Genomic DNA, 144,179 nt, shown 5'->3' with positions numbered 1-144,179 from the left:
AAAGACAGCACTAACAACCCCTACCCCTCCCTGCCTTTATGACATTCACAGGGAGGTTATTAAAATTGTTTACTTGGCTGGTCTCTGGAGCAGTCACGAAATCCAAATTCCTTAAGGGAGTCCTCAAAGTTGTCACAGGACTGAAGATAAGATAGGCTACAGCTTGAGCAGACAGTTCTGCAAATTCGATAGTGTTACTTTCAGGCTCCCGTCTACCCAGGAATGCCCTAGACTGCTGGGTGATGAAATGTTCCATACAAACAAATATTTATGGGCAATTCAATGCAGGTTGGTGGGCAAGAACAAAGTAGAACAGATTATCATCAGAATCTTTACAGTCTGGTAATGTGAAGGTGGGAAGGTGGCCATCTCTTTATTCTCTCTCATTGATGGGCTTTAATCTCACTCAATAAACCTGCACTATTGCCTGATTATACCAGACAATGTGCTAGGGGCTAGGGGTAGGGAGGACCCTGAGGGAAGCAAGATAATCTCTCTGCCCACAGTGGGCTCACAGCACTGTTTCTCATTCTTTTCTAAAGGAGGTGGAATGGCAATAAGACTTCTGAATTAGCAGAGTCACAAGATCAGAGTTCGAGATTTGGTTTCACCACTTGCTAGCTATTGACCTTGGGCAGGTCACTGACCTTTTCCTGCCTCAGGTTCTTTCTCTGTAAATTAAAGGTAATGATACTCTGGCAACCTACCTCAGAATTCTTGTGAAGAGCAAATGAAATTAAATATGAAAAATCTTTGCAAAGCATTATACAAACGTCAGCATTATTATAATCACGGGTCACAGTGAAAGAGCTATTAGATTCCTAAAAACAATGCCACCTTCTACACGGACAGTAACCCCCCAGCAGCTCCTATTTTGTAAATCCCCTAAAGTCAACACATGGGAAAAGTAAGTCTGCTTTCCTTCAAAGGCAAGGGTGTATCGTAAGTATCTGTATTTATGTTTGTGTTTCAAAACCTAGTGTCAAGAGTAAAGTAGGTGCTCAGAAAATATTGAAAAAACAAAAGTGCTGTGTGGCTCCATAGTTAGATTAGACAAAAGGAACTAAAGAGGCCACTCTGGCCGCTACTGGTAGGAGAACAGGGCCCAGAGCCATACATCTTAATGGTCATAATTGGTCAACTTGTCTTCTTATATAATCATGTAAATATGTCAGTAGTAATAGTAAATTTGAAATTGTTTACTGTAGACCAACCCATAAGGTAAGGGGTTCTTCCCCTCCTCTCTCACCATAACAAGACTCCTTGCTAGGAGCTTTGGTTGCTGCTTACCTTTCACCTAGATTGTAAAATCATAGTCTGTAGCCTATAGAAAGGGTTTGAGAAAAGTACAGAACCATGAATTCTTAGATAATTGGAAGCCAATTTCATAGGTATAAAGTTTAAGTAGGAAACGGATTCAGTGTCAGAGTCTAGCTGGCCTAGAATAAAATTCCCTGCATGTAACTGTGAAACATATACCTCTAGTTGGGGGATTGAGCTCAATAGACCAAGTGCTCCTTATAATAAGTCTGTCCACCCTTCTACGGCCAACAGCCCAGTTACATGTGTGAGAGGATCAAGCATGCCCTGCCATTTTAGCACTAAAATTTATGACAGCATCTGAGCAGAACTCCCAAAGTGCAGAAACCCAGAGCATGGCTGCGGGTCAGACAAAACATGTGGCCCACACAGGCCCCTCACTCCCCTTGCTCAAACCCGGCTTACTTTTCCCCTCCGCCACTCTCCACAGGACAGGTTTAAAAAGGAAAACTTGTCTTGAAATCAAAGATACTCATTTAGACTTCAACAAAAGTAGCTGTTTTTGAGGCAACACAGAAAAAGAAACAGCTTAGGACAAGGGAAAGAAAGCATATAAACAGAACTTAGACCCCAAATAGTTTCAATTAAAAGGATTTTCAGGGCTTCCCTGGTGGCGCAGTGGTTGAGAGCCTGCCTGCTGATGCAGGGGACACGGGTTCGTGCCCCGGTCTGGGAAGATCCCACATGCCGCGGAGCGGCTGAGCTTGCGCGTCCGGAGCCTGTGCTCCGCAACAGTGAGAGGCCCGCGTACCGCAAAAAAAAAAAAAAAAAAAACAAAAAAAAAAAAAGGATTTTCAGAAAGGCTCTTACCTTCTCTTCTCTGTAGAGGCCAAAGCAACCAAATGTGCTGAATCAAAGCTCTGCCCTAAAGAATATATTCACATAGGCAGGTCCTTCTGGCCAGCCCTGAATACAGCCTCTCCAGACCCAATCATCTCATCTGGGATCACAGAATCCCAGGAGCTATTCAGGATGGCTTGTCACCTCCCTGGTTTTATAGGTGAGGAAAGAGGCATATGCTGAAGACTTGCCCAAGGTCCCAGAAATGGTGAGTTAGAACTGAGATCTTCCAATACAGTCCACCTACTTCTGCAGGCAAAAAAATCAGTGAAAAATGTTTTGTTTTATTTTTGCCTTAGGAGGGAACTGGCCTCCAAAGAAACCACCTCACCAATTACCAAACTGTCAAACCCAGAGGAGGGATTTGCCATTATTTTTCAATCTGTGTACCAAAAGTGCACCTAATAGAATACCTTAGAATTGATTCCAGGAATAGATCTCGTAACCAAATAAAGCACATTCATAAAGGGACACATAACAGATCCCTTCCATTCTGCCTGTTGGCCTTCTCCCTTCTCTTTATCACAGGTCTCTGGCTTTGGGAGAGTGCCACGCCCAGTCACAAGACTAAGGATGTGCTAAGACTTTGTGTTGACAGATATTTAGAAGAACACTAGTTTCACAGTTTTGCCCTGTGTTTCAGTTGAGACAAGTAACACATACACACTTTTACTAAGAAATGAATATAAAGCAGCTAAAACCAGACAAGTTCTAGATCACTGGGGCTTGAGACCCAAGCTTAAGACGGTGTTCCTAATTGGCATGGAGTCCCAGATCCTCTCCTACCCTTTGACCCCCCTCTCTTGCATTCTGCCCAGATATGGACCAAGTGCCCCCACCGATCCAGGCTTTAAATTCTCCTGTGCCAGGTGATAAATGCCTCTCCCTCACCCCTCTCCTGAAGATTTCTGTGGCTGTGAGTTTGGAAGCCCTTTCTTCCACTATATCACGTTCCTCTTCTGGTCATTTGGTCTGAAACAGAGCCTTGTTCTAGTCCTCAGTGAGTTCCTTCTCCCACTGGTCTAAGCTTGAATTTCTACTTCTCTACTCTGAGCCTCTCTATAAGGCGTCAACTCCATTTCTTGTCCAGAAGTAGAATTTCACTCTCCCGTTGTTCAAAAGCTCCACAGAGCTTCAGACTCATCCACAGAATCCTGTTTTATGTACCTCTCCAGCTCATTCATTTGAAGAGCAAAGGCAACAGGTTCTGTTTATTGATCCTTGTTCTCACTGATGGCCTAGTCATCATCTCTAATGCTTTTTAATTTTTAATAGGCTCTGTTTGGTTTCCCCTGTAGCACTTCACTATAGCAAGGATTTGGGTGAAGTCGTTTATTTGGCTGTTGATCCCAGTAAAGCATAGTGAGGGAATGTGAAACACGGAAGGGAAGAAAGTTAATAGAGTGTGTTAAGAAGCTGTAGTTACTCCAAATAGCCAAAGCAATCTTGAGAAAAAAGAACAAAGCCAGAGGCATCATGCTCCTTGATTTCAAACCATATTACAAAGCTATAGTAATCAAAACAGTATGGAAGGAACACTTCCGAATTCATTCTTTGAGGCCACCATCATTCTGATACCAAAACCAGATAAAGATATCACACAAAAAAAGAAAAATACAGGCCAATAGCACTGATGAATATAGATGCAAAAATCCTGAACAAAATACTAGCAGGGGCTTCCCTGGTGGCACAGTGGTTGAAAGTCTGACTGCTAATGCAGGGGACACAGGTTCGAGCCCTGATCTGGGAGGATCTCACAATGCTGCAGAGCAACTAGGCCCATGAGCCACAACTACTGGGCCTGCGCATCTGGAGCCTGTGCTCCGCAACAAGAGAGGCCGCAATAGTGAGAGGCCCGCGCACCGTGATGAAGAGTGGCCCCTGCTTGCCACAACCTGAGAAAGCCCTTGCACAGAAATGAAGACCCAACACAGCAAAAATAAATAAATTAATTAATAAACCCCTACCCCCAACATCTTCTTTAAAAAAAAAAAATACTAGCAAACTGAATCCAACAATGTATTTAAAGGATCATACACCATGATCAAGTGGGATTTACCCCAGAGATGCAAGGATTTTTCAATATCTGCAAATCAATCGATGTGATACACCACATTAACAAATTGAAGAATAAAAACCATATGATCATCTCAATAGATACAGGAAAAGCTTTTGGTAAAATTCAACATCAATTTATGATAAAAAAAAAAACTCTCCAGAAAATGGGCAAAGAGGGAACATACCTCAACATAATAAAGGCCATGTGTGACAAACCCACAGCTAACATCTTACTCTACAGTGAAAAGCTGAAAGCATTTCCTCTAAGAAAAGGGACAAGACAAGGATTTCCACTCTCACCTCTTTTATTCAACATAGTTTTGGAAGTCCTAGCCACAGGAATAAGAGAAGAAAAAGAAATAAAAGGAATCCAAATTGGAAAAGAAGAAGTAAAACTGTCACTGTTTGCAGATGACATGATGCTATACACAAAAATCCTAAAGACACCTACCAGAAAACTACTAGAGCTCATCAATGAATTCAGGAAAGTTTCAGGATACAAAGTTAATATACAGAAATCTGTTGTATTTCTATACACTAACAATGAAATATCATAAAGAATAATTAAGAAAACAATTCCATTTACCATTGTACCAAAAAAAAAAATAAAATACCTAGGAATAAACCTACCTACAGAGGCAAAAGACCTGAAATCTGAAAACTATAGTAGGCTGATGAACGAAATTGAAGACCACACAAATAGATGAAAATATATACCACGTTCTCGGACTGGAAGAATCAATATTGTTAAAATGACCATAGTACCCAAGGCAAACTACAGATTCAATGCAATCCCTACCAAATTACCAATGGCATTTTTCACAGAACTGGAAGAAAAATTTTTTTAATTTGTATCGAAATACAAAAGACCCTGTATAGCCAAAACAATCTTGAGGAAGAACGGAGCTGGAGGAATCAGGGGCCCTGACTTCAGACTATACTACAAAGCTACAGTAATCAAAACAGTATGGTACTGGCACAACAACAGATGCACAGATCAATGGAACAGGATAGAAAGCCCAGAAATAAACCCATGCACTAATCTATAACAAAAGAGGCAAGAATATACAATGGAGAAAAGATAGCCTCTTCAATAATTTGTGCTGGGAAAACTGTAGAGCTACATGCAAAAGAATGAAATTAGAACATTCACTAACACCATACACAAAAATAAACTCAAAATGGATTAAAGACCTAAATGTAAGACCAGTTACTATAAAACTCCTGGAGGAAAACACAGGCAGAACACTCTTTGACATAAACTGCTGCAATATTTTTTTTTGGATCTGTCTCCTAGATTAATGGAAACAAAAGCAAAAATAAACAAATGGGACCTGATTAAACTTAAAAGTTTTTGCAGAGCAAAGGAAACCACCAACAAAATGAAAAGACAACCTACAGAATGGGAGAAAATATTTGCAAACAATGTGACTGACAAGGGATTAATCTCCAAAATATACAAACAGTTCATGGAGCTCAATATCCAATAAACAAACAACCCAATCAAAAAATGGGTAGAAGAGCTAAACAGACATTTCTCCAAAGGAGACATACAGATGGCCAACAGGCATATGAAAAGATGCTCAACATCGCTAATTACTAGAGAAATACAAATCAAAACTGCAATGAGGTACCACTTCACACCAGTCAGAATGGCCATTATCAAAAAGTTTACAAATAATAAATGCTGGAGAGGGTGTGGAGAAAAGGGAGCCCTCCCACACTGTTGGTGTGAATGTAAATTGGTGCAGCCACTATGGAGAACAGTATGGAGGTTCCTTTAAAAACTAAAAATAGAGTTATCATATAATCCTGCAATCCCACTTCTGGGCATATATCCAGAGAAAACCACAATTTGAAAAGATATTTACATGCACCTCAACGTTCATTGCAGCGCTATTTACAATAGCCAAGACATGGAAACAACCTAAACGTCCATCACAGATGAATAAAGAAGACATGATATATATATATTATATATATGTATATATATTATATATACATATATATACACACATCTACATTCACATATACACAATGGAATATTAGCCATAAAAAAGAGTGAAATAATTCCATTTGCAGAAACATGGATGGATCTAGAGATTATCATTAAGTGATGTAAATCAGAGAGAGACAAATATATGATGTCACTTATATCTGGACTCTAAAAAAATGATACAAATGAACTTATTTACAAAACAGAAGCAGACTCACAGGCCTAGAAAACAAACTTATGGTTACCAAAGGGGGAAGGGGAAGGGAGGGATAGATTAGGAGTTTGGCATTGACATATACACACTACTATATATAAAACAGATAAATAACAAGGACCTACTGTGTAGCATAGGGAACTATATTCAGTACCTTGTAATAACTTACAGTGGAAAAGAATCTGAAAAAGAATATACATTTTATATATATATATGTATTACTGAATCACTTTGCCGAAGCACTGTAAATCAACTACGCTTCAGTTAAAAAAATACATAAGGGAATTCCCTGGCGGTCCAGTGGTTAGGACTCTGTGCTTTCACTGCCGAAAGAGCAGGTTCAATCCCTGGTTGGGGAACTAAGATCCTGCAAGCCGTGCGGTGTGGCCCAAAAAAAAAAAAAAAAAATTTTAAACATGAAAAAAAAACAGTATGGTACTAGCATTAAAGCAAATAAATAGATCAATGGAACAGAATAGGAAGCCCAGAAATAAACTCATGCATGTATGGTCAACTTATTTATGACAAGGGAGCCAAAAATATACAATGGGGAGAGGACAGTCTCTTCAAAAAATGGTGTTGGGACAACTGGACAACAAAAGAATGAAACTGGACCACTATCTTACACCATACACAAAAGTTAACTCCAAATGAATTAAAGATTTGAATGTAAGACCCAAAACCATAGAACTCTAGAAGTAAACATAGGTGGTAAGCTCCTTAACATTGGTCTAGGCAATGATTTTTTTGGATTTGACATGGAAAACAAAGGCAACAAAAGCAAAAATAAACAAGTGAGACTATATCAAACTAAAAAGCTTCTGCACAGGAAAGGAAACCATCAACAAAATGAAAAGGAGAAAATATTTGCAAATCACATATTTGATAAGCGGTTAATATCCAAAATATCTAAAGAACTTATGCAACTGAACAGCAAAAGATCTGAACAGACATTTTTCCAAAGACATTCAGATGGCCAACAGGTACATGAAAAAATGCTCAGCATCGCTAATCGTCAGGGAAATACAAATCAAAATCATGAGACATTACCTCACACTTATTAGAATATGGCTATTATCAAAAAGACGCAATAACAAGTATTGGCCAGGATATAGAGAAAAGAGAATCCTTGTGTGCTGTTAGTGAGAATCTAAATTGGTGCACCCACTATGGAAAACAGTATATTTTTCAAAAAAAAATTAAAAATAGAGCTACAATATGATCCAGCAATTCCATTCTGGGTATTTATCTAAAGAAAATAAAAACACTAACTCGAAAAGATATATATATATACCCCCATGTTCATTGCAGCATCATCTACAATAGCCAAGGTATGGAAGCAACCTATGTGTCCATCAACAAATGAATGGATAAAGAAAATGTAGTGTGTGCGTGTGTGTGTGTGTGTATGTGTGTAAGAGCTGTTGAACTCGTGCCATTTGCAAATTCATGGATGGAATTCAAGGGCATCATGCTAAGTGAAATCAGTCAGACAGAGCAAGACAAATACTGTATGATATCACTTACATGTGGAATCTAAAAACAAACGAAGCTCATAGATATAAAGAACAGATTGGTGGTTGTCAGAGGAGAAAGATGGGGTGTGGGTGAAATGGGTAAAGAGAGGCAAAAGGTACAGACTTCTAGTTATAAAATAAGCAAGTCATGGGGATATAATGTACAGCATTGCAACTCTAGTTAATGACACTGTAGTGCATATTTGAAAGTTGCTAAGAGAGTAGATCTTAAAAGTTCTCACAAGAAAAATTCTGTAGCTATGTGTGGTAACGGATGTTATCTAGACTTACTGTGGTGATCATTTTACAATATATACAAGTATCAAATCATTATGTTGTATACCTGAAACTAATACAAAGTTGTATGTCCATTATACTCAATTAAAAAAAAAAAGCAGCAGCAGCAGCTGTTGGGTAACCAGGACTTCCTGATGTAGTAACCATCTAGGAAACTGTGTAGAACATTCCTCAGAATGAGGGTAGAGAAGCAAACTTATTTAACCACCCAGGCCTGTCCCTCCTCGGCTGAGGGTTGCTCCTCAGGCAATACTCGTGGCACTTGCAGCCTAACCTGTCTGCTTCCAAGCTCACATTTGTGGCCAGAGAATATCCTCAGGCAGAGAGAAGCAAGACTTGTCTATGTGTACAGGCTGTCCACAGTTGAACCCTGGGGCATCTGCTACAAAGATGATTGTTACAGTCACTTGGAGCCCCCCTTCTCTGGGTGATCTTTCAGAATTCAATTTAATTTAACACATATTGAATGCCTATGCTATATAATGTGCTAGACTAGGCTCAGGTGTATGTGTATGTGTGTGTGTGTGTGTGTGTGTGTGTGTGTGTGTGTGTGTGTGTGTGTGTATACCTGAGTATATATAATGTACTAGACTAGACTCAGGTAAATACAAAGGTGTGTAATACATGGTTCTTCCCCATGTAGAACTGCAGATCTGATGTAGGAGAGAAACAGAAATATAAGTCACCATAGAATAAAGTAGAATATGAGAAGTGCTAATATTGGAGCCACAAGCTATGAGAGCTGTAGGAAGATAAGACTAAATTTGACTAGAGGAGGCTTCCCTGGTGGCGCAGTGGTTGAGAGTCCGCCTGCCGATGCAGGGGACACAGGTTCGTACCCCTGTCTGGGAAGATCCCACATTGCCGCGGAGTGGCTGGGCCCGTGAGCCATGGCCGCTGAGCCTGCACGTCCGGAGCCTGTGCTCCGTAGCGGGACAGGCCACAACAGTGAGAGGCCTGCGTACCGCAAAAAAAAAAAAAAAAAAAAAAAAAAAAAAAAAAAATTGACTAGAGGGAAATGGCTATCAGTGCAGCTTCCCAAAGCCAAAATATTTTAAACATATGCTAAATCGACAAACATCCAATTCCCACCAAAAGCCAAAGAAGAAACATTCTTTCACAGGGCCCTAAAGCCAGAAAACAGCAAGAAAATTAGAACCATTTTATCTCAACTCATAGAAGGAAATAAGTCACATATTTCAATATCACCCAGTCTTCTAGATACATTTAAAATGAAATCACAAGAGTAAGATATTCCTTCTGCTTCATATTCAATTGTGCATTTTTAATCTGTTCTCATTAGTAGGAACAAGGTATTATCAGTCTTTGTGAGACTCCCAAACTCAAGGAATGTGCCCTTAACCTGTTTTCCCTGCGACAGGCAGTTACCTTCTGCTATTGATGGACAACTTTGGAATGAAGCTGAACCAGACCTCAGCAGTTTTCCAAATCCAGGTGAAGAAAGTGGATGACTTCAGCATGAAAGGGCTTTGGAGAAGATGAATGGATGAGTCAGCCCCCATTTGTGGAAAGCGGAGGTTTTGTTAGGAAAATCTCAAGCTTTCATTCTGTGGTGTTTGGGAGCTTAATTCCTTGCTTCTAATTAAATGTATACACTGTAATCACAAAGGTATTTCACAATTAGTTTCTTAGATCTGGAAGAGGCTCTATGAACAACTTAAGTCAGCGGAAGAAGGGGAGTGGTGTGGGGAACGAGCAGAAGGGCTGAACATCTTGGTTTCAGGAAGCTGCCTGCTGACTAGATGTTGGGGATTCCATACTCCAGTTCCAATACTGGAAAACTGTGGATAGAGAAGAGTGGGAATGAAGGCATGACTCTTCTGGCTTCCCCACTCCAAACCAGACTTTAGTTGTGCAGCTGGAAGTCTGGGGACAGAGCTAGAAGCATCAATTGCACTGTCACAACTCAAGTTCTATGTGGCCAAGCCCCTGCCACCATCTCAGAAGGAGATGCCAGTGGGCAACAATAGGGAAGACAAGGTTGTGTGGGTCTGTGGGAAAATGGCAGAATGAAACTGCCCTCTCTGGCTGTTACCCCTTCAGCTGTCAGCTGAGAACACTGGGGGATATTTCTCGCACTTCTCTCCTTTGATCCCCTGCAGAGAGACTCAGCATTATTATGTCCAAACCAGCCAAAATCCAACCACTCTACAGCCAAAAGGAGATTTTGCCTAATACCACCATGTACTAACCAGGGGTGCTGAGGATTGTATGTTTTCTGGAGTGGAGAAGAATGCCATATTCAGAAGTTCAAGTCCAAAAGAAATTGGGGTCCTGAGCATTTCCCCAGGGTTGCTTAAGAACCACAAGAGAATAATTCCCTAGCAGAGACAAGTTCTAAATCATTGGAGCTTGAGCCCCAAAACAGAAAAGTTCTAGATTACTGGAGCTTGAGGTCCAACTGGCCTTACTCCTTTTCTTTGCTCTCAAAATATTTTCAGGTGAAGAGTAGGAATGGAAATGATAATATGTATGATTTTTAGGGCCTCCATTGTGCCGGCTGCTTCAAAGTCATTACCTCATATCACAACAACCCTGAAAGGTAAATATTATTAACTTCTACCTTATAAGCGGGTTCAGGAGGTTAAGATTAAGGAACTTGGCCCAAATCACACAGCTAATGAATGGGAGAAGCCAGCTCTGACTGACTGCAAAGCTCTTTCTACTCCAACTTGCCATCTCTTCCCGCTTAGAGCACACCTTATTAAATATTTGGACATTTATGTCTGGGAAGCGGGAGTGAGTTGGTTGTCCAGCAGACCTGAATCTGGTCCCACAGTCTGCCATGGGAATTTGGGCAAGCATTTAGCTACTCTGGGATTCAGTTTCCTCATTTGTAAAATGGGAAAGAGAATATTAGTACTTAGACCTCATCAGGTTGTTAAGAGGACTAAATGAGATATTGTTTGTAAGCCACTTAGCATAGCGCCAGGCACATGGTCATACTTGATAAATCTTGATTACTGTATTTAGTGTCTGGATTCAGAGCTCCCCAAAGGACTTTAACTTTTTTAACTTGGATGCACAGAACTGGATTAGCTATAATCTTTGGTTTATGATACATTCTCATCATTAATCCATGAGTGGTCCTCTTTATTAATGTATTTATTTAATACTAAATACCCACAAAACTACCACTTAACATAAGAACTATACAATTGATGTAACTTACACCTTTTATGCATACAAGGGACTTCATAGTTATACAATATGTATACTGACATATAGCCATATTCTAAATGTATCAGCATGATGAAAGTACTCAGTGTTCATTGAATAAATGATGGAATCAATAAATGTAACGTTTCTTCATTGATCTCTGGTACAATCTGATGGGAGTGTTAAGACAGAAGTCTTTTAGTCTCATTGGACTGAGGAACCAGATCATAGATACCACACTCCGAAAGAGATGTGACACTCAAAATAGAGTTTGCAAAGACAGTATCTACAAACCAGTTTTTAAAAATTATTAGCCCCTTCTCACATTAAGACCACACCCCACTAAATTAAAAGGTGAATGGGCATTTAAGAGAGGAGGATTTGGGGAGAGAACTATGGGTGTGCGCTGGGTCTCAGGTCCATCTCACGTGGGAGGGGTTGGAGGTGATTTCCCTTCACCTGAAGTCAAAGAGAGCCATAACTGGTCCACTCTAAGAGACTGATCCATGTGCCCTGAATATGGCTGTCACAGGGGACAGGTGTCTGTCTCAGGGCTGAGACATGTAGAGGGCGAGTAGTAAGGGCTGGCAGGCCGCTGTCACAAGGAATAAAAGAGGATGGCTGCATCATGATGGAACAGTGCTCCCAGACACTCAGAGTAGAAGTGACATGAGTGTTTCTCATGGATCAGATATCAGCCGCACAGAAGAAAGAGCTGGCCTGAGATCATCTTAGATCCTAAACAAGAGGACTGTCTGTAGGGGCAAAGTAATGCCATTGGAAGGTATGCCATCAGAGTCCCAAGGTGAAAAACTGTAAGCCACCAGCAAGAGAACTGCATACACTGTCCCCAGAATGCATAGACCGTAACTGCAGGACTCACAAAGTTCCCCCCAGAAGACTGGCTACAACCACCTGCAGGCTCTGATGCACCTCCCGGTGTTAGTTAAGTAAGACCTTTCCTGCTTCCTTCCCTCTTCTCCTTTCCCTGTCTCCAACTCAGGAAGACCAGAGGCAGCCTAGAGAGTAGATGAGAAGGGGTGAGAAACTCAAGGAGCACAATGGAGAAGCAACAGTCCTCCTCTTCCACTGCAGGTCTGAGTTTGGGGTGGGGTGACAGTGGTAGGGAGAAGCTTTAACTTTGAAGGAAGTGTACATTTTTCCTTATTACATTGGACTGGACATAATAATTACTAAACTGAGACTGTTTATCTGACTAGGAACGACCAGAGTACTTGTCTGAGAGGGTGTAGCCTTCAGGATGGGCCTGAAGGGACACTGGGAAGAAATGAAATTAGCTATGTTCTGCATAAACTCTGTAAGTCCCACTTGCTGAAAGTAATGGTTGTAGGGGCTCAACTGAGATTCTCTAGGAATCAATGTACAGTGCTACAGACATACGCTGGGCTCATCAAAAATTCTCAGACACAAAATGGGATCAGGATCCCTATTTTGGATCTCTCCCTCTCCATCCAGGGCAATCAGGAGCTTGATTTATGCCCAGAAAATGTTGGAAGAGCCTCCAGATATTCTCCATTGTGGTCAGCTCTGAGATGCTAATTAACCATCGAAAACAAGTGGCTGTCCTGCTTCTGTGTCAAGGCTGGAGCCTTAATGAAAACTGGCAGCCTTTCCCTTAGTGGTCCTACCACCTCTCTGACCTTCCAGGAATGAGCAAAGCACTGGTCCTCCTACTTTGGAGATGTACTCCAAACCCTGTTGCCTTCATGATGTGAGGCGCTCTCCACCATTTTTCATGCTTCCAAGCACATTTATCTATTCCTCCCCTTCCAGAACTCCCCTGGTATATCCCCCCTCCATGAACCTTTAGGAATACACCTGCCATCTTCCTCCCAGGTCCATGCTTGAAGGAATAAGGTCTATAGCAAATTCTGCTGTGCTCCACTTGGGACTATGTGCTGGTCACCAAGCTCTGCATGCTTCACTGCTACTGCTGTCACCAGAGGCCTTCCTTGAGCTGTCAGTATCACTTGGCCTGGAAACACCCAGAGCCGGAAGTGCCTGGGAGTCTACATTTCTGCCACCCAGGGCTCATTGGCTGCCTGATGCAGGAAAGTGAAAGCCCAGCTTTCTTGCCAGGAGCTAGGACAAACTCTGAAGTATAGTTTAGACTTCAGCACTCCTCCTGGGACCAGGCTAAGGATGGGTCCTCACCTGAAGTCACACACTTGCTTAGCTTTTCTGCCTTACCTGTCCTGCTCCCCGCCCCCCTCTTTCCCCACCCCCCTTCCTGGTTTCTCCTTAGAGCACTTTATTACTAAACCATTTACACGGGAATCCTCTTCTCAGGGTCTGTTTCCCAAACTCACCTAAGACAAGGGGGTAGACCCACTCAGTTTTCTCAAACCTGCTAACTTTATGCTGCAAAAAGAACTGATCTCTAAGCAGGACAAGAATGCAGGTCCCAGGCGAGAGCAGCCTGGTGACCCAGAGCACAATCTCACCCTAAACCTCCCCCCTACCCCCATCTCAAACAGAAAATCTCTTAAGAAGTCAGAGTGACTTCTTAAGCACTCTTTGAGTGCCTAAACTCAAAGACATTAGTCACAAACATTTATTCAAATTTGTTTTGACTCTCCCTCTTTGTTTTTAAATCTATTTGGACTGCCAGATCTTTCCTTTAGTACCTGAGGAGACTGAATAAACATTCCACTTAAAAGCATGCATTTTAAATGCTGAATACCTATTGAAAGTTAAGAGACCATAGGATAAGGGTCAAGATAAGCCTAAAATGGAAGTCTGAGTGAAATTCAATACCTGTTTCTTTATATGGAATGGTGCAAAGCTAAGCTGACTGAACTAGATGAAAGAGCAACAGTCAACAGAAAAATCAATAAAGGTACACCGTGCACCTATTTAAAGGACATTAGCCCATTAAAAAGACCTATGCAGCAGCACTCATAGTCCTAAAACAGATGGGGAAAGGCAGCTCCTTAGAAATCTGGAAGTGGAGGCCTCTGACTCCTGGGTGGGCCTCGCCAATGCGGATATACCTGTTATTTGCTGATTCCCCACTTAGAGAACACTGATGAGTCACAAAGAACTTAACAGGCCCCTCCCTGACCACCTGGGACAAGTCAGCCATAATTGTCTTCAGACTGTGCATAAGGGCAGTGTGAGCCCCACCACTCCAAGCAACTTTATAGGGAGAAGAGAGTCAATGAGAAAAATGATGACCGCATCTCACAGTTCCCCATTTAGTCCTGGCCTCCTTCTCCCAAGACTGCAATCAGAATCCACATCAGTAAGTACCCAAATGTGCTTTGTTTCACCCCTTCCCTGCACCATCTGGGTTAGAATTAATGGTGGGGTAAGTGTTGATGGAGAATTTGGTTCTAAGAGATTAGTGCTGGAGCCAGACAGCCAGTTCAAATCCAACAGCAAAGCATATCAGCTGGGCATCCTTGACCGAAGTTCTTTGACTCTACGTGCTTGTTTCCTCAATTATCAAATTAGAATGATAATATGAGTCCCTACCTCATAACAATAGTAAGCATTAAGTGAGTTCATACTTGAAAAGTAACTAACACATAGTGAACACTCACTAAATAGAACCTGTGACTGTTGTTACAAGTGCTATTATTTATTTCATCATCATCATCACTGTCATCAGCCAAACCTTCCTTAAGAAAATTCACAAACTTGAAGCAATTTCTATTGTCTATTAGGAAAAGAAGATAAAGAAATCTTTGCCCTACCACTTAAGTCCCCAGTATCTGAATAAGTCTCTCAGATTTTCTCTGTATGTATCTTGATCTAAAAGACTATTCTGTAGACCTCTTAAGCCAAATATCTTTTGCATTCCATTCTGTGCGACTCCTCTGATACTGCGGAAATTCAAGGGATTCAGGATAAGAAGTCTCTATTTACAATGGATCTTGAACACACCATAAGAAAAGCATAGGTCAAATAAATCAATGCAGTGCTTTTCTCTTGTCCCTATACAGAGACTTACTGCTACACCCTGTTAAGTTTAAACAAAACCAGTAATTGAGTACTTTTAGTATTTCCCCTCCTTTTATTCCACCAAGCTAAGGTTATTTTGTGTCAGCTGAGTATAAGAAAAATGTGTCCCTCTTCTCTCTTTCATCCTTGCCTTCTCCAGTTGATCCAACATATGGCCTCAAGGGTTTCAGTGGTCTAGCTCTCGCTAATTTTCAATCCTGGTCTAATACTCAAACTGGCTTAATACTCAATAATACTAATACTGGTCTAATACTCAAACACTGAAGCAGCATAAACAATGAAGTAGAACACTTGGTCAGGACAGGCTACATAATTTGCAGGGCTCAGTACAAAATGAAAATGTTGGGCCCCTTATTCAAAAAGTATTAAGAATTTCAAGATGGTGACAGCAGAGCATCAAACCTAAGTGCTATCTGCACAAGTCATATGCCCATGAAGCCAGCCCTGATCCTGGTCACAGAGCTGTCAACACCAGCACTACCACTCTGGCCCAATACTCCTACAACTGCACCCATCTCTTGCTTCAATCCAGCTCTCTGCCGAAGACAAGAAAATCACTTGCCATTGTCCTCCTGTGAGACTTTAGGTCTCACATGCCATTCACTTCCTCTGCAGTATCCTGCTCGCCCAGACTGCTGTCTCTTCGAAGCTCTGCTCAATGCAGTGCGGATGGAGCATGGCAAGGGCAAAAGGGGACACTCTCCCTGCCGATGTCAGGATACTGGAGGTATGAGGGGAAATAAGGAGGTAGCAGAGGCATGGAATATGCTCTGGGGTGAAGCCTTCAAGGACTCCCATCACCCCAGTGTTCTCCCTGTTTATTTGCACTTCTCACTGCCCAGAAGATCAGCTCTGGTGTGTGTAGCTCTGAACAGGCTGGTGGCGCGCAGCTGTGGTTGCTTTGTTTTCACAAGCCTATTTGCATTTTCTCCATTTCCTTACCACTGAGACCTCAATATGCAAGGAAGAAAAACTAGGCTTTGAGTCAGAGCTTTGACTCCTCACCTTGGCTCTCACTAGCTATGTGACCCCAAGCAAGTCAATTAACCTCTCCAAGCTTCATTCTTCACCTGTAAAATGGGATAATGAACACCAGCCCTGCGTACCTCACTGGATTACAGTAATTCTCAAAGAAGATATGATATGTGAGTGACCCCTTCAAGCAGGATCTTTGCCCCACTTACTCTTCTTTACTCTTTCATCTTTCTAAACATAGCACAGTGTATTCAACAAATGTTGGATGAATGAATAAAAACCCCAAACCACTATAACATAAACAAATCAATTTTGTGAGGGCAAAAAACCATTGATTCCATTTTTAATTCCCGTATCAAAAGGTTACCTAGTACCTTCCAAAGAGTATTCCATCATTAACACAAATAACGGTTCCTCTTTTCTTCCCTTGGTTTCAGAACTGTAATGTGAGTACAATCACTTTAAAATTCTTTCCTGTTTTCCACTCTAATTACACGGTATCAGGAGCCAAAAGATAGACCATGAGATCCTGATGTTGCTACAACTTGCAAGTGATGCAAATTATCATTAGCAAATTGCATCTGAAACTGCATCTGACACTTCACCCAAAATGATCCCAGGAGAAACAGCTCACTCTAATGACAGTAAAGGCTGAATTCACAGTTTAAGGAAAACATCGTGACCAACCTGCAGCTGTTACAAAAGCGCTCATTGCTACAGCAGGTTGTAGGGAGACTAAACCAACTACCGTTATCTGTAATGATTTTAAAAACAGAAAAAACTGCTACCAACACATTTCGCACATGCTGAAAACTCCAAGCTAAACTGCTTGCAACTCCAAGCTAAACTGGTGCATTCAAAGAAATAGTCTCTGCAATTATCACTAATTAACCAGCCCTAACAGCTGGGAGCCAGTTGGAGAGGTTTACCCTTGAATGTAAATGAGGGAGGAGGGACCTGGGTAACGACATGGGGAACATATTTGTTTTGTTTTGACTTCTTCCCAGACATATTTCAGTTTACATAAATATTTGAAGGTTAGATCAGGCAGGATTCACAGCACAATGGTATTAGGAATGTCTTTATAAAAACTTGGATATTGTCTAAATTAGGTTTCAAGAAGGAGGGGTAGGGGTGAGAGCAGGAGTCTTTTTCAATATTTAACTTAATGCCCTGACCAGAACGTCATACCACTTAATAAATCCCACTTAATAAATAGCTCTGACTTAGAATGAGTGAGCAGTGTTTCCATGGCTTTGACTTTAGCTATAGATTTCAGAAGGAACAGACACTGCCTGGAGAGCCTGCCAACCTTCTGGCTTAAGCACTGCATGTGTGACCTTTGGTTGACCTTGGGTTCTGGGATTTGAGGGTTAAAGTAGTCTTTTGGCATTTGAGCCTGATTTTTTTTTTTTTTTTCTCCAAAAGTGTTTAGAGAAATAAGAGAGGGCTCCACCCTATGCAACAGGGCAAGCTGTTTCCTGTAGGAGCAAGGGTTAGTGGCTAGCTCAGCGCCTTGTGGAAAACACTTCTTCACAAGAGAAGCTCTTTCTCAAAGAATCTGTTCCTGTTCTATTTCTCTTTCAGCATCTAATTTTGCAAAGAGCTCTTTTAGGAGTAGCACATTCTTCTGCCTAAAAGCAGATAAAGCGAAGGCAATGCATGAAATACCAAGTCTATGTGTTCTCAAGGCGAGAGTTGGACCAAAACAGGAATCTGACAGGTTGAACCAAACAAAAAGTCCTCACCTGGGTTTTCTTAGTTCATAGTTTCCTCCTGAAGGTGGATGGTTCAGGGGCAGGTGGCCTATGGGAACTTAAACTACATAATCATCTCTTTAATAAACACACATTTTTATTGAGCCTGATGTGTCTGATTACAGGTACACATGAAGCATATTAGCCAATTTCTGGGTGAAGCAGGAAAGCCTTCATAAAGAGGTTTTATTGTTTACATTCAATGAAAGGAAAGGTCTGACTCGAAGTACTCAGATTTAATCTCTCTCTGAATTAAAACAGTTCTATTATACTCTAACTGCTGGTGCTGTTAGGAGAGGTGAATCCAGGATTTTTGCCCAGCCATGGAATCTCTTTATACAAGGGAGCTAGATACGTGGCCACAAACAGACAAGCATGCCTGGTTTACTGGCAGCTGTCCTCAGTGCAAGAAGAGGAAGAGTTTATTTTCCTTTAGGAACCCACAGTTGAATAGTGTTCTGGTGCCCTGTTTCATAACTCTCCGTGTAATGAAGCAGCTGGCATGACCTTCTAAGGCAAGATAATAACAGGAGTTAAGCAAAGGCAGGGCTTGTACACAAGGACACTCTGGACCGCTCAACCTCACAAATAAAAGCTTTCATATACATACAAAACTGTCAAATGCAAAGTGTTTTCCCAGTGTAGTGAAGTGACAGACCTTCAACCACCCACTCACACCTTGCATGTGAACATGGTGAAATCTTCTGTAATTCAAGAACAGCAAGGTACAATGCAAAAGGGCGTTGGGGGCTGGGGGTGGGAACAGGCGCTGGTACCACTTCTCCAATGCCACCTTCCCTGTCCAGATGAGTTTAAGGATGAATATCAAAGCCAGTCATTTGCAAAAGGTAATCACTACAGATTGCCAGAAGTAAGCTGGTTTTGAAAAAGAAGTTATGATTAAAAAAGAAAAAGGTCAGAAGCACAAATTACATGACCACTGAACACCAAGTGGGTTAAGGTCAAGATCCAATAGAACAGATTTGCACCCTTCCTGGGGACAGGAAATCTGAGCCCTGCTGTCCCGAGTGGCTCAATAAGCAGGCAACGGGTAGGTAGGAGTGGCAAATGCTCTCCAAAGATGGAAGGTGGCTGCCACCAACGCCTTCCCTTCCTACACACACTTGCTGCTTCTCCCATCAAGCTGTGTATGCCAGTTCTCTCTCTGAATCTGAGCTGGCTTTAGTGACTGGCTATACAATAAATATGGCAGAAATGAAGCTGTATGACTTTTGAGGCTAGTCCATTCGAGCCTGGCAGTATCCCGAGTTTTATGGAACACTCATTGGTGGAATGCTTCTTCTCAAAACCAGCCTCCACGCTAAGAGAAGCCCAGACCTCACGAGAAGTCACATGTCGGCACCCTGGTAGACAGCCCCAGCTAGACTCACAAACAATAGTCAGTAGCAGCTGCTGACCACACAGGACAGCCACCTTGAATGCACAGCTGCAGCCAACATCTACCTGCAACTACATGAAAGACCCCAAGCAAGAACTGCCTAGCTGAGCCCGCTTAGCCCACAGATGTAGATAGATAGATGATAGATAGATAGAAAGAAATGTAGATATACACATATAAGTATATATACATATATACATATTTATATATGTGAAGAATAATAAAATGACAACTATGCCCCCTCCACTACACTCTGACCTTTGATGACCCTGTGTCCCCTTCCTGGTCTGTCCTCCTCAGTGCCGAGGTAATCCTATACTGAATATGCATTAAATATTCCTTTGCTTTTCTTTATAGTTTTACCACATGTGTATTTTCCTAAACAATATGTAAATATATAATATGTATTTAAGATAATGATGTTAAATTATATACAAGTTATAATAATTATATACATTAATCTTTTCCTTTATTGTTAGTTTCTTCTTGTCTTGTATGTGAAACCCTTCCCTATTCTGAAATCACAGAGATAGTCTCTGTTTTTACTGATAGTCTCTGTTTTTACTGAAAGCTTTAAAATTTTGCCTTTCAATTTCTAAGTCATGAATCTATCTGGAATTGATTTTCATGTAAGACAAGAAGAAGAAAGCATTTTCTATTTTCTATCCTTCATCAGGACACCCAATTTCCCCCCGAATTTTAATTTGATAGTCTTTCCTTGCCTCATTGATCTTATACCTAATGAAGGTGACATCTTTTAGGAGTCCCAAATTTAGGCAGAACTCTTCAATTTACCCTCACCTTGATTAAGCTCCAGTTTTTGCTCCTATCCCTTGAGAATGTCTGATCCATTAACATCCAGGCACAATCCACTAGGGATCAGCACGAGGAGATGTTGCATCAGGCAGACGCCACTCCAAGGCCACATCCTCCTGTGGAATCATTCTTCTGTTTCTGGCCTCTAATTGTTCTTCGAACCTTACCACCAGCTCAATCATACTTTATAAATATTTATTTCAGGTGTCAGCATAAGAGATTTTCTATACTTTCAATTTAAAATATTGCCCTTACTTTTTTTTTTTTTTTTTTTTTTTGCGGTACGCGGGCCTCTCACTGCTGTGGCCTCTCCCGTTGCGGAGCACAGGCTCTGGACGCGCAGGCTCAGCGGCCATGGCTCACGGGCACAGCCGCTCCGCGGCACGTGGGATCCTCCCGGACCGGGGCATGACCCCGTGTCCCCTGCATCAGCAGGCGGACTCAACCACTGCGCCACCAGGGAAGCCCCTGCCCTTACTTTTAAAGCTAAATCAGTTCTATGCTTTTTCTCCAGTTCTTTTGATTTCTTTTATAAATTTGGTTTTTTTCTTTCTACACTACTGTTATTAGTTTTATCCTGATTGGGTGAGTTTATGTTTTCAAGAAATTTTCCAGGAAGAGTTTGTGAATAATTCCATTCCTGAGAATATTTTAGTATTGGCCTCACATGAGAATGACACCTTGGCTGGGTGACACTCTTTCCTCCTTAACATTCTACAGATGTTATTCCATTGTCTTCCATCAGAAAATGCTCCTGAAGAGTCAGAGATCAGTCTGAACTGCTTGGTGCTTTTGTTTTTGTGGTTAGAAGTTTATGGAGGTGGGGAGAGAATAGGAGAAACAGTGACCTGTTCTGTTTGTGGACATGGTAGAATGTTTTTTTCCTTTACTTAACTTCACCAGAATGTATCTTGAAATGTAAGCTGTTATTTATTAAATTTTCCTGGGCCACCATAAATCCTTTTAATCTAAAGATTCAGCTCTTCTTTAATTTTAGGAACGTTTTCCTCTACTGTTTCTTTGAATCTTTTAATTTTTTTTCTCTTTTCTTGTCCATGAATAGCTCTCTTCTGTGTCTTGGATCTCCATTGGCTATTCTTCATATCTATAATTTCATTTCTAATCTATTGCAACTCAGGCCTTTTCCTTAGCCACTTTTGTGATTTTTCTCAATCCTATCCTTAGCTCACTAATTTTGGTGCTTCACAGTATCAATATTTATTGTTCTTTCACTGCCTCTAACGTAATTTAAATTTCTGTAACAAAACAGCAGTGCTACTCAGGCTGCAGTCATGAATGCTCTATAGTATATCAGATTTAAGATGGCCTTAATCTCACAGTTTTTGAAAACTTCTATCAGGAGTGAAAAGAAAAAACATACTTGACTTTACTATGAAGTGGGGAAAAGTGTAAATACAAAGGAATAAATTGGCATTTGTAATGTCTCTTTTCCTCAAATGTACATTCCATTTTGAGAAATAATTTAGGAAAATAGCCAAATATGAGTAAGTCTGGCCACACCCAGAGTGAGACGACTAATTCCCTTCATATTCTAAAATTCTATAACATAAACTGTTCAGATTGTTTCAAAAGTCCCATCAACTCCTCTGACATATTGAGGATGTATTTGTACATCTTTTTTTTTTCTTTTTTAATGAAAGAAACACTGTTCGCTATCAAAGTCAAGAGCCCTCACATAGAATCCTGCACAAAGAATCAAAAGAAAGATAAGGCAATCATAGTACTTTCCATCCTTAGGGTCTAAATGAAACACAAAGAAACCCCAGAAAATAAGAACTGTCTGCATATGCTAAAAGACCCAGACCAGATCACTTCTAAGTTCCCTCTGGAATATAACAGTACTTACTGTGGATATGAAATAATTTCACAGATTCTAATTTCAGTCATTATGGCCCTCTTATGACTGGGGAAGCTAAGGTGTAGTGGAAGGAGCTCTCTAAAAATAGCTCGTGAACTGAGAGTTGAATAAAGATCAAACCCCTTATTTATCTTACTTGTATTTTTCAAAGTGCATATGAGAATGTCTATTCAAGAAACTCTTGCCTCTTAAGAGTAGGCGGAACTACTACTGCAAAGTTGTCATTTTCAAGGGAAAATTGTGTGGGTAGCTTCCTCTATGTCTGAACAAATTAGAGCTGTACAGGAATTTTCTAATCGGTATGTGGTGATGGCTCCATTCAGTAGCCCTGGTGCAGGACTCCAACAGGGATAACGTAAGAAATTTTTAAAGTCACTTCTCCAAGTATAAGAAAAGAGGAACAGAATTAGAATTATTTAACTTAATAAGAAGGAATTATTTAACTTAAGAAGAGAATGCCAAGGGCTAAACTTGCTATTTTCTAATATCTCAGAAGAACAACTCTCTGTGGCCCAGAAAGAGGAAAATTAGATAACTATGGGAGAAAGAGTGGGATTACATCAAAAAATGAACTTCCCAATTATAAAGACTGCATGGGGGGGTAAGGAAATCACCAAAGAAATTACAGAATATAATTACAACAACAATAGTAGTTATCACTTATTGAGTGTATTATATATCACTTTTCTATTTTAAGCACTTTATAGACATTATCTTATTTAATCCTCATAATGGTGTTCTATGACCTTATTGTTACCTCCACTGAACATTATTTAACATTTTTAGAGGGCCTTCTATGTGCCAGGCGCTGTACTAGGCAGTAGGATTAGAGATTCATAAGACTAGACAAAGTCCCTATAACCATGAAGCTTTTATTCTGGGGGTGGGGGGAGACTGATAATAAATAAATAAGCAAGAAAAGTAAATTAGAGTGGAAAGTATTATGCAGAGAATTAAAAAGAGGGATAAGATGGTTACCAGGTAAACTAGGCAATAAGAGGAGGTACCTCTGAGGAGGTAAAATCTGATTGAAAGGAGGAGCCAGCTAGGAAAAGGGAAGCAGCAAAAACACAGCTGACAGAAAGCAGGTAGAGACAAGGACCGAAGGCAGGAACAAGTTTAATCACTCTGGAAGCCAAAGGAAGGCCACTGAGACTACAGCAGAGCGGATAAAAGGAAACAGCATAAGAAGATGACCGAGTGGAGGACAAAGAATGGGTCATGGGGTTTTCTGAGGGTTAGGGTAAAGACTCTGGATTTTAATCTAAGTATTGTGGGAAGCCCTGGGAGAGTTTTAGACAGGGGAGTGAAATAATCGGATTTATCTTTCTTAAACCTCACTCTGCCTTCTGTGTAGAGAATGGACTATAGGAAGGCAAGAATGGAAGCAGGGAGATTTCTGCAGAGAGATAATCCAGCCTTTCCTTGGAAGCAGGAAGAAGCTTCCCCCAGGAAAACTGGATGCAGGGGACCTGGTCACTTATCCGTTCTATGATTCAGTCACAGCTAGAGCATATTAAATTCTCCCACTCCACAGCGGTTAGTGACATTAGAGCACCGATCTGCTGTAAACTCCCTTGGTGATAATACTGTTTTTCTTTTTAAACTTTTAAGTCTTGGCAGCAAACTTACCTGCCAACATCCCACAATTCCTACCAAAAAGCAAATAAAGTGAAAAAAATGTATTTTTGCACTGTCTTAGTCATGTAGAAATGTCTTCTAATGGAATGTGTCTGACTTGGGCCAACTCTTATCTGTGATGCAAGGCTGACTCTACCCAGAAAATTTTTTCCTGTGTTTCTAATAGTATGTCCCAGAAGAATCAATGTACAGTAATTCTTTTTTTTTTTAATGTACAGTAATTCTTAAGGGACACTTCAAAGTTATTTAAAAAACAAAACAGGTTTTGAGGAGGTTATTCCTCAAATTTTGTTGCATAAGGGGAAATTAACAATGTGGCATACAGGATTCAATCCCTTGATGAAGGGAAAAAGATCAAAGGAATCATGAACATCATCTCCATGCATCTCTCATCTTCCTCCTACAATATTCTCAAGTCAAATGATGTCTAAAGCCTATGTCCATCCGGTATATGAAACATAATGGAAACACAGGCTCCTGTTCAAGAGGGCGACCTAGGAGGATCCTGGGCTCACCTCCTCCCACGCACACACTAAATTTGCAGCTAAATATGGAACATCTTCCTCTGCAGAAAAAACTAAAAACTGAGTGACTCTATGCATCAGGCAAACAAAGGAGAGGAAGCCCACATCAAAGGGGTAGAAAAGTCTGGGATACAATCTCACCAGAAACCCCACCCACTGCAAGGCAACCCAGAGTCAGGAGGGAACTCAAAACGCGGAGCTTCTCCCTGACGAGGGAAGGGTTTGAACCCCACATTGGGGACCCCAGCTTTTAAGACAAGCACCTGAGGGAAAAGCCCCCAAACATCTAGCTTTGAATACCAAAGGCGTCTGGAGGCCCACCAGTTGCTAACAATCTGAGAAATGACCCTTAAAGGGCTGGTTGTGGACTCACCTGCCCCAGGGCTCCGCAGGTGATGGAGAGGCACCCAGATTGCTGTGAATGAGGCTCATTTGCTAATCTTGAACGTTGGCCTGAGGGGCAAGCATGGAATTCAGCACACCCCTGGGCCCTGCTGGCTGCGGGCGCCATCTTCAATCCTCGCTCTAGTCAGTGGACGCCGTCTTTTTTTTTCTCCTTTAATACGAGTTTGGTTTTTTTTCCTTTCTTTTTGTCCTCTTTTTTCCTTGGGCGCCATCTGTACACGCTCCCTCTGCCTCATTCCAGGTTCCAGCCGGTACGCGCCATCTCCCTGCTCCAGGGCGCCAGTAGCTCTGGGAGGAGAGGTTTTAGGCGTCTGGTGCCCAGTGTTTTGGGACTGCAGAGCAGGGGATGCCCCTGACCTCCTGGCTTTGTTGACCCGGGGGGCTTGCGTTCCTGGGTCTCAGAGGATTGCAACAATTGGAAAGACAGTTCTTGGCAGGCTACCACCCCAGGGCACTGCACAGACTGCGAACAGTAACACAGCCCAGTCTTTCTGTGAGGGAGGCCCATTTGCTCAGCCTGGAGCCTTGACCTGAGGGTCAGGCTTCCGGCTGCCACACAACTAGAGGAGCGGCTCTCTCAGAGCAGAGGCTGGTGGGAGCCATCTTTGCTCTCCCTCTGCCTGCCTACAGCTTGCTGGGATCTTCCTGAAAGAAGCTTATACACTCCACTCACCTGGAGCCCCCTGGAGGCACCTTCAGATCGCCTGACTCAGGTGGCCAGGGGGCCTACAGTATTGGCATACTTTAAAAGCTGCTGCCCTGGGCTTCCCTGGTGGCGCTTCCCTGGTGGCGCAGTGGTTGAGAGTCCGCCTGCCGATGCAGGGTACACGGGTTTGTGCCCCGGTCCGAGAAGAACCCACATGCCGTGGAGCGGCTGGGCCCGTGAGCCATGGCGTCTGAGCCTGCGCGTCCGGAGCCATGGCGTCTGAGCCTGCGCGTCCGGAGCCTGTGCTCCGCAACGGGAGGGGCCACAACAGTGAGAGGCCCGCGTACCGCAAAAAAATAAATTAATTAAATAAAATAGTCTTGGATGATCACAAAGGTTTGAGAGACAACAAAGAGGGCAGGGTTGAATGATGAGGTTCATCCCCTACACCACGCCACTCCTTCAAGACTGGGAGAGGCAGCTGTTTTATCTAATGTATAGAAACTAACACAGAGTCAAGAAAAATGAGGAAACAGAGGAATATGTTCAAACTGAAAAAACAAGATAAAACCTCAGGGAAAAAAACCCTAATGAAACGAAAATAATTAATTTATCAGAATCTGGAAAAACAAAGGTAAATAAAACCTTGAACTTTAATAATGAAACAAAAAAGTAATGTAGAAACACTTGATCTGTTTCTTGCAACAAATCACGTCTGCTACAGGACATCATGATAGTCCACGGACACAATGATTTAGTAGTAATTTTAAAAAAAGGTCAATAATAATAATAGTATTTGTTGAGGACCTCCTACAGGTCAGACACTGTGTTAGTTGTTTGTAGATCGTTCCCTAAAAATGAAAAATGCTTCCAGATCTACTGATGAATTGTACCTCCAGAATACAAAAAAAAAAATCTCCTCAATAGTCTTTGGGACTCGTTAGAAACATTTCTCATTAGGAAACAGTGTTTGGTCGTTCTGTTTTTCCACCCAAGAAAGAGTTGAAGGGATTTAGTCTGGATGGAAAGAAGAGCTTCCTAAAGCTAATATTAAAAGCAAAAACACATACATCATTTAAGTCACACAGAGTTGGCCTCTAACCAAAGAAGAGAGGGGTAAGACATAAACACAGAAAGCACTTAATTCCTTCTTTGTGTATGTAAAAGGTATAAGTGGTATACTTTGAAAACAGCAACAGGATCCAGAATTGATGAATCACGTGGCTAATGTCATTATGTAAGAGAGCTATGAAAACATTTGAAGCAAAAATAGTACGCTTTCTCTCATACTTGTATAAAAATTAAGGGCTTTTGCATGAAGATAATCACTAAAGAAAAATTGCCACTTGTTCTAGTCCTTAGTAAATGTTAAATGTCACATTTACATTATTACCTTTTTTCTTTTTCTGATTTTAAAAGTAATATTTGCTCATTAAAGAAAATCTTGGAAATTAAGAAGGTTAAGAAGATAAGAAGGGAAATCACCCATAATCTCACTACCCAGAATTAATGACCTTAACTCTTTTTTGGTAGATTCATTCCAGCCTTTATCTTAAACAAACGTTATCTGTTTTCAGAGTTAAGAACCAACTACGGGCTTCCCTGGTGGCACAGTGGTTAAGAATCCACCTGCCAATGCAGGGGACACGGGTTCGAGCCCTGGGAAGTCTGGGAAGATCCCACATGCCGTGCAGCAACTAAGCCCATGTGCCACAACTACTGGGCCTGCGCCCTAGAGCCTGCGAGCCACAACTGCTGAGTCCTCATGCCACAACTACTGAAGCCCGGGCACCTAGAGCCCACACTCCACAATAAGAGAAGCCACCGTGATGAGAAGCCTGCATACCACAACGGAGAGTAGCCCCCACTCAGCACAACTAGAGAAAGCCCACGCAACAACGAAGACCCAATGCAGCTAAAAATAAATAAATAAAAATAAACTTATTTTTAAAAAAAAGAACCAACTATACGTACACTTTTCTTTTTAATTTATTTTTCACTGCACTGGGTCTTGCTGCGTGCGGGCTTTCTCTAGCTGTGGTGAGCAGGGGCTACTCTTCGTTGCAGTGTGCTGGCTTCTCATCGCGGTGGCTTCCCTTGTTGCAGAGCACAAGATCTAGGCACATGGGCTTTGGTAGTTGCAGCATGCGGGTTCAGTATTTGTGGCTCTCAGGCTCTAGAGCACAGGCTCAATAGTGGTGGTGCACGGGCTTAGTTGTTCCATGGCATGTGGCATCTTCCTGGACCAGGGATTGAACCCGTGTCCCCTGCTTTGGCAGGTGGATTCTTAACCACTGTGCCACCAGGGAAGTCTCTGTACACATTTTTGAACTTGCTTTTTTCAAGTAACCTTATACAGTGAGTACTTGCCCATGTCATTAATAATTCTTCATACATGTTAATAAGTACAAAATATTACATTCCTAATTAAACCTCTATTTTCAAGCATTTAGGCTGCTTCCAATATTTTCCTATTATGAAAAAGCACTAAAAAATATAATATTAATGACATCACAACACAACTGTGAAAACAAAGTAAAATAGCTCCTATTCCATGAATAGGCAAACAGAGGTAGTATTTTTCCCTATACTTTCCTCCCTTAAACTGGGTCATAAAGCGATTGAAAGAAAGACAGTCTAGAGAGAGAGCTCTCTCTGGTTACAGCACATTGATTAACAGGGTAGAAAACCTCATCACCAACATGAAAGATGTTCAGTACCCCTTTTTGCCCATCTCACTATCTACTACCATTTCCCTCCTCTCCGTGAAAACTGGAAGTCTATTGGCCAGAGGTCTGTTGATTATCCAGAAGTGACCCAGTGCACTGCAACCTCCAACCAACTTCCCCAAAGTCCCAACGTTGATCTAGGATGTTCTCTCAGTATCAGTGGGTCGCACAACTCCAGAGGTACCATTTGTACTATTTCCTGTGTGATGGTCTCCCCTGGAGTTTTGCAGCATTGCCCCAGACTGTTGCTTCACGTTTATACAAGAGCAAAATGAACAACAGAGACTCTGGCTAGTGAAGAAGTCCTTTTGTTGCTCTGACCCCAATGCTAGTGCTGGAATCTCCTCTGGCTTTAGTGCCCAAGACTTCACTTGTTGAATCAGTTTGGACATATTTTCCACACAGAAAAGCTTTTTTTAAAAGACCCCTCAAGATACAGGGCCACAGGGCTTCTCTAAGACAAAAGCTAAACCAGGACAACAAAGAAATCCCCTGCTCCCACCACCAGGCTAGCAAGCCCCAGATAACAAGAAGAGTCTACTGCTGGGCTTCCCCGGTGGCACAGTGGTTGAGAGTCCGCCTGCTGATGCAGGGGACATGGGTTCGTGACCCGGTCCGGGAAGATCCCACATGCCGCGGAGCGGCTGGGCCCGTGAGCCATGGCCGCTGAGCCTGCGCGTCCAGAGCCTGTGCTCCGCAACGGGAGAGGCCACAACAGTGAGAGGCCCGCGTACCGCCCCAAAAAAAAAAAAAAAAAGAAAAGAGAAAAGAGTCTACTGCTGGTTGAGGATCAGGAGCAGGGAGAAAAACCTCTGAGGTACAGGAAAGGCTTAAAGCTAAAGATGGAACAAGAACATGGAAAAAACCGTTTCAGTAATTCAACCTCCACCACAAGGTAGTAGAGGAATTTTAAGTCAGTGGTACACTGAAGGTAACTATAGCAAAACAAAGAAACAAATACAAAATCAACTCATTTTATTGAACTGACACTATCATCCTCTTCCCCCACTAATGGCCTAGCAGAGGAAGAGACATGTTCATATCTAGGCATAAAAATATTGACCTCAGAACCATTAGATCAGACAGTCAATCAAAATTAGAAAATACACACACAAAAAAATCAAGGAAAACAACTCATTTTCAAATGACAAAGCAGCCAACAGAAGAGACTTAGAGATGAACCAGATGTTGCAACTATCAGAGGGGTAATGTTAAATAATGAATTAATATCTCTAAAGGTTCTAGTAGAAAAGGTGAACAGCATGCAAAACCAGCTGAAAAATTTCAGCAGAGCAATCCATACTATAGGGGAAAAAAACTGCTAAAAATAAAAAATAATAATAAGAGAAAAAAAGAATGCCTTCAACTTGCTGATCAATAGATTCAACAAGCCAAAGGAAAAAGAAGTGGAAAAAACATTAGGGAACTTGAAAATAGGTCAGTAGAAATGACCCAAATTTATACAATGGAATATTATTCAGCCATTAAAAAAGAATGACATCTAGGGGACTTCCCTGGCAGTCCAGTGGTTAAGACTTTGCCTTCCAATGCAGGGGGTGTGGGTTTGATCCCTGGCTGGGGAACTAAGATCCCACATGTCTCGGGGCCAAAAACCAAAAAATAAAACAGAAGCAATATTGTAACAAACTCAACAAAGACTTGAAAAATGGTACACACACACTCACACACACACAATATTTTTTATTTTACTTTAATTTTGGCTGCGTTAGGTCTTCGTTGCTGCCTGTGGGCTTTCTCTAGTTGCAGCGAGCGGGGGCTACTCTTTGTTGCAGTGCGCAGGCTTCAGTAGCTGTGTCGTGGGCTCTAGAGCGCAGGTTCAGTAGTTGTGGTGCTCGGGCTTAGTTGCTCCAAGGCACGTGGGATATTCCCGGTCCAGGGCTCGAACCCGTGTCCCCTGCATCGGCAGGTGGATTCTTAACCACTGCACCATGAGGGAAGCCCCCACACACAAAATCTTAAAAAAAAAAAAATGATATCTTGCCATTTGCAACAATTTGGTTGAAACATAAGGGCATTATGCTAACTGAAGGAAGTCAGACAGAGAAAGGCAAATATATGATCTCTCTTATATGTGAAATCTTAAAAAAAAGAAAAAACACGCTCACAGATATAAAACAGACAGCGTGTCAGTTGTAATTAATAATACTTTTTGTAGTATGGTACTGGCACAAAAACAGAAATATAGATCAATATAAGGGGATAGAAAGCCCATAAATAAACCCACGGCCTTATGGTCAATTAATCTATAGCAAAGGAGGCAAGAATATACAATGGAGAAAAGACAGTCTGTTCAATAAGTGGTGCTGGGAAAACTGGACAGCTACATGTAAAAGAATGAAATTAGAACACTCCCTAACACCATACACAAAAGTAAGCTCAAAATGGATTAGAGACCTAAATGTAAGGCCAGACACTATAAAACTCCTAGAGGAAAACATAGGAAGAACACTCCTTGACAAAAATCACAGCAATATTTTTTTGGATCCATCTCCTAGAGTAATGGAAATAAAAACAAAAATAAACAAATAGGGCCTAATTAAATTTAAAAGCTTTTGCACAGCAAAGGAAACCACAAACAAAACAAAAAGACAACCTACAGAATGGGAGAAAATATTTGCAAACGAAGCAACCGAAAAGGAATTAATCTCCAAAATATACAATCAGTTCATGTAGCTCAATATCAAAAAAACAAATAACACAATCCAAAAATGGGCAGAATATCTAAACAGACATTTCTCCAAAGAAGACATACAGATGGCCAAAAGGCACATCAATAGATAATCAATATCACTAATTATTAGAGAATTGCAAATCAAAACTACAACAAGGTATCGCCTCACACTGGTCAGGATGGCCATCATCAAAAAGTCTACAAATAGCAAATGCTGGATAGAGTGTGGAGAAAAGGGAACCCTCCTACACTGTTGGGAATGTAAATTGGTACAGCCACTATGGAGAACAGTATGGAGGTTCCTTAGAAAACTAGAAATACGGGCTTCCCTGGTGGCGCAGTGGTTGAGAGTCCGCCTGCTAATGCAGGGGACATGGGTTCGTGCCCCGGTCTGGGAAGATCCAATGTGCCACAGAGCGGCTGGGCCCGTGAGCCATGGCCACTGAGCCTGCGCGTCTGGAGCCTGTGCTCCACAATGGGAGAGGCCACAACAGTGAGAGGCCCGCGTACTGCAAAAAAAAAAAACACAACTAAAAATATAGCTACCATATGATCCAGCAATCCTACTCCTGGGCATATATCCAGAGAAAACCACAATTCGAAAAGATACATGCACCCCAATGTTCGTTGCAGCACTATTTACAATACCAAGACATGGAGGCAACCTAAATGTCCCTCAACAGAGGAATGGATAAAGAAGAAGTGGTACGTATATACAATGGAATATTACTCAGCCATAATAAAGAAAGAAGTAATGCCATTTGCAGCAACATGGATGGATCTAGAGATTATCATACTAAGTGAAGTAAGTCAGACAGAGAAAGACAAATATCATATAATCTCACTTATATGTGGGATCTAAAAAATGATACAAATGAAATTATTTACAAAACAGAAGTAGACTCACAGACATAGAAAACAAACTTATGGTTACCAAAGGGGATAGCAGGGGTGGGGGGGAGGGATAAATTAGGAGTTTGGAATTAACACGTACACATTACTGTATATAAAATAGGTAACCAAGAAGGACCTAGTGTATAGCACAGGGAACTCTACACAATATCTTGTAATAACCTATAATGGAAAACAATCTGGAAAAGTATATATATATATGAATCACTTTGCTGTATACTTGAAACTAACACAACATCATCAATCAACTATACTTCAATTTAAAAAAAAAAGAAAAAAGAATAATACTGTTTGCACTGAAAGTTGTGAAGAAAGTAGACCTTACAAATTCTCATCACAAGAAAATGCAACACTCTGTAACAACGTGTGGTGGCAGATGCTAACTAGATTATTGTGGTCATCATTTCACAATATATACAAATATCAAACCATTATGTTGTACACCTGAAGCTAATATAATGTATGTCAATTATACTTCAATAGAAAGAATTTTTAACTACCCAAACTAAAACAAAAAAACAGTGAAGAAAAGCAAAAATTAAACAGAGCCATCAGAACTATGGGTCTAACATGTGTAAGGTATAAAGGCTGAGAATTTCCCCTCAGATCATGAAATATAGTAAGCCACAGGTCTAAGAAGCTCAGAGGATTCCCCCTCCCCAACAAAAAAACAGATTAAATAACAAAGTAAAGAAGAAGAAGGAGGAGGAGAAGAAAGAGAGGAAAACAAAAGCCACACCACCCACACTCATCTAGAACCATCACAGTCAAGTGGATTAAAAATAAAGAGAAAATTTTGAAGACAGTCAAAGAAAAAGGAAACATTACATACAGAGGAACAAAGATAAGAATGACTGTAGGCTTCTTATCTGAAACTATACAAGCCAGAAGACAGATAGCTTTAAAATACTGGGGTGGGGGGGAACTATTAACCCAGAATTTATGCCCAGTGAAAACTGATTTCAAAAATGAAAGAGGAAAACTCTTTTAAACATATAAAAACAAAATTTGTTACCAGCAGACCTACACTACTGAAAATGTTTAGGGAAGTTCTACAGATAGAAAGAAGGAAAATGATACTAGATCAAACCTTGGAGTATAAAACAGGCAGAACCCCAGAAATGGTTAAAATGAAGGTTTTCCTAGCTTTAGGTGAATGAAATTAGCTTTAATATAAAAAAGTCAATCTAGTACACTCTGTTGGTGCTCCACACTGACCCCGTTAACTGGGCGAGTGCACCCTCACCCACTTGCTGGAGGGGGAAGGGCTGCTGTCGGCTCATAGCTGCACTGTGCTCCTGAGAATTGCCCTTGACCAGTGGACTTGGACACGAATTGCCCTTGACCAGCGGCCGCCACTTGGACACGAATATGTGGGAGGTTATGCCTTGCCCTGCAGGGGGCTGCAGCCAACCACTAACAAATATGGGATACCGAAAAGACCTGCCTCCTTACCTCAACGTAGCATAACTCTGTGGTGCTATTCGTGTTTCAGAGTTCCCTGTTCACTAGCTTAGGTTAGCTTTAGCTGAAAACACATCTTTACCTAACCTTTTCCCCTGCCCTATCCTATTTCCTTCCCTTTCTGACAGGTTTCACCAGAAAACTCTCCCTTAAGAGTCCCCTTCTCCATCTCTACTTCTGAGGAGCCTGACCCGAATCACTCAATGTTTCCCCACAAAGCATGATGTTTGCCTTAAGTTTTTGTACACACTGTTTGTCATATTAAGGGCTTCCCTTCTATTTCTAGTTTCCTAAAGAGTTTATATCAAGAATGGATGCTGTTTTTTTGTCAAGTTTTCCCACATTTATTCATATGATCATATGGGGTTTCCTCCTTCATTTGGTTAATGTGGTAATTTATGTACAATAAATTCGAATTCTTGGAATAAATGCAACTTGGTCATAATGTTTTAAGAAAGAATTTGCTAATCTATTAATTTAATAATTTTTAAACTGACTGTAAAATACAAGGATTTTCTTTTTTTATCTTTTTTTTATAAGTGTTCACCTATAAAGATGAAAGGGAAGAAAACTCACTGGGACTAAGCAGGGAAGAGCAGGAGAAATCCCAAATACATTTACACCTTCTGAAGTTGTTAACCACAGAACAACGCTGGCGTATTTCACGTTCAGTGAGTGTACACCACTCCAGGTCTGCAAAAGGAACAGGCCTGCCTGCAGGCAAGGGGGCACTGAGAGGGGCTGCAAGTACCCATTAATCATCTGACTTCTAAAAGCAGGTTATGCTCGAAGAGCCAATACAACTCTCTGCTACAGGCCCCGGGCAGAGCCTTTCTGAGCATCGAAACACATGGATCAAAAAATCTCATAGGATTATAAGAGCAGAGAGTATAAAAGAAATCCAAAAGCTGGCATACAGCCTTCCACAGAATAGATTTTCAATAAATATTGGCAGATCAACAGATTTCTGTCACCTATACGTCATCGAATCCCTTTCTCATCTTTATTTGGTCATTTTAGAAGTTGGAGGAAATTGAACTCAGTTGCTAGAGTCATTTCATCACTAAATCTTTATTAATGAGAAAAGAAATAGCCCTCAACATTCTAACTAGAATATGCATGAGTCTTCATGTATGGAATGATGTCACCAAACACCCTCACCCCTCAAATACACAAGCTCTGGAATGATGATGAGTTTACCATGATCCAACCAACCCATTCAATCTCTCTTTCCATTCTTGAGTTTGCTTATCAGGGCTTGTGACACAGTCTTTAGCTGCAAGGTTAAAAGATTTCCAAGTCTGTTATCCACTATAAGTATGTTTTTGCAGTCTCTTCTAAATTCTACATTCCTCCAAGCCTGTGAATGTATCTTGTCCTTCGTTCTGTCTTTCCTGGCAAAGTCCTAAGGACATAGGAGATTTTGTCAATTATTACTGAATTAGAGATGACTGGCCCATGGAGTTCAACACTGGACCTTGGCTTCACTGACACCATTCTTCAACCAGATGTGCTACTGAAGAACGTACCCATGATGACATTGAAGACAGAAATCCTTATAAACCCTGAAATCAGCTTTCTCTAAATTTCTCTCTATGATCCTTCCATTTATTCATGAGATCCAGTGTTTAGTGGACACCTTTAACCTGAAGAGCTAGGCTGTTAAGAGTACTTTTCAAAGAGTCGGTCAGTTGTAAAATAAACACTCCTTGATCATCTGATTGGTGCTGACTTATGACTTGGTTTTTCAGGGAACTCTCCTATGTCTCAGTTTAATCATTTCACCAAAGATCTTGTGCTGTTTGTCAGCAGAAACCACTGCTGTTAGAAGAAACTGGCCTCTCCCTTAACTCTCCCAGACTCAGTCTGTTCTTTCCCACCCTTTATTTCCTGAACAGTCTTATCGGTGATGCAATTAGTATTGATTTGCCACCAATAGCTTCTGTTTCTTCCCATGACCCTGGAATTGAAACCGTGCACCTCAGATTGGGAGTTGAACCCACGCAGCCGGGACTTAAGCCTGGCCAAAACCCACCATCTTCCAACTGAGATCACACACCTGGTTTCAGGACTTGAAGCTCAGGGTCTTGATGTCTCATCGCAGAAAGAATTCAGTGAGAGACAAAATGATGTATTGCAATGAGCGTATACTGAGGCTCCAGGTCTAGTGAAAGTTGACTTGTCTGCCATCTTGCACCCATTTTGTTCTAATCAGTTTATGCCAAGTCCTTGGGCTATATCATTCTTTCAAAGGTTGTGCCCTGTCCCCTTCCCTTCTGTTTCAGAATCACTCCAATTTGAGAGGCAACAATCCATGGAAAATGGCCCCTATCCCTTGCATTCTTGGTTTCTAACCTTTTACCAGAGTTCTGACCCTAAGCATTCTGGCTTAAATAATATTATATCAAGTTGCACCCATTAATTTTATTTCAGATATCTCACAGATCATCAGGTTTCTGGAGGTAAAAGAAACCTCAATGATTGACTAGTCAACTCCATTTTACCAAAATTGAGCTCCAGAATAAATGCCTTAGCCTTAATCTAGAGGCAGAACGGAGACAAAACATGAAGTCTAGCCCTCTTCTAGTAAACACACTGTATTACCCTATGTGCACCACCAAATCTAAGAAAATGAGCTTGCAAGTTCATGCTCAGAAAGACGAAAATGTTCCCAACTCTCTGGAAACAATGTGGTAATTTAAGCAAGCAAGATCTCACTCCAGGTCGCACCCCCCACCCCCATCACAAAATGAGGTGGCAGGGCTGCCCTGAACATTGATGCCTCCTGGAGAATTTCCTGCTATATCTCAAGGGCAAAGAGGGTCAATTACAGATCTTTTTCACATTCTTGATTCACTGACATTCATTAGGGCTCACTGGAATAGGTCTCAAACACCTTATCTCTAACAACATGTTAGAAATCTCTCTGTGCTATTTGTCCTGCTCACCTCAGCCTCATACCTTCTCCTCTGAGGGTGGCTCCACAAAGAGGGGAGGACAAAGGCGGGTCACCTCTGGAGTCTGGGAAGGGAGCCTGCTAAAAACTGCCCTCCTTCCAATGAGAAATTGTTTTTTCAGACCTCTGCGTGACTAGAACTTGAAAACTTGAACTTTGAGTTGTGATTTGATACCTGAAATTCCTTTCATTCCACAATTAAAGATAAGGCTTTCAGGGTAAACATAGCAGGACTCAGCAATCTCTGGACTAACTAATACACATAAAGGGATAAATGACTGATATGGGTCATTTCCTAGAACAGGTTTTGGAAAAAGAGGAGGGAAAGGAGAGGTCAAGGGCACTGAAGGGAGAAAAAGGAAGACTGGAGGCAATGAAGAAAAACTCTGACCCCTTCACGGTCTGCCTTGAACAATGTTATGTTTAATTGCTTCCTGAACCATTCCTCATTTTTTTTTTCTTTAATCAACTTTAACCACAAAGGTAACTGCTATTGGTTTTCTAACGGACAAGGATGTCTTAGCGTGGCATCTACCTAGATGAATATGAATGGGAAATAGTTACTTATAAGCATGTGTACTAGAAAGAGATTTCAAAACGTGATACGCCTGCATACTGATTATGGTACTACTTAATCAGGGTATTTTATATTAGTATGTTCCTTTCTACTGGAGAGCTTAAAGCGGAAAAGGAACCATAGATTTATAAAAAAGAGAAAAAAAATCAGCTTCCTGTGCACCCACTAGAGTGTTGTATGTATTAGAAATCACAGAAAAATGAAAGATAAAATCAATACTCATGTTAAAGGAATTCCCATGTTGGTATGATTGTTTCCATAAATGGAAATGTGGAAGCAGTGATGATGTTGAGAACGTGGTAGGATGCAGTCACTTTTTATTTTCTGAGGGAAAGAAAGGCAGAGAGAGAGAGGGGGGAAAAAATGGAGTGGTTGTGCTTCTGTTTACCCACTGCCTGGGTTAATATGTAATTGACAAGATTAATGGCTGCATAATAATTGCCTCTATTGTTTACCGTCTGGATGGGGGCCAGCCATCTTACCACTCTGCCCACCAGTGGGTTTGGGTCTGTAAGGAATGCAGTGAGTAGATAGGGTCTGTGTGCCAGGTGTTACCTTGCTAAAGAAGACATTCAGGGAGAACTGTACAGGGAGACCTGGTGATGTTCCCTCTGGTGGGGTGTCCCTCTCTGCACCGGGTAAATAGTCCCACTTCAAAACTGCTGTATCCATTGTGGTGGAACAGAGACAGGTGGGCCCAGCCAAACCGCTCTACCTGAGGAAGACAAAGAAAAACATTCAGGATCCAGAGAAAGGTCTCCGTTCTGTCCTGTCCAAGGTGTAAAACAAACAGCACTACTCCTCGTGGCTGTTCCTTGCACTGCCCTGGGATGTGCTGGGAAGCACTTGCCTTTCATCTGCAGATTTACATGGATGTGAAAATACATTCCTCTCCCCTCTTTCCTGATCCGCTTTCAAAGCTCCTGTTTCTAGCCCTTCTCACTGTGAGATGAGCAAATAGACCGAGACTTTCAGTCACAAACCGCAGAGAGGATTTCCATGGAAACGTACCATGAGTCCACCTGCTCTGCGGCTGATCTTGTCTTGTCTTGCCTCTCACATAGACCAGGATGATTTGATATACAAAAACAAAGGCTATGTCATTCCTCCTCACGTAGCCTCGTTCTGGTCTGGGTCACACACGTTCTCCTTGATTGCCTCAAACTACATGGGTTTCCTCATTTTCTAACAAATCGAGTTCAGATTCCTGACATTCGAGGAGCCTCACCTGGGGACTGGTACTAATACTTGTCCTACTGTTGGCTTCACCCCAAATTACACTGTCTTATTGTGTAGTTCCATGCTTTCCTCTTTCCACCTAGATGTCTCCCTCGACCCCGTCTCTCTCAGTATATTAAAATCTTATTCCTTTGGCGCAAACCCTGTTGTATAGCTCCCTATTCTACATTCTTATATACCTTGTACTTTTCCTTCATAACATTTATCCCTACTGTCATTACATACTTACAGTGTAGTCACTGTGGCCTGACTTTCCTCCTTACTGGATAATGAGCCCCCTGAAGATAGGGACTGCATGTATTATGTTCTTTGACATATATCTAGCAGTGGACCAGTAGTAGATTAGTGCTTAGATTAATGGTCAAGTTAAGGATGATATTAATGAATGTAAAGACCAGTTCAGATTTTCACTTCCTTCATTAGCTCGACCTTCAGCTTCTCCAGCTGAATATATTGCTAGTCATCTTTTGAAGTGACTTGTGAACTTTGTAATTCCTGCTGGCACCAATCATTTTCCATGTTTTATCATCATTATCTAAACCTTAGCCTTATCTGTTTTGTTACTCTAAGGTTCCTTGGGAGCAGGGACTCTCATTCATTCTTTAACTTGTTCACAAGTCCAAACAAATTTTATCTAGCTGGGACTCAAAAACTGTTTGCTGAGTGGTGGATTAATTTTTTATTTATCTATCTTTCTGTTTATATAATGCCCATAGTTCCACATTCTGCACACATTCCTTTTCCTACATTAGAGGAAAAAATAAATAAGTAACCAGTCAACAAATCTTTTCACCATTTAAGTTTCAGCCATACAGCATATACTCCTTCCAGGGGCATTCCATTCCATTCGGTGAAGACTTGAGTTTAAAGATATGACAGCAGAGCATGAAAGAGCTCTAAGTTTTTGCTAGAAACAACAGAAGAGGTAAAAGGTTGGAGCCGTGGGAAAAATGAAGAGAGCAAGGATGAAAATGAAGACAGTACTGGCAACCGATGGTTTAGGTGGAAAAAACTTAGAGCTCTAAGAAACTCATAGGAGTGATAGGCTTTGAACTTAAGCCTTTATTCTGTATCAACTGGAGCCAAGTCTTCAACCTATATGTTCTGTGTGACCTGGGAAAGGTCACTTTTCTCCCTGGATCTGTTTCCACATGGGTGAAATGGCATGAATGATGTATATCTTTCAGATTGTTTGTGAGATTCACATCATCATATGAGAAATTCTTCTGCAAGTTCAAAAGTGTTTTGCAAGTGGTATTACCTAAATGGTGGCTGAGGACCAAGAACTGGAGTGAGACAGCTTGCAGAGGGTTTGAGAGACCATAGACAGAAGCTTACGTTTCATCTGGAGATTAACGGGAAGCATCGGCCTAAAGCCAATTTGGGGTGATGGTGGGGGGAGTGCTTCCTAATTACTGTTTATCCAATCTAATTAGCATAATGTCATCAATGTGGTGGCTCAGTGTAATTTTTTATTTATTTATTTATTTTTTATACAGCAGGTTCTTATTAGTCATCCATTTTATACACATCAGTGTATACATGTCAATCCCAATCTCCCAATTCACCACACCATCATTCCCACCCCCCCACTGCTTTCTCCTCTTGGTGTCCATATGTTTTTTCTCTACATCTGTGTCTCAATTTCTGCCCTGCAAACCAGTTCATCTGTACCATTTTTCTAGGTTCCACATATATGCGTTAATAAACGATATTTGTTTTACTCTTTCTGACTTACTTCACTCTATATGACAGTCTCTAGATCCATCCACGTCTCTACAAATGACCCAATTTCGTTCCTTTTTATGGCTGAGTAATATTCCATTTTATATATGTACCACATCTTCTTTATCCATTCGTCTGTCAATGGGCATTTAGGTTGCTTGCATGACCTGGCTATTGTAAATAGTTCTGCAATGAACATTGGGGTACATGTGTCTTTTTGAATTATGGTTTTCCCTGGATATATGCCCAGTAGTGGGATTGCTGGGTCATATGGTAGTTCTATTTTTAGTTTTTTAAGAACGTCCATACTGTTCTCCACAGTGGCTGTATCAACTTACATTCCCACCAACAGTGCAAGAGGGTTGCCTTTTCTCCACACCCTCTCCAGCATTTGTTGTTTGTAAATTTTCTGATGATGCCCATTCTAACTGGTGTGAGGTGATACCTCATTGTAGTTTTGACTTGCATGTCTCATAATTAGTGATGTTGAGCAGCTTTTCATGTGCTTCTTGGCCATCTGTATGTCTTCTTTGGAGAAAAGTCTATTTAGGTCTTCTGCCCATTTTTGGATTGTGTTGTTTGTTTTTTAAATATTGAGCTGCATGAGCTGTTTATATATTTTGGAGATTAATCCTTTGTCTGTTGATTCATTTGCAAATATTTTCTCCCATTCTCAGGGTTGTCTTTTCATCTTGTTTATGGTTTCCTTTGCTGTGCAAAAGCTTTTATGTTTCATTAAGTCCCATTTGTTTATTTTTGTTTTTATTTCCATTAGTCTAGGAGGTGGATCAAAAAAGATGTTGCTGTGATTTATGTCAAAGAGTGTCCTTCCTATGTTTTCCTCTAAGAGTTTTATAGTGTCTGGTCTTACATTTAGGTCTCTAATCCATTTTGAGTTTATTTTTGTGTATGGTGTTAGGGAGTGTTCTAATTTTATTCTTTTACATGTAGCAGTCCAGTTTTCCCAGCACCACTTATTGAAGAGACTGTCTTTTCTCCATTGTATATCCTTGCCTCCTTTGCCATAGATTCGTTGACCATAGGTGCGTGGGTTTATCTCTGGGCTTTCTATCTTGTTCCATTGATCTATATTTCTGTTTTTGTGTCAGTACCATACTGTCTTGATTACTGTAGCTTTGTAGTATAGTCTGAAGTCAGGGAATCTGATTCCTCCAGCTCTGTTTTTTTCCCTCAAGACTGCTTTGGCTATTTGGTGTCTTTTGTGTCTCCATACAAATTTTAAGATTTTTTTGTTCTAGTTCTGTAAAAAATGCCATTGGTAATTTGATAGGGATTGCATTGCATCTGTAGATTGCTTTGGGTAATATAGTCATTTTCACCATATTGATTCTTCCAATCCAAGAACATGGTATATCTCTCCATTTGTTGGTATCATCTTTAATTTCTTTCATCAGTGTCTTATAGTTTTCTGCATAAAGGTTTATTCCTAGGTATTTTATTCTTTTTGTTGCAATGGTAAATGGGAGTATTTCCTTAATTTCTCTTTCAGATTATTTATCATTAGTCTGTAAGAATGCAAGAGATCTGTGCATTAATTTTGTATCCTGCAACTTTACCAGATTCATTGATTAGCTTTAGTAGTTTTCTGGTGGCATCTTTAGGATTCTCTATGTATAGTATCATGTCATCTGCAAACAGTGACAGTTTTACTTCTTCTTTTCCAATTTGGGTTCCTTTTATTTCTTTGTCTTCTCTGATTGCCGTGGCTAGGACTTCCAAACTATGTTGAATAATAGTGGTGAGAGTGGACATCCTTATCTTGTTCCTGATCTTAGAGGAAATACCATGCTTTCAGTTTTTCACCGTTGAGAATGATGTTTGCTGTGATTTTGTCATATATGGCCTTTGTTATCTTGAGGTAGGTTTTGTAGAGTGCTAAGATAAAAAGGTCAGTTCATAGAGATGGAAAGGAAAATGTTGGTTGCCAGGGGTTGGGAGGAGGGAGGAAGGGGGAGTTATTGTTTAATGGGTACACAGTTTTGGTTTTGCAAGATGAAAAAGTTATGGAAATGGATGGTGGTGATGGTTTTATACCACAATTTAATAAGTAAATAAATACTAAATTAATAAATAAGAAAAAAGTGAATTAAGAAGAGTCAACTGTACTCTCTCCTGAAAGGACATAAGAAGGAGAGGAACAGTAAAGGAATCTCTGAAGAACTGATAAAAAGAAAAGGAACCACAGATTCAAAGCTAGAGAAAAGGCCTAAGCCAGGCTGTCTGGTCAGATAACAATCCCATTTCTTCTTCCTGGACATGCAACCCACTACATTCTCTAGATTCCCGTGCAAAGGTGGGGCCTTGTGACCGAATTCTAGCAACTAATGGAAAACAGAATGATGTTGGTCATTCCCAGACCAGGCACATAAAAACCTTCCGCCTGTGTTCCTCCGTGTTATTTTCCAATCCAGAGGGTGCGTGCTCATGTCCAGAGTGACTTTGGAAGTCACACGTTGAAGATGGTGAAGACAGAAGACAAAGTTGCTCAGGTTCCTGCATCACTACTGGGAAGATGGAACTCTTATCAATCAGGACATCTGTTTTAGACTTTACAGCAGCAAGGGAAAACATGTCTATTGTGTTCAAGCCAGTATCCAGTTGGGGGTGAGTTTATTACAGCAGTTATCGTTACCTTAATTAACAGAGCATGGATGAGTTAGGGAGGTAACCGAGGAGCCCTCTGTCTGCCTTTTTGAATAATGAAAGTTAGAATTATAAGGAGAGAAAGTGGAAACAGCTGGGAGAAGGAAGAGGCTGGCAGATGGTATCTATGGACAGTCTTTGAAGCCAGGGTCTCAGAATAAATAATATCAAAACATGGCTTTTAACAAGGCATGTACTATTGCACATCATGACCCAGTCAGTCCATATCTACCCCTATTTAGTGGCTCCCATCTACTCTATGGCCTTGGCCATGGCACTCGACATGTCCTTGACTTTCTATTTATAGCCACAAAAGAAAAATACCAATGAAATTTCTATAAAAGTTTCTCAAAAACTCCAGGTTCCCTCTCTTGCTTTCTCTCTCTCTTCCCCAACCCCCAAATAATTTTTAATTGTTTAATGTGGGAAAATGCTTTATGAAAATTGCATTCCTTTCTGAGCCACTGCCTGGGTCATTTAAAAATAAACAATAGACAAAGGGACATTAACCTGGGGGGAACTTTATAATAATAACCTCCAGGGCTGATCCAGGATTGGCTAAGAAGATAAAAGGAGTTGGAAGATTTGTGGCCATCCAAGCTACATAAAAATATATTCAGCTTTTCTCTTCTCCCCAACAGGTATGCTCCAAATGAAGACAATATCTAATTAATTCTGCTGTCCTGTCATTTCCTATTATTGCTAACGTGTTCTCAGATGTTCAGATAAGTCATAGGCCAATGAACAAATATAGTTACTAAAGGCTAAAGTTTGTAGAGACTCTGAAGCCATCCAAGCAAAGACAAGGAGTAAACAGGATTTATTACAATTACTATTACTGTTTTTATTATTTTAAGCACATAGGTCTATCCAGGACTTAGCTTTTGAGTCTTGGTCATAAACCTTTGGGCACATTGCTAGCCCTTATTATAGCACCAATAAGAGATTAAACTAGAAAACAAATCTACAGATGAGAAGCTATCTTTTAATTAGTAAGCACTCTTCTTCATATAAAATTCCATGCCTGTCTCTAATAGCCACACTTAATACTCACCTAGAGCCTTTCGTCTGAAAACCTCAAGGCACTTCTTGTAATACAAGTGCCAGTTCTCTCAAAATTCCTGTAAGTCAGGGAACTAAAATTCCCATTCATAGGGTATTTTGGCCATTGCTGAGGTCTGAGCTCTTCCGCCTCCATCCCATGTAGCTGTGGGTGACATTCCTTCCCAGATCATAGCTTCACCCCCAGTGCAATGAAAGGGAGAAGGATCCTATCAGGACAGGAAATACTGGTTTCATCCCCATGAGAGGCAATAGGATGGAAAGGAAAACTCAGCCTTGGGAGTTAGACCTGACTACAAACTCCGGCTTTAAATAAATAATCTTAACCTCTCTGAGCTTCAGTTTGCTTATTTATAATCAAGAATGTAAGGTAATACTACAGCTCTTGGTACACAGTAGGCACTCAATAATACTTACTTAGTGGTATAAAGCCATATCTTCCTTTATATCCCTAATTTCAATGGATCTTTGAAACTAACCAATATTTTATCTGATTAATAGTTGGTTGAGAGTCTGCATGAGAATACTGCCCACAGTAGCACTCAGTAAATGTAGTGGAGTTGTCTTGCTATGGAAGAAGTCTATATCCTATGCCCACAGTACCCAAGCCAACTTGGGTTTTCCATAAGAACAAATCCAATATTATCTCACATAAATGCTAATCCCTGGGTATGAAAGCTCTATTTAAGTGCAGTTGTAACTCTTCTTCTTCAGTATACTTGGGTTGATTTTCCAAATCCCATCATATCCTGTATTTATAAACAAAGGAGAATACTGTCATGAACTTTATCACTTCGTTAAATACAAAATAAATTATTAGTTACAGAGATTTATTGAAAAAAATTCTTATAAAATTGTCTTGCAGACACTTGAATGTATTACCATGCTTTATGGATTTGTTCAGATTATTTTTAGAAAGCAAATGCTTTAGTCCTTTCAACTATTTGAAAACAAAAGAGTGTACCTTGGATTATAAATCTTACATTTTCATTAGATTTTTCATAACTCTACCAAAAATTCAGCCAAGCATTTATCAGTCAGGAGTTAGAAAGTCAAAAGGAGTCCCTATTCCCTGGATTAAAAAAAAACTTTTTTTAATTTAATAAATTTACGTGGAAGGCCATGATAGTGACATTTCTTACTGAGAACCTCAACAAATTCAAAACATGGTGTCAACTGAAAAAACACACAACCTAAATGTTGAGAATTATGTTTTATTCAGGGACATTACTGAGGACTATAGCCCAGGAGACAGCCTCTCAGATAGCTCTGAGGAACTGTCCCAAAGAGGTAAGGGGGGGGGCCAGGGTATATAGGAGTTTTTGCTGAAACACAAACAATGTAGTCAAACATCAAAGATTACTGCTAATCACAAAAACAGACATCTCCAATTAACGATTTTAGTGGTTTTCTATATAGGGGAAGTTGTAAGAATCTGGGCTCACTGAAATTATTCCTTTGATATACATCTTAACTATACAGGACCAGTACTCTGTTTTTCTCCATCCTGAATTTCCCTCATGGCATACTGGGTGAGGGGGGGCGGCAGGGGGACGGATGGAGACTGTTGCTACATCAGTAGCTGATGTCTTCATGGTGGGCAGCATTCATTGTTTCCCAGGATGGCAGGCAACATTCTTTGTCCACAATGGTAATGACCAAATAGTAAGGACAGGGGTTGGGGGAGATTGTGAGTAGACAAAACAGAAATGTTAAACATTTATATCTAATAGTCACGAATTTCTTTCCTAAGAGATCTTTCAGAATATCACTCAGAGATAAGATACCCTTACTTTGTCCACAATTCTCATAAGCTTTTTCATTTGATTTCTCCCACGGTCAGTAGATGAAAAGTGGCGAATCAGAAGTGTGCAGACATTAGAAAGAAGAAGAGTTCTTGCAGCCGTCAGCCAACAAGCCAGCAAACCTACAAGTTCATTTTGAATGTTAACTACTTTTCTGGCACTTCAGCAGTTGTTAAGGGACAGAAAAGTAAAAGCTATTTTATTTGTCCTCCATAGCTTATATTGGATTGGCCAAAAAGTTCGTCTGTTTCTTTCTGTAAGATGGCTCTAGTAACACTTAGTTGTCCTTAACTTCATTCAAAACAATTTTGTTAGATTGTATTGTGACAGCTGTCATAATCAGCGTGCATGTAAAAAAAAAAAAATTATCAGAATTGGTGAATTTTTGTGTAACCATTTTAATATTGAAGATGGAAGATTAAAAGCAACATGTTCAGCGTATTATGCTTTATTATTTCAAGAAATGTAAAAACGCACTGATTTGCAAATGAAGATTTATGCAGTATATGGAGAAGGTGCCGTGACTGATCAAACGTGTCAAAAGTGGTTTGCGAAGAAGTTTCGTGCTGGAGATTTCTCGCTGGACGATGCTCCACGGTCAGGTAGACCAGTTGAGGTTGATAGCAATCAAATCGAGACATTAATTGAGAACAATCAATGTTATTACGACGCAGGAGATAGCCGACATACTCAAAATATCCAAATCAAGGTTGAAAATCATTTGCACCAGTTTGGTTATGTTAATCGCTTTGATGTTTGGGTTCCACATAAGCGAAAGAAACCTTCTTGACCATATTTCCACATGCAATTCTCTACTTAAACATAATGAAAACGTTCCCTTTTTTTTTTTTTTTTTTTTTTCAGTACACAGGCTCAGGACGCACAGGCCCAGCGGCCAAGGCTCAAGGGCCCATCGGCTCTGCGGCATGTGGGATCCTCCTAGACCGGGGCACGAACCCACGTGCCCCGCATCGGCAGGCGGGCTCTCAACCACTGCGCCACCAGGGAAGCCCAAAAACACTCCTTTTTTTTTTTTTTTTTTTTTTTTTTTTTTTTACAATATTGCTTCTGTCTTCTGTTTTGGTTTTTTGGCCGCGAGGCATGTGGGATCTTAGCTCCCCGACCAGGGATCAAACCTGCTCACCCTGCACTGGAAGGCAAATTCTTAACCACTGGACCACCAGGGAAGTCCCCGAGAACGTTCTGTTTTTAAAGCAAATTGTGACGGGCAATGAAAAGTGGATACTGTACAATAATGTGGAGCAGAAGAGATCGTGGGGCAAGAGAAATGAGCCACCACCAACTACAGCAAAGGCCAGTCTTCATCCAAAGAAGGTGATGCTGTGTATATGGTGGGATTGGAAGGACGTCCTCTATTATGAGCTCCTTCCAGAAAACCAAACGATTAATTCCAACAAGTACTGCTCCCAATTAGACCAACTGAAAGCAGCACTTGATGAAAAGTGTCTGGAATTATTCAACAAAAAACACATAATCTGGGCTTCCCTGGTGGCGCAGTGGTTGGGGGTCCACCTGCCGATGCGGGGGGCACGGGTTCGTGCCCTGGTCCGGGAGGATCCCACATGCCGCGGAGTGGCTGGGCCCGTGGGCCATGGCCGCTGGGCCTGCGCGACCAGAGCCTGTGCTCCGCAATGGGAGAGGCCACAACAGTGAGAGGCCCGGGTACCACAAAACAAACAAACAAACAAACAAAAAAAACACATAATCTTCCATCAGGATAACACAAGACCGCATGTTTCTTTGCTGACCAGGCAAAAACTGTTACAGCTTGGCTGGGAAGTTCTGATTCATCCACCATATTCAGCAGACATTGCACCTTCAGATTTCCATTTATTTTGGTCTTTACAAAATTCTCTTAATGGAAAAAATTTCAATTCCCTGGAAGACTGTAAAAGGCACCTGGAACAGTTCTTTGCTCAAACAGATAAAAAGTTTTGGGAAGATGGAATTATGAAGTTGCCTGAAAAATGGCAGAAGGTAGTGGAATAAATGGTGACTACGTTGTTCAATAAAGTTCTTGGTGAAAATGAAAACGTGTCTTTTATTGTTACTTTAAAACCGAAGGAACTTTTGGGCCAACCCAATATTTTTCTTGGGTGTAGAAAAGAGCTCCACACAAGAAACAAATAAAAAGAAATAAATTATGTAGCACTGACCATGATCTTTTTAAAAATTCAAAGAAGGGAGAAATCAGCAAGGAAGAAAGTATAAAAGTTTTCACGAGGCCAAATCTTTTTAAAAATATTAGAAAAATTAGAGCAGCCCTTTGTCTTAAAGACAAAAACCAAATGCCTGAAAAGTGATGCCGTGAAACCACAGTGGGAGAAATTTAAAAGGCTCTTTTAAAACAAGTTTTGTTCAGAAGAGAAGATGAACGGGGAGTTTTAGGAAGCTTCAATATCTAAAACACAATTTTTTTTTGTAGATGCCTGGAAAATTGAATAAGAAGAAATCAACTTACAGTATAGAAGGAAAGATTTAGATAAGGCATTGGAATGTATCCTTGAATACAATTACGATTTTTAAAAGTCTTCCTTTTATATGCTGCTCTTTAAATGGTTTCGGTAAAACAGTGAGGAGGCACAGTAATGGGTTCAATGACCCCTTCCCCTTCCGTAGTCCTGGGTTGCATGACCTGTGTAGGATCACCTCTCCTGCTCTGTCCTGCCCCACCCCGCTCTGCTGCACCAGCTGTGCCAATCCACAGGAGCGCTCACACTTTCTCAGCAGAAGTGCTCTCCTTCAAGGAGGTTCACAGAGATTATCATCTGTAATCAGGATTCTGAACAAAAACTTCATGAGCTGCTCTGCTCATGACCTAGGTTGGGAAAGAGGGCCAAGTTTGTCTGCTAGTATCAGTGGAAAACGGTGATGATAAAGGCCGTGGACTGAAGGTTCTAAAGGAGAGCAAACATGTACACTTCAAACTCGCTGGCTGACTCTTTGGAGATAGACACTGGCTTGGAATTTGAGGGCCACCAAGATAACCCCCAAATCACTTTTTTACCAACAAGAAAAGCAATGTAGTATGAAGAGAGGATAGTGGTTGTCTCTCCCCCAGGTAAAACACAGGCAATAAAAACAGTAAAGTTCCTACCAGCCAGACACAACTAATAATATATATTCCAGGTAAGTGGCCATTTGTAAATCTGTCCTAGATCAAAGATTGTAGAGAACAGTTTTCAAAAATGGAAAGAATATTTTCTCATTTTTTTGGATGCCATTCACAATGTAAAAACTATAGATGTGACATACTTTTAAGTTTAATTTGCATTATCAACATTTTTTTCCATCACATTCTTTTTTTTTTGCGGTACGCGGGCCTCTCACTGTTGTGGCCTCTCCCGTTGCGGAGCACAGGCTCCGGATGCGCAGGCTCAGCGGCCATGGCTCACGGGCCCAGCTGTTCCGTGGCAGGCGGGACCTTCCTGGACAGGGGCACGAACCCGTGTCCCCTGCATCGGCAGGCAGACTCTCAACCACTGTGCCACCAGGGAAGCCCTCCATCACATTCTTAAGTCTAGACTCTAGACAACAAACAAAGCAGTAGATCAAGCCCTGATTTGCAGCATTTGCGAATTTCTATGGTGTAAATGCAGCTACCATGGCCAATTTCAAGCTTCCAACATAATACCACTGAAAAATAGAGTTGCAAAGTGATGGGCAACAGCACACCATTCTAGAGTGTTTCCACCATACAGATACAATAGATGTAAAGACTCTCAAGAGCAAAGATAATAGCAAAGTGCAGCAAAATAATTAGGAAGTGCTGAGTTTTAAGAATTTACTAACTTTGTGTTTAATATAATTGTTAAGCCTGAGTTTATATAGTTTAATTTTTAACAGTGGATGTGCTTAACAACTGGCTCACAAAATTCCTGAAAATTGAACAATCAGCTCTCAAGAACCAGTAGGGGCCAGATCCAGCACACCCCAGGTTCCATTCATTCCTGAGACCTAGCTATATTTCCATCCTGATTTCAGGAGCTGACAAATGCCCTCATCTGTCCAATCTGTATAGATCAAGTTGCTTTCCGGTCACCGGCAACCCAAAGAATCTTGGCTTATTAAAGAGATCCCCGCCAGCTAGAGTGGGCTGCTTCGTCAAGGTTCAAGCTACTACCTCTGAGGACTAATATTCCAGCCTACCTAGATGCTGCTGCTTTTTTTTTTTTTAAACTGGGCTTCCCACCTCGTTAAATAGAATTTTCTGCTATGGAAAATCTGGCCATGCCATGCAATGGTCCCTTTAAATGTCCGCCCCAGATGAAGAACGTTTAATCAGCTGAGCGGAGCCTGCCCCTCCCCACAGGAGCTCTGGAGGATGTTCACAGCTCACAGCCGCTCCGGCCCCTTCCCAGGAGCCCCAGCGTCACTATGTGAAACCACAGAGGGTGGAGCCCAGGCTTTTCCCTGGAGAGGAAGTGGCTGCCGGAATGCCAGATGTGCCATTCCCACAGCAGCTGCTGGAGGGCCCGGCTCTCCCAGGGTGAGTAGCGGCCTCCGCAGCGACCAAGCCCTGGAAGTTTGCAAAGTTTCCACAGGCTAGGGAGAACCCAAGCTGCGCAGGGCCCCAGGCAACACAGGGTGAGAAATAGAACGTTATTCAAGGCTGAATGCTCCCACGCACCTCGCTTGTTTCCTTCCACCAGTGTTTGGAAAACCTGTTGAAAGAGTTATTCCAAGTGTTTTTTCAAGCCTCTAATCTGCCTTCAAAAATATCCTCGAAGAGGAAACAAAGATTGTTTGCTAGCAGTCAACGAGGGTGGAAACAGCCAGGAAAAGTCTTCCCAGCACACCTAGGTGAAAGCCACAAATTAGGGCTGGGGAGGGCTTGGGCAGAAACCAGCCCGGTGGATCAGTTTGCAGAGCTCTGTGTGTCCTGCGGTTTTTTTTCGAAAGGGGCAGCTGAAGTCCACAGCTCTTTGTGAAATCTGGGGGAGGGAAGATGAGGGCAGAGGGGAAATGAGGGGAGCAAGGGTGGAGATGCTATAGATGATTGGAAGTGGGGAGAGGGCTGGATGTGGGGAAGCAGTAGGAAAATCAAGTGTGCAGTTCATCTGAAATCTTGTTTAATGTACATTTTCTCAGGGGGGTTGAGCTGAACCCTTCAACTGTGCATCTGAAGTTGATTAAAAACCTGAAATTTTCTGTAATTGGACCTCATTAATAAATTCCTCAGGGTTCCAGTAGGCTCTGAAGAGGTAGAACAAGGGTCTGGAGAGAAGAGAGCAACAGGAGGTTGTAAGATCCCAGGCTGTGGAGTTAATTCCATTTAATCAGCATGGAGAAAGTCCTCATTTACAACCCCCAGGACCCACGGAGGCCTCCCGCCCTCTTCAGCAGGGCAAGATTTTCTCTCATTTGCTTCTCCCTTCTTTTTAACGCCCCTATTTCCAATCTGGGTAACTAGCTGCCCCATACGTTCTGCAAGCCAACTGTTAGGAAGTAATGCCTCTCTTCTCTTTAGGACCCTCGCTGTTTCTTTTGCAGGTGCGATTTCAGCATCAGAGCTAGGAAGGCTGCCACCTCCCAGCCTCATCTGTTTATTTTCCACCCACCCCTGCCCACCACCACCCTGCCCTGCCCCACCCTTCTCCTCCCCTCCCACATCTATTCCCACCTCCATCCTCAGTTGTTAGCTTGACCCCCAAATTCACACAATCCCAAACCTCGAACTGAGATATTAGCATTTGCTTGTTGCCACACCAAATCCTGCGTGCTTAGTAAGCGGCAAACCTGCTTGGTTTGTAATGTACCTTCTCTTTTTCCTCTGGTAGAAGTGAGCCTGAGATGCAACATGTTAAAGCGTCAGATACCTGGGGGAAAAAACAGAAGCAAAGGGTGATGCCCAAGCTGGGAAATCAACTTCTGAATAGGAAAGGACAAAGGTCAAATGCAGGATTTTGCCAGGGCTCCAAATAGTTCATTCTCATAGCATCTATATCTTGTAAATGTTCCTTCCTTTTCTGGGCATTTCAGTGAGAAGTGTCATGCAGTAAAAACAGTGTGGAAGAGGCATAGAAATATCAACCTCCATTCCCGAGGATCATCAGCTTCCATCCCCAAGGACCCCTGTATGATACTCTGTATGTCTCCAGGCTGTGCTTGAGCTGCAGAGAAAAGGGGCTAGAGATGGAGGGAGCAGAGAGGAAGGGTCAACTTATCAGAGGCAGTGGAACCTAAGGAGGTGGTCAGCCCACTCCTGCAATTAACCTCCTTACTGCACCCTACCCACTCACACCCCAAATTCAAACTTGGAAGCATGAGAGCAGGCTGTCTCCTTCACTTCCGACTTAGCTTCTATTCACCTATTCCCTTGCTAGGCTGCATCTGGGCATGTTCCTTCCTCTCAACTTTTCACCATCCCTTACTAGAACATCTCCTCACCCCCACTCCAATGCAGGACAAAAAAAGTGTTTTGCACTGCTCTTTTTTATGATTTTAGAGAAGTCTCAGGTGACGCAATGTTGCCATCATAGTGAAGTGATTGATGGCTGAGCTGTAGCTCTCCCTCTCCTTGAAGGCCTCCTTGGTGTTCTTCCTCCCATCGTGGGGTGTTATATTCAGGCCATCACAACAGAAAAGGCTGATGAATGTGCCCATAAAATAAATTAAATAAAACAATGCACTTTCATATGGCAAATATGGTGTGCATCATAAAGTCAAAAGACAGATTAAAAACTGGAGAAAAGTCCTCGCACATATCTGACTGACAAAAGTCTGGCTTCTTAATAAACAAAGCGTCTTTAAAAGTCAGTAAGACAAAAGGGCAAAGAAAATTAACTATCTGCTCATAAAAAATAGATAGAGATAAAATAAGTGGACAAGATCACTCAACATTTAAAAGATAAAAATCAAAACAAGTCACTGCTTTTCCCCATCAGATTGGAAAGTACTAAAGGTTTAGTCGTCCCCAGTGTTGGTAAGGACGGGTGAAACAGGCAGTCCCATACTGTTGGTATAGGACTATTCAGTAAAAATAGCTTTATATATGTAAATTTGGCTGCATCTAGCAAAATTTTTTAGATGTGCATACACTTTGACCCAGAAATTGTACTGTGAAAGATGTATTCTATAGATATAAAGTACACAAAGATACATGTACAAAGATGGAAACTTTGTCAGTGAAACTTTATTTGCAATTAAAAACAAAAAAGAATGTGCATATATAGGCTATTACATTGATTTTTTAAATTCTGAGAGGACATTAAAGACACTGGTAAGTGTAGATGTCTTAGTTTGCTTGGGCTGCTATAACCAAATACTACAGACTGGGTGGCTTATAGACAACAGAAATTTATAGTTCACAGTTTTAGAGGCTGGAAGTCTAAGACCAAGGCACCAGCATGGATCCTTTCTGGTGAGAGTCCCCTTCCTGCTTCATAGCTGGCACCTTCTTTCTGTGTCCTCACAGCAAGGGGAAGGGGTAGAGGTCTCTCTTTTATAAGGGCTCTGCCCTCATGACCTAAGCAACTTTCAAAGCTTACCTCCTAATACCATCACCTTTGGGCGTTAGGATTTCAACATGTGAATTTGGAGGGGACACAGATATTCGGTAGGATTGGGGGTGAGGAAAGAGAGAGGCTTTTATTTTTTGTCTAAAATTTTCTGTCTTAATTTTTCACCAAGTGTATTTTTAAAAAAACATTCATTTAAAAATCAATAAATAAACAAACTAAACTCTGGCTATACCTCCTATGCTGGTTGCTAACACTTTTCTGGTGCCCAAGAATTCCCCAAGACAAACACAAGGTTCACCTAACCAGTCCCAATTGGCCAATCCTTCAAACTGAGTAAAGCCTTCGATATAGAGATATATCAATATAGAAGAAAGCTCCATAAAAGAATAGTTGACAAAAAACAAAAATTCAATCTTTTGAGAGTCCCTTTCCCAGTGACTCATTCAAAAAGAGTTGAGAAAGGCCGGGTTGCAGGGCAATAAAGTGGGATTTTGGAATAAGTAGCCACTAGCTCCACCCTGCTTCCTTGAGGTGGAGGCTGGTCTGGGTGGGGCTGGGAGCAGGGCAGCAGGGAGGTTGGTGGGCACAGGCACACACCGATCTGACACCAACGGGCCTCTCTCTCTGGGCCGTACCCACGGTGGGAAAGAGACGAGGAGGCTTAGAACCCTGCTCCAGGGTATGAATCCAACTATATGATATTGTGGAAAAGGCAAAACTATGGAGACAGTAAAAAGATAAGTGGGTGCTAGGGGTTGGAAGTGGGGGTAGGGATGCATAGGTGGAGCACAGAGGATTTTTAGGGCGGTGAAACTACTCTGTATGATACTGTCATGGTGGATACATGTCCTTATACATTTGTACAAACCCACAGAATCTACAACACCAGGAATGAACTTAATGTCAACTATGGACTCTGGGTGACTATGATGTATCAATGGAGGTTCATCTGCTGTAACAAATGTACCACTCTGGTGAGGGATGTTGATAATGGGGGGGGGGGCTATGCAGATATGGGGGGGGCAGAGGATATATAAGAAATCTCTGTACCTTCCTCTCAAAAAACAAACAAAAATGTTTGATGAGATAACAGATAATGCTAAAGGTATGCTTGTTAGATGCTAAGTAAAAGCAAATCCTGCCCTAGGCTTTGCTCCTGCAACCACCGGGAGGAAGGAGAGTGCCGTGCATGCATCTCTCACCTGGGACACTTTTCACCCTCAACTGGACTCCTCAGGACTTGGCCAGGTTCCACCTGGAATTTCACTCTTAAATATCTGGAGATGGGGTAGGGGCTTTCATTTTCTACTCCACATATATTTATAACTTGGAATTCTACGAGAATACCTTCATGCACTGCTTCTTTAAAAATAAAATAAAATAAATAGAATTTTGCAATATCATATTAGTTAAGCCTCTGACTTCAATTATAAACCAGATGTCTGCTCAAGCCTTCCTACTCTCTTGAATTTGTTAACCTTGGCCTAAGCCTTCCTCCCGAGACTTGAGATACGTGCATCCCCTCCCCACAAGTGTCCTGACTTCGTGCCTCACTCTCCTCTTTGCCTGAGCCCCACCGCCTCCCTGTGCAATGTTTCAATGGAGCTCCACACCAGCATGTTCTCAGATCCCACCCCCATCTTTGGTCTCATGATAAACCCAGGCATTTCACGAGGTTAGTAACTCTCTGGGGTGTGATGAGAAGGCATAGCTCATGAAAATGGCTCTCCACCATTTTCAGCCCCTGGGGGAGTGGAGTCCACATTCTCTTACTGCCTGCCTTTCTCAGCCCCTCTTAGGATCTCTGATGAATCCATTTCTTTCCATCTGAACAGAAACTAACTCCAGCTAGCTTAAACCAAAAGGAGAAGTCTGTCATGAGGGTACAGGGGGTCTCAGGAAATTCAGATGGACTATCAGAAGAACTGGAGGGACTTTGCTGGTGACGCAGTGGTTAAGACTCCCCAGTCCCAATGCAGGGGGCCTGGGTTCAATCCCTGGTCAGGGAACTAGATCCCACATGCATGCTGCAACTAAGAGTTCACATGCCACAACTAAGGAGCCCACGAGCCGCAACTAAGGAGCCCACCTGCCACAGCTAAAGACCTAGCGCAACTAACTAAATAAATAAAGAACGAACTGGAAAGTCTGGGCAGGACTGTCTCTGTATCTCCTCTTTGCTTATATATCTGCATTCCTCTCTCTCTGCAATCCGTTTTCTCTGCTTCTCCATCTGCATGGGGGGATGTGGCTGCACCTTAGTAACCAAGTGTCTAGTTACATAGAAAGACAAACTGGCTGTCTCAGAACCCCAATCCCACATTCCTGGGAAGGAGTGTCAGTTTGGCCCTTGTCTAATTATCTCCAGCCAGAAGAAAGAGGGTCTTATAGCAGCAGGTCACATGAAAGGAGAATTGTTCATGGCTAGGCACCCTTGGGTGTATTGCAGTCTTATAGAACAGACAAATAATATTCCTCCTAGGATTTGAGATTTGGTCATATTTTCAAAAAGGGCATTTGTTCTGTTTTGTTTTATTTTTACTGAAGTGAAACAAAGCACAGACTTTAAGATCAGACCCAATTGCTTTTGAGTCTTTGCTTAGTCACTTAATAACTGGACAATGTTGAGAAAGTCACTTAACTTCTCTAGTCCTTAATGTCCTTGACTATGAAATGAAAATGATACCCATTCAGAGGGTGGTTGTGAGTAGAAGATGATATCATTTATCTGAAGCACCCACTTCACAGCAGGTTTTCAGTAAATGTTGATTCTCTTCTTCCTTTATTTAGGCTCTTGATGGAGTGAGAGTAATCTTTCTACAGCATCATCTGGCCGTGTCACTCCCTTGCTTAAAGCCTTTCTGTGGCTCCACATACCCTCAATAAAGTCCTGTCTCCTCAAGATAATATAAAAAGCCCTTAAAGATCTGTTCCCCACACTAATCACTCCCCATCACACCTATGCCCAGCCATACTTGCAGTTCCCAGCACCCATCATGCTCTCTCCTTCCCTGTTCCTCTTCACATCCATACTCCCAACCTTGTCTGCCTAATGTCTGTTCCTTCTTGGGGACTTTTTCCTGGGGAAAATCTTCCTTGACCATCACTTCTACCCACAAGACTATACTAAGAGTCCCTCTCATATGCTCCTAAACAGGAACTTTCCTCAGCTTCCCTGGTAACCAGCCTGCCCAGCTTTAATGGTTTTAGGGACTTTGCATTGGAAGGTAGAGCATTCCACTACTAATTTCTAGAAGGTTCTACCACTCTCATCCTAACCAACAATAAGGCTGAAAATGTCTCCCCAGAACTTCCACCCAGCAGTCTTAGCTTTTACCCTGGAACAACCTTCAAATTACTGGAAGCTTCAGTCAGTTACCCTCTCCTGCACTTCCCTAAATCTCTCTCTCCATCCCCTTCACTGGACCTTAGGAGATGTGGTTCAGAGAACAATCATCATCCCAAACATCCTCTAATTTGTCCCTACTCTTCTCAAAGCCTGTTGCTCAAGAGTGAGTCCAGCCACCACCTCCCTATTATGCATCCTACAAACCCTACATAGCCTCAGACTGAGTCAATCAGGTGATCAACCTACCTACATCCTGTGGAGCTTCTGGTCAACCACACCCCCTCCAAGTCCTTATCATGCCAGGTCCCGTCTCTCCTTACCCCTGGACTTAGCAAGTGACTGAAGTTACACAACAAGCCAAGGACAGAGACCAGGAACCACGTCAAGATTTATGACACCTCTAATCTATCAAGGTTCAGCAACTCACTTGTCCACAATTCTTTGAACTAATGGCCTTCTATAGCGTGATAACAGTGAATGTGGCTGTTGCTTACTGAGGGTCTACTGCATGTCAGGCTCTGGGCTAAGAAATATACGTGCATTTTTCTCATTTAACCCTCACAACAAGGACTGTACAGATGAGGAAACCGAAGTTTAGAGAGATTAAGAAATGCAATCAATAGAATGGAGGGTTAGGTTAAACAACAAAGGAATAAAGTCTTAGAGCATACCAAATATGGCAGCTGTAGATTCCCACATTTCTCTCCTATAATTAGGAGTTTCCTAATTTGAAATTCTTAGTACCAAACTTGACTTCATTTAAACACAGGAGAGAAAGGACTCACATCAATCAAATGAAGCCTGAGGGTCCAGAGGAACAGCCCGGCCCTCAGCTATTCAACTCCTCGGGTGTTCAGGTGCCTTCTTACAAGATGTGTAGAAGCCATACAGCTTTTGCCTCACTCATCCACCCCTTTTATTAACCTGAATGTGGTGTAAGAAATGATGTTGCAGCCTTGCAAAGCTTCTGTAGACATTTGCTATCTCTCTTACACTTTTATAACAAGGCTGCATCTCTGATTAATTTGATTATCCCCAGTCGATCTGATGTCAGGGCTACAAATTATAGTAAACCCTTGTTTGTTTATTTAACACAATTCCAGAATTTCCTTATATTCAATTTTTAAAAGGCAATAATGATTTATTGTTATAGCTAAACCATGGAATGAGAAACTTGCATTGGTTGTGTTGGCTCCCATGTAAAGAAGAGCTCATACGTTTTGTGACCTTCTGGTGACAGCCGACTAGCTTGACTGGCAAGTAGAGAAGTCCTCAGTCATATCACTTCCCTTGTAATCACTGTATAATGAAGAGATATTTGTCCACCAAACCTTTCACCCCCTTCTGGAACTCAGGGGGACCAGAGGCTCTCAGCCAACATCCTGGGTAAAGGCTCCCAACGGAAATTTCTGCTGGTTGAACTCAGATCTCGCCTTGCTTGTTCTGAAGCAGGATCAGACATCTGACTGCTCAATGTGTGGCTTCCCAGAAGATTCGGAAACACGCTTGATGTGGGTATGGGATGGGGACAGGGGAATTCTTGTGGCCTATGGGACAGAGAAGGGCTCCAAACACAACATTAGGGCTTGGCAAAACCCAAGAACATCATGCCAAGACCTTTTCCCTTCACTTTTAAGTCCATATGCATTTCAAAGGGAACTTAGTCCTCATTTCAGTAGCTAGTACACAATAGTCATCGGTGTACAGTCATATTAGCACTAAGGGCTTGTTCTAAAATGTCCCACTCTTTTTCTTTCCTATCCAATCTCTATTTATCCCTCAGAATCCAGTCCCTTTCCATCAAGACTTCTCCATCAAATCGTCCATGAACACTGTAGCCCAGAGTAACCACTAGCCTATGACAAGATAACACTCATTACTAGAAAGGTGTCTCTTGACCATGTGCAGCCTTATGGCATCTTTTGAATTGTTTAACTATTTGTATATACATTTGTGCATCCATATTCATATTACAACTTTTAATGCACTTACTCAAAAACTGTTTACTGAGAACCTGCTACTGCCAACCCTTGTGCTTGGTACTAGGGAAGCATTGGAGAACAAGAAGAGCAGGTCTTGGCCCTTCCAGAACTTACAGTGGGAATTCGTATTAAGTCAGAGTTCAGTGCAGACAACAGAACCCACTCAAGGTATTTCCAACTGAAAGGGATTTAGTGTAGGGAATGGAGTGCTTACAAAACTATTGGAAGGGTTGACAAGAAAGTCAAGGGACCACCACTGGACCATTTATTTCACGGTTATACAGTTATAACCCTTATCTGGAAGTAGCGCAGCTGCTGCTGCTACTGATGCTGCTATCTGCTCACAACTGACTCACACCCACAAAGCTGGAGACTAGGCATGGGATGCTGGATTTACCTGCCACAGCTGACTCTAACATCTCTATGGCCTTGCTCACCAGCAAGAGAACTTTACATGCATTTTCTGAATTTTGCAAAGGGAGGAAGGAGGGGATGAGTGTGGCCATAGATTTCTGTGTTCTACACAGCATAATACAACAGTCAGACATGTGCTGAACAAGGAAGACTGAACTGCCTTCTCTAGCCTGCAGGTGGTAGATTTTTAAGTCAAACAACAGTTTATAGTTGACATTTCTCTTTTGGACCGGATTGGTCTTCCTCCTCCATACTTTTTTTTTTGTGTGTGTGGTATGTGGGCCTCTCACTGTTGTGGCCTCTCCCGCTGCAGAGCACAGGCTCTGGACGCACAGGCCCAGCGGCCATGGCTCACGGGCCCAGCCGCTCCGCAGCATGTGGGATCTTCCCGGACCGGGGCACGAACCCGTGTCCCCTACATCGGCAGGCGGACTCTCAACCACTGCGCCACCAGGGAAGCCACCCCCATACTCTTTTTTTAAGCTAAAAAAAAATCTCTATTCATCTTTGAAGATACACCTCAAGCATTGCCTCTTCCTTGAAGTCTTTCTTTGTCTTACTAAGATAAGAACTGGCCACTCCCTCCTTAGGTCCCCCATGGAAGCGGATGTAGATTCTCATCAAGAACCCTGCTCTACTTCTTTGCACTTACACCACCAGTCTCTCTACTTGACTGTGAGCTGTTGAAGGCAATTCTTTGGCATGTGGCAGTGACAGAATTAATGACTGCTGAATGAATGAACAAAGCTGGGGTTCTTACCATAGACCCAAGGCCCAGGTGGGGATTCCAGTGGTACCTATTATCCCATCTAATCAGAGAAGAACTAAGTAAATGAGTCTTCCTGTTTTAATCTAGGCTGAAATTTTGGACAATGTTAGTACATCTTAGCACTGGTACGGTTTGGGGCAATTGCAAGATACTGTAGCAAATAACTGAATAAGGGTAGCCTGAGCAGGTAATAGGAAGCAGAAAAAGTTAGCATCAGTTAGGACTCTTTTAGTCTCAACTAAATGAATTGAACTAACAGAAACTAGTTAACAGAAACTCAACTCAAGTGAGATAAAGGAATAAAAGTGAATGTTCTGACCAGCATAACTGAAAGTTCAGGGTGTGGGTTTCAGGCATAGCTGGATCCAGTCTACACCCTATGTTATCTAGGGTCTGTCACTCTGGCCCAGTTTTCCTCTGTGGCCTATATTCTCAGAGTGACCCTTCCACGTGGTAGCAAAGGTGATCACCACAGCTTCCAGCTTAGTCTACATAGTCAACACCTCAGTGAAAATGGGGAGTCTCTTTCCCAATACTTTCCCCAAATCTTTCTGCTCAGGATTGGCTCTAAAGTGGCCCAGTCTAGGTCCCAACTACCCCCACCCAAAGCCAGGAGGATAGAAGATGCAGGCCAGGGTGCTGTGCCCACCCTGAAACCAGGGGGCCTCGTGGTCATGTCAATCCCATCAACACCCATGGGCTGAGAGTGGCAGGGAGTGGCCCTTAAAGGAAAATCGAGGTAGTGTTATGAAAAAGATGAATGTGGATGGTGAGTAGGATAAACAACAGGTTTCCTTCAGTACTTTGCTATCTCCAAAGTCGCACTCTTCATTTTGAAAGAGACTTTGAACTATTCTGGGGCTCAAGAGCAACAGCCATACTGGTGCCATTCTCAAGGTGCTTCTCTGATGGGCTTCCCAAAGGGACGGGTACAAAACAGAGAAATTTGACATCATTTCTAAGTGTCAGTTGAGACTGGGGGGAGAAGGAAAAAACCCATCAGTGTGGGGTCTTGAATAGTAAAACAAGAGTAAGAAGGAAGAGGAAAAATGCTTGAGATGTAAATGTAATGAGCAACAGAAAATAATTGAAAAGGAAGTGGCTTCCTCTCGTGTTTCAGTCCGGCCTTGAGGAGAACAAGAGAAGTACCTTTTCTGGAGCCTCAGCTGCTCTGCTGCCTTTCCAGCCGCCTCCTTCAGAAGAATGAGGCTTTAACAACTAGCATGGTGTCAGGGCTGGCTTCCACCCAAGCCTGAACAGTGCCCCCATTGAGGGACCCCGGGGCCAGCCCTGGATGCCTCTCCCTTCTCCTGCTACCCTCAATGGGCCATTTGTGGGACTAACAAGGCCCGGGAGACACACTGCCCATCTTCTACGAGCCCCCAGCAGCTGCAGGATTCCTCAGGAACTCCACAGGGCCCCTGCACATCTCTGCTAAGAGACTAGCAGGAAGATTGCTGGGTTCAGAAAGGGGTCCCTAGGAGCCTCCTGGATGGGAGAGAAGAATACTCCTCAGTTCTCCTCTCCTTTCCAGGCCTTTCTCCCATATCCTGGGATGGTGGCTCTTCACCCCCCAGATATTTGGTATCCTGCCTTCTTTCAGGGCAGACACCCTCCCTATTCCACCCTCTGGCTGGCTGGGAGAGAGAAGAGAGAGGAGGAATGAGCTGAGAATTTATGATTGAAGCCATATTCAAATACTCCATCCTTATCGCCCACTTCCAAGACTGAGATAAAGTGACCTAGAGTAAGAAGGTGGCTAAAAAATTCCCATCAGACACCAAGATCACAGCTACTGTTCTTATTGGTCTTTTAATCCACAGCAATGCAAAGGAATGGTAGACAGTAATACTTTATTTCTGCAGTACCCATTACGTAATGATTGCTGTTGCCCTGAGAAAACATACCAGCATACTGTCCAGCATAGGCGGGTGAGGATGCATCGTCCCTGACTTCCTGCTTTCATAGGATATGGAGACGTGATTATATATTCTCATTTAAGAGGTGCAAGTTGACCCCTGCCAAATGTCTCCCTCCAGGAGCTTATTCTTGCACGTGAAAATCTCCCATTCTTGTGACATTTCCTTTGTTTTTAGGCTAAAGCAAGTGTAGTCGGCTTGAATGGAAGCATGCCTGTTTGGTGGAAATTTACTGAAGTATAAATTTCTCAAGACCTCAAGCCTTATAAGTCATTAATATTGTGGTGGGATGCAGGTGATCTTGTCGTTCCCAGAATAACAGCTGGGATAAAGGGGACACGGGACAGCTCCAGAGACAAACTGCCTTCTTGGCAATGGATGGAATCTGAAGGGGGATCTAGTATAGCTTCACACTTCAATCTCCCCACAACCTCCTTGCCAGATGGTTGATATCTGGCCTCATTCTTCAGGACCAGGGGACTCCCCTCCTCCCATGCCAGTGCATTTCACTTTTGAACAAATCTTGTTCATCAGGGAACTTTTCTTTATATCAATCCCCAAAGGATTTCCCTGCAATCTCCAGAGGTTGATCCCAGTCTTGTCCCAGTGCTAGATGCTCGAATTCCAGGAAACCCTAAACCCTTCAGATAAGTAATTCCACACAGCAATCATCCAGGCCTCCTCCTGAGCTTTCCCCCTTTGGGCTAAACTGTGGCCCCTTCAATTCCTACAACAGTTTCCTATATGATACAGTTGCACGATTTTTGTCTTGGACCCTTTTAAAGATATGGAATTCAGCTGAGGTTTGACCAGGGTTAAAATATAGGATCATCCTTGATAGAAGAATTCTACCTCCATGAATGCACTCTGAGAGCTGGTGCTCATCGTGTGACACTGGACTCCCACTGAACTTTCTAGTGATAAAACTCATGAGCCCTTTCCCATGAACTTCTGTTAAGTCAGTCATCTCCAGTCAATTGATCTTTTTTAACCTAAGATCTAATATTCATTTCTTATTAAACTTTATCCCCTTTGTCTCAGTCCATCAATCTAACATGTGGAGGTCTTTTAGGAATATTGATTCAATTAGTAGAATTTATGTAATAGTAGTAGAACTTATTCCCAAATTTATGTAATCTACAAACATCCAAATGTGTGTTCTATATTTGCATTCAAAATATTAAGAAAAGAGAAGGCAACACTGACAGGCTCAGATGAAGAGTCCTGAACCCATTGTTAGAGACCTAACAATGCCATGTTCAAAACCATGTCAATACAAGAAAAATAGATTCTAGAATGCTGTGAGCTCACTCCTGCTTGCCAGCCCGGGGACACCTCAGAGAAAAGAATACCGTATTGTTGGACAGAAGGAAGTATTTTTATGTTTTTCTTTAGTTGGTTTTGGATAGGGGTGGTCAGTACTGTTTTTCAGACTAAGCGAACATAAGATTCTATGGATGCAGCAGAAGTAACCGCCCTTTAACCTACCTTATGCGTTAAGTAATGGGTCTCTGATCTTTAAAGATTACGTTTTATTAAAACAGCCTTCTTGCCAAAATCCTATATGTTTCTTTCTAAAACAGATTCCTGAACCAAAGCCTATCCAATCAATATGACAATAAAGGCCACGTCGAAACCTTACTCCTGTATTTTCCTGGAATTCTCCAAACCCTTCCCAAAGAGGCACTATGTTCTCATTTCCCAGAGAAAAAGAAGACCACTCTATAAATTATTTTCAGAAACTATCATGAATTCCACATCCAAGTTCTTGCAAACCAGATTCGAATGTTCAGTTAAGGCAGTTCTCAGGGTGGAAGCCTCCTAGTTCGAATGCAGAAACCCTTTTGGCAAAGTCATGTGAGAAAAAGTCTTAACCAGATATTTTTTCTAAGCCATTCCCCAGCTTCATGTCTAACAGAGGTTGAGTGCGAGCTGAAAAATGGATTGGATAATAACATGAGAATAAATAATTCACTTATTTCAGGTTTCTAATGGAAAAAAAAATTCACTGAAAAAGAAATGCACAGCCAAGTTCAGGTTTTGAACTAGTCTAATCATGGGATGAACACCCAAAGGGAAACCTAAGTAATTCTGTTATTTCTGGAGGTCAGATCCATCGGAATATTAGTCCCTTTCCTATAAGGTCCTATTATAAATAATAAGGTGGATCGTAGCTTACCTTGCCATATTTCAGCCTTATAAAGGGAAGCTTACTTCTCTCTAGGCAGAGTTTACCTTTTACCCTTGCCAAACCCAGTTCAATTTATCATGTACTCTTCTCAATCATTTTATAGCAACTGTTCTGATAAAATATTACTTCCCTCATCCAGTTCTAACCCCCAGCACCTTCCCACACAATGTCACCAAATCCATCCCTCATAATATCTCCTCATCCATCCCCTCCTTTGTTTCCGTTATTACTTCCTATGGGAATGACATACAACTTGAGTCCTTCAGACTTTGGGGTTGCCCTTCCTTTTGATATCCAGATATAATTCTTGGAACTGCAGAAGTGCCCACCCAGTATTTCAGAAGATCAGCCACAGGTTGCTTCCCCTGGGCAACTGCCGGTCTCCGCTCTCCCCAAATCCCTGGCCCAGGCTCCTCCTAACCAGCTCTGCCCCGCTTGTCCACTCTTTACAGCCTTTTGTCCTTCGCATAATCTGTTCTTGCCTCTTCTCTCTACAGGTCACCGTCAACATAAGTCCACGTTGTGTGAGACTAACACCGAAGGTGTAGAAAATTTGGAAAGGAATTATATAGCACAACATAAAATCTAACTCAGGCATCACTGTTGTTAATGTCCATCCATAAATAGTCCTTGCCTGGCCAAGTTACTGGGCCTGCCCTCAGAATGGAGTCCCGGGTACCGCTTCCTCTCTTCCTTACCCACCAAGGGAAAACTCAATCTTCCTTAATATTATAAAAAAGAAAACAACCAACCAAAATTCTACAATAATTCAGCCATCCTGAAGTACAGATATGTCTGTAGTCAGGTTTCTTTAGAGCAATTTTTTTAATTTAGCAATTTTTTTAATGATATAAAAATGAAAAATTAATGGAGCATTATTATTTTTTTTTAATCACAGTACGTCTGTATGATGTAATAGCATTCAGTTCTTTAAGGTTATTCTGCGACCTCTAAAAGGAACAGCCTCTGATCAGATAGCTGCAGCTTTTTTCAGTTGTGGGAAAATTGCTTATTATGTATTGTCAAAGAAAACCAGGATCCAAAATGGTATATAGAATATGATTTCAACTCTGTAAAAAGTCTGGAAGAAAGCATGCCAGATTATCAACAGGGATTACAGGAATATGGGTGATTGCCATTTTATTGCGTAAGCTTTCCTGTGCTTTTCAAGCCAACTGGATAATCACTGCCTTTTAAGACCATGCAAACCATCAAGACCATGCAAACCACCAACACCTGCCTGGCGGGTGCAAGGCTGTTTTCAGGCTGGGGCTTAACCTAATCCCAGGGAAATATCTTATTCCACAAGATTCAGCTCAGACATCACCCCATCGCCCATGAAGTCCTCTATGCCTACCCATCTTCCTTTCCACTGGGCAGTTGGTTGCTTCCTCCACCTCCAACCTATAACACTCTGTACAACCCTCTTAAATACCTCTCACAGCTGTATTAGTCAGGGTCTCAGCAAGAGACAACTAGAGCCCCTATACTGAAGACAGTTTATTACAGAGACTCTTTACAAAGAAGCAGGGTGTAAGGAAACCACAAAAGACAGTGCATTCCCCAGGGAAATGGAGAGGGGGCTCTGTTAATACCGTTAGCCTGAAAAGGTAACAGGAGGGAGTGGTTCCCAGAGCCTGGAAAAGGAATTAGAGGGATGCTTGCCGGGAGCTGCAGCCATCAGTAGATCGATGCAGCCAGCCTATAGCAAACCCTCAGGGAAGGAGCCAACTCACTCTCCTCCCTCCTTCCAAATATCACCTAGTGCTCGTCATTGGCCAAATCCAGCTGGAAGCCAGGGGGCAAGAGAGCCCTAGGATGTGGGCCATAGCGGGCAGCCTCCCAGAAAGGAAGCAGAGAGAAGGATGGTGAGTGGACCTGGGTGAGTGGGCCTGGAGGGGTAAACCAGAGATCCAGTATAGTCACATAATTATTGATTTACAGGCGCAGCCCCAGTGTCTGTTACCTGAGGTGCCCTCTTTCCCTTAATATTGCAAAACATGTAGAACTCAAAGCTTTATCCCATGCACTGCAAAGTCCAGACTCCTTCCATCTTCTCTTCAAAGGATTTCAGGGGGCAAGGTTTCTCCTGAGCTGGGCCTTGCTTCACCCTGTCTTGTTCCTCCATCTGCCCTCCTCTCACTAGACCACTTCCTACTGTGCTAGACACCACCCTTCTTCCTTCCTCTTTCTCAAAGCAGCATAAATCCTTGGGTTACTGTATGTATCAGACTTCTAAGAGGGGGGTAGGGGGCAGAGGGGGTAACTGCAGCACAGTGTAAGGAAGAACTTCAAACCCTTTTTTAGGCATTTCTTTCATAAATATTTATCAACCATTCTCCACCATGAAGAATTTCTCAGTTGTGCTCACTGCCATCTCCCAGGGGGACCTCGTGCCCTCAAGGGTCTTCTTCTAAAGACAAACCTCTAAAACCCTAAACTCTGTTACCACTCTTATCTAAATCTTTAGATATTTTAATCCAATGGTTTTAAAAAATCAAATTGGAATATTTTATAAAGTTTTATTGGAACCAGGACCAGAATTAGGGTGAGGAAAGTGAGGCAAGATTATACATGTGTAGGATCAGATTCTCTCTTTATTTAAAATGTGCATACTTTGTTCATCATGGATTTTTAAAATGTTTTAAGTATTACATTATAATAGTATTTATGTTGATCACTGTGTTTTTTGGCATCCCCTTATTTCTTCGACCAAGGCAAGTATCTCACATCACATAGTCCTGACCCTGCCACTTGGGGGTTGGGGGGTGGAAGGGGCTCATCTTTCTACATTAAATATGCCCATTAAAGTGCTTTTCCAAACCAAAAGCAACTTCTTTTCCAAGCAGAATTTTGCATTCAAGCTACTGCCAATTTTGAGAATAATTTCTTCTTGCTACCCCTCCCCATTAGACCATGAGATCCTTCAAGATAGAAAATGATGCTTTGCCTGTTTCTATATCCTGGGTGCCTAGACTTAGTAGATGAATTATAAATATTTACTGAATGTAAGTCTCTAGTGCAAAAGTTTGTGTGTAAGTAAGGCCAGTTGATTGTTCGATCTATTTAGAGCTTCTCTGTGTTGAATTGCAAAATCTTAGGAAACTAGCAGGCAAAGTCCTAAAGAGATCATTCAATCTAATCTTGTTATTTTATACATCAGGAGACTGAGACATTTCCATGGTTATATTTGTAAGCAATTTGCTCAGGGTTTATCAAGAATCATTAATATTTCCTACTGTCAGGGTGTCATCCCATCTGAATAATTTTGATAGCATCCCAGTGGGAAGAAAGGAGTAAAATTTTCCAGGGGGTTCAGGAAGCCCCCTGCCCCCATTATTACAACACTATTATTTCTCCTAACGAATCTCGGGGCACAGAAAGTGGAGCTCATCCTGTGAACACACGCAAGAGATGGGAAGGGGGAACATTCCTGACACCCAACCTAATGACCTGAGTCAGAGCCACTTGTATCAGAGAAGCAGAAATACAAACATCAAGGAGAAACTAAACTTTTATATCAAAGCCAGAAAATGTATTTGCCCAAGGTAAAGGCATGAGTGTAAGAGTTACAGAGAGGACAGCGGTGATAAGGAAACTTGCTTATTTACAATGAACTCATTGTGTCAGACTGACGAGGCACCCAGCAAGCTGACAACGGTTCCTTCACCCCTGCACCCAGGACAGTTTGGCCAAAGGACATTTAGGGTGACAAGCCGCAAACAGTCAGCACTAATCTCTTATCCCGGAATAGCCCAGAGAACCCGTCGAACCTGACTGGCTGCCCTTCAGAGACGCCTTTGGAATTCTTTATTCAGTCCTGCTTGGTTTACACTGGATTGTCTCTCCTGGGACTTCTCTGGTGACCTGATCTTCGGCCATGACAACATCCCCCAAGAGATCCACCAACCCCCAGATTTGCCCAGCAGGTGACACTAATAAGATCCAATGAGAAGTGATGCATTCAAAACAGACGAGGCACACATTCACACACAAGTCAGAGTCGCCACAAAGTCTCTTCTTCTTCACAACATTCCCCAGGCAGAAAAGAGATCAAACCGACCTTGAAGAAGAAACGTCCTTTTTCGATCCGTTACCATGGCAACACCAGCCCTCTCTCCCCAGGGCACCTGCCCATGGGGGCTCGCACCTGCTGGCTGGTAGCAAGAGTGGCCCAGCAGCCTTAGTTCCCTGACATTGGGCTCATTTCACCAACAAAGTTGGCAGCAGTGCCAGTTGGCTTCATGATATGGATACCTGCCCACTAAGCATTGGCCTGGAGATCCGGGACTTTCACAAAGGCCAGCCAACAGCTGGCAGGCAGGCACCGCCAGGTCATTGTCATCCTGGGCTGAACTGGAGACAAAGGCTCTGTGTGTAACATGGCATCCCTCCCTCCTTCCCTTGGTGTTTTATTTTCATCTCCATGTCCCTTCCTATGGGAGGACCATGTGACTAAAGGTGCCTTTCTTGGCCTTTTTTGTTCCTTTATCATTAACCTGCCTGTGTACGCTGGTGTAGAAAAGCTTCCCCTGTCCCATGTCTCGTTTTATTGCAAATCAGGAAGCTCACCATAAGTCACCCTGAGCCAGTGGATTCAGATTTGGAGCTGGTAACCAGAAGCCGTGTCAGACTGCCCCCCTGGCTCCACACCAAGGCCTCCGAGGATTTCTTGTCACATGAGGTTAGTGGAGTTTCACATCCTTTAAAGCAAATCTCTGTCGAAACTCTCGAGTCTCACATGGCTTCAGCTCAAAACAACACCCCACTCAGCTGCCTCTCTAACTGTTTCAAGCACCAGGTCAGGAGACCTGGGTTCTAGTTTCAGCTTAGTCTACTTGACCCTGAGCAATCACTGGTCCCAGATCACTTCATATAGAAAATAAGGGCCAGTGTAGCTGTCACTAGGGTTCCTTTCAACTCTCCTTTTTTTAAAAAAAAAACAAAAACTTTATTTTCCCTTTTTAGCTACTGCTTTCTAAGGACATTGCTAACCTGAGAGTTTCTGAAAATGAATAGAGATTATTTTAGTTTAAAAAAAATGGAAATACATAACAATATGGATGAATCTCAAAAATAGAGTGAAAGAAGCCTCACACAAAGTTCTAGAATAGATGAAACTTACCTACGATAAAAGAAATAGGAAAGTGGTTGCCTCTGGGAGTGAGTTGGGAGCAGGGATTGCTCAGGAAGGGGCATGAAGAGACTTTCTGAGATGAAGGTTGTATTTTATATCTGGATAGGGGTTAGGGTCCCACAGGTGAAAACCTTTTCTGAAACTCATAGAATGCTGCTCTTGAGACAGATTGAGAGAGGGATGAAGAGATAGGTAGTGAAATAATTCTAGCAAAATGTTCATCATAGAATCTAAGTGGGTGTATGGGTGTTCACTGTGCAATTCCCTCACTTTTTCTGTATGTATGAAAATCTTCATAATAAAATACTGGGGGTGGGGGGAATATACTATAATAAATTACAAAATTCCTGTCCCACCCATGCCCTCCCTCTGTCTTGACTGTCCTCATTTTTCCACTAAATGAGTCAGGAAATGGCAATATTTATTGACTTGAGCAGACAAGTCAACAGAGCTCTATGATGACTAATTCCTTTATCACTGTCAATGGCTTCAACGGAGGATGACGCAAGTCCTGCGCACCCAGAACCCATCCTTTGGCCTCACCTTCCTCAGCACAGTTATCAGAAATGGGCTTCCTGTTAGGCTGGCCAGCTGCCCACAACAGGAGTTGGTCTCTCCTCACCCCACCTGCACCTCTGCTCTTTGATTACCAACGTCCTAACAGCCTTACAATGAACACATTCCAATTAAGACTTTTAATTCCATGAAATGGAGATACACATTTTTAACATATTTATTGGAGTATATATGCTTTACAATGTTTTGTTAGGTTCTGCTGTGTAACAAAGTGAATCAGCTATGTGCAAACGTACATCGCCCTATACCCTCCCACTTGCGTCTCCCTCCCACCCTCCCTATCCCACCCCTCTAGGTGGTCACAAAGCACTGAGCTGATCTCCCTGTGCTATGTGGCTGCTTTCCGCTAGCTATCTACTTTATATTTGGTAGTGTATATATGTACATGCCACTGTCTCACTTCGTCCCAGCTTACCTTCGCCCTTGCCATGTCCTCAAGTCCATTCTCTACATCTGTGTCTTTATTCCCGTCCTGCCCCTAGGTTCATCAGAACGTTTTTTTTTTTTTTAGATTCCATATATATGTGTTAGCATATAGTATTTGTTTTTCTCTTTCTGACTTACTTCACTCTGTATCACAGACTCCAGGTCCATCCACCTCACTAAAAATAGCTCAATTTCGTTTCTTTTTATGGCTGAGTAATATTCCATTGTATATATGTGCCACATCTTCTTTATCCATTCATCTGTCGATGGACACTTAGGTTGCTTCCATGTCCTGGCTATTGTAAATAGAGCTGCAATAAACATTGTGATACATGACTCTTTTTGAATTATGGTTTTCTCAGGGTATCCCCTGAGAAATCAGGGGATAACCCCCTGATTATCCCCTGAGATAATCAGGGGATAATCAGGGGATAATCCCCTGATTATCCCCTGAGATAATCCCACCAGAGGTGGGATTGCTGGGTCATATGGTAGTTCTATTTTTAGATTTTTAGGGAACCTCCATACTGTTCTCCACAGTGGCTATATCAATTTACATTCCCACCAACAGTGCAAGAGGGTTCCCTTTCCTCCACACCTTCTCCAGCATTTACTGTTTGTAGATTTTTTGATGATGGCCATTCTGACCAGTGTGAGGTGATACCTCACTGTAGTTTTGATTTGCATTTCTCTAATAATTAGTGATGTTGAGCAGCTTTTCATGTGTTTGTTGGCAACCTGTATATCTTCTTTGGAGAAATGTCTGTTTAGGTCTTCTGCCCACTTTTGGATTGGGTTTCTGTTTTTTTGATATTGAGCTTCATGAGCTGCTTGTATATTTTGGAGATTAATTCTTTGTCAGTTGCTTCGTTTGCAAATATTTTCTCCCATTCTGAGGGTTGCCTTTTCATCTTTTTCATGGTTTCCTTTGCTGTGCAAAACCTTTTAAGTTTCATTAGGTTCCATTTATTTTTGTTTTTATTTCCATTTCTCTAGGAAGTGGGTCAAAAAGGATCTTGCTGTGATTTGTGTCATGGAGTGTTCGGCCTATGTTTTCCTCTAAGAGTTTTATAGTGTCTAGCCTTACATTTAGGTCTTTAATCTATTTTGAATTTATTTTTGTGTATGGTGTAAGGAAGTGTTCTAATTTCATTCTTTTACATGTAGCTGTCCAGTTTTCCCAGCACCACTTATTAAAGAGGCTGTCTTTTCTCCATTGTATAATCTTGCCTCCTTTATCAAAGATAAGGTGACCATATGTGCATGGTTTATCGCTGGGCTTTCTATCCTGTTCCATAGATCTGTATTTCTGTTTCTGAGCCAGTACCATACTGTCTTGACTACTATACCTTTGTATTATAGTCTGAAGTAAGGGAGTCTGATTCCTCCAGCTCGGTTTTTCTTTCTCAAGATTGCTTTGGCTATTCAGGGTCTTTTGTGTTTCCATACAAACTGTGAATTTTCTTTTCTAGTTCTGTGAAAAATGCCATTGGTAGTTTGATAGGGATTGCATTGAATCTGTAGATTGCTTTGGGTAGTATAGTCGTTTTCACAATGTTGATTCTTCCAATTCAAGAACATGGTATATCTCTCCATCTGTTTGTATCATCTTTAATTTCCTTCATCAGTGTCTTATAGTTTTCCACATACAGGTCTTTTGTCTCCTTAGGTAGGTTTATTCCTCTGTATTTTATTCTTTTTCTTGCAATGGCAAACAAGACTGGTTCCTTAATTTCTCTTTCAGATTTTTCATCATTCATTTATAGGGATGCAAGAGATTTCTGTGCATTAATTTTGTATCCTGCTACTTTACCAAATTCATTGATTAGCTCTAGGAGTTTTCTGGTAGCATCTTTAGGACTCTCTATGTATAGTATCATATCTGCAAACAGTGACAGTTTTACTTCTTCTTTTCCAATTTGGATTCCTTTTATTTCTTTTTCTTCTCTGATTGCTGTGGCTAAAACTTCCATAACTCTGTTGAATAATAGTGGTGAGAGTGGGCAGCCTTGTCTTGTTCTTGATCTTAGAGGAAATGGTTTCAGTTTTTCACCATTGAGAATGATGTTAGCTGTGGGTTTGTCATATTGGTGTTTATAAAGTTGAGGTAATATCCCTCTATGCCTACTTTCTGGAGGGTTTTTATCATAAATGGGTGTTGAATTTTGTTGAAAGATTTTTCTGCATCTATTGAGATGATCATATGGTTTTTCTCCTTCAGTTTGTTAATATGGTGTATCACATTGATTGATTTGCATATACTGAAGAATCCTTGCATTCCTGGAATAAACCCCACTTGATCATGGTGTATGATCCTGTTTATGTGCTGTTGAATTCTGTTTGCTAGTATTTTGTTGGGGATTTTTGCATCTATGTTCATCAGTGATATTGGCCTGTAGTTTTCTTTTTTTGTGACATCTTTGTCTGGATTTGGTATCAGGGTGATGGCCTCATAGAATGAGTTTGGGAGTGTTCCTGCCTCTGCTATATTTTGGAAGAGTTTGAGAAGGATAGGTGTTAGCTCTTCTCTAAATGTTTGATAGAATTTGCCTGTGAAGCCATCTGGTCCTGGGCTTTTGTTTGTTGGAAGATTTTAAATTACACTTTCATTTCAGTGCTTGTCATTGGTCTGTTTGTATTTTCTGTTTTTTCCTGGTCCAGTCTCGAAAGGTTGTGCTTTTCTAAGAATTTGTCCATTTCTTCCAGGTTGTCCATTTTATTGGCACATAGTCGCTTGCAGTAATCTTCATAATCCTTTGTATTTCTTCAGTGTCAGTTGTTACTTCTCCTTTCCATTTCTAATTCTGTTGATTTGAGTCTTCTCTCTTTTTTTTTCTTGATAAGTCTGGCTGATGGTTTATCAATTTTGTTTATCTTCTCAAAGAACCAGCTTTTAGTTTTACTGATCTCTGCTATTGTTTCCTTCATTTCTTTTACATCTATTTCTGATCTGATCTTTATGATTTCTTTACTTCTGCTAACTTTGGGGTATTTTGTTCTTCTTTCTCTAATTGCTTTAGGTATAAGGTTAGGTTGTTTATTTTAGATATTTCTTGTTTCTTGATGTGGGATTGTATTGCTATATACTTCCCTCTAAGAACTGCTTTTGGTGCACCTCAAAGGTTTTGGGTCATTGTGTTTTTATTGTCATTTATTTCTAGGTATTTTTTAATTTCCTCTTTGATTTCTTCAGTGATCTCTTGGTTATTTAGTAGTGTATTGTTTAGCCTCCATGTGTTTGTATTTTTTACAGATTTTTTCCTGTAAATGATATCTAGTCTCAGAGCATTGTAGTTGGAAAAGATACTTGATACCATTTCAATTTTCTTATATTTGCCAAGGCTTGATTTGTGTCCCAAGATATGGTCTATCCTGGAGAATGTTCCATGAGCACTTGAGAAGAAAGCGTATTCTGTTGTTTTTGGATGGAATGTCCTATAAATATCAATTAAGTCCATCTTGTTTAATGTGTCATGTAAAGCTTGTGTTTCCTTATATATTTTCATTTTGGATGATCTGTCCATTGGTGAAAGTGAACTGTTAAAGTCCCCTACTATTATTGTGTTACTGTCAATTTCCCCTTTTATGGCTGTTGGCATTTGCCTTATGTACTGAAGTGCTCCTATGTTGGGTGCATAAACATTTACAATTGTTATATCTTCTTAGATTGATCGCTTGATCATTATTTAGTGTCTTTCTTTATCTCTTGTAATAGTCTTTATTTTAAAGTCTCTTTTGTCTGATATGAGAATTGCTACTCCAGCTTTCTTTTGATTTCCATTTGCACGGAATATCTTTTTCCATCCCCTCATTTTCAGTCTGTATGTGTCCCTAGGTCTGAAGTGGGTCTCTTCTAGACAGCATATATATGGGTCTTGTGTTTGTAGCCATTCAGCCAGTCTATGTCTTTTGGTTGGAGCATTTACTCCATTTACATTTAAGGTAATTATTGATATGTATGTTCCTATTACCATTTTCTTAATTGTTTGGGGTCTGTTTTTGTAGGTCTTTTCCTTTTCCTGTGTTTCCTGCCTAGAGAAGTTCCTTTAGCATTTGTTGTAAAGCTGGTATGGTGGTGCTGAATTCTCTAAATTTTTGCTTACCTGTAAAGGTTTTAATTTCTTTGCTGAATCTGAATGAGATCCTCGCTGGGCAGAGTAATCTTGATTGTAGGTTTTTCCCTTTCATCACTTTAAATATGTCCTGCCAGTCCCTTCTGGCTTACAGAGTTTCTGCTGAAAGATCAGCTGTTAACCTTATGGGGAGTCCCTTGTATATTATTGTTGCTTTTCCCTTGCTGCTTTTAATATTTTTTCTTTGTATTTAATTTTTGATAGTTTGATTAATATGTGTCTTGGCGTGTTTCGTCTTGGATTTATCCTGTGTGGGACTCTCTGGGCTTCCTGGACTTGATTGACTATTTCCTTTCCCATGTTAGGGAAGTTTTCAACTATAATCTCTTCAAATATTTTCTCAGTCCCTTTTATTTTCTCTTCTTCTTCTAGAATCCCTATGATTCGAATGTTGGTGCATTTAGTGTTGTCCCGGAGGTCTCTGAGATTGTCCTCAATTCTTTTCATTCTTTTTTGTTTATTCTGCTCCTGGCAGTTATTTCCACCATTTTATCTTCCAGGTCATTTATCCATTCTTCTGCCTCAGTTATTCTGCTATTGATTCCTTCTAGAGTATTTTTAAGTTCAGTAATTATGTTGTTTATCACTGTTTGTGTGTTCTTTACCTCTTCTAGATCCTTGTTAAATGTTTCTTGTATTTTCTCCATTCTGTTTCCAAGATTTTGGATCATGTTTACTATCATTACTCTGAATTCTTTTTCAGGTAGGTTGTCTATTTCATCTTCATTTGTTTGGTCTTGTAGGTTTTTACCTTGCTCCTTCATCTGTAACATATTTTTTTGTCATTTCATTTTTTTTTTTTTTTTTTTTTGTTGGGTGATGCTGTATTCCTGTTTTACTGGTTGTTTGGCCGGAGACGTCCAACACTGGAGTTTGCAGGTAGTTGCATAGAGCCAGGTCTTGGTGCTGAGATGAGGACCTCCGGGAGGCCTCACTCTGATTAATATTCCCTAGGTTCTGAGGTTCTCTGTTAGTCCAGCGGTTTGGACTTGGAGCTCCCACCACAGGAGCTCAGGTCTGTCTTCCAGCCTGGAACCCAAGATCCTGTAAGCCAGTGGCTGTGGATTCCTCCCATCCCCTTAGGTGTCCATGGTCCCCTACTGGTGCCTGGTAGCTGCCCTAGTTGTGTGGAGATGTGAATTCTGTGTCCTCCTAGGATGCCATCTTGACTCCACCCCTGGAATGTGCATTTTTAGAATCACTCTGGAGGTAAGTCAGTTTCCAAGGGACAGATTACAAGTGCATCTTTTACTAGACTCTACCCTGCTACCCCATCATAAATAGAAATATCCTAAGTATGCCCCTGAAATATTGACTTTCTTGACCACTTCCCTTTAAGACTCCTAAAACACATTCTTCTTTGTTCCTTCTAACTTGATTTCTTCTCCCTGAAAATTTTCAAGCCAGACACACACAAAAGAACTTATGTTTCTATGGTCTTTGCTGGCACCATCGGAGACCTAATTCACAGCTAACTTCTTTTTGGGGAAAAAAATGAAAGGAAACAAATAATTACTAAGAAGGCAGTGTAAATCTGTTTCCTCAGGGTAGAATTCATGACTTTCATCCATTATTCTCATTGGCAAGTTAATCAAATCTAACAGAAACATACATTTACTGAGTGCCAGATATGTTCAAGTCCTTGAGTCACCTAAGGAATTACTTTCTTCACTCCAAACCAGTGTATAATCTACTCTAGTGAAGGAAATCAAATATATAAGCTTGTGTAAAAGTTGAACAGTAAAATATCCAGATATTGGTCCCATCAGTGGAAGAGGTGTCCAAGCTCCACAAAAAATGAACTGATGGCTGGATGGTGGGAACTCTGGGAGTTTAAGAAGGGACATAACACCTTTGATGGGAGTGGGGGACAGAGGCCTCGTGAGAGCAGGATTTCAGCTATTTCCAGAAGAATAGGTAGGATTTGGGGGATATAAGAAGGGGAGAGACTCCCTTGGGAGGGTAAAACTGGGTAATTAAAGGGGCACTTCTGTTCTCAATACATGAACACCAAAGCATCATTCCCAGTATAAAACACCTCTGTGACACTGAGTTCCTTGAAGGAATTGGTGTCCAAATTCTTTACCCACCATTTTAGGGGAAATTCTGAAATAAAATCAAATTCTGAGGTTGAAAATCAACCTCAGTCTACTCTAATGTCTCAAAGGAAATGAGCACAGATCACATCATCAAATTGGACCACAGAGACAACATTAGCCAGATCTCATCACTCAGGAGGGACATCTCAATGACTGGAGTACCTCTGAAGGACACACACAGGGGAACGTTAGTTCTTCTAGATGAGCACTTATCCAGCATTAGAAAGAGGCCTAAGGGTTCTTGCTCATTGATCCAGGTCATGGCAGGGAAGGGTGAGGCTTAGGGCTCTTCAGTCATGGTCAATTCTTTTACATTAATGCTTATTTCCAGATTCATCCTAAATTTCCAAAAGCCACTCCACAAAAAGGAAAAATACAAAACCTTTCTAAGTAATCAGAATGTTTCTACTCCTTTGATTTCTCACAATTTTTGTTGTGGCAGCAGATGACTTACTGTGGATAAAAAGCTAAATTGGATCTGCATATGTAGAGTCAATGTGTATTCAAATAAATATAATAATTTTCCAGCTTTATTGAAATACAATTGACATATAACATTGTGTAAATTTAAGGTGTACAAGGTGATGACTTTAAAAACTGATTTTTGTGTTTTTTAAATTCACATCTGTTCCCTCACATACCCACTGTACCATATAACCATCATAATGGAGAGTAAGCAAAGGAGATGGAAGTAGAATATGGGGTTTAAATCCCTACTTGTTCTATGTGACCTTGGCCAGATTCACAACGTTTCCAAGCCTCCATATCTTCAGACATAGGTGGAAAATATAAATAGCTATCTCAAAAGGTTGATGTGAGAATGAAACAGAGAGGTGCCTTCAAGATGGTGGAGGAATAAGACGTGGAGATCACCTTCCTCCCTACATATACATCAAAACTACATCTACATGTGGAACAACTCCTAGAGAACACCTACTGAACATTGGCAGAAGACCTCAGACTTCCCAAAAGGCAAGAAACTCCCCACATACTCGGGTAGGGCAAAAGAATAGGGACGAGACCTGCACCTCAGGGAGGGAGCTGTGAAAGAGGAAAATTTTCCACACACTAGGAAGCCCCTTCAGTGGCTGAGACAGGGGGTGGGCAGTGCAGAGAGAAGCTTTGGAACCACAGAAGAGAGTGCAGCAACAGGGGTGTGGAGGGCAAAGCGAGAGATTCCCACAGAGAGGATCAGGGCCGACCAGCACTCACCAGCCTGAGAGGCTTGTCTGCTCACTCGCCGGGGCACATAGGGGCTGGGAGCTGAGGCTCGGGCTTCGGAGGTCAGACCCCAGGGAGAGGACTGGGGTTGGCTGCATGAACACAACCTAAAGGGGGCTAGTGCACCACAGCTAGCTGAGAGGGAGTCCAGGAAAAAGTCTGGACCTGCCTAAGAGTCAAGAGACCAACCACTGTTTTGGGGTGCGCTAGGAGAGGGGATTCAGAGCACTGCCTAAATGAGCTCCAGAGATGGGCGCAAGCCACAGCTATCAGCATGGACACCAGCGACAGGCATGAAACCCTAAGGCTGCTGCTGCAGCTACAAGAAGCCTGTGTGCAAACACAGGTCACTATCCGCACCTCCCCTCCTGGGAGCCTGTGCAGCCCGGCACTGCCAGGGTCCCGTGATCCAGGGACCACTTCCCCGGGAGAGCATGCAGCACACCTCAGCCTGTTGCAGCATTGCACTGGCCTCTGCCACGACAGGCTCACCCCGCATTCCGTACCCCTCCCTCCCACTGGCCTGAGTGAGCCAGAGCCCCCGAATCAGCTCCTACTTTAACTCCATCTTGTCTGGGAGGCGAACACATGCCCTCAGGTGACCTACACATAGAGGCAGGTCCAAATCCAAAGCTGAACACCAGGAGCTGTGCAAACAAAGAAGAGAAAGGGAAATCTCTCCCAGCAGCCTCAGGAGCAGCGGATTAAATCTTCACAATCAACTTGATGTACCCTGCATCTGTGTAATACCTGAATGGACAATGAATCATCCCAAAACTCAGATGGTGGACTTTGGGAGCAACTGTAGACTTGGGGTTTGCTTTCTGCATCTAATTTGTTTTGGGTTTTATGTTTATTTTAGTTTAGTATTTAGAGCTTATTATCATCAGTAGATTTGTTTATTGATTTGGTTGCTCGCTACCTTTTTTAATGTATATATATATATATATATATATATATATATATATATATATTTTCCTTTTCCTCTTTTTGTGAGTGTGTATATGTAGGCTTCTTTGTGTGATTTTGTCTGTATAGCTTCGCTTTTGCCATTTGTCCTAGGGTTCTCGCTGTCCATTTTTTTTTCCTTTTTACATATAATTTTTAGCACTTGTTAAGATTGGTGGATTTGTTTTTTCATTTTGTTGCTCTCTTCTTTCTCTCTCTCCTTTTTTTATTATTTTTTATTTTTAATGATTTTTTTTATTTCTTAATTTTTTTATTTATTTTGTTTGTTTCTTTCTTTTTTCTCCCTTTTCTTCTGAGAGATGTGGCTGACAGAGTCTTGGTGCTCTGTCCGGGTGTCAGGCCCAAGCCTCTGAGGTGGGAGAGCCAATTTCAGGACATTGGTCCACCAGAGATGTCCCGGTCCCACGTAATACCAAATGGTGAAAGCTCTCCCAGAGATTTCCATCTCAACGCTAAGACCCAGCTCCACTCAATGAAGAGCAAGCTCTAGTGCTGGACACCCTATGCCAAACAACGAGCAAAACAGGAACACAACCCCACCCATTAGCAGAGAGGCTGCCTAAAATCATAATAAGTCCACAGACACCCCAAAACACACCACCAGACGTGGACCTGTCCACCAGAAAGACAAGATCCAGCCTCATCCACCAGAACACAGGCACTAGTCCCCTCCACCAGGAAGCCTACACAACCCACTGAACAAACCTTAGCCACTGGGGACAGACACCAAAAACAATGGGAACTATGAACCTGCAGCCTGCAAAAAGGAGACCCCAAACACAGTAAGATAAGCAAAATGAGAAGACAGAAAAACACACTGCAGATGAAGGATCAAGAAAAACCCCCACCAGACCTAACAAATGAAGAGGAAATAGGCAGTCTACCTGAAAAAGAATTCAGAATAATGATAATAAAGATGATGCAAAATCTTGGAAATAGAATGGAGAAAATACAAGAAACGTTTAAAAAGGACCTAGAAAAACTAAAGAGCAAACAAACAAAGATGAACAATACAATAAATGAAATTAAAAATACTCTAAGATGGAATCAATAGCAGAATAACTGAGGCAGAAGAATGGATAAATGACCTGGAAGATAAAATGGTGGAAATAACTGCCAGGAGCAGAAAAAAGAAAAAAGAATGAAAAGAATTGAGGACAATCTCAGAGACTTCTGGGACAACATTAAATGCACCAACATTTGAATCATAGGGGTCCCAGAAGAAGAAGAGAAAAGAAAAGGGACTGAGAAAATATTTGAAGAGATTATAGTTGAAAACTTCCCTAACATGGGAAAGGAGTCAATCAAGTCCAGGAAGCCCAGAGAGTCCCACACAGGATAAATCCAAGGAGAAACATGCCAAGACACATATTAATCAAACTATCAAAAATTAAATACAAAGAAAAAATATTAAAAGCAGCAAGGGAAAAGCAACAATAATATACAAGGTAATCCCCATAAGGTTAACAGCTGATCTTTCAGAAGAAACTCTGCAAGCCAGAAGGAAGTGGCAGGACATATTTAAAGTGATGAAAGGGGAAAACCTACAATCAAGATTACTCTACCCAGCGAGGATCTCATTCAGATTCAACGGAGAAATTAAAACCTTTACAGATAAGCAAAAATTTAGAGAATTCAGCACCACCAAACCAGCTTTACAACAAATGCTAAAGGAACTTCTCTAGGCAGGAAACACAAGAGAAGGAAAAGACCTACAAAAACAAAACCCAAACAAGTAAGAAAATGGTAATAGGAACATACATATCAATAATTACCTTAAATGTAAATGGATTAAATGCTCCAACCAAAAGACATAGACTGGCTGAATGGCTACAAACACAAGACCCATATATATGCTGTCTAGAAGAGATCCACTTCAGACCTAGGGACACATACAGACTGAAAGTGAGGGGATGGAAAAAGATATTCCATGCAAATGGAAATCAAAGAAAGCTAGAGTAGCAATTCTTATATCAGGCAAAATAGACTTTAAAATAAAGACTATTACAAGAGACAAAGAAGGACACTACATAATGATCAAGGGATCAGTCTAAGAAGATATAACAATTGTAAACATTTAAGCACCCAACATAGGAGCACCTCAACACATAAGGCAAATGCTAACAGCCATAAAAGGGGAAATGACAGTAACACAAAAACAGTAGGGGACTTTGACAGCTCACTTTCACCAATGGACAGATCATCCAAAATAAAAATAAATAAGCTTTACGTGACACATTAAACAAGATGGACTTAATTGATATTTATAGGACATTCCATCCAAAAACAACAGAATACACTTTCTTCTCAAGTGTTCATGGAACATTCTCCAGGATAGACCATTTCTTGGGTAACAAATCAAGCCTTGGTAAATTTAAGAAAATTGAAATCATACCAAGTATCTTTTCTGACCACAACACTATGAGACTAGATATCAATTAGAGGAAAAAAAAAACTGTAAAAAATACAAACACATGGATGCTATACAATACACTACTAAATATCCAAGAGATCACTGAGGAAATCAAAAAAATACCCAGAAACAAATGACAATGAAAACATGATGACCCAAAACCTATGGGATGCAGCCAAGGCAGTTCTAAGAAGGAAGTTTAGAGCAATACAATCCCACATCAAGAAACAAGAAATATCTCAAATAAAGAACCTAACCTTACACCTAAAGCAATTAGAGAAAGAAGAACAACAACAAAAAAAACCCCAAAGTTAGCAAAAGGAAAGAAATCATAAAGATCAGATCAGAAATAAATGAAAAAAAGGGAAGGAAATGACAGCAAAGATGAATAAAATTAAAAGCTCTTTCTTTGAGAAGATAAACAAAATTAATAAAGTAGTAGCCAGACTCATCAAGAAAAAAAGGGGGAAGACTCAAATGAATAGAATTAGAAATGAAAAAGGAGAAGTAACAACTGACACTGCAGAAATACAAACTATCATGAGAGTTGCTACAAGAAACTCTATGCCAATAAAATGGACAACCTGGAAGAAATGGACACATTCTTAGAAAAGTACAACCTTCCGAGACTGAACCAGTATAAAATAGAAAATATAAACCAATGACAAGCACTGAAATTGAGGCTATGATTAAAAATCTTCCAACAAACAAAAGCCCAGGACCAGATGGCTTCACAGGTGAATTCTATCAAACATTTAGAGAAGAGCTAACACCTATCCTTCTCAAACTCTTCCAAATTACAGCAGAGGCAGAAACACTCCCAAACTCATTCTATAAGGCCACCATCACGCTGATACCAAAACCAGACAAAGATGTCACACAAAAAAAGAAAACTACAGGCCAATATCACTGATGAACATAGATGTAAAAATCCTCAACAAATACTAGCAAACAGAATTCAACAGCACATGAACAGGATCATACACCATGATCAAGTGGGGTTTATCTCAGGAATGCAAGGATTCTTCAGTATATGCAAATCAATCAATGTGATACTCCATATTAACAAACTGAAGGAGAAAAACCATATGATCATCTCAATAGATGCAGAAAAAGCTTTTGACAAAATTCAACACCCATTTATGATAAAAACCCTCCAGGAAGTAGGCATAGAGGGAACCCACCTCAACATAATAAAGGCCATATATGACAAACCCACAGCCAACATCATTCTCAATGGTGAAAAACTGAAACCATTTCCAGTAAGATCAGAAACATGACAAGGTTGCCCACTCTCACCATTATTATTCAACATAGTTTTGGAAGTTTTAGCCACAGCAATCAGAGAAGAAAAAGAAATAAAAGGAATCCAAATTGGAAAAGAAGAAGTAAAACTGTCACTGTTTGCAGATGATATGATACTATACATAGAGAATCCTAAAGGTGTTACCAGAAAACTCCTAGAGCTAATCAATGAATTTGGTAAAGTAGCAGGATACAAAATTAATGCACAGAAATCTCTTGCATCCCTATAAATGAATGATGAAAAATCTGAAAGACAAATTAAGGAAACACTCCCATGTACCACTTCAACAAAAAGAATAAAATACCAAGGAATAAACCTACCTAAGGAGACAAAAGACCTGTATGCAGAAAAGTATAAGACACTGATGAAAGAAATTAAAGATGACAGAAACAGATGGAGAGATATACCATGTTCTTGGATTGGAAGAATCAACATTGTGAAAATGATTATACTACCCATAGCAATCTACATATTCAGTGCAATCCTTATCAAACTACCACTGGCATTTTTCACAGAACTAGAACAAAAAATTTCATAATTTGTATGGAAACACAAAAGACCCCGAATAGCCAAAGCAATCTTGAGAAAGAAAAACAGAGCTGGAGGAATCAGGCTCCCTGACTTCAGACTATACTACAAAGGTACAGTAGTCAAGACAGTATGGTACTGGCTCAAAAACAGAAATATAAATCTATGGAACAGGATAGAAATCCCAGAGATAAACCCATGCACATATGGTCATGTTATCTTTGATAAAGGAGACAAAAATATACAATGGAGGAAACACAACCTCTTCAGTAAGTGGTGCTGGGAAAACTGGACAGCTATGTGTAAAAGAATGAAATTCGAATACTTTCTTACACCATACCCAAAAATAAACTCAAAATGGAGCAAAGACCTAAATGTAAGGTCAGACACTATAAAACTCTTAGAGGAAAAGATAGGCCGAACACTCCATGACATAAATCACAGCAAGATCCTTTTTGACCCACCTCCTAGAGAAATGGAAATAAAAACAAAAATAAACAAATGGGACATAATGAAACTTCAAAGCTTTTGCCCAGCAAAGGAAACCATAAACAAGATGAAAAGGCAACCCTTGGAATTGGAGAAAATATTTACAAATGAAGCAACTGACAAAGGAGTAATCTCCTAAATATACAAGCAGCTCATGCAGCTCAGTATCAAAAAAACAAAAACCCAATCCAAAAATGGGCAGAAGACCTAAATAGACATTTCTCCAAAGAAGATATACAGATTGCCAACAAACACATGAAAAGATGCTCAACATCACTAATCATTAGAGAAATGCAAATCAAAATTACAATGAGGTATCACCTCACCCCGGTCAGAATGGGCATCATCCAAAAATGTACAAACAATAAATGCCGGAGAGGGTGTGGAGAAAAGGGAACTCTCTTGCACTGTTGGTGGGAATGTAAATTGATATAGCCACTATGGAGAACAGTATGAAGGTTCCTTAAAAAAACTAAAAATAGAACTACCATACAACCCAGCAATCCTACTACTGGGCATATACCCTGAGAAAACCATAATTCAAAAAGAGTCACGTACCACAATGGTCATTGCAGCTGTATTTACAATAGCCAGGACATGGAAGCAACCTAAGTGTCCATCAACAGATTAATGGGTAAGGAAGATGTGGCACATATATACAATAGAATATTACTCAGCCATAAAAAGAAATGAAATTGAGTTATTTGTAGTGAGGTGAATGGACATAGTGACTATCACAGAGTGAAGTAAGTCAGAAAGAGAAAAACAAATACCATATGCTAACACATATATATGGAATCTAAAAAAAAAAAAAAGATTATGAAGAACCTAGGGGCAGGGGAGGAATAATGATGCAGACATAGAGAATGAACTTGAGTACACGGGGAGGGGGAAGGGTAAGCTGGGATGAAGTGAGAGAGTGGCATGGACATATATACACTACCAAATGTAAAATACATAGCTAGTGGGAAGCAGCCGCATAGCACAGGGAGATCAGCTCTGTGCTTTGTGACCACCTAGAGGGGTGGGATAGGGAGGGTGGCAAGGAGACGCAAGAGGGAGGGCATATGGGGATATATCTATACATATAGCTGATTCATTTTGTTATACAGTAGAAACTAACACAACACTGTAAAGAAATTATACTCCAATAAAGACGTTAAAAAAAAAAGAGAGAGAGAATGAAATAGAACAGTGGGCGTGAAAGGCCTGGGGAGAGGATGCTGGCCCACAGCAGATGCATTATATATATATGTCTGTCAAACTGAATTTAGAAGAACCAGCTTTGTGAGTGAAAATCATGTTAAATTGATCAAAAATCAGATGTAAACCCATAATTAATCAGTTATGCCATTGTTTTTTCCTTTCTGATAATTCTTCTCAAAGAGTTTTCACCTATAAAGTTGTGTTAGAAAGGGTTGTAGATTTGATAGCTCTCTTTCCAGGGCCCTGACCCCATGCACAACACACACATTTGTTAAAAATTAACATTGTCCCTTTTGTGAAGTCTGTTATCAAGAAATCTCAAAATTAGTGCTCAAAGGACGTAGCAGTTTCTATTTCCTCCATTTTTCTGTACCTGTAACTGAGGCATGAAGCTAAGTCACAGGTGTGACCAGGTCCTTTTTGTCATTCAGCTGACTGAAGAGCTTCCCGGCCTGAATCATCCACCTAGATGCCCTAAAAGGAGGCAAAGGAATGGGCATTAAGTGAAGTGGACACTCACAGTCTTAAGATGCTACAGTTTCTAATGTCAGTTGACCAGAATTGAGGTTAAAGACATGTTTTGTCACCATTTTCTCCATGGACCATTTCCTGTCCTCTCACTGTCAAGTTTAGAGCATAAAACAAACCACACAGATCCATCTCTGCTCCACACTCTGCCAAAAAGCAGAGTTAGTGTTCACCAACAGCAAAGTATGCACACTACATCTACAAGTGTGTGACATAGCCTCACATTTTGTGTGTGACCACAGCCTCAAAGAAACCAAAAAAAAAAAAAAAAAAAAAAAAGAGGTTTAATTTCACCAGAGTAAGAAAAAAAAATCCAAAAGCACAATCAAAGCAAAGAATGTTAGACTTGAGAAAAAACTTAGAGTCTGTTTTAGCCAAACTTATTCACTTTACAGAAAAAGAAACTGGACCTCAGAGAGATTTCCAATTTAAATGCAGGTTATATCTGAGTCTGAATCTGAGACCTTTCATGATACCACCCAAAGACAGGGTTGGAATTAACCTTATACGTGCTGTATTCTAAGTTCCTCACTTTACTGACGTGGAAACTGAGGCCAAAAGAAATTAAATGACTGCTTTGAAGTCGTATACTTACTTAAGACTAAATCCCATATGTTTATGCTTCTCAGAGAGAGCTTTGGTACCTTCCTCCTCTGCCTCAAACCCCATCCAGCAGGCTTCACCACTCCTTCATTCTATGAGATGGGCAACTGATCTTTTTCACATGGTCTTATAACCACATCAATAAGGTCTGAAGACCCACATCTCCTTTCCAACCAGATTAGCACTCCTTTATAGAAATTCAGGGGCCACCACTTAAGCCCAGCCCAGTACAAACACAGCCAGGTAGCATCTGGGCAATTTTAAATATCTGTGTGTGTTTTATAACCACCCAAAGTTGGTAAGCTTCAAGAAGATCAACTAGAAATGTTCAGCATTTTTCCATGTTGTATTCTGTCTCTATTTACCAAAATAAATAAATTAGGATACTGAAAGACTACAGTAAACACAGATATTTTTACTCATGGTTACAGTAGCCGTACTGCTCTTCTGCTCTTAGTGGTAAATATACTGAGATAATAAGATCGCTAGAATTAATCAAATGTAGGAAGTTGTATAAATTCTATGTGATCCTGTTAAAAACTATTCCAATAATAATTCAGAAAAACTCAAGCTTTAGAGCCATTTGTTTCATTCGTTTAATAGTTTAGCAAAAATGGCTTACTATGTGCCCAGCAACTTTCTAGGTGCTGGAGATACAACAGGGAACAAAGGTCCTGCCCTCTTGGATGTTCCATTCTAATAAAGAAACAAGCAAAGCCATAATATGTCAGAAGTTCATAAGTGCCATGGAGAAAAAGGAAGTAGAGGAGGTGGGACAGTAGGTGCCCGACTGAAGAGGTAGGGAGGGTAGTTGCTATGGTTTATATTTAAGATGGCCTTGCTGATAAACAGGGATGAAAGAAATGAGAACGCAAGCTCTGTGTGTATCTGAAGGAAGCGCTTTCAAAGCAGAGAGCCAACAAGTGCAAAGTCCTGAAGCAGGAGTGGCGTGTACTTGGAACAGCACGAAGGCCAGTGTGGCTAGCGTAAAATGAGTGAGGGGGCAGTGGAAGGAGATGGTGTCTGAAAGGTGGTTGAGGCCAACTGTGTGGGACCTTTTAGAGCAATGTAGGGGATTTGACTTGTACTCAAGGTGAGATGAAAAGGCAGTGGAAGACGTGGAACAGAGGAGTGACATGGTCTGATTTCCCTTTAAAAGTATCACATTACCTATGTGTTGAAAAACAATTGTAGCCTATGGCTATGACAATAATCCAGGTGAGACATGATGGTGGCTTGGACCATGATGGTAGTGGTAGAGGTTGTAAGAAGGAGTAAGATTCTTGGAGGTACAACCATGGGACTTCTTGGTGAATTGGACATGGCTTGTGAGGAAAAGAGAAGAATCCATGACTTCAAGCTTTTCCTCTTGAGAAACTCTTGGGGGGAATTGCCATTTGCTACAATGAGAAAGCCTATGGGAGGAGTGATTTGCAGGGGAGGGGATCATGAATCAGTAGTTCAACACTAAACTTGTATGGCTGGAGATGCCTCTTAGATATCCAATTAATAGATACATCCTATTTCAGACACATCCTATTAGAAATGTGTCTTAAGAATGCAGTTGAATATACAGTAGAGTTCAGAGCTAAAATCTAGACCTGATATACAAATGTTGGTATTGTTAGCATCTGGATGATATTGAAAGCCATGAGATCAAATGAGATCATAGTGAAGGTGGATTAAAAAAGAAAAAAGGGGCTTCCCTGGTGGCGCAGTGGTTGAGAGTCCGCTTGCCGATGCAGGGGACACGGGTTCGTGCCCCAGTCCGGGAAGATCCCACATGCTGCAGAGTGGCTGGGCCCGTGAGCCATGGCCTCTGGGCCTGCGCGTCCGGAGCCTGTGCTCCTCAATGGGAGAGGCCACGACAGTGAGAGGCCCGCGGACCGCAAAAAAAAAAAAAAAAAAAAGAGAAAAGGGGCCTTGAGACACTTCAGTATTTGGAGGTCAGTGAGGTGAGGAGGAACCAGCAAAGAAGGTGGAGGAAGGGACCAAGAGAGAGATACAAAGACCAGAGACCAGTATTCTCTAGTTAGGTGAGTGATCAGCTGTATCCAAAGCTGCTGGTTCTGGATGCAAGCTCAGTTATAATGGGCAAAGTAAAAAGTAAGCTGCCTGTGTCTCCTGCTGTCATATCCACAACCTACTGTGAGTAGTAATAATAGAAGAATAGTAACAATTAAGAACTACCACCTACTGAGTGTCTATCAAGTACCAAGGATTGTGCTTTGTCAAATCTCCCATGCCAACTCTGACGGATTGATAGTGCTTACCTGGAGCATTGTGTTGAGGAGTCTAAGGCTGCCTCTTAGCTTAAGGAAAAGGATTGAGTCACAGTTTCTGCCATGGACACAGAATGAGAAATTCTGGCTTCGTATCTGCTAGGTATTCATGATCCCTGTAATAGGACTCTACATACATTTTCAGTAGGGCTAACAACACTTCAGCGGTAGTATAATAAGCCCCATTTTACAAATGCAGAAACTTAGTTCAGGAACGTTTACTAATTGCCCTGAGGTGGCACAGCCAGATGTGGCAAAGGGGAAACTTGCCCCAGGTCAGCTGGCCTTTGTCACATACTGCACAGTTTCGCTCTCCATCCCATCAGAAAAGTGCACAGAATTTTGGGTCCCCAGGGTACACCTCTTCTAACTGAAACCTAGGACACAGAAAGCATATAGACAAAGGTATAAACTTCAAAAATAATGGTTCCTTTATGCTCAAAGAAAATATGGTACGGCTGGATCGATGAACTGATTTAGAGAGATATGTTTGCAAACTTAAGTACAGGAGAAAAAGAAGCAAAACATGACACAAGAGTAGTCAGTGATTCAAGCAGAAGCTTTTTTTTGTTTTTTTAAAAATTTTTTTTTGGCTGTGTCGGGTCTTTGTTGCTGCGCTGGGTCTTCGTTGCTGAGAGTGGCCTTTCTCTAGTTATGGTGAGAAGGGCTACTCTTTTTTTTTTTTTTTTGCAGTACGCAGGCCTCTCACTGTTGTGGCCTCTCCCATTGCGGAGCACAGGCTCCGGACGCGCAGGCTCAGCAGCCATGGCTCACGGGCCCAGCCGCTCTGCAGCATGTGGGATCTTCCTGTACCGGGGCACGAACTCGTGTCCCCCGCATCGGCAGGCGGACTCTCAACCACTGCACCACCAGGGAAGCCCAGGGATACTCTTTGTTGCAGTGTGTGGGCTTCTCATTGCGGTGGCTTCTCTTGTTGCAGAGCACTGGCTCTAGGCGCACAGGCTTCAGTAGTTGTGGCGCATGGGCTCAGTAGTTGTGGCGCACAGGTTTAGTTGCTCTGTGGCACGTGGGATCTTCCCAGACCAGGGATCTAACCCATGTCCCCTGCATTGGCAGGTGGATTCTTAACCATTGCACCACCAGGGCAGCCCCAAGCAGAAGTTTTTTCAACCTAGGGCAGTTGAAGATGATACAGTAAGAGCAATCATTAAAAATATGACTATTATTTTATCTTCGTCATTCCCATAGCAACCTAGTAGTATTGCCTGCCAAAAAATAACTCAGTAGGCACCAAGAATTCTCAGCTTCTCTTTTAGCAGCAAGCCCTTCCCACAGTCATTTGTATTAACATTTGCAAAAGATTTATTTCCCTTTGATTCAAATAATTCCACATTCCCAAGAATATCTGAACTGGAACATGGCCAGCTGCCTGCAGGGGCCTGCAGCCGTCTCCCTGGTCCTGGGTAGCTCCCTGGGTGCCCATGAATGGCTCATTGTTAAAGACAAACCCGCTGCAGAAAACAGAGAAAACACAGAAGAGGAATCAGTGTCCTGTTCGGAGGACTGGTCTGGATTTTGAGCAATGAGACTGCGTGGGAATAGCAAGCACCTAAGGCTGTTGTGAGTCAGTGATTGATGACTGTCGGCAGGCCTATGGCTCCTCTGAGATGCTGCCCCAGGTCACCATCAACAGTCAACTTACTCCAGGAGATTCTGAACACAGATCCTTCCACATGGCCAAGCAGAAGTCTAGAGCAGGCCCCAAATGAAAATCATCTTCATCAGCCCCTTGAATCTGTTAAGCACCAACTGGATGCAGGAATAAACACTAATGGAGAAAAGTGGAGGTCACCTTCCAACAGTGTGTAACAATCCAAGAAAAGTGTGACCTTTAGACTCTTACATAATGGAGACTGGGAACCCATATTTTGCTCTGAGTTTTGCTACTGGTTTTCTGCATATATTCTTTCTCTATGCCAGCTAACAGGGCACTTTGGAGAAAGGTCCAGCTGCCCACTTCAAAGTCCCTTGAAATCAAAGATAAGAAGTACTATAATTTTAGTATTTCTTGGAATTAATCAACCTTTCACTAAATTTAATTGCAGAGTGGATTAAATGTTTTCCTGATGTATACTTTCCACATTTAGACCATGTTAATTATTTCAGAGATGTACTGATAAACCCCACACTTAATGCTAGATGAGTATAATTTAGCAGCCACAAGCCTATAATTTAGATATGGCGATTTTCAAAGAGTTACACCTTCTGATACTTATTCAGATCTTTCATTGTCCTTATTTGAGCTTTTTCTTTTTAATATTCAGAAAACTACCTTATTTCAAGATAAAATTCTCATGCTGCATTACTTCTCCCAGTTCTCAAAAACCCACCCAAACAGGGGAAATCAATGAAGTGATCTAGAAACAATAGACTAATTCAGTTACAGTCATAATTAATCAATCTGCCAAAACAATAGCTATATCTGCTCAAGTGAAAATATATGACTTTATGCCATGGAGAAAAATAAACCTAACTTGCTAAAACATGCCTCTATCTTTCAACTGCCCTACTTAACATTCTGCAAATAAGGCAAAAAAGCTATATGGGGTCTGAACTTCTATCCCTGTGGACACGTCTCCGTCTTCACTGAGGCCATTAATACATTAAAAACACTGATGAAGGGCTAGTTGTTGGGTAAAGTCATTTTTCCCTTGACATTTATTATCAGTAGAAAAGTTTTTCTGTTTTAATACCCACATTCTGGCATATAATTACTGTAATAAAGTCTATTTCACTCTGGGTGACTGCTGCCAGTATTATGAAATCATGGCAATGGTTGTAAAAATAAGGGAGGTCACAACCTTTCCACACACACACACACCCACTCTGCAGCTGATATTAAATAGCTTTGGTGGGAAAATGCAGACCTTTAAACTTTCTCTACCAAATTCAATGCATTCTGTATTTAACTTCTTCTTCTAAAAAGTTTGTGTTTTAAGAATTCAAAAACTGCATATGGCCATGGGGAAAAAAAAGAAGAAGGAGCTTATACTTAATTAGTTACTAAGTCCAACTTGGACAAAGCACAATAACAACCATTTCTTTGTGCTAACTATTTTTAATCATATGCATTACATGCATTGGCCTGTCTACTGCCCAGACTGTTCCAGCCTCAATCCTGCTTTACCATTATGGTTTTGGCAAAGGACAGCATCGAGAAAAGTCTCCATTTTGATGTTTTGCCGTTTTGATAGGGATAATAACTCCTAACAACGTGAATTCCCTCTAAACCTTAAACCACCACCATGGCTTCCTGACCATGAGAGAGTCAACATCCAAGTACATCAGATGCTGTACAGATATCCTCCTTACACCCCTAGCAGTACTCAACATTTTGATATATCCTCTCTGGACTTAACCTGCTCAAATATTTTAATCCAATTGCTTTCAGCTATTCTCTTACATAACTGTTGGATATAATTTTTCTACTTCCAGCCAAGACCCAAGTCAAGCTAATTCAGGAACATAATAAAGACAGATAGGCCCAGGAGGAGTATCTTATGCATTTTTTAAAATTTTCTTTATTCAATAGGAATTTCTTTAGGGAGGGTCTAAGGAAATACCTATTTTAAAAGTAGAATCTTGGGATTCCAAATTAAAATAATCCTTAGTAGAAATGCTGTTTGGGGGTTCAGAAGGTCAGAATCTCTCCTTGCCCTTGGAATGGGAAATCACTGGAATCCCTTGTCTTTTAAAGCAACAGAGGGAATATAGAAGCAAATAGAATGTTGGAGAACAGGGTGTGTTAGACCCACAAGAAAGCACCAACAAGAGCACCATACAGAGAAAGCCAACCCTGGGACTGCTCCCTGCTTCAATCAGAGCTGTGCTGTCATCTACTTTATTTCCTGACCTTATGCATCAGGTTTTGTTTAGGGAGGAAAAGAGCTACTATAAGCACATTGAAAAACAATTTGAGGCATGCATACCCTATGACCAGCAATTCTGCTCCTTAGATATGTATCCTGGAGAAATGTGTACCTATGTGCCCCAGACTGCATGTATATGAATGTTCACAGCACTGTTGTCCATAATGGCTCCAAATCAGAAGCAATTCAAATGTCCATCCTTAGTACAATGGATTGATACATTGTGGTGAATTCATACAATGGGAGACTATACAGCAGTAGAAATTAATAAGCCAGAGGTTTGTGCCACAACATGGATGAACTTGCAAACACAATGCCGGATGAAAAAGGCAAGACAAAAAAGAAAACATAGAATTACTGCATTTATATAAAAATTTAAAACCAGCAAAATGAATCTATATTTTTTAGAGGTATACATACAGGCAATAAAACTTAGGAAGAAGCAAATGAATGATTATCACAAAAGTCTCAAGAATATTTCCTTTGTGGGGTGAGAGAAGGTTGTAATCAGGACTCAGGGTGGGAACTATGGGAAACTTTCGGATGCTTAGTAATGCTTTGTTTCTCATCCTTCAAAATTTTTCTATATGGCTATTTTATCTTTTACTTCAAAATTGCAAAAAGCATCACTCTTAAAAAAGAAAAGTCTGAAAATTCACTGCTTCAATCCAACTTCTTCGTGGGAAACATAAGGAACTGGAGGTCAGGGAGATTAAGTCAATTGCCCATTTCTCCTGTCACCTAATCTTCCCCAGTGCTTTGGAGGCAGGGGGGTGGGGGCGTGGGGTGGGGGGTGGGGGGGGATGCGGAAGGGAGGGAGGGGGGTCTACATTCTGGAGGCTCAGAGGGCCTGTCATTGTCCCATTCGGCTCTTCCGTCCAGCTTGAAAGCTGTCCCACTCCTTTCCCTCCCTCATCTCAACGCCCCTCCCCTTCATGGCCAGCCCCCAGCATCTCTCCTTGTGGGTCCACAGCCAAGGTCCACCTCTGAGTCCACTGGAAAGATGTCCATACTATATATGCGTTCGCAGATAGATATATATGCCCACTTGTACCTTGTACCCTCTTTTGGGTCTACTAGACTTGCCAGCCCTATATAGAAAATATGTCATATTTAATCTATACCTAAAACCTACCATATTTTGCATGTTACAGATATCTAAAACCAAAATAAAGTTTGTTAGCTACAAATATTAAATCCAATGCTTCTATAGATACTTTTCAAGCATCCCTCCAATAACCAGTGGAAGGGACCGTGCGAGTTGTAGACTTGCCGCTGGAGGGGTCCCTTCCTGAACTATTACTCCTGAGCTGCACAGGATATGTTGCTTTTATAATGGAGTTTTAAAAGTCTTTATTATCCTCTTTGTTTTTTTAAAAAAATCAGTTGCTGAGAAAACATTTAGCCAGAACCTTTTTTAGAAAGTAAAATTGTGAGTTAAGAAATTCTAGGGAAGGCATTGCATACAGATATGAATAACATGATTTTCGAAGCTTATACGGGAGTCTATTTACTAAATTTCTCCAAATCAGTGGTATTCTTGGATGCTCTTTCATATTTAAAGACTTATTTTCTTGCAATAGCAGGAGCAGTTTTAGACTCACAGCAAAACAGAGAGAAAGATGCAGAGATTTCCCCATATACTTCCTGTCCCTACAGATGCATATCTTCCCCCATTATCTACCTCCCCCATCAGAGTGGTACATTTGTTACTATTGATAAATCTCCACGGACACATCATTATCACCCAAAGCCCATAGTTTACATCAGGGTTCACTCTTGGTGTTGTACAGTCTATGGGTTTGGACAAATGTGTAATGACATGGATCCATCATTATAGTATCATACAGCATCTTTTTAGTGTCCTAATAATCCTTTGTGCACCACCCATTTATCGTTCCCCTTTCCTTTATCCCCTAGCAACCACTGATCTTTTTACTGTCTCCATATTTTTGCCTTTTCTGGAACAGTATATAGTTGGAATCATACAGTATGTAACCTCTTTCAAATTGGCTTCTTTCACTTAAGTTATACGCATTTCAATTTCTTCCATGTTTTTTCATGGCTTGATAACTCATTTCTTGTCAGCACTGAATAATATTCTATTGTCTGGATGTACTTCGGTTTACTTATTCATTCACTTACTGAAGGACATCTTGGTTGCCTTTAAGTTTTGGCAGTTATGAATAAAGCTGCTATAAACACCCATATGCAGATTCTTGTGTGGATATATGTTTTCAAATTATGGAGTAAACGCCAAAGAGCACAACTGCTGAATTGTATGGGAAGTGTATGCTTAGTTTTGAAAGAAACCACCAAACTGCCTTCCAAAGTGACTGTACCATTTTGCATTGGACCAGAAACTTCAGATTTGACAAGGTAAAGGTAGAAAAGTGAAGCTATATCTCATACATGAGGAATTCTAAGGTAATTCTCCTAAAAATGGAACTACAGAAGAAGCCAAAAATCCAAGACAGACAATCCCACCAAGCAGAGCAAAAGTACAGAAGGGAAGAACAAGTACAAATATAGGCAACAAAAGAAAAACATTACATAAGAAAATCCAAATAAAGGGATAGAGTTCTTAGCCCGTGAACAACTTCCCTCCAAATAAAACTGCTATCATTATCAAAGAAGCCCTATGCAAGGAGTAGTTTTCCATCCATGGATAAACAAGAAAGAAGTGTCATTTCAAGAAGAGCTGGCCATGGGGAAAAAATGCTTTTGTCAGAAGAAAGGCAGTATTTCCAGTCTCCCACATTATCAGTAGAAGGCCAATGTAACCAAAAGCACCTGAAGAAGTCAAAATCCTCTATGAGTCATGCTGGTATTATACCAGTAGCAGATAAAGCAAAACAAGAGGGGTGATTGTTGTTTTCTTTGAAACGACCCCATGCACAAAGATTTGGTTTTCTCCTGGAGTGCACCTTCAGTAGGATGAACTCATTTCGTTAAAATTCCAGACCATATCACTTCATGAAAAATAATTCCCGGAGAATTTGCTCTCTGGTCCTCCTGTCTGTGCCTAATGGTACTCTTCCCATCCTTCCCCGTGCTGCCCACAGTGACAGCCTCCTGGCTTTGAATTCCTAGGGAATATCACTCATTTGGACTCAGTTCCACAGAGCCCTGCATAGGGGCTTAATGACTCCCCAACCATGCATGGTTTATTTTTCCACCCAGATTTGAAGGTCATGGAAGACAGACCACTTGTACTTTCTTGTGCGTCCCCTACCAAAGTGCTGAGCTCATAGTAGGTGCTCACACCCTCCCCAGTGGTTCATTTGCTCCATGCGGCCTTCCCTTCAACAGCTCACGATCATCACCAGAAGTAAATTCCCTTACAGCACTACACATCATGGAGCCACGGTCTTCCCTGACCTCTGTTACTGCAGTGCCTTCTCTTTCTCTGTTTTGCTTTAAAAGCAGATGGTGGGGGCTTCCCTGGTGGTGCAGTGGTTGAGAGTCCGCCTGCCAATGCAGGGGACACGGGTTTGTGCCCCGGTCCGGGAAGATCCCACATGCCGTGGAGCGGCTGGGCCCGTGAGCCATGGCTGCTGGGCCTGCGCGTCCGGAGCCTGTGCTCCGCAACGGGAGAGGCCACGGCAGTGAGAGGTCCGTGTACCGCAAAAAAAAAAAAAAAAAAAAAAAAGCAGATGGTGGACAGAAACTAAAATCACATCCAGGTCAGTGAGTGTACATTAGAACACAGATCAAGTCACCACTACACTTTAACATACCTTGATGGTAACACAGTCCATAAATGGTAATAAACATGGGCAGGATCACTGTGAACAACAAACCAAAACAAGGAACAGATCGAAGCTTTCATAGTAATTTGGAATTAGACTCTCAGAGCTTTCAACATTACTGTTTGTTCTGCTATAATGGGATATGTAGATTCCTAAAAATAACCTGGTTTGCCAAAAACTGTGATATTAAAAGACTTGTTTTTGTGGAAGAGGAAGGTATTAAGGTTAGGATTAAAGTTTCAGTCACAATAACCAACAACAGAGGAATTCCCATAGTTATAAGTAAATGTTATTATCATAATCTAAAATGTATATATCCATTGATCAACGATGACAACACACACCCAAATGTTGCATTCCACATACTCAGGAATTTCACAGTCTTCTCCATGCCCTTTGTCTTTTATTTTGCGCTTCTGTTTGTTGAGCCCCTAATCTTAAACCAAAGGACAAAGGAGTATACACCAAACAGCAGAACAGCTCACCAGGGTGACACACAGCAGCATCTTCCCAGGCTTTGCAGGACCATAACTTTCCTCCCTCTTCTTGGGTTCCTAGTCCCTCAGTCACCTACATAACCAGAGGCAGTTACATAATACAAAAATGCTCCTCAATTGATAAAACACCTCATATCTAATTTCCATTATAAAAACTCCCAATGTAGGAAAATTGGTTGAACATCAGGCTCCAAATTAAATTGGGGCTTTTCACATCAATCACTGGCTTCCTGCGGCCACATCTGTGATGTTTCTGCAAGGGGTCTATGGCCACAAAGACAATAGCCTTGCCCATTCTAAACCAGCCTCTCCAGATTCACTTTCCCCTACCAATGGAGGAAAATGGTTACTGCACAATAAACAAAACCCAAAAATCTAGTAGAAAAGGCCAGGTGTGTTTCCTTAAGGTATAGGCACCTCTCCACAGCGAGAATGATTTTGGAAGTGAGACTTAATGGGCCTGCGGCCATACCTCCAGGACAGCTCGTCATGTCCTATGGCTCATTGGGATATGGTTCCTTAAAGGAATGTCATCAACTGTGAAAACTAGCAGATTCCTGAGGAAGGTAGGAATACAAATCTATATTTTAAAAAGTCATCTTGTTCGGCTTCTATGGAATCCACCAAATCCATCCTAGATGAGTGGGTGAAAACTCTTACTTCCATGCTATCTAATTAAGACCATTAATCCCTTCCAGTGCTAACATATCAGTCTGACCTTATTTGCGATTTTGACTAAATAGCTTACACAAGTTTTTTGATTAACTTATTCTAAGTTATTGTGAGGCCCTGGGAGAGTCAAACCTGGCTGCTAAGTGCTCTACCTGGATAATATAATCCATCCCCACAACATTTCAAGGAAGATTTCAATAGCCCCATTTCACAGATGAAGAAACCAAGGCTTAGGGAGGTTAAGTACCTTGCTCAAGAACATGTGCCTGGTAAACTTAGTGGAATCAGGATTCAAACCCAGATGCTCTGCTATAGCCGCACAAGGTTAACCACTACACCACACTGCCTTTCCTGTATAAGCCACAAGGACAAAGGGTAGAAAACATGATTGGTGATTTCTTGGCACCCATATCACATCCCCTCAGCCCACTTCTGATTTCAGCCACATTTTGGCAGAAAGTTCCATGAATCTCAGGCCAATTTTCTGCTTTCCTGCCTCATGATTTCCTCTGAAAGTGCAGGAGCCCACTCAGCCCATGTTCAAGTTGGCTTGGAAGTCCTCAACCAATGGGCCATGGGGACCTGGAGAAATGCTTTCCAAAGGACAATCCTGGAGACACCCCATATGCTTCTCAGAACCCCAGTGTCATCAGGGCCCTTTGCCCACCGCAGCAGCCATGATACCCTTTGCCTTTCTGCCACTCTCTCCCTGTTCTCTCATTCATTTCCCAAATAAACAACTTGCACCTGAGATCTTCTCACCAGCTTGCTTTTGGGGAATTAAGACATCCCGCCTTTGTGGTGTAATTAACTAGACAGTTTCTTATGGCTCCCTCCCAATCTTTTAGTCAGTGACTTTTAAAATCACACACAAAATTTCAACAGTCTTCCAGTCAATTAAGCCTGAATTCATTAGCCCTGAATGAAGTCCATTAAGGCATACGTTCTAGAAGGAGCTGCTGCTGTTGTAGGAACGTGGAGACACAACCATGGGACACGTCCCCCATGTTACAATTTACTGGAGTGTGAACAGCTGAATATGCATTTCCATCTAGATTTTCAGAGAAATGGCTGTTTACCTGGGAAGGCTCATTCTACTCACTCATCTATACAGAAGGCATGGCATAATTTTGTATTAAATTATCCAAAAAGTTCTGGTCCTCACATTATCATTTGCTGTCCTTTTATCCAATCCAGACAAGTCTTGAAGCATAATTGACAAGTTCTCTTCATCCAAGTAAAAAGTTTCTAAGGCCAATCCATTTCTAATTATGTGACCTTAGGGGCATACCTATGACCCTATGGGGGACAGTCCCCCCAGATCTCTGAGGGTATGTCTACAGAAGGAGTAGGGACAGGATAAGAGACACAATGTTCACCTAGTCCAACGGTATGTTTTCACAGATGAGAAAAGTGAATTGCTCAGAGTTATTGGACTGTGCACCATGCCCCCCAGCCCTTAAGAACTGGGAGAACAGCCCAGGTCCCCGCACTGCACTGCCTTCTCCACAGAGAGCCAACTGGTGACAAAACCCAGCCTGAAAAAAATCCTTCACAGTCCCTGTCTCCAGTTTCTCTAGAATCAATGTGGGATACTGCCTTGTGCAAATATTATAAAGACTCCCATCCTGCCTATACGAACAGTAATGAAAAAGCCATAGTCCCTCAGAAACATACCATGCAGTCAGCGGTATAATCGTTGTATAATAATCACAGGTTTGCAGTTTTAGAGCTGAAAGGTTTGGTGGATGGTTGTTCACTGTTAGGTGTCATTAAATTAGAAAAACTATGTATTTCTCATAATAACTAGCAAATTGGGTTTTTTTTTTGCATTTCTCCAAATATTTTATTTTTCAAGAGAGCAATAGCAATAATACTAATTAAGATTTATTGTGCGATTACCATGCTAACTGCCTTAAATGTATCATATATTCCCTATGTTGTAGATATAATTCTCATCCCCTTTAACCCCCATAGCTGCACCATAAACTCAGAGTAATAAATTAACATTCAAGAAAAATAACAGAATCTATATTTGCAATTCCTGACATAATAAGGCATCGTTAAATATTGTTTAGAGTTCTGTGACAGTAATGTTACTTTGGTTTAAGACCTATTTTCAGCACACTGATCGTTATAGGGGAATGCTACTTCTTTGTTTGTTGTGGTAAAATACACATAACATAAAATTTACCATCTTAACAAATTTTAAATGTACAGTTCAGTAAAGTATATTCATACTGTGGTGCAACTCATTCCAGAACTTTTTCATCTTGCCAAACTGAAACTCTGTACCCACTAAACAACTCCCCATTTCCCCCTCCCCCAACCCCTGACAACCACCATTCTACTTTCTGTTTCTAGGACTCTGACCACTTTAGACACCTCAGATAAGTGGAATCATGCAGTATTTGTCTTTTTGTGGCTGGCTTGTTTCATGTACTGTCACATCCTCAAGGTTTATCCATGTTGTAGCATGTCAGGAGTTCCTTCCTTTTTATGGCTAACATTCCATTGTAAGTATATACCACACTTTGTTTATCCATTCACTGGTCACAGACACTTGGGTTGCTTCTACCTCTTGGCTACTGTGAATAATACTGCTATGAATATGAGTGTATTAGCAAATTGCTCTTAAGTAAAATAAATTGGTTACATTCTGCAGTGTTCATTTCAGCTCACAGTCTTGCATTCACGTTCTCAAGAAAAACTAATCTCAGTCCGTCTTATCCAGTTACTTACACTTGGAATAATCTTAGCCTGTTGGCCAGTCATGACCAGGTATAGCCATTCATCTCACAGCCTAGATGAAGAGGCAATCTGCCTAGGAGGAAACAGGTTCACAGAGGGCTGGCCTTGCAAAACTCATTTTATGAAGTGGTGATAAAGTTCTTTAGGGAGATAATATAAGCATAGTGATTATAAACATGGGTCTGGCCTCAGAATCCCAGCTCTAGCACTTACCAGCTGTGTGACCTCCAAAAAGTTACTTAATCTCTCTAAGCCTCTGTTCCTAATCTCTAAAACAGAAGCAGTGATAATAATAGTACTTACATCCTAGGGTCATGGTAAGAAATAAATGAAATAATCCGTGTAAAGAATTTAGCGTAGCGTCTGACATACAGTAGCTCAAGAGTTGTCAGCCTTTATTCCGTGGTTATAGGTCACCAATTCCAACCCCCTCATTAAAGATGAGGTCCAACAAGATAAAGCAGTGCACACTCCTGCCTTGATAGCCACAGAGCTCGGGATGGGCAGAGACCCCTTGTCTGACATGAAAGTGATCAGAGATTTACTCTTTTTAATCACAGAAGTTTGTTTTATTTCAAAACCTCGATCAAAAAAAATACACCACTTAAGTCCACAGGCTTAAAAATAAAAGCTAAGAAACAGGAACTGAAAATATTAAAAAATAAAATCTGAGCAAAACCAAGTAAACATCACAGACATCTTTCTGCTAAGAAAGCCCTTGACCTTGTAAGTGTGTCTTAAATCTTGTTTAAAACATATTTGGTTTTCTTTTGCTTTTGTATCAAATGTGGATCATCACAGCCATTGTGCAAAGACCACCACATTTTAAATAATGATCTATGCTTTTACTTGGCCTCTTCTCAGGCTGTACCTCAGCATTTCTGCCTTTGCAATTCTGACGGACTTAAGAGTTTAACACATTTGGGCAGTTCATTGGATGGCAGTCTAAGACTTCAGGGCAACTAGGGGCCACTTTAGGATAGAATCAAAAACTTTTCCCTCAATCACCCTGCAGCTGAGCAGCTCCCAGCCCCAGAGAGGAGCCTTCGAGCTCCAGCATCCTCTCTAAATCCCTGGACCACAGCACTTTTCAAGCACATGGTGTGCTTCCTCTAGCAGTCCCAGACAACTTGAAGAACCTACATGGCCTTTCTTTGATCAGATTTACATTCCACGATATTCAGGGTTCATGGTGATAAGCAACACTAAAGACATCTTTCTTTCCCAGGCTACGCTGCTTTGCTCCGGTTCACTGGTGATACCCTCAGGCCAAGAATCACCCAGCACATAAGTGGTTAGCAACCCTTGCTGTGCATTAGAATCCCCTGCAGCGTTTTTTTGTAAAACCATGGATGCCTGGAGATCACCCTAGGTCATCTGAAACTGAACTTCTGAGGATAGAGTAGAGGGCTCAGCAGTTCTCAGGAGCTCTGCAGGTGGCTGTGATGGGTAGTGAGGTTGAGAACCTCTGCGCTAACCAAAACAGGAAGTCAGAGTGTAGCATCAGGCACCATGCTCCAGGTAGGCCGCACTCAAGCTGAGGGGCAGAATCTTTCAAGCCACACCACAGATTCCAATAAGTGACCCCATTCACCACTAAAGGGGAAGAGGTCCTTCCCCAGCTCATCTAGACATCAAACCAGGACAACTCATTTCTAGCTGGGGCTACTGAAGCCCTGATCCACACTCCAGCCAACTTCACACCCTGAGTGCTCATCTTATCCAGCCAAACTCTGCTTCCAGTCTGTCTGCAGTGACTACACCTGCACGACTAGACTCTACTGAAGAGTAAGAGAGAATCGTATTCAGTCACGGCTCATAGGATATCTCAGGGGCCACCAGCAGCATGCTTTATAAGCAGCAGGACCAGTAAACATGAAATGGTCAAGACCCAGAAAGTAGGCAGACCACTGAACGGGGCATCACTAAAGAAAGATGAAGGAGGCAGACATGCTGAAGGTGTTCAGCAGCAAAACTGAAAGGAGAAGAACATACAGGAGGCCCATCCCAGTACAATCAGAGTGGCAGACAAAGAACCAAGGCAGAGACTGAATATAGAAGCAGGGTGGCATGGTGGGTACACAACTGGGCTCCGGTTATAAATTGCCTGGATCGAACCCTGGCTCTGATCCATGACTGGGGGCAAGCAAAAGAACAACAACAAAAATAAAATAAAACACTCTAGGGCTTCCCTGGTGGTGCAGTGGTTGAGAGTCTGCCTGCCGATGCAGGGGACACGGGTTCGTGCCCCGGTCCGGGAAGATCCCACATGCCGCGGAGCGGCTGGGCCCGGGAGCCATGGCCACTGAGTCTGCGTGTCCACAGCCTGTGCTCTGCAGCGGGAGAGGCCACAGCAGTGAGAGGCCCGCGTACCACAAAAAAAAACAAAAAAAACACTCTAAGCCTCAGTTTTCTCATCTGCAAAATAGGAACAATATTACCTTTCTCATAGGGTTATTAAATACGATGGTGAGTATGAGGACCAGCACAATAGCTGGTGCTTAATCAAATGTTAGCAATATCATTATAAGAAAAAGAGGCAGATCCTAGGACCCAAGACAGAGGCTTAGGCAAAAGGAAATAAGACAAAAGGCCAGTTACAAATCAGAGCAGACCCTGCAGTAAAAAGAGAAGCCTTGTCACCACGATGGCAATAGACTAGAGCTCTCAGTTCTAGTTTCTTTGTAAAAACAGGGCTGGCTCCAGAGCCTTGGGCCAACTGGACAGCTGTGACCTTAGCTGCAAAGGTTAGAGGCCTGGAGGCGGGGGAACCAAGCTGACTGTTATGCCCATTGGCTGCCACAGGTTCAAAGCTGAGGCCACTCCCTGGGACTCCTAGAGCCCACTTTCCTTTGAATCCATAGGTCCTTCCCAGTGTGGGCACTTACCTTCAGGAATTACTTTAAAAAACAAAAAACAAAAAACAAAAACTCCTAGTATTTTCTACTCCAGCTGCAGGTTCCCATCCTTGCCCTGGCCAGGGGCCCCCCTCCTGTGCTACAGTCATTTTAGTTTCTCTAGCACCTCCCCTGTTTTGCTCAGTCTCCCTTCCAGCCTTCATTCTAGGCCCTTTAAACAGGCCCACGGAGTCCCCAGAGTCCAAAAGAAGGCTTTCTTCCCTACCCTTTCTCCCCACTCCCAACCAGTCCCACACCCTGCCCACCCCCAACCAGCCAGAGTCTTATTAGCTTCCAACTCCACCCTATAAAGCCTTCATTTAGGAATTCTCATACATATTTCCATGTTAATAACACCCACCATCTTCCCTGGAAAGTTCCCATTAGCTTTTCCTTAAGCACTCAAAATACAGTAAGACTTCACATTCATGTCTTAACACAGAAACCTCTGTCCTGCTGGCTCTTCAGTTCACTGTCATTAGGGGGAAGGGAAGCATTTGACAATACTCTGAAAACAAACCAAACCAGGAAGTGGATAAATGGGGACATTTTTCTTAACATGTTTACTTCTAACCTTCTCCCCTCCATCCCCCAAAGCTGACATACCCAGTGGACTGGACCAGTACTCTGCTTCCCACTGCAGCACAGAGATATTTGGGGTCTGTCTCCAGCACAGACCAATAGATCTGTTCTCTTCCAGGGCAAAGCTTGAAGCTTTAATCTTGTCCAGCCGTTTCACAAATTCATTGTAGAGCAGTTACAGATCTGTGATAAGGGGAACCAAGCAAGAGCGCCCACCTGGAGCCATCCGAGAGCATCAGTGTGGCTCAAGATCAATAGGCCCCCATGGTAGAAGGCCAAGAGGTAATTATCCTCCCGGCAGAAAGTACTCCTATCTGTGCCTGCAGGGTTCTATCTCTTGCTTATTTTCTGCACTTATGCATAGGAACTGAGGCAAAAAAAATTCAATAATGATACTGTGGTCAGCTGTACTCTCGGGTTAGGCAGTATTGGAAGAACATTCCCATTTTATAAAACTACCAAGTCTTAGAATATTTTCAGAGCTGAAGGAACCTCAGGAGTAATCTCTCCCACTGCTTCATTTTAGAGATGAAGAAACTGAGACATTGAGAAGTAAATGGACCCACAAGGGTCACCAGAGCAGAAGAGGAAGCAGCTTCTCTCTTCCTGTACTCTAGCCATTGCACCACACCATCCCACGGACAGCTTCATCTTGGCTATTTACAAAACGCATTTTTTAATGTAAATATATGACAGGGACTGAAAAACAACATGAGTGGACTTTTTTCTTTGAAAAGTATTTATAATACCACAATGTTTTTACAAGAAATATACGTACCTGAATTGTCCTTAGAGAATGAGAAAGCACTAAGGATCAAAGAAGTCATTTGGTTGCAGAGAAGAAAAGGGGAAGAAAGTCATGGGTGTGTGTGTGGAAAAAAACAAGATGAGAGTGCACCACGGCTAGCCGGGAGGAAGTCCGGGGAAAAGTCTGCACCTGCCGAAGAGGCAAGAGACTTTTTCTTCCCTCTTTGTTTCCTGGTGCGCGAGGAGAGAGGTTTAAGAGCGCTGCTTAAAGGAACTCCAGAGACGGGCGCGAGCCACGGCTAAAAGCGCGGACCCCAGAGACGGGCGGGAGACGCTAAGGCTGCTGCTGCCGCCACCAAGGGGCCTGTGTGCGAGCACAGGTCACTCTCCACACCCCTCTTCCGCGGAGCCTGTGCAGCCCGCCACTGCCAGGTTCCCGGGATCCAGGGACAACTTCCCCGGGAGTACGCACGGCGGGCCTCAAGCTGGTGCAACGTCACGCCGGCCTCTGCCGCAACGTCACGCTGCCTCTGCCGCCGCAGGCCCGCCCCGCACGCAGTGCCCCTCCCTCCCCACCCCCACCCCCGGCCGGAGTGAGCCGGAGCCCCCGAATCAGCGGCTCCTTTAACCCCGTCCTGTCTGAGCAAAAAACAGATGCCCTCCAGCGACCTACACGCAGAGGCAGGGCCAAATCCAAAGCTGAGCTCCTGTGAGCTGTGGGAACAAAGAAGAGAAAGGGAAATCTCTCCCAGCAGCCTCAGAAGCAGCGGATTAAAGCTCCACAATCAACTTAATATACCCTGCATCTGTGGAATACCTGAATAGACAAGGAATGATCCCAAATTGAAGAGGTGGACTTTAGGAGCGAGATCTATGATTTTTTTCCCTTTTCCTCATTTTGTGAATGGGTACGTGTATGCTTCTGTGTGAGATCTTGTCTGTATACTCTTGCTTCCACCATTTGTCCTAGGGCTCTATCCATCCATGGTTTTAAAAAAAAATTTTTTTTTTAATAATTAATTTTAATTGTAATAACTTTATTATACTTTACCTTCGTTCTTTCCTTCCTTCCTTCCCTCCTTTAGACAACAAATCACCCCAAATTGAGGAGGTGGTCTCTGAGAGCAAGATTTATGATTATTCCCCCTTTACCTCTTTTTGTGAGGGTGTATGTGTATGCTTCTGTGTAAGATTTTCTCTGTATAGCTTTGCTTCCAACATTTGTCCTAAGGTTCTATCCGTCCCTTTTTTTTTCTAAATATTTTTTAATTCAATAACTATATTATACTTTATTTTATTTTTACTGTATCTTCTTTCTTTCTGTCTTTTTTCCTTCTTTCCCTCCTTGCTTCCTCCCTCCCTCCCTCCCTCCCTCCTTTATTTCTTTCTTTGCTTCTTTCTTCCTTCCTTCCTTTCCTCCTTTCCTTCTTTCTTTCCTCATACTTCTACTAATTCTCTCTACTTTTTCTCCCTTTTATTCTGAGCCGTGTGGATGAAAGGCTCTTGGTGCTCCAGCCAGGAGTCAGGGCTCTGCCTCTGAGGTAGGAGAGCCAACTTCAGGTCACTGGACAACAAGAGACCTCCCAGCTCCACATAATATTAAACAGCGGAAATCTCCCAGAGACCTCCATCTTAACACCAGCACCCAGCTTCACTCAACGACCAGCAAGCCAGAGTGCTGGACAACCTATGCCAAACAACTAGCAAAACAGGAACACAACCCCACTCATTAGCAGAGAGGCGGCCTAAAATCATAATAAGGCCACAGACACCCCAAAACACACCACCAGACGTGAACCTGCCCACTAGAGAGACAAGACCCAGCCTCATCCAGCACAACACAGGCACTAGTCCCCTCCACCAGGAAGCCTACACAACCCACTGAAACAACCGTAGCCACTGGAGACAGACATCAAAAACAACGGGAACTACAAACCTGCAGCCTGCAAAAAGGAGACTCCAAACACAGTAAGATAAGCAAAATGAGAAGACAGAAAAACACACAGCAGATGAAGGAGCAAGATAAAAATGCACCAGACCTAACAAATGAAGAGGAAATAGGCAGTCTACCTGAAAAAGAATTCAGAATAATGATAGTAAGGATGATCCAAAATCTTGGAAATAGAATGGACAAAATGCAAGAAACAGTTAACAAGGACCTAGAAGAAATAAAGATGAAACAAGCAATGATGAACAACGCAATAAATGAAATTAAAAATACTCTAGAAGGGATCAGTAGCAGAATAACTGAGGCAGAAGAACGGATAAGTTACCTGGAAGATAAAGTAGTGGAAATAACTACTGCAGAGCAGAATAAAGAAAAAAGAATGAAAAGAACTGAGGACAGTCTCAGAGACCTCTGGGACAACATTAAACGCACCAGCATTCCAATTATAGGGGTTCCAGAAGAAGAAGAGAAAAAGAAAGGGACTGAGAAAATATTTGAAGAGATTATAGTTGAAAACTTCCCTAATATGGGAAAGGAAATAGTTAATCAAGTCCAGGAAGCACAGAGAGTCCCATACAGGATAAATACAAGGAGGAATACGCCAAGACACATATTAATCAAACTGTCAAAAATTAAATACACAGAAAGCATATTAAAAGCAGCAAGGGAAAAACAACAAATAACACACAAGGGAATCCCCATAAGGTTAACAGCTGATCTCTCAGCAGAAACCCTACAAGCCAGAAGGGAGTGGCAGGACATACTGAAAGTGATGAAGGAGAAAAACCTGCAACCAAGACTACTCTACCCAGCAAGGATCTCATTCAGATTTGATGGAGAAATTAAAACCTTTACAGACAAGCAAAAGCTGAGAGAGTTCAGCACCACCAAACCAGCTTTACAACAAATGCTAAAGGAACTTCTCTAGACAAGGAACACAAGAGAAGGAAAAGACCTATAATAATGAACCCAAAACTATTTAGAAAATGGGAATAGGAACATACATATCGATAATTACCTTAAATGTAAATGGACTAAATGCTCCCACCAAAAGACACAGATTGGCTGAATGGATACAAAAACAAGACCCTTATATATGCTGTCTACAAGAGACCCACTTCAGACCTAGAGACACATACAGACTGAAAGTAAGGGGATGGAAAAAGATATTTCATGCAAATGGAAACCAAAAGAAAGCTGGAGTAGCAATTCTCTTATCAGACAAAATAAACTTTAAAATAAGGACTATTAAAAGACACAAAGAAGGACACTACATAATGATCAAGGGATTGATCCAACAAGAAGATATAACAATTGTAAATATTTATGCACCTAACATAGGAGCACCTCAATACATAAGGCAAATACTAACAGCCATAAAAGGGAAGATCGACAGTAACACATTCATAGTAGGGGACTTTAACACCCCACTTTCACCCATGGACAGATCATCCAAAATGAAAATAAATAAGGAAACACAAGCTTTAAATGATACATTAAACAAGATGGACTTAATTGATATTTATAGGACACTCCATCCAAAAACAACAGAATACACATTTTTCTCAAGTGCTCATGGAACATTCTCCAGGATAGATCATATCTTGGGTCACAAATCAAGCCTTGGTAAATTTAAGAAAATTGAAATTGTATCAAGTATCTTTTCTGACCACAACGCCATGAGACTAGATATCAATTACAGGAAAAGATGTGTAAAAACAGATGGAGGCTAAACAATACACTACTTAATAATGAAGTGATCACTGAAGAAATCAAAGAGGAAATAAAAAAATACCTAGAAACAAATGATAGTGGAGACACAACGACCCAAAACCTATGGGATGCAGCAAAAGCAGTTCTAAGGGGGAAGTTTATAGCAATACAAGCCCACCTTAAGAAGCAGGAAACATCTCGAATAAACAACCTAACCTTGCACCTCAAGCAATTAGAGAAAGAAGAACAAAAAAAAACCCAAAGCTAACAGAAGGAAAGAAATCATAAAAAGCAGATCAGAAATAAATGAAAAAGAAATGAAGGAAATAATAGCAAAGATCAATAAAACTAAAAGCTGGTTCTTTGAGAAGATAAACAAAATAGATAAACCACTAGCCAGACTCATCAAGAAAAAAAGGGAGAAGACTCAAATCAATAGAATTAGAAATGAAAAAGGAGAAGTGACAACTGACACTGCAGAAATAAAAAAAATCATGAGAGATTACTACAAGCAACTCTATGCCAATAAAATGGACAATCTGGAAGAAATGGACAAATTCTTAGAAATGCACAACCTGCCAAGACTGAATCAGGAAGAAATAGAAAATATGAACAGACCAATCACAAGCACTGAAATTGAAACTGTGATTAAAAATCTTCCAACAAACAAAAGCCCAGGACCAGATGGCTTCACAGGTGAATTCTATCAAACGTTTAGAGAAGAGCTAACACCTATCCTTCTCAAACTCTTCCAAAATATACCAGAGGGTGGAACACTCCCAAATTCATTCTATGAGGCCACCATCACCTTGATACCAAAACCAGACAAGGATGTCACAAAGAAAGAAAACTACAGGCCAATATCACTGATGAACATAGATGCAAAAATCCTCAACAAAATACTAGCAAACAGAATCCAACAGCACATTAAAAGGATCATACACCATGATCAAGTGGGGTTTATTCCAGGAATGCAAGGATTCTTCAATATACGCAAATCTATCAGTGTGATAAACCATATTAACAAATTGAAGGAGAAAAACCATATGATCATCTCAATAGATGCAGAGAAAGCTTTCGACAAAATTCAACACCCATTTATGATAAAAACCCTCCAGGAAGTAGGCATAGAGGGAACTTTCCTCAACATAATAAAGGCCATATATGACAAGCCCACAGCAAACATCATCCTCAGTGGTGAAAAACTGAAAGCATTTCCACTAAGATCAGGAACAAGAAAAGGTTGCCCACTCTCACCACTCTTATTCAACATAATTTTGGAAGTTTTAGCCACAGCAATCAGAGAAGAAAAGGAAATAAAAGGAATCCAAATCAGAAAAGAAGAAGTAAAGCTGTCACTGTTTGCAGATGACATGATACTATTCATAGAGAATCCTAAAGATGCTACCAGAAAACTACTAGAGCTAATCAATGAATTTGGTAAAGTAGCAGGATACAAAATTAATGCACAGAAATCTCTGGCATTCCTATATACTAATGATGAAAAATCTGAAAGTGAAATCAAGAAAACACTCCCATTTACCATTGCAACAAAAAGAATACAATATCTAGGAATAAACCTACCTAAGGAGACAAAAGACCTGTATGCAGAAAATTATAAGACACTGATGAAAGAAATTAAAGATGATACAAATAGATGGAGAGATATACCATGTTCTTGGATGGGAAGAATCAACATTGTGAAAATGACTCTACTAGCCAAAGCAATCTACAGATTCAATGCAATCCCTATCAAACTACCACTGGCATTTTTCACAGAACTAGAACAAAAAATTTTACAATTTGTATGGAAACACATAAGACCCCGAATAGCCCAAGCAATCTTGAGAACAAAAAAAGGAGCTGGAGGAATCAGGCTCCCTGACTTCAGACTATACTACAAAGCTACAGTAATCAAGACAGTATGATACTGGCACAAAAACAGAAAGATAGATCAATGGAACAGGATAGAAAGCCCAGAGATAAACCCACGCACATATGGTCACCTTATCTTTGATAAAGGTGGCAGGAATGTACAGTGGAGAAAGGGCAGCCTCTTCAATAAGTGGTGCTGGGAAAACTGGACAGGTACATGTAAAAGTATGAGATTAGATCACTCCCTAACACCATACACAAAAATAAGCTCAAAATGGATTAAAGACCTAACTGTAAGGCCAGAAACTATCAAACTCTTAGAGGAAATCATAGGCAGAACACTCTATGACATAAATCACAGCAAGATCCTTTCTGACCCACCTCCTAGAGTAATGGAAATAAAAACAAAAATAAACAAATGGGACCTAATGAAACTTCAAAGCTTTTGTGCAGCAAAGGAAACCATAAACAACACCAAAAGACAACCCTCAGAATGGGAGAAAATATTTGCAAATGAAGCAACTGACAAAGGATTAATCTCCAAAATTTACAAGCAGCTCATGCAGCTCAATAACAAAAAAACACACAACCCAATCCAAAAATGGGCAGAAGACCTAAATAGACATTTCTCCAAAGAAGATATACAGAATGCCAACAAACACATGAAAGAATGCTCAACATCATTAATTATTAGAGAAATGCAAATCAAAACTACAATGAGATATCATCTCACACCAGTCAGAATGGCCATTATCAAAAAATCTAGAAACAATAAATGCTGGAGAGGGTGTGGAGAAAAGGGGACACTCTTGCACTGCTGGTGGGAATGTGAATTGGTTCAGCCACTGTGGAGAACAGTGTGGAGGTTCCTTAAAAAACTACAAATAGAATTACCATATGACCCAGCAATCCCACTACTGGGCATATACCCTGAGAAAACCAAAATTCAAAAAGAGTCATGTACCAAAATGTTCATTGCAGCTCTATGTACAATAGCCCGGAGATGGAAACAACCTAAGTGCCCATCATCGGATGAATGGATAAAGAAGATGTGGCACATATATACAATGGAATATTACTCAGCCTTAAAAAGAAAGGAAATTGAGTTATTTGTAATGAGATGGATAGACCTAGAGTCTGTCATACAGAGTGAAGTAAGTCAGAAAGAAAAAGGCAAATACCGTATGCTAACACATATATATGGAATTTAAGGGAAAAAATGGATGTCATGAAGAACCTAGGGGTGGGACGGGAATAGAGATGCAGACCTACTGGAGAACGGACTTGAGGATATGGGGAGGGGGAAGGGTGAGCTTTGACAGGGCTAGAGAGAGTCATGGACAGACACACACTAACAAACGTAGTAAGGTAGATAGCTAATGGGAAGCAGCCGCATGGCACAGGGATATTAGCTCGGTGCTTTGTGACAGCCTGGAGGGGTGGGATAGGGAGAGTGGGAGGGAGGGAGACGCAAGAGGGAGGACATATGGGAACATATGTATATATATAACTGATTCACTCTGTTATAGAGCAGAAACTAACACACCATTGTAAAGAAATTGTACCCCAATAAAGATGTTAAAAAAAAGAAAAAAAGAAAAAAAAAAAAACAAGTTGAGAGGTTTAAATAGTATTGAGATTGAATGCAGCATGAAGAATGGAAGAATGGGGCTGAAAAAGAGCATCCATGGAAGAAGGATATAGGAAATCAAGAGAGAAGAAAGACTCCAGAGAATCCTGAGGAAGTACTTTGAACTGTAAAATGTGAGAATTCCTAATGTTACAGCTTTAAAACACTGTGAGTAATGGAAATGGACAATGGGGAAATGACCTCTGTTAAGCAGGTGATTTACATATTTTCTCATTCAATCCTCACAAAATACCATTATATCTATTTTACAGATGAGAAACTATGTCTCAGGGAAGTTAACTTACCTATGGTCACAAAACTAAAATGTAGTAAAGCCAAGATTTTATTCAGGGTTGACACCAAAATCCATCTAACAATCTAGGTTATGGCTTCCTTTCCACTGGAAACTGTAACACAAGTTATAGTGCAGAGTTAAAATCTCATAGCTACATTTGAAAAGCAGCAACCACGTGTCATATTAATACATTTAACATTACAACCTGGAAATGGTCTATTCTACTAACTTTTACTTTGGGCCAAAAGAATTATCTCCAAGCATTATAGGAAGTTGAAGCTGGGTTTTGGGCCAATCAAAGAATGATAAATGTGAGAGGTCCTTTTATTACCTAAGTGATTAAAAAATAAATTGTATCAAGGGTTCATGTCCCCATTTCAAAGTAAAACAATGTGAGTCCTCACCTAGCAACCAAAATTTACGTTCTTAGCTCATTTCAATTCAGATTAGGTTTCAGAAATCCTAGTATGTATTCAGTTTCCATTTCTTCATTCTTATGTATTTTTTAATTCAAGTGTGATATTTTCGACATACTTTAGCTCCAAAAGTTTTAATAGTTCCTCTATTAAGAATATACCACTAGATAACCACATACTGCAAAAATGCCAAAGAACTGATTAAAAGTTCAGATTCCCTTGTTAATTTATGTTATTTCAAGGGAAATGATTGCATATATGATAACAATTTCTCTGGGAGGTATGTTTTGCTTTCTCTTATGATTACTACACAACTGGAAATTAATTTAATTTTCATGATCTCTTGTGCAGTTTCTTTTGTTCTACAGATCTTCTTCATCTCCCCCTCCCCAAAATATTTTAATATCAAAATAACTGAGCTGATATTATTTTTTAAAGTCCTAATATAGAAGACTTTTAACAGTTACAAGAAGTTGATTTTAATAGACATTGAGTTCAGCAGATTAATTATAATTTCAAATGACAGTGAAAAGTTGAGGAAGGAACTGAAGAGAACAAGAAGAATGTGAGAAAAAAGGAGTTTCCCCAGTAAGACAATTTTTTGTTAATTTTTAACCCAAAATTGAATCCACTTTTTATTCATTTCCACATTAAATTATAAACACATTTTGAGGTGTTGTTTTTAGTTTTGTTTTGTTTTGTTTTGTTTTAGATGTTTTTAATTTGTCTAGTCTAACACACAACCTAAAAATTTTCCTTTAGGGTGTGACAATGCTTAAAAACAAAACGAAAACAAACCCTTTTTCCTGTTCTGTTTAAGGTGGGTGGATCAAAGAATGTCTGGGCAGATAAGAGAGCTTCAGAGATTGGGCAACCCCAGTTACTGAGGAGAATAAAAAGGACGGTTCTTACAATCATGTCTATAAACAGTTTCTTGCTCAAAAAGGCAAGAGAATTCTCCAAACACTTGTTGGTAAATGTTCAATTCAGTTTGCTACATTTCACATCTTCATAGTCTTCAAAGGCTACAAATTTGAAACATTATTGGGTAGGAAGGTTTTGAAACTCAAGTTCCATTTATTCTTGGCCAAGTTCAATAGTCTGGTTCCTGGGATGGGGACCAGGGAGGGACAAACAGAAATAGTTTCTGATGATTTCCTCATCACTCAAGCTCCCCAGAGAAGGAGTCAAAAATGTTTGTTGTTGTTTTATTTTGTTTTAAGTATGAGTCTAAAATACAACTGAGAAAAGTGTTTTACTTTGTTTTGTGTTTCAGGAGCCAAGACCCAAGGTGCTCTGATTCTGTAGATTGAGTCCCACTTTTCTTCTTGGGTAACTTCTGTTTGGTTGGTTGGTTCGTTGGTTGGTTTTTATTCTGGGCACACTGATGCTTTGAAAGAAATTTGAGACTTGTTAGAAAGAAGAAAAGAAAGAAGAGATTTTGAGTAGGTGAATTAGTTATCTATTGCTGTATAACAAATTACCCCTCCCCAAAACTACCAGCTTAAAGTAACAAACATGTATTATCTCAAATAGTTTCTGAGGTAGAAGAATGGAGAAGCAGCTTACTTGGGGGTTCTGGCTCAGAGTCGCTCATGAAGTTACAATCAAGCTGTCAGGGCTGTAGTCACTGAAGGCTCAGGATCCATTTCAAGGACACACACATGGCTGTTGACAGGCCTCAGTTTCTTGTTGGCTGTTGGCTGGAAACTTCATTTCCTAATCATGTGGGCCTCTCCATAAGGCTGCTCACAAGGCTTGCTTTCCCCAGAGTAAGTGATCTAAGAGATAAGAGAGAGACCAACGACAAACAGATGCAACATGCCCATGATGGAAGTACAGCCTCTTAGAACCTAATCTCAGAAGTGACATTCCTTCACTTCTGCTGTACCTTACTGCTCACACAGAACACCCTGGCACATGGTAGCAGGGGCTTCCATGAAGCCACAAATACCAGGAGATGGGGATTGTTGGGGGCCATCTTGGAGGCTGACTATCATAGAAGGCACCTAGCAAATCTGCCCAACTTTGACCCCTTTTTTTTTTGCCATGCAGCGTGGCTTGTGGAATCTTAGCTCCCCGGCCAGGTATCGAACCCGGGCCCTCAGCAGTGAGAGTGCAGAGACTTAACCACTGGTCCGCCAGGGAATTCCCAAGCCCTTAATTTATATTTCATATGCCATCATTGAGACTTCACACAGCCACAGAACCTGGGACACTCAACAAATATTTATGGAATGAGTGAGTTGAGAAACGCACATTTCAAGCTACTGTGCTGCGCTGCTATCTTCCGGCCAGCAACTGGCAACATAACCATTTTATTAGGACTTCTGCATTTCTTTCTGCAAATATTTCACGGGAGTGATTTTCAAATGATGCTCCAAGTGGTCCCAGGTGGAGCCTCTGGAAGGTACCCCCTCAACCCTTCTTGGTTCAGTCAGAGCAACTCCCCTGACATCTATTTTTACATGTTGGATTTCCTTTCAAAAACAATTCTTCAGCTAAGAAAGGGGGTGGGGGGTTGAAACTAAACCCTTCTTATGCATTTTACCTATGTTATTTTAAATAAAAATATTAGAAAATGTGGATAGTGCTGAAAAGTATTGTACTCTAAATTTAGAAATCCTCAGGGAAGCCCAAAGCAGTAAATCTTTAATGTCAATTCAGACATTAGGCTTAAGCTGGTTGACTTTGGATTCAATTATACAAAACATACACACGCAGGTGTGAACACACAAAAGACAGGGGAAAATATATGCGAAAATCTAGAAGGATGCAATTGAAGATTATGTCTTAAAAGTAAGGTAAAATTAAATTTTTTATATTTTTTCCAGCTCTTGAGAAGTGAGAACATTCTCAGAATATATGAGCCTATCTTTTGACTTTTGTGTCAGACTTTCCTATTAGTTTTGGGGGACAAAGTACATGGAGAGGTAGAATCTTGTCTGTGTGCTCCTAAATTTTTCTGGATTTATCATCCCATGTTTAAAATTCCCCATATTTCCATGGCTAGCCATACTCTAATCAAATACTAAAAGTGTTTCGAGGGACCCTTTAAAGCCATTGGGCCTTAACCTCACCTTAAGCCAAACAGAATATTTGGATTTCTATCAAAGTAACCATTCTTCACCCAAGTTCTCAAAAATCACAAGCCTCTCAAGTATCTTCTAAATGAGCTCTGTTTTGTGTGTTCTACTTCACATCAGGCAAAGGTCATTTGCTTTACCATTAGCTCCATGTCTCAGTTGATTGTAAAGTCCTCAAATAACTGCACATTGACTATAAAATGTCATTAAGGTATATCATATCCTCTTAACTATTCCCACAGAAAGGAACAAGGAAAAAATTAATGAATTAGCCTCCACTTATAAGGAAAACAAAGAACTTAACTATTGAATTACACTACCTAAAAGTGAATGTTTGGGGATTGAATTGTGTCCCCAAAAAGATATGTTGAAGTCCTAACCCACACCATCTCAGGATGTGACCTTGTTTGGAAATAGGGTCATTGCAGATGTAAAGATGAGGTCATAACGGAGTAGGGTGGGCACCTAATCCAATGTGACTGGTGTCCTTAGAGGAAAAGAACAATGTGAAGCCTGGGAGAATACCATGTGAAGACAGAGGGTTGGAGTTTGCATCTACAAGCCAAAGAATGAATGCCTGGGGCTACTAGAATCTGAGAAAGCAACGAACAGATTCTCCCTCAGAGCCCTCAGAAGAAACCAGGCCTTCCCACACCTTGATTTTAAGCTTCTAGCCTCCAGAACTGTGAGAAAAGTCAGTTCTGTTGATTAAGTTACTCAGGTTATAGTACTTTGTTTGCAACCCTAGCAAACCAATACAGTGAATTCATGTCTTACAGCTCTAGTCCAGTTCCCACAATGCCTTTAGGAAAATTAACTCCCGGACTGCTCTGGGCAGACCACTGAAAGCTTCTATGCCTCTCCATTGTCCTCAGCAGGGCTCACAGGCTGCTGCCTGCCTTGCAGACAGGTTTTATTTTTGCCTATTTATTTTTTTAAAAGTTTATTTTGACTCCAATGATAAAGTTGAGAGATTTCCCATCAAAATCTGGATTCCAATTTCTCTTGAAAAATCAGAAAATCTGGCAGGAAACTCAAACTCAATAGGATTCTAGTCCTTTCTGCATCTTATCTGCCTGGAGGTATAGTTATTTATATACCTGTTTTACCCTCTTCCAAACTTAGTCTCACCTATCTATTCATCCCCTGCCACTGTGGTTGTCAAACTTCAGCAGGCATCAGAATCACCTGGAAGTCTTGTTAAAACCCAGCTCGCTGGGCCCTACCCCAGAGTTTCTGATGCAGCAGGTTTGGGGGTGAGGCCCATGATTTGCATTTCTAGGATTTCCCAGATGACACTGCAGCTGCTGGTCCGAGGACCACACTTTGAGAACCACTGCCTTATAACACGATGTTGGTCTTGCACATAAAATGGGCTCAATAAATTGCTGAATTATTATAGTTGTTGCATAGTGATTAAGAGCACACAAATACCATTTGCAACTTCCAATTTCATCACTCACTATGACTTTGCACAGGTTACTTAATTTCCTTGTACCTCTAGATCCTTGCTTGTTTAATTAGAAAAATAAGAGCACCTGTGTACTTCAAAGGGCTGTTATCAATATTAAATGAGATGATACAGGTAAAATACTGCAGCTGATCATCCGTGCTCAGCAGACATTAGCTGTTATTACTATTTATTAATTCTCTCCTTTCCTAGTCTATAAGTTTGAAGCCAGTCTCCCTCTCATTTTCCTTTATATAACCACCCTCTGGACCCGCACCGATATCTAAAGCTGTGCCTCACCCAAAACAGGCACTGAATAAACATTTCCTGAATGAATAAATGAAGAAACTTAACATACACTCAAATTCCGTGGGCCGAACATGTCAGTTAGGACAACCAAGCTGAGTCGACACTCCTTTAGAGCCCTTATAGTTGCAACACAAAGCTGAATTAAAATGGGTATTCCTAAATTAAAGTGTAAACTCAGAGATGATTGGCAAATGTAATAATTCCCCAAAGGGGCATTAACAGCTAGCTTTTTTGCACACGACCTCGGTGTCAGGCACTATTCTCTGTCCTCTGGGCTTACTCACCCCTCGAATCAGGCCTTATTAACGTTAAACCTCAGGTTGATATATCAGTTAGCAATTGCATTTGGCTACTTGTGACAGAGACACCAAAAATAATGACCCAAACACACAAAGGAATTTTCTCTCGTAAGGAAAAACCAGAGGAGGCAGGTCAGGGCTGGTGTGACAACTCAGCAAAAGCTTCAGGGACCGAGGCACCTTCTCTCTTCCTGTACCTCACCTCAACCCTCAGCTGTGTCTTCAAGGTCACCTGGTAGTCCAGCATCGCTAATTGGGGCGCCAGCCTCATATCAGCTTTCCAGTCAGCAGGGAGACAGGAAGGGCAAAAGCGCCCGCCCTCCCTTTGCAGAAGGCTTCCTGGAAGTTCCACAGAATACTCTGCCCACGTCCAGTCAGCCCAAACCTGGTCACACGGCCACACCTACCTCAGGGGAAACTCGATCTCTGAGCTGAACACGTTGCTGCCCTGGGAAAGCCAGTTGCTGTTAGTAAGGAGAGAGGGAGAGCCCATCTAGAGCATTCACCATGTCTGCAACAGCGAATACAGGTTCATACACGTAAACACACACATACAGACAGGCAGTCTTCATCCTGGGCTCCCACTGAAGAGCAAATCACACGTTTGAAACACGTTTCAAATTTGTTAAGTAAGCTACTGTGAGTGTAGGTTTCACTCACACATTTTTGCTATCACCTTTTTGATGAGGCAAGACAAGAACCTTGACCATATCTCAGCCTTGGGGAAAGCAGCTGGCTCACCAGCAGTGCCACGGGCTGTGTGAATGAGGAGTGTGAATTTGGATCACACATACTGTGATGATGCTGGCAGTGGGGATAAAAATAAGTACCTCCCAACACCCTCTGCATTGTGATTACAGTATCCAAACCTTGAGCCCGAGGGTGCTGAAAGCAAACAGCAGGAGAATGAACACACTGTAATGCCTCCTTCAAGGAAAGCTGATAGGATCTGAAAAAACAGGAGACATCATTTAGTAGGAAACTCTCCCTTTCCCTCTCTCTCTCTGTCTCCCTTTTCCCCCCTCCCCCTTCCCACTATCTAAAATGTATCAGGGTTGTAGTGTTAATTAACTTTGTGACTTAAAGTGTAAAGCACCCCTATGCAAACCACCAAAGAGCACCTCCTCCACTGAAACCCTCTAAGCCATCAGCTAACCTGGATTTGCAATTTCTCCGTGATTGAGCCTCGCAAGGCAGACAAAAACTCCTTTATAAAAAAGCTCGGAAAGAAGTGAACTCTGAAACGATAGGGTCTCTGTGTTCTTTGTGTAGGTAGGCAATTTCCCAGCAAGGTTTCGGGTTTTGCAGTTAGCTTTTGTAATTACAATAAAAGAGAGATAGTAACCTTTACAGTGAGTGGCAGTAGCACCCTAACACTAGGCTGTGTGAAAACAGATCACATTACCTAGAGCCTCACATTGCAGCGGGGGGTTATTGTATAAAAATGGGTTCTGTTGTAGGCATCCAGGTAGCCTTTCTTCATCGAGGCAGGCCATTGCACCTGTGTGAGGCGGATTTTTTTTTTTTTTCAGTAAGGGAAAATCTCTCCTCCCAGCAATTCAATTGATATTGAAAGTCACTTGCTAAGTGGATTTGTTGGGGAGTTGTGTGGGGGGATGGACAGAGAGGAGGAAATCTTGCAGGTGGGAGAGGAAGCATCCACAGCTAAGTAAACTACTAGGTGAACAACCTCAGGGGCGAGACTGCTCTGGGATTCCTTTGGTTGCTGTATGTGGCTACCCTGACTAAGAGTTTGGAAGCTGCTGGTCATCATCACTTTTGCTTTCCTGTGATGAGAATGAATGCTATTAAACTAAGAACTGTTTTCATTTTTGAAGACTTTCTTTTAACTTAGTTCATGGAACATGAGCGTTGCATAAAATTACATCCTACCTAATAAATACCAACATTAAAAGTCACATTTTCACATAGAAAATTATCCTTCGTGCTGAGCTTCTGCTAGTAGAAGAATTTAAAGAGAGTGGTTCTTATCTATCGATGTTAACGGGCCTTCACATCACCATGGATGGATTGGAACTGTGTGCAAGAAGGCACGGATCGTGGAAATTCAGTGCCGGTAAAGGCTGCTCAGTTGACAGATGTGTACTGAGGAAAGCAGTCATGCAGTCAGTAAATATTTATTGAGTTAGGAGCTTTAACGGGATATTGTCAGAGCTTAAAAGAGGGTGTGTATGCATGTGAAATGGTCTAAGACTAATAAATTTACAAGAGCAAAACCAAACTGGAACAAATTGGGAAGTGCTGAGGAGTTGCAGAAGGGGGCGTGGTAAGGTGAGGCCAGCCCAGGAAGGCGGTTTGGGACCAGGCTAACTCTGAATCGGAAGTTTAGGGCTCGTGGCCCCAGGTCCCTGCATAACATGTAAATTCCTGCTGGACCCAGCCAGCCATTCACTGAGGGCAAGAACCCATCAAGGACATTTTAAGCATATATATGTGTCCTATTCTATTTTCCAGGCTTCCTAGAGAAGGAAAGGTATGTACCTCAGAGGTCAAAAGTGACCCAAAATAGTCTGTGTTTGGCCTGCAATTTTTTCTTTTTTTTGAGCTAGCATTTAAAAATCAATGGAGAGGGCTTCCGTGGTGGCGCAGTGGTTGAGAATCCGCCTGCCAACACAGGGGACATGGGTTCGAGCCCTGGTCCCGGAAGATCCCACATGCCGCAGAGCAACTAAGCCCATGTGCCACAACTACTGAGTCTGTGCTCTAGAGCCGGTGAGCCACAACTACTGAGTCCATGTGCCACAACTACTGAGTCCATGTGCCACAGCTACTGAGCCCGCGTGCTGTAACTACTGAAGTCCACGTGCCTAGAGCCCGTGCTCCGCAACGAGAAGCCCGCGCACCACAATGAAGAGTAGCCCACACTCGCCGCAACTAGAGAAAACCCGCACACAGCAACACCCAATGCAGCCAAAAACAAACAAATAAATAAATAAATGTAAAAACACAAAACAAAGTACCTGTAGCACACACACACAAAAAAAGCCCCCACCCCCCAAAAAAACAATGGCGATTTCTGTCTTCTTTAAGAGAAATTAGGAGATAATTTGGTGCAATCTGGATTTGCACCACTGAAATACGAGTCCAGAGCTGGTAAATTTCAGATAGCCATCTCACCATCCAGGGGAGGTGGGCCTTGCCTCCCCACACACAGTCCCCGCCACTTCCCGCAGCCTCCCCTTCTCCTCTGCTCTGAAGTCTCCCATCAGCTGCCATTTCCCATAAGGGTTACAAGGTTGGTATTTTATAGGAAAGAAATGTCTTCTTCCAACGTCACTATCAAATACGGGGACATGACGAACCTGAAGGATTATATATCAAGGGGAAAAAAAATCATTCTTTGCTTCATTCTACAACTATTTATTGAAGACCTACTATGAGCCAGGTACCGTTTTAAACACTAAGGATATAAGGGCAGGGTCGGGGGGGAATGGACATGTTCCTCCCCCTGTCAAGCCGTTTCTTATTTGTAAGAGAGAGACGATAAACAAAAAATACAATAGCACTGCAGAGAGTGGTATGTAATATGAGAAGAAAAAAAAGCAGGGGTAGAGTAAGGGTGGAGGGTCGGGATGGGGTGAAGGGGCAGATATGTTGGTCACAGAAGGCCGCTCCAATGAAGTGGCATTTGAACAGAAATCAGAATGAACTGGAGGAGTGAGCTTTGAGAAAGTGTATTTCTTTGTGGAAGGGAAAAAAATCTTTCAATGTATTTAATATGCAAAGGGCCTTTGTGTCAAAAGAACTCAGGCACTATTACAAAATAAACCAAGGTAAAAATTATGGAACAGCAAACAGAAAAATTGAGGCCCAGTCTTCAAGAAGCCTGCTTTTTAAATGATTTTAAAATTAAATGATCTTTAAAAGAAAGATCTATATTTTGAATTTTTATATTCATTTCACTAAAGACCAAAATCCAGTTTGATATTAGCAATCTAATTACATTTCCATCTTAGTGACCTTATGGGATAGGGAAGAACATCTCCATTCTACAGATAGAAAAGCAAGGCTCAGAACCGTTAAAACTCGCTGCGCATGGCAGCATCGTTACTACGCAGACAGGACAAGGCTATCCTGATTCCAGTCCCAGCGAATTTCCAAGGCTAGTGCTTTAATATGTTCCTCCTCTGAAGCACCTGTAACAAGAGCAGAGCGAAAGCAAACCTGGGTGAGGAAGTGAGGGGGTACAGAGTTTTAGAGGGCCAGGAGGTGTTTCTGAGCAAACGGCTCTAGATACAAAATTTCTTTATGATCTCATGTTATTTTTGAAATACAAACATATTTTACATTTGTTCCATACTGTATCTGTCTTCTTTCAATTTTGATCAAATAAACACACTACAAGAAGATGTGCTGTTTTTACTGCTTAACTTTGCCTACCATCCCCCCCAAATGCACTGAGTACCCCAGTTTAGAAAACAGGGCCAGGAGGTCTGCAGAATTAACAAGTAGAACCAGAGCCAACAGGGACTTGAAGACCCATCAGGGCTACAGACCATGATATTCTCCATCAAATGCACAATTATTAAGATACATAAAGATAATTAAAATACTCTCTACATTGCAAACATAGGCAAGCATGTATTACAAAATGGTATTCAAGATCAAACATTCAGTTTATTACTTTAGTGTAATTTTCAAGATGTTGTGCACATCTGGAGTTAAAATAACATAATCTAAGAAGACTGGGGATGGTAAGGTCCAAGAATAAAGTTATTGTCTTTGCACACAAATCAGTGGATTGCTGAGACAAGCTTTCCTTTACTGCATAGTTATTATTTCATTAAGGGTAAAATACAACGTTACTGTTCCGGAATGTATCACATAGATGTTTCCAAGGGTTGGTGTCTCTGCACTCTTCTAATCATAAACTGTTACAGATGAGTTTCTGGGGTTCTGTGGATCACATGATAAAAATAACTCTCCCTTGCCTTGTCTTTCAATCTTTGTGTAATTGCAGGGGGTACTTATCAGTTTTTGGCTCATCTGTAATGGAGGACCCTCTTCCCTGACTTTTCCCTAAAGGACTCTATTTATATTGCACCTGATATGTACCCAGTCTCCAAGTAGAAGGATGAACTTGGCAAGAGTCTTTCTTCAACCCATTCATCACGGCCATTGCAAATGTCTGGCATGAGTCCACGTTATTTCCCTCACATTCCAACGCATGTCGTTCCAAGACATCTTTCCACGTACCATGTAGGAAATAGCTCCATGCACCAAGAAACAAAACCCAGCCAAGGAATCTGATATTCTGTCCAAAGACCTTTGAAGAAGATGCTGATGTTGGTTCACTCGAACTAAAGGCTTCTAGAAATAAATCTGCGTATGAGTTAGTAGTGGATTTAAAAGAAGGATGCAGAACTGTCCTTCTAGGGCCCATTTCAAGGGAGGGGGGAAAAAGAGACTTGTTTCATCTGCAAACCATTTGAGGAAGCAACTGACAGAGAAGTTCTCTTCACATGCTTTGCTGTGGCCTCTAACCTTCTGCTGCTTCCCTCCCTTCCCTTCCCCCACCGCCTTACTCCTGTTCTTTAAAAGTACTGATGATGCAAATCACCGTAGCCCCCACTTGCTCCATTGCCCTAGGTCAGGCTGTCCTTATCTGTCTTCCCCATTGCTGGAACTGCCTGTCTCTAGCATGTCCTCTCTCAGGTCTACCCTCCCCACTGCTGCCAGAGCAAACTTAGCAAAGCACAGATCTCGTCCAGTCCCTCTCCTGATTAAAAGTCTCAGAAGCTCCCCATACCTGCAGGGGAAGGTCCTTCTCATAGGACCCGGATTACCTTTCTCTCCCATCTCCGGCAGTTCCCTGCCCCATGTACTCTGGGCCCTGCTCTCCCTCCAACACACCCGTGCACCTGCTGGCCTCTCCAAACGGAAAACCTGTCCTTCTCTCTGCCTGTCTGGCTTCTGTTTGAATTCCTTCACAATTCAGCTCTCCTCTCTCAAACATCCCCACTCCACCCCAGCTCCGCTCAGAGCACCTCAAACAGAGCTCTAACTTAGCAAGTATAGTTTAACTTCATTTGTTTTACCACCTCTACGCAGGCCTCACCATCCCTCAGAGGATAAAGACCGGGTCTTCAATTCATATCCCCTTCCCCCCAGGAGCATTAACTCCCCCACACATCCAATCTACCCTGCCTTAAAAAAACCCCAAGGCTGGAAGCAGAGAGATGTAGCAAGTGCTTGAGATGGGCTCCCAGGAGCAACACCGGGACCTGCCCAGCACAGCTGCAGCAGAAACGAGGTGGGCGGAGGGCATGCGGCTAAGAGCATAAAATGTGTCTGCTGCAGGCACACAGGTTTGAGTAACCATGGAAACTCAGAGTAGGAGAGCACCTCAGAGGCCCCCTGGCTCAGCCTCTCATGCAGTGCAGGGATACTTTTGCAGATCGCTGACAGATGGGCAGCTTCTCCTCCTCTCCTCCCTTGACATAGCCAGATGTTATCACCAGACAGCTCGCTGCTTGGCATTTCTACCAAACATAAATTGATCTGGTTTTAATAATATTTAAAAATTAAAAAATAATAACATTATTGAATGTTATATGCCAAGTACCATACTAAGAGCTTGGCATGTACCATTTAATCTTCACAAGCACCTTCTCTGGTAAATACAATCATCATCTCCATTTTCTAGGCAAAGACTAGCAGATGCTGCCTGTGCCCTGACCATCGCCTCTCAGACCCATCATTTTAGTGCACGCTGGCAGGACACCCCCATGACACACCTGCATCTCTGGGCCAGAGCCCACTTTCCTGCAGTATATTTGACCAGAAGTGCCAGAGAATTAACACCCCCTTAGAAGCATCCCTCAACCAATGACCAAGAGGACTGCTCCTCAGGTGGGTTGGCTCTGCAGTGTGTGTTCTACACTGGCTCTCAGAGTTCCCCAGTAGGGTGAAGCTCTGGTCTCACAATTGTAACACGCTTGATAACTCAGCTTTTATTGGCCACTTTCCCTTCATCTGCTTACTTCCCCACTCCCCTACCAGTGTTTTCTCAGATCACCTCCCAATATTTGCACTTGAACCTGATTGATCACTGGGTCTACTTCTGGAAAACCTAACAAAGACAAGGAAGCAAAGGCAGAGAGATGCAGGGACACACTCAGGATAGTGTCTCACTCCAGGGCCCTCCCTTGTCTCCACTACCCTGTAATGCTTCCTCATCCAGGCTTCCCACTGGAGAAGGAAATGCCATCTTCTCCTTCCACTATAACCAAATACATGAAGGCAGCCCAAGCAGCTCCTATTCCTTCTGCTGTGACTGATACAAATGTGGCTTCTATGCCCATCACCCCCTTGTGAGGCACCCAGTGTAGAGTCAAATTTTCCACTTACACTTAAACATATGAAATTTTTTCTGCTTTAAACCTTTCATGATTCCATGCATATGTTTCTTAATCCTGTGTCATTGTAGAAGCAGAGAATTCAGAATATAGTCTAGTAAGCCATTCAACTTTAACCCTATTTTAAAAGGAAAAAAATGCCTGGGACTATTTCTATGTTCAGAATAGCATCCATGCACACAAAATGTTGAATTGATTACAGTGAATCTTATTAAATATGGCAGTACAAGTAATAATTACGTTCTTATCAATTTAGCGAGATATAAATACTGAACATCTACTATTTATTCATTAACAAAATAACAACAAACACTCTACTAGACTCCTATTGTGCATCTTGGTCAATTGCTCCCTCATCCAGAGGTCCTGGATTTACCTCCGATATGCTTTCTTCTCTAGCATCTTCTAAGTTGGCTATAAACAAAAATGCAGATAGATTTTTAACCTTAGATTAACTCTACAGAAAGTACTCCCAGAAGTCAGCCACTCCACGGTGGGCTGTGTAAAACATTTTTGCTGAGTTTAAAGTTCTTGATCTGCTACAAGGAATCAATCTAGATACAACATAGTCAGTGTACAATAATTGATAACTTCAGGAATTATGTCACAGATTACAAAATGACGATTTATAGAATATTAGGGTAAGAAGAACCTAAGAAAACATCTATTTTAATTTCATATTTTGCAGAAGTAAGACCTTACAAACAGGTAGTGACATAATCAGAATTAGAACTTAGGTTTCTAAACTCTCAATTCAGTGCTTAGTCCATTTACCATAATCTGTCACATATTCTGAATAATTTTCACTTTCCATCCAATTACAATAGAGCATTCCCTACATATGGAGTCACTAATTCATCTCCATGATAACCAGCACCTGGTTTGATAAGTGAAACTAATCAAACTTGTGTCTCAGGAATTTAAAATTAGGACAATGAGAGACTGAGTCAGTGGAGAGAACTTGAACTGAGAGATTGTGCTAAATAGTATAGAATTAACACTGGGTGCCACGTTGGGTCTATACAGTAAGATCAGTGTAAGTTGCCACAGAGTCCCAAAGAGATAGAGAGTAGCCTGAGTCTCACTTTCCCAGAGTTCTTCTGAGGCCTGGTGACATTTGGACTTCATGAAGGTTATTTTTATTTTGATGTAGTATCCCTCAACCAATTTACTTGAACCAGCTTGAGTAGGTTTCTCTTCCATATAACCAAAAGTCCCTGGGTAGAAGGCTGTTCCCTCTTCTTGCTTCTAAACTAAGCAGCTATAAAGATGGGTGTTGAATAATGGGAGAGTAAGAATGGCCTTTGGAATCAGCACAAAGAACTGGAATAAAGCAGGAGACTAAGATTAGCCAAATGCCAACTGTGGTTAGAGAATGTCATTGGGTGGGAAAAAGAGGTTGAGATCCCTAACTTCTTAAGCCAGTTTAGGGGCAGTCCCTTGATATGACAAATGTATGGGTTTTGAGTGGTAAGTTTTCTGCCCCCCTCCTCCTCTAGACTTACCCTCATACAATAAGGCCTCTTCAATTTCATACTGGTATTACTGGTTTCCTGTAGACCTCAGACAATCAATATACCTAAATATAATAAAGCATTTTAAAAGATCTTCTCCCCAGTTACATTAAACACAGTTGTACTGGCACTATTTGTTCTCAACCAGCAGCCATTCTCCTACTTCTTTGCTCATAGAATTGTTCTGTCAACAAGGTGACCCTGTTTCTATCTCACTAGCTCAAAAAAAAACAAAAAAAATCCGACTGAATTTAAGATAATCATGGAAGTGCCATTCCCTTTGTCAGTGATTGGTACAGACATGGACTTGTGACATAAACCTAGCTGATGAGATAATGGTAGCTAATATTTATTGAATGCTAGCTATGTGCTCTGTTTCAAGGGTTTTACAGGAAATCATTCTTTTTTCTTTCATTACAATTCTAGAACATAAGGTCTATATTTGTCCCTACATCATGTCTTCTTAAAAAGTGAGATAATTCATTTTCTGCATGGTTTAACTCATTTTGATTTGTATTTTCTATTGCTTGTCACTACAAACATTTGAACCAATACTCCAATTAATTTGTCCTCTTCTCTTTAGAATACGATTTAAGCATGTGTACAAAGATAGCAAATTGCAATTCTTTCCTTTCCAGTTCTTGTAAGAGTTTTTTCTTATCATTTACTATGAGTAAAGAAGAAGAGGCAGAGGAGGAAAAGTTTCATTTTCATCTATTAGGTTTATTATTAGGTTACCTTATTATTGGTTTTATTCATGAAAAAAATCACCTTGTAAATAAATATTTTCAGTGCAAACCCTATCAAAAAGATAGACAAATAGCTCTTTCCAAGCTTGTGTTATTTCATTTAGGAGTATCACTTGCTGAAGCAATGACAGATCCTTCCATTGCTCCTCCCAGGACTCTAACTGCATGGTTATCGAGTGAAATCCAGTCTTCTATTATAATTTACATTTTTATGGGACTTCCCTGGTGGTACAGTGGTTAAGAATCTGCCTGCCAGTGCAGGGGACATGGGTTCAAGCCCTGGTCTGTGAAGATCCCACATCCTTGGAGCAGCTAAGCCCACACGCCACAACTACTGAGTCTGCACTCTCCAGCCCACGAGCCACAACTACTGAGCCCACATGTTGCAACTACTGAAGTCCGTGTGCTCTAGGGCCCATGCTCTGCAACAAGAGAAGCCACCTCAGTGAGAAGCCAGAGCACCGCAACAAAGAGTAGCCCCCGCTCGCCACAACTAGAGAAAGTCCACACGCAGCAACAAAGACCCAATGAAGCCAAAAATAAATAAAATTTTTTTAAATTTACATTTTTATGATTTTAATTTTTGAACCATTTCAAATCATTGCTAACTGGTAAACCATTCCCCCATAAAATAACATTTTTGTTACATGTTTCCTGGTACTTTGGTTACATTTGTACATATTTTCGAAATACAGGAAAAATTATGTTTAATTTCTTTAGTAGATATATGAAATAGCCATTATATAGGCTCTTGGCTATTATATTCCTGATATTATATTAATAAATTAGGATTCAGGTGTTTTCTTGTTGCTCTCTGTCCAACATAAGGCAATTCAATCTGACAATTTTTATGTTATTATAAATATTTCAGCTGTACTGAAGTAGCTTATATAGTATTAGAAACAGATAACTAGATGTAAATGCTAACTCTGTAACTTACTATGTTTGTAACACTGGGCAAGTTAATAACAGGTTCGTGCCCGGGTCCAGGAAGATCCCATATGCCGCGGAGTGGCTGGGCCCGTGAGCCATGGCCGCTGGGCCTGCGTATCCGGAGCCTGTGCTCTGCAACGGGAGAGGCCACAACAGTGAGGCCCGCGTACTGCAAAAAAAAAAAGAAAAAAAAAAGGAACAAACATATACGAAGCACTTAGAAAATTCCCAGCACATAGTAAGGACTCTAAATGTTTTCATTATTATTATTACCAGGGTTAACCTGTAATAAACAGAAAACTTGATTAACAGTGGCTTAAACCATAAGAACACATATTATTTACTTAATAAGAAGTGTGTTGCCCCTGGTTTGGTTTACAGCTCAAAGATATCATGAAGGACTCAGGCTCCTCCCATCCTTCCTCTTTGCATTTCTCATTGTATTGGCAAAATTTCCCCTCATCACAAGACGGCTGCTTCAATTACAAGTTCTTTAGGCAATAGGGTCCTAAACAGGAGGTCATAGGATGAGAGCAAAACTAAAAAAAAAAAAAAAAAAGGGGGGGGGGGTGACTTCTCCTGATGAATATTTCTCTTTTCAGAAGAAAAATATTTCCCAGAAATAGTCAGCAGATGTCTTATTGGCCATAACTGTGTTATATGACCACTTCTAGACCAATCACTGGGTAAGAAGAATAGAACTGCTATGATTGATTTAGAGCAACCATGAGTCATTTTTCTGGGGCTGGACCTTTTGTTGCCTGATCAAAACCAGGTTTCTATCACCAAGAGGAAAAAGAGAATAGCCACTGGGTGCGCAACCAATAGTGTGTATCATCAACAAGCATTTATTTGTTGCCTATTATGTGCTCAACTTGTGCTCCTAATAAAACTGTAGAAACTACCAAAAGAACAAATGATATTTTCTTTGCCCTTGAGGTCCTATTTACTTGACATCTTTAGACTGAAAGCTACTTCTGCTAGGTCCTGCTAAGCAACTAAACCAGAGCCTTTAAGGCCTCCTTCCTGATCCACTCACTCTGAGTGGCTTCACTTACTCCCCCCCAAATATGTTCGAGCTTCCTTTTCTTGGTCACATCCTTGCATTGCATGTTGAAGTACGTCTCCACTTTCAAGTAGTGATAATTGATGGATTGCACAAAAAGTTAATGATCCAAAATTGCATGTTTAGAAGCTCTGAGTACCCCAGATACCCAGGGGCAGATTCCATTTGTCTTTTTTTCTTTTTCTTCTTTTTCTTTTCTTTTTTCCTCTATTGAGGGCCTACTGTGAGCCAGGCATTTTCATAAAATTCTTTCCATTAATTCTCAGCCAAAATACTCCATTAAATATGATTCAGATAAAGGAAAGAGAGATTAAGACAGATTAAGTGATTTGTGCAAAACCATAAGCTAGAAATAGGAAAAATAATTACCCCTTATTGAGTATTGCTACACATGAGCCAAATACTATCCTAAATGCCACATGTGAATTCATGCCTTTAATTCTCTTAACCACTCAGTGAAGTAAGCAGTCACTCACCACAGATACTTTCCAAACACCCTCTATCTGCCATTACACAGATAAGAAATCTGCCGCTTAAAAGCTAAGTAATTCAAGTTCACCCAGCTAGAAAGTAACAGGTATTGTATAAAGCTGGGTCTGTCTAATTCCAAACACTTTATGTTAAAGTCCCACCCACCCCTACACTGCAGGAATTTGAACCCAGGCCTCTTAACTCCTGGGCTTACTCCAAAATCCCTAAATCAAGATAGAACACTCTGCTGTTTTATTCTATCAGCTTGTTCTGTGAGGTGTTCTCCAAGTAGTTCATAATTGGTCCAGTTGTCTAAAACGAAGTTGGGAATTTATCCAAAGTATTCAGCAAATTAGCAACTACATCCTTCCTTTTAGAGAGCAGACAGGCAAAGCTAGCTGATCCCTACTGAGTTTAAAGAAAGAGGCTTCTGGGGAGGCAGATTATGAACATTTATCACATTTCTGCTCTGCCCTCAAGCCCCAAATTAGAGGTTAACACTTGAATTAAGCAAAATTGTGCAGTTGTCCATTTTACCTAGTCTAAGTTTTGTTAGCTGCTCTGTGTTTTAGAAATAATATGACTAAGAGCTCTGCTATAAACCATTAAGACCTGTAATTCCCTGTCAGCCCCAGATTAGAGCTTGCCAGGAAAGAGATTTAACAATTGCTAACTGCTTCAACTTCACCCCTGAAGGAAGCTTTCTATCCCTGCATATCTGTGTTGTGTGGCCTTGCTCTGGTAGCCTCCTACTCAAAAATCAACTGGGACATTATCCATAGAAATACAGAGTTCAAAGGATCATTCCTTGTCTGTTTCCAGCCCTGCTAGAGACTTAGAAGAAGTGGGAGGTGTAGAGAGGCATTTCTTTCTTTGTTCCTTTTTCTTTTAGTTTTGTTTGTTGTTGTTTTGCTTTGGGTACCTAGGTTTTAAATATGCCACACGTCAAAATATTACTAAATCCTGTCCCAAAATGCATTTATTTTCATGACAGCGTGAGGTTTCAGAAAGAAAAACCTGATATCTGACACTAACTCCATATAGCTCTACACGTCTGGTCCCCAGTAGCTGGGAAATCATGGGTTAGGGAAGCACATGTGTGCTGATCAGTCCAGCTATATAAACAATCCACCATGTTAAAAAAAGACGGTATGAGAATCCCAGTGATCAAGATATTTCAGAAGATCCAAAGGCCTATGTAAATTAAATTAAATAAAACAATGTTATAGTTATAGTTACAGTTTTCTTTCATTTACATACCAAAACACATAGATACACCCCCCAGAATATCATTTACAAAGTTCATGTGGGTGGGACAGAAAGCATGATGTAGAGTTTTAAGTAAGGTCTTTCACACAAATGAAGGAAAACGTTGAAGCCTCCCTAATTCTGAGCCCCAATTTTTTCTTTGTGAAACAAGTCTTTGATAGACCTAAGAATTATCTTTAAAGTTTCTTTTAGGTCGAAAAACTTGCTTCTTCATCTCATTTCACCTGTTCTCTATAGGTCCATCTATTATGGGACCAACTACATTCCATTGTTCTGTAATTAGCAGGGACATTTTTTCCGTCTCTTACCATTAGACATGAAGGCGAAGCCAGATATTAACCCAGGACAGGGTTTCCGGTGGAAATGTAGCAAGTGTTCATTAAAGTGAGATGGGGTCTATGAACCTGTTCATTTCCATCTATATTTTGAATGCTATAAGAAAGTTTTCAAAATCATCATGATTCGAGAAATGTCCATGAAGCAAACAGTTAACTATTACTAAAAACAACGTTTCAATAATATTTGGGATAAGACTCTTGAACATTTATCTAACATTTGTTGAATATAATTATAAGATATGTACAATCTTGCTTTAGTCAGATGAGTGGATTAATTTAAATGATTTTTCTGTGAGGTTATGGCAGTCCATCCCAATCATTTCCTGATTATTCTTCATATATTTCTTCCCTGTCAAAACTACCTAAATCCCAAGCTCCACTAAATCATTGGTTCTCATAGTTCATTCCATGTCTGAACCAGCTAGAGTGTGTATCATAAATACAGCTTCCAGGGCCCTCTGGCAGCCCTGCTGAACTAGATTCTCCAGAGGTAGAACACTAGAAGCTTCACGTTTAATAAACTACAGGTGATTCTTGTTTAATAAACCACAGGTTCTGATGCACACTCATGCGTGAGAACTACTGCTCAGGACCCATGAATTAAAACTGAAGAGCAAACAGAACTGGACTGTGGGGATCTGTTGACACAATTAATTAAGTGGGCTGAAGGTCCATTAGGTTACAAGATTACTTTGAACCCAGCATCTAAGAGAAGCACCTTGATTTCTGAAACCACTAACCTGAGATTTGACTCAGAGGTCTATCACCATTTATAATCATATGATCTTCTGGTTTCTCTCTGCTTGCTTCCCCTGTGAAGTGAATCATCTCCTTCTATGTCCATGGCAGTTAATATACATTTTATATTTAGAAACAACATCCTCTCACCTCCTTTCAACATTCGCCTCTGCTTTTTAAAAAAAATTTTTATTGGAGTATAGTTGATTTACAATGTTGTGTTAGTTTCAGGTGTACAGCAAAGTGAATCTGTTATACATCTACATATTTACACTCTTTTTTAGATTCTTTTCCCATATAGGTCATTACAGAGTATTGAGTAGAGTTCCCTATGCTATAGAGTAGATTATCTCTTTTATATATAGTAGTGTGTATATGTCAATCCCAATCTTCCACTTTAACCCCCCCCCCCCGCCCTTACGCCCTGGTAACCATAAGTTTATTTTCTACATCTGTAACTCTATTTCTGTTTTTTTTTTGTGGTACGCGGGCCTCTCCCGTTGTGGAGCACAGGCTCCGGACGCGCAGGCTCAGTGGCCATGGCTCACGGGCCCAGCCGCTCCGCGGCATGTGGGATCTTCCCAGACCGGGGCACGAACCTGTGTCCCCTGCATCAGCAGGTGGACTCCCAACCACTGCACCACCAGGGAAGCCCCTCTATTTCTGCTTTGTAGATGAAGTTCATTTATACCCTTTTTTAAAAGATTCCACATATAGGTGATATCATATGAATTACTTGTCTTTCTCTAACTTACTTCACTCAGTATGACAATCTCTAGGTCCATCCATGTTGTTGCAAATGTCATTAATTTTTTTCTTTTTATGGCTGAGTAATATTCCATTGTATATATGTACCCCCCATTTTTATCAAACCTCGCATCTCTGCCTTTCCTATAAAGAAGGGACACCTAAAATATTGCCTCCTTTACAGCCATTTCACCCAGGGCTCTGCTCAATGGTAGGGTACTCTCCTCTGAACCAGAAATAACAAAACCATCATATTTAATAGAAAGTAGAAACTTCATGCTAAGGAGAACATGTTGTTACTGAAAAGATAGGTATTTTTAAAAGATTTTAAACTGACCACACAAATACTCGGAATTATTGGCCAACATTTTTGGTGAAATCAAAAATATTTTGACAATCATAATAATGGTACCACTTAGGCAAATTCTCATCCCAGCAAGTACCCATTCCAATGAGAGAGAACATAGGAGTTCACAGAGAATCTGATGGGAAAACCTTGCCAAAAGAAACCATCCACTGTGGAATGTTCATTGGTCTCCTGCATATGCCTTTTCCAGCAATGAGGGGGCATATTCTGAGATACAGAACTAAAGGAGTTTGAAGGAGATAGAATATTTTTGTTCTATATTATTAGAAATAAGGTGCTATCACAGAGTGGATACTCAAAAAAAAGGCAATGAATGAAAAGTGTGTCCCTTCAAAGGAAACGGCAAAACAAAAAATGTACAGAAGGAAAGAGGAAAGGAGGAATGAAATCCCTAATTCTCTTGGTTTGACACAAGTTTAAGAGGAAGTGAGGAAAAGGGACAGATTTCAAGAGCAAGCGTGATATAATGAGAGAGCCCTAAGAGGAAAGTCTATTCATTTCTCCACTTCTAATGGGATGCAAGAGCTCCCCCCTCCACCCAGCAGATTCCTCATGCCCTGGAGGAGCGGCTTGAAAAAGCAACTTTGCCAAGGATGTATGATTCTTTGAATTTTGATTTTCGACTGCTAGATAACAGCCACATTAATGAAGGAATTTACCAAACTTAATCATGTTAATCCCCACCCCCACCCTAATCTAGAATGGAATGAGTGTTTTCTTTCCAAGAGAGATAGGCATCCTCCAGTCTTCCCAGTGCTCAGATCCTGCCTGCAGTAGATTGCCTCCAAGTCTCCAGAGGAAAAAAACTTGAGTAAATAACCTACTAAGTAGGAAAGAGGGCTGTTGTTCAGACAATGCCCATCTCACCAGGTTACTGGCTACATTCCTTGGCCATCCAGAATGGATCTGAATTAGGAGAAATTTTCTCCAGGTGGTTGTATGATTGAGTCATTCATTCCATGGAGTCAAAAACAAAAACAAAACACACAAAAATAAAGGAAGGGGGGGTCAGAAAAAGTAGGATGTGACATATTATGTATCACTGTCCTCCTTTCCCCATTCTTCCAAGAGAAAATGTTTTTTTACAAAAACAACCCCCAATAAACAAAATGGCAATAAGAACATACATATCAATAATTACTTTAAATGTAAATTGACTAAATGCTCCAATCAAAAGACACCAAGTGGCTGAATGGATACAAAAATAAGACCTACATATAAACTGTCTATAAGAGATTCACTTTATTAAGTACCATTTGTTTATTTTTATTTCCATTACTCCAGGAGGTGTGTCAAAAAAGACCTTGCTGTGGTCTATGTCAAAGAGTGTTTTTCCTATGTTTTCCTCTAAGAGTTTTATAGTATCTGGTCTTACATTTAAGTCTTTAATCCATTTGGAATTTATGTTTGTGTATGGTGTTAGGGAGTATTCTAATTTCATTCTTTTACAGGTAGCTGTCCAGTTTTCCCAGCACCACTTATTGAAGAGGCTGTCTTTTCTCCATTGTAGGTTCTTGCCTCCTTTGTTGTAAATTAGGTTAACATATGTGTGTGGGTTTATCTCCGGGCATTCTATCCTGTACCATTGATCTATATTTCTGTTTTTGTGCCAGTACCATACTGTCTTGATTACTGTAGCTTTGTGGTATAGTTTGAAGTCGGGGAGCCTGATTCCTCCAACTTCTTTTTTCTTTCTCAAGATTGCTTTGGCTATTCAGGGTCTTTTGTGTTTCCATACGAATTGTGAAATTTTTTGTTCTAATTCTGTGAAGAATGCCATTAGTAGTTTGACAGGGATTGCATTGCATCTGTAGATTGCTTTGGGTAGCATAGTCATTTTCACAATACTGATTCTTCCAATCCAAGAATGTGGTATATTTTTCCATCTGTTAATGTCATCTTTGATTTCTTTCATCAGTGTTTTATAGCTTTCTGAGTACAAGTCTTTCACCTCCTTAGGCAGGTTTATTCCTAGGTATTTTATTCTTTTTGTTGCAATGGTAAATGGAAGTGTTTCCTTAATTTCTCTTTCTGATTTTTTTGTTGTTGGTGTACAGGAATGCCAGAGATTTCTGTGCATTAATTTTGTATCCTGCAACATTACCAGATTCATTGATTAGTTTTAATAGTTTTCTGGTGGCATCTTTAGGATTTTCTATGTATAGTATCATGTCATGGGCAAACAGTGACAGTTTAACTTCTTCTTTTCCAATTTGTATTCCTTTTATTTCTTTTTCTTCTCTGATTGCCATGGGTAGGACTTCCAAAACTATGTTGAATAAGAGTGGCGAGAGTGGAAAACCTTGTCTTGTTCCTGATCTTAGTGGAAATACTTTCAGTTTTTCACCATTGAGTATGATGCTTGCTGTGGGTTTGTCATATATGACCTTTATTATGTTGAGGTAGGTTCCCTCTATGCCCATTTTCTGGAGAGTTTTTATCATAAATTGGTGTTGAATTTTGTCAGAAGCTTTTTCTGGATCTATTGAGATGATCATTTGGTTTTTATACCTTAATTTGTTAATGTGGTATATCACATTCACTTTGTCTAAAGTGTATAGAGGGCTTCCCTGGTGGCGCAGTGGTTGAGAGGCCGCCTGCCGATGCAGGGGACACAGGTTTGTGCCCCGGTCTGGGAAGATCCCACATGCCGTGGAGCGGCTGGGCCCGTGAGCCATGGCCACTGAGCCTGCGCGTCCGGAGCCTGTGCTCCGCAACAGGAGAGGCCACAACAGTGAGAGGCCCGCATACCGCAAAATAAATAAATAAATAAATAAAGTGTATAGCCATTCACTTTGTCTAAAGACAAACACAGACTGAAAGTGAGGGGATGGAAAAAGGTATCCCAGGCAACTGGAAATCAAAAGAAAGCTGGGGTAAAAATACTTATATCAAACACAGTAGACTTTTTAAAAAAATAAATTTATTTATTTTATTTTTGGTTGTGTTTGGTCTTCATTGCTGCACGTGGGCTTTCTCTAGTTGCAGCAAGTGAGGACTACTCTCGTTGCTGTGTGTGGACTTTTCTCATTGCGGTGGCTTCTCTTGTTGCGGAGCATGGGCTCTAGGTGCATGGGCTTCAGTAGATGTGGCATGCGGGCTCAGTAGTTGTGGCACACGGGCTTAGTTGCTCCATGGCATGTGGGATCTTCCTGGACCTGGGCTCAAACCCATGTCCCCTGCACTGGCAGGCAGATTCCTAACCACTGTGCCACCAGGGAAGTCCCCACAATAGACTTTAAAACTAATACTATTTAAGACTAAAAACTAAGACTATTACAGGAGACAAAGAAGACATTATATAACCATCAAGGGATCAACCCAAGAAGAAGATATAACACACGTAGATATATATGCACCCAACATAGGACCTCCTAAATGTATAAGCAAATATTAACAGACATAAAGGAAGAAATTGACAGTAACCCAAGAGGAAATGTTTTCCGTAAGGAACTTACAATGTGAATAACATAAATACCTTAGAGTTGAGACAGATTTCTAGTCTAGAAGCAAAAGCACCACTGCCAAAATTAAAATTGTTCTGTGACACAGAGGAACCACGGCCCATTGCTTGCAACATACAGCCCTAGTGCTTCAGCTAACCACAAGGAGTTAACAGTTACTGAATGCTTACTCTACGGATTAATCACCTACATGCATTACCTCTTTTGAAAATCATATTTGGGACAAAGATTTACCTTCATGCCTATAGCACAGAATCTATGCTAGAGATTATTATGTTTAGAGAAATTATTTCACCAAAATAATTATAGCCACTTTATCAGCTACTTTGCAAACCCTGATTTAATTACATATATATATATACATATATAATCTTGGCTCAGAAACAAGCCAAAAGAGCATAACACAGTCCTCTAAACTCAACCTTGAAGTTGTCCTTGTCTCAATCTCATGCTTTCGTTTGAAAACCCAGCCTTTACATAAAAGTCCAACTTCACTGGGTGTGGCTGGCAGGCCCAGACAGGAGAAGTGCACATTTCTTTTTGGGGATCAGCATTTGGGGCAATCTCAGAGCAATGTCACCATGTGGCTAGATCTCAGGATAAAAGCTGAGGATCTGAATAAGCTGAATAAGAGAATATCTGGGAACAAAAGATGGAGACCCGACCACAAGTTAATGTGGAACAATTGTCAAGTCTGGAGGCCAGTTCAGGCTGAAGGGAGACAGGAGGCTCACAGTGTGACAGCCGTGGATCCTGACGGAATCAGACTCAAGTTTTCCAATGTGCCTGTTGGTGCACTGAGGAAACCAGGAAAGCCTATGGCAATGCCAGACAAAACCAGATCAGGATAGCTGCCCAAAAAGTAGCCCATGAAGCAGCCTGTACAGTCAGCAACCCTGAAATGAACACTGCTTACAAATGCAATGCCAGTTGGGCCGCTTCGTCAGGACCAAAAGTGATCTTTCTTTTGATTAGTTCAGAAACTTGCCTTCCAGAGATCAAAGGAAATTAGCTCTGGAGAGGTCGGATGCAGTTGTGGAAAGAAAAATGCTCAAGCTTTAAGGAGAAAGTTGTATATGTTCCTGACCCATTGACTATCTTCCTTACTCTTTTTTTCCCTGCCTGTTCAGCAGCTTCTTTCCTTACTTGAAAGTATTTTTTTTTCCTTTGCAATGGAAATTTCCTTTCATACTAGGGTTAGATTACATTCATTTTAATTTTCTTTTCTCCTATAATGTTTTTTTCTTTTAAAAAATCTATGAAAATAAATTAAAAGTTGTCCATTATAGAATATACAGAAAAAAATACAAAGAAAAAAATTAAAGTCATACCTAATCCCACCAAATGGATTACCACTGTTAATCTTTGTCTTTATTGATTTCAAGTCTTTTAATTTTTCTTTGTGTTTGCAGGTATATATGCATATGCATATATTGTACGTATGTTTGTACATATAATGTTATTTTACAATATTGGGATCATTCCAAAATACAGTTTTATGATCTTTTTTCCACTCAACATAATGACAACATATTCTTAAACCATGAAATATTCTCTGAAAACACATTTTTAAAATGACTATAATTACTATTCTTATTCAGGCTTTAACATTGAGTACAGTAGATTAAATGGAATAATATATGGATTTTCCCCTTTTTAATGTAACTTTGAGCCATTTGTATTTGATTGCACTCATCTTAATGCACTTTCCTATTGCTTTTCAAGATCAGACAATTTAAGTGCAGCCAATTAAATTGAAAACACTAAAACTGAGAGCATCAGGAAAGATTTATTGCTGGTATAAACTACCGAGGAAACTTAAGCCAACTGTATTTCTCAAAACAGCCATATGTACAATCAAATAAAGTTCACCTCCTTTAAATAAGAGATAGCTTGTTTTGTGTGATTTTAGGTGTTACAATAGGCTGGCTTAGTTGTGTCATGACCTGGGATGGCACTATGTCCTTAGCTATCGGTTATTTACTTGCAAACATCTGAAACCTTTCATCCCATTAGATGGCATAGCATCACACCATATGGTTATCTAGAAAAATCTGGGTAATTGACTGCATTATCAGTTGGACTTAACTTTTGAACAGCTTTTATTCCCAGTGTTTGCTTCCCAATGTTTGGCTTCAACCTGGTTGTTTGGAGCTCTCAGAAAACATTCTCCCAAAGAAACAAGCTCTAAGTGGTAGCTACCTGACAATGAACCAGAGGCATAATATGCCATGTTAGGGGTACCATATACTAGTGTAATAATCATACTGGGAGAACATGAATTCAGAGTACTTTGGTGGGATCAGTGACTTTTTTTCTTATATTTCACCCCAACTACCCAGCAGCAGGAGTTAGGATTCCAGAGAGCAATCTCGGGACACTCAAAGAAGCAAAGTCCCGAAAAGAAGGCTCAAGGGCTCCAGGGAAATATGTCTCCTTCTCAGAGCCTTCTCAGTGTGGGTCACTTTCCAGATACTTTGCTCTGAGCACCTCAGGGTGGGTCCACCTGCTTCAACGTTCTGCCATCACCATCTATTGACACCCCTCAAGGTTGGCTCCCTACCTTTGCCCATTTCCCAAATTCTTTTAAGCCTTCCTTGTCCTATAACAAGCTTAAAATATTTTTTAAGGTTGTCTAGGAGTTTGTGTTGCTAAGAATACTAAGAAAGAGGGCTTCCCGTGGTGGTCCAGTGGTTAAGACTCCACGCTTCCACTGCAGGGGGCACGGGTTTGACCCCTGGTCCTGTAACTAAGATTCCACAAGCTGCACAGCAAAGCCAAAAAAAAAAAAAAAAAATACTAAGAAAGAGAAAGTGAAATCTCCCCCCAAAGTCCAACCATAATTTTAATATTCTATAGAAAGACGAGGGTGGCAGTGGTAGTAAGGGCATAAAGTGAGATTAGAGATCACAGGGGTCTAGAGAAAACAAAACAATCATCTACATTTCAGAGGAACATTCCATTCCAATGACTCCCCTGAACATTAGGGCCCCTGGAGAGTAAGAAAGGAGAGTGAAAGGGTAAGGTACAGATGAGGCTTCTTCCACGAGGGACCACAGGAATATTAAAGGAGAAAACCTATTGGAGAATTAGCTTCCTGTCTCATTTTCCTCCATTTTGCTATTATCATATCACCACTTAAGTGGATAGAAAATAGGGTATATTAAGAAGGGAATCAATGTTATCTAAGTTTTTACCATGGTCCAGGCCCTAGGCTTTGACAAATGAGGAAACTGAGCCTCAAGGAGGTTAAGTGAGAAACAAGGACAAAGGGAAGCAGGAAGAGGGTGCAGTTCTTAGCAGGAGCAAAGCCAGCAAAAGTAAGTTGGAGGACTGAAGGAAGCCTCAGAGAGTGTCAACTGGGAAGCAGAAATAGCTTCCTGTTCCCTGACTGCCATTCCCCGATCCTTGCTTAGAATGGGGCTGCCATTCCAAAGACAGTTCCTACATATGGAATGAAAGTAAAGCATGCATCTGTAGATGGGGCTGTATTCTGATTTGGCATCATGTATACACCACCATGGCATGTTTCGGTTTCTAACCGAAAGAGGTTCAGAAGAAATTATTAACAGTTAAATGTTTCCAACAAGACAGCCATTCCTCCCTCTCTCCCCATTCTGCACTGTCAAGCTCTGAATTTGGTTCCAAGATCCTACATGAGTCTACAGTCTTTAATGCTGGAAACATGTCGTGATTGAAACAAATTCAATTATTTTCAAAATGGATGGCGCATGTTTTACTTTCAGTTGTTCTTACATGAATTTAATAGGATCTTTTTTTCTTCTGGGGGATAACCCAATTCTAAACTTCATTTCTTTTCCCTTTAGCTGGTTACATCAGTTTCACATTTTAAGCTTATTTGTTCTAAGCCGTCCAACAAGTCTAAGCTGCAGAGTCTCTCCCTACGATCTCTAGAAAAGTTACCTTTCCTATGATAATTTAGCTTTCTTATCTTATTTTAATAAATAACTTAGCATTATTCTCATTGATAGATAATATTAACAATAACAACAACAAAAAACCATTCCTAAGCAAAGGAGATGACTAGAAAGTTCACACAAGAACTGATATCCTAATAAATATTCTCTCATATTTAGCAAATTTCATATTTCTGCTCAGCTCAGAACTTGGCATCACAATGTTGTAGAGACAAAAATACGAGCATTCCTGGGGGAGTCTTATTTTTAAAGAGCAGGAAAACACTTGACAGTTGTGCAGAAAAGGTCTAGACCTTTCAGCAGTGAATCAGGAGGAGGGTGAGGTTCTTACCAGCAGGAACATCAACAAAAAGGGACATTTCAGAAAAGTCCCTGAACTGTCTATTATAAAGTAGAAAGTCTTTGGGTTTCTTCCTGTGCCCACTGTCCCCTAAGCGTGGAAAGTAAGCAACAGTTTCATTAGCAGCACACTCAATAAGAACTTCTTCGCAGTCTAAGCGTATTGGACAACTTTACCGCTGAAGAAAAGCAGGATCTAGCTCCTCAGGCTACAGCCATGCCAAGTCCCAGAGGCAAAACAAGATTGTCTTTATTGTTACGATGGGATGCAAGATGTTTCTAAGGTTTAGAGTTCACCTTTTACAAGCACTTCCCTTTGTCTCCAGAATTACTTTATACTTACAAGGTATGGTCCCTTAATTCCCACAAGGAAATTTATTCCCTGAAAAAGGAGTCCAAACTCAAAGAAGAATAAAGGCTGAAAGACTTAAAGTCCAGAGGTTTCTGAAGACTTTGGATTTGATTTATATTTTGCTCCTTGGGGTTATTATTTGTGTGGATTGGGATATTGTGGGTAAGGAGAACTTGTTCTTTCTTTATAAAAAATTGGTATTATGGGCTTCCCTGGTGGTGCAGTGGTTGAGAGTCCGCCTGCCGACGCAGGGGACACGGGTTCATGCCCCCGGGAAGATCCCACATGCCACGGAGTGGCTGGGCACGTGAGCCATGGCCGCTGAGCCTGTGTGTCCAGAGCCTGTGCTCCGCAATGGGAGAGGCTGCAACAGTGAGAGGCCCGCATACCGCAAAAAAAAAAAAAAAAAATTGGTATTAAAATTAGATGAATGGAAAATCATGACAAGTCAATGCATTTATAGCATATTAGTATGCCCTAACATGCATCATTGCTTTATTTTCACTATTCAGTCACTAATAATTATATCTTAAAATAATAAACCCTATCTTTCATCATGAGTATTTATTTACAAAGCACAATTTCAATAACTGTAATTTTCCTTTCTAAAGAGTTATGTGATATCTTTCAAATGAGCCTGTCCTTTTTAGTATTCTGTTCCATTATTATGATTTCCCCTTATTTTATTTTAGACACTTATTTTATAATATCCTAATTTTCATATTGCCTTAATAAGTTCCTGGGGTATAAATTTTCCTAATTTTTATTCTATTTCATTTTGTGGCATGTGGAGTGTGTACGTGTGTGTGTGTATGTGTGTGTGAATTCTGTATGCTGTGAACTGTAGAAATGTATTTAGAGAATGATTTTTATTTTTTTCTGTAAAGGAAGCCCAGGGGTTTCATTAGTCTACAGTAAGTTCCTATATTAATTTTTCAGCTTGGGATTCCCCAAGAAGCAAGTAGGGTAAATTTGGATTCCACACCATGCATAGCACACTCATAGAGTTTCAATTTGTCGTGGAAAATATTTTTTCCACCAGGACCCTGGGTACTCATGAGCTTCCGTGGAGATTCCCTGGGCCTTTGCGGAGTTTTTAAAGTTTACCTTTTATTGAAAGGGCAGGCATCCATGGCCCTGGCTTCAGGCTAGGATCTCAGCAGCCTGGAGTAGGCCAGGGACAGATCTTTGGGCATTGAAACCCTACCATCTCCCTAGGCATCTGGTGCATATATCAAAGTCTGATTCTCTTCTGGGCCGTGATAACAGCTGCTCATGAACTTATCATTCTGGTTTTGAGTTCCCTCTTTTCTTCAGATACCTGGAGATTTCCCTTTCTTCCTTTCGGGTACAACTTTCTATTTTTAACATTTTATGTGGTTTTTAAAAAATTTTTATTTTATACTGGAGTATAGTTGATTAACAATGCTGTGTTTCAGGTGTACTGCAAAGTGATTCAGTTATACATGTACATGTATCTATTCTTTTTCAAATTCTTTTCCCATTTAGGTTATTACAGAATACTGAGCAGAGTCCCCTGTGCTATACAGTAGGTCCTTGTTGGTTATCTGTTTTAAATATAGCAGTGTGTACATGTCAATCCCAAACTCTATCTATCCCTCCCCCCCAACCTTTCCCCTGGTAATCATAAATTCTTTCTCTATGTCTGTGAGTCTGTTTCTGTTTTGTAAATAAGTTCGTTTGTATCATTTTTTAAAAAATTCCGCATATAAGTGATATCATATGATATTTGTCTTTCTCTGTCTGACTTACTTCACTTAGTATGATAATTTCCAGGTCCACCAGTGTTGTTGCGAACGGCATTATTTCAATCTTTTTAAAAAAAAATTAATTATTGTTATTTTGTGTGTGTGTGTGTGTGTGTGTGTGTGTGTGTACAGAACTTCCATGATAGTCTGTCATGTTTCAGGGACCAACAATCTAAAGAACTTTTATGTAATTTTTTCATTTACTTATCAGACAGGGAAGTTAACATTTTCCCAATTTTGGAGACGAGGGAATAGAAATTCAGACATCTTAAGTCACAGAGCTAATGCATGATGAAGCAAAGCTGGTGACATCTAGACCTATATTCTTTCGATTCTGGAACTACACCTCAGGTCCACTCTGCTAGAGATTCCTAGTCAGGGTGTTCTTCAACCTTTTGGCACTAAGAACTGTCTTCAGGCTCAATAAGCAATGCCTTAACACATATATTCTATTATGTTTCGAATATATCTGTTTGATTTTATGATTAATGAAATATAACTTTATTTAAAAGTAAAACTCCCAGGGAGTCTACTTCTTTTTTTTTTAATAAAAAATAACTTTGGTTTTATTATACTGCTACAACAAAATCAGAGGTAGTTAAAAAAAAAAGAAATATCTAAGCAACACATATCCACCAGCAAGTCTACTTCTTGGGGTCTAATTCAGAGATACTGGCCATATAGTCCTAAGGAGATTACATATACATACACACATATGGATACACACATACACACCAAATGATGATTGTGCAACACATTTCATAGTAGCAAAATGTGAGGGAAAATATAAATGACCAACAAAAGGGCAATGAATAAACTATGATATTACACAGGGGTTAAAAAAAGTGGGGCTCTCTATGAACTGACATGAAACAACTTTCAAGACACTGTGATGAGCTGCCGCATAATACCGTAGGATGTAGTTTGTTAAAAATGCATATACCACACGTAAAAAGTAGTACCAACTATTTTTATAGATGCACATCTGTATATGAGAGCAGAGAAAAGTTATGGATGGATACAATCTATGGTACTAATACCAGTTCCTTCCAGGGAGGGGCCTGGAATTGGAGCTCAGGTCATGAGATGGGAAGGAGGCTCCAGCTTTACAGGTTGTATAACTGAAGTTAATAAACAGTTGTATTTAAGTACATTTAAAAAGAGGCCATGTAACTGAATTCACAATAGCGCCATCTTTTTTTTTTTTTTTACATTGTGTTATTTCTCAGTCAACAGATACTGAAAAGACATATGTTAATCCATGAAAAATTTTGAAGCACAGTGGGCCTCCTAATCACATTACTGGTGACCTCTGTCCTTAGCCACATGCCTCTTTGTGTAATTAATGGCTACGCTGGTGAGGCTAGAAAAGCAATCTGGCATTATTGTGAATTTATAAATCCTGGATACGCAAAGTCCATGATGAAGGCTAGTAGATCACACCAAGGTGTATGTTAAGAAGGAAAGTGTCATGGAAAACAGAATGTAATTTCTTCAAAAAACTAAAAATAGTGTTGTCATGTGATCCAGCAATCTCACCCCTGGGCATATGTCTGAACAAAACTCTAATTCAAAAGGATATCTGCACCCCAACGTTCATAGCAGCACTATTCGCAATAGCCAAGACATGGAAGCAACCTAAAGGTCCATCCACAGATGAATGGATAAAGATGATTTGGTACATATATACGATGGAATCCTACTCAGCCATAAAAAAGAATGAAATAATGTCCTTTGCAGCAACATGGATAGACCTAGAGATTATCATATTAAGTGAAGTAAGTCAGGAAAAGAAAGACAAATACCATATGATATCACTTATATGCAGAAGCTTATAAAAAAGGGTATAAATGAACTTATCTACAAAACAGAAACAGACTCATAGACATAGAGAACAGACTTGTGGTTGCTGGGGTGAGGAAGGGGACTGGATTAGGAGTTTGGGGTGAGCAGATGCAAACTATTATGTATAGGATGGATAAACAACAAGGTCCTACTGTATAGCACAGGGAACTATATTCAATATCCTGAGATAAACCATAGTGGAAAAGAATACGAAAAAGAATATAGATGTGTGTATAAGTGAATCACTTTGCTGTACAGCAGAAATTAACACATTATAAATCAACTATACTTCAGTAAAATAAATTTAATAGAAGAAACAAGAAGGAAAGTGTCATATGAACCCGCTGCTGCCACAAAAGTTAATATAAGAAAGATAATACATCACAGGCTCTCACTGTGCAAGCTGCCTTTATACAAAGATCAAACAACCCCAAAATTCATATTTTCTTGCGTCTTTGTCGCATATCATTTCCTGTTTTTGGAGATCCTTGTTACTTGGTATGGAAGAGGCACACTAGGTGTTTCTATTACCACTGAAAAAACAGCACTTATTTTGTTTTCTCCTTTTGTTTAAAAAAAAAAAAAAAAAGGTAGCCCAAACGTATTGAGACCTCCTTCTGCTACAAATTTCTACAAATACAGACTGAAGGACCTTTAGAGTCAAATCATTTTTAAAGACCCTGTGGTGTTCCAGGAGGACTCATGGAGAAGAGGCCAAGGAAAAGATGGTTGGGGAAAGTGCAGCCTCAAACAATCAGACACTGACCATAAGTTAGCCCTGCTTGAGCCTAG

The 144,179-nt window shown here is 41.1% G+C and overlaps 2 long non-coding RNA genes across 2 annotated transcripts; both read right to left on the bottom strand.

The window, feature by feature from the left end:
• Positions 1–30,122: 30,122 nt before the first annotated feature.
• Positions 30,123–103,241, bottom strand: LOC116750417. The gene is made up of 5 exons (XR_004349020.1): positions 103,120–103,241; positions 84,261–84,361; positions 51,057–51,116; positions 37,337–37,496; positions 30,123–30,155 (listed from the first exon to the last, which is right to left on the bottom strand). It is a non-coding gene; the product is annotated as an uncharacterized LOC116750417 (long non-coding RNA).
• A 7,348-nt stretch (positions 103,242–110,589) lies between these two features.
• Positions 110,590–116,393, bottom strand: LOC116752191. Its single transcript, XR_004349421.1, has 4 exons — positions 116,312–116,393; positions 112,535–112,746; positions 112,225–112,374; positions 110,590–110,661 (listed from the first exon to the last, which is right to left on the bottom strand). It is a non-coding gene; the product is annotated as an uncharacterized LOC116752191 (long non-coding RNA).
• Between the last annotated feature and the right edge of the window lie 27,786 nt (positions 116,394–144,179).

Source organism: Phocoena sinus, chromosome 3 (genome assembly GCF_008692025.1).
Source record: "Phocoena sinus isolate mPhoSin1 chromosome 3, mPhoSin1.pri, whole genome shotgun sequence".
NCBI lineage: Eukaryota > Metazoa > Chordata > Mammalia > Artiodactyla > Phocoenidae > Phocoena > Phocoena sinus.
This window is presented reverse-complemented; position numbering and strand designations above follow the sequence as displayed.